Source organism: Mesocricetus auratus, unplaced genomic scaffold (assembly GCF_017639785.1).
Source record: "Mesocricetus auratus isolate SY011 unplaced genomic scaffold, BCM_Maur_2.0 Super-Scaffold_100010, whole genome shotgun sequence".
Classification (NCBI taxonomy): Eukaryota; Metazoa; Chordata; class Mammalia; order Rodentia; family Cricetidae; genus Mesocricetus; species Mesocricetus auratus.
The window spans coordinates 59,004,811-59,126,706 of NW_024429194.1; the positions used below are offsets into that span (position 1 = coordinate 59,004,811).

At 43.6% G+C, this 121,896-nt stretch overlaps 2 protein-coding genes and 1 long non-coding RNA gene across 14 annotated transcripts; 2 read left to right on the forward strand and 1 right to left on the reverse strand.

Annotated features, from left to right (window-relative positions):
• Nucleotides 1-21,253: 21,253 nt before the first annotated feature.
• LOC121142644 lies at nucleotides 21,254-24,455 on the forward strand. The gene is made up of 3 exons (XR_005879673.1): nucleotides 21,254-21,313; nucleotides 22,260-22,610; nucleotides 24,261-24,455. It is a non-coding gene; the product is annotated as an uncharacterized LOC121142644 (long non-coding RNA).
• A 3,570-nt stretch (nucleotides 24,456-28,025) lies between these two features.
• Nemp2 (nuclear envelope integral membrane protein 2) lies at nucleotides 28,026-47,933 on the forward strand. 8 transcript variants are annotated; one of them, XR_005879947.1, is made up of 11 exons: nucleotides 28,026-28,177; nucleotides 32,271-32,395; nucleotides 34,268-34,276; nucleotides 37,030-37,261; nucleotides 37,363-37,435; nucleotides 38,465-38,558; nucleotides 39,645-39,759; nucleotides 41,558-41,783; nucleotides 44,871-45,083; nucleotides 45,584-45,802; nucleotides 46,702-47,933. XR_005879947.1 is itself a non-coding variant. In XM_040753666.1 (11 exons), exons 3-11 carry the CDS (start codon nucleotides 32,329-32,331, stop codon nucleotides 45,720-45,722), a joined length of 1,275 nt encoding a protein of 424 aa, XP_040609600.1. In that variant the 5' UTR covers nucleotides 28,086-28,177; nucleotides 30,727-31,274; nucleotides 32,271-32,328; the 3' UTR covers nucleotides 45,723-47,933. The 8 variants fall into 8 exon arrangements, 7 of the variants coding, with proteins under 7 accessions (XP_040609598.1, XP_040609599.1, XP_021091228.1 ...); XM_040753666.1 differs by adding an exon at nucleotides 30,727-31,274 and having other exon boundaries at nucleotides 28,086-28,177; nucleotides 34,268-34,383; nucleotides 45,584-47,933; XM_040753668.1 differs by adding an exon at nucleotides 30,727-31,274 and having other exon boundaries at nucleotides 28,086-28,177; nucleotides 45,584-47,933.
• A 2,426-nt stretch (nucleotides 47,934-50,359) lies between these two features.
• Nucleotides 50,360-115,354, reverse strand: Mfsd6 (major facilitator superfamily domain containing 6). 5 transcript variants are annotated; one of them, XM_013123976.3, is made up of 8 exons: nucleotides 115,031-115,352; nucleotides 114,484-114,608; nucleotides 99,435-101,024; nucleotides 69,414-69,511; nucleotides 57,036-57,197; nucleotides 56,327-56,425; nucleotides 54,663-54,943; nucleotides 50,360-52,503 (listed from the first exon to the last, which is right to left on the reverse strand). In XM_013123976.3, exons 3-8 carry the CDS (start codon nucleotides 100,973-100,975, stop codon nucleotides 52,300-52,302), a joined length of 2,385 nt encoding a protein of 794 aa, XP_012979430.1. In that variant the 5' UTR covers nucleotides 100,976-101,024; nucleotides 114,484-114,608; nucleotides 115,031-115,352; the 3' UTR covers nucleotides 50,360-52,299. The 5 variants fall into 5 exon arrangements, with proteins under 5 accessions (XP_012979430.1, XP_012979431.1, XP_005084549.1 ...); XM_013123977.3 differs by lacking the exon at nucleotides 115,031-115,352 and adding an exon at nucleotides 114,716-114,858; XM_013123980.3 differs by lacking the exon at nucleotides 114,484-114,608 and adding an exon at nucleotides 52,667-52,691 and having other exon boundaries at nucleotides 52,360-52,503; nucleotides 115,031-115,354.
• Between the last annotated feature and the right edge of the window lie 6,542 nt (nucleotides 115,355-121,896).

Here is a 121,896-nt window from a genome sequence, read left to right on the forward strand (position 1 = left end):
TGTCTCCACCCCTCTGTGGCTTGCGGTGGCGGCCTTCCCACTGTGCTGTGTCCCCTCACGACTTTTCTAGCAAATGCTTCAGAGCAGTGGTGTGTTTCTCTCACAAGGTCACTCTCTCCGGGGATTCGGATCCCACCCTAGGACTTTATCACCTACTTGAAGACTTGTAGTTTGTTCAGAGGCACTGGGGCTTCAGCATAGGGATTTTCGGGGAATGATAAAGACCTTCCCTGGCTTCCAGTGGGACAAAGTCCAAAGAGCCAATACACCCCAGAGCATAGTCACACCCTGCCTCAGAGTTCTGCATCTCCATTAGCCCAATTCTTTCTCTTTCCACAGATGTCCACCCCCTTAACAAACATTCCGCTCTCTACACCATCTCAAGGTCTGCTTCCTGGGGAACTCAAGCCATAAAAATGCTGACTATGATCCACTAAACTGATTTCATAATCCATTCATCATAACTGATTTCATAATCCACATTTAGAAGCCCCTGGCCTAAGGGTCTGCTGTCTGAGGAACAGAGCTTTGATTGTGTATCAGGGAGAAAGCAAAGATCACGGGACCATCCCCAGCACAGCTTCCTGTTTGGCTCAGCTACCTCCCACCCCCCAACCCCCCCCCCACACACACATACCTTATCCCACACACAGACACCTTACTCTTCCGTAGGCAGAAGCTATATCCCGGAGCAGTGTGGCCCCTGGTCTTATGTGTTTGGGGCATAAACTTAGTTGTTTGATCCATCCATAGACTTTCAGCTTCTCTCAAACTTTAAGTCTGTACCTTGCTCCCCTCTGTGTCAAAGGGATAAGCTAACTCACCTTGGTTTCTTTACATCAAAATGCCTCATTCACACCCAGGCTTCAGCTCCCATTCCCAGAAGAACTATTAACCCTCATCCTATTCTCTTCTAGTCCATTTTCTGTTGCCATAATCAAATACCTGAGTAATGCATGAACAAAAGAGGTCATTTACCTCACACTTCTGCAAGTTTTAGGTCAATGGCTCTCAACCTTCTCAACTCTGTGACCCTTTAATATAGTTCCTCATGCTGTGGTGATCCTCAACCATAAAATTATTTTCATTGCTACTTCATAACTGTAATTTTGTCACTGTTATGAATCATAATATAGGGTATCTGATATGAGACCCCTGCAAAAGGGTTGTTTGACTCCCCCAAAGGGCCATGACCTACCGGTTGAGAATCACTGTTCTAGGACACTGTGCTGGTTCTGGTATGGCCCTCTTGCCAGGCTGCAGTTGGAGAGGTCACATGGTTAGGAAGCTAGACAGCTGGAAAGGGTAGAGCTAGAGCTACTCTCTCTCTCTCTCTCTCTCTCTCTCTCTCTCTCTCTCTCTCTGTGTGTGTGTGTGTGTCTCTGTCTCTCTCTCTCTCCCTCTCCAGAATCTCATTAAGTAGAGTAGGCTGTCCTTGAACTCACAGTGACCTGCCTGCCTCTGCCTCCTCTCAGGTACTGATAGTAAGGTAGGTGCCATGATGCAGGACTTCAACCAGGTTTTCCCTCAGCCTCTCCCACGAGAACTGTGCTGATTCTTTCCAAGACCTCAGCAAGGACTGGATCACCTTCCACTAGTCTCCACCAAGCATCTCTGCTGCTTCCTGTCATCACTACCCTGACAACTGAGCTCGAGCATTTGAACTCTCAGGAGACACACACAGACCACAGAGCATTAACGGAATGATTTCATCTGCTCACATTCCTCTGCTGGCCCAGTGAGAGGACAAGTGTGCGCATATTCGTTCTGCCATGTTTTGCTGGAAGCTGGCATCTTGGAACTCGGTGGCAGCCATGTCATCACAGTGGCTATGAAGTGTGACAGGAGACACTTGCTTTTTGCTTTTGCATCTTTTTATGTGGAGATGTTTTTGTGGGGAGCTTTGCTTTTTATAAAGATATGAAGTTAAACATGCAGAGATGTGCTTGAAAAGTCCCAAGGAGCCAAGATGTTTAAGTTTGAAGATGATACAAAAGAGAAAAGTTCTAAAATGCATGGGAGCAGATCGAATTCGTGGAAATATAAAGCAAAGAGTATAAGACAGGCCAACAGAAGGGAATTAAAACTGGCCCTGGAGCTAAGGGCTGAGACAAAGCCAAGTTGGAGAACCTCTTCCCAGTTCCCCAACCAGGACATTTTATGTCAAACATGCTCGATTCGATTCCTAGAGATAAAAGAGGGAGAGAAATGGCCTCTGCTCCTGCCTGAAAAACTCAGTCACTTATGAATGATGGAGAAAACAGTACACCAAACACAAATCCGCTCTGCATTCCTTAAAATCCCCTATTTCACTTGTATCTCCCCTTAAGGAGGAGGTGGGATATCCTGTAGTATTGTTTCTGCACACACCGTGTGGTGTATAATAATATCAACCCCAAAAGAGAAAGAGTTGTCAGGGGGACTGGGAAGATGGCTCAGTGGATAACGCTCTGGCCACACAACTGAAGTTCAGCTCTCCCCACCCACACAAGGCTGACGGCGACAGCAACTCACACCTTCACTCTTTTTTTTTTCTTTTTTCTTTTTTTGGTTTTACGAGACAGGGTTTCTCTGTATTGTTTTGGAGGCTGTCGGTCCAGCCCGGTCTCGAACTCACAGAGATCCGCCTGCCTCTGCCTCCCGAGTGCTGGGATTAAAGGCGTGTGCCACCACCGCCCGGCACACCTTCACACCTTCACTCTTTGAGACCCTTTTGAGAAGTGGGAGGCAGTCATGGGGGAACCACCCAAGCAGCTGTGAACAGGAGACCCTTCCTAAAACAAGGGGGAAGGGGAGGACACATGCCGGAGGTTGTCCTCTGACCTTGGCACATGCTCTGTGGCATGGATGTACCCACCACCAGACACAGTTATCGTACATAGGCACAAAACAGAAGAAAACCATTGCCACAAATGGAGGAGGCCCTTCCACTAGCCATAAACCCACAATGGCGCCGAGAGCACCTTCCCTGCCTTCCCTCAGCCCACACTGCACAGATCCGGAGGCTTTGGCAGGGCTTGGCGAGTGGGCCGGTCCTCCTTTCGGGTGTTGGCTCTGGATTGCACTGGTCTAATTCGCTGCCAATTAATCTCGTCAGGCAGCCTGCGGATGCCAGCTATAACTCAAACACCCTCATGGCAAATACCCACCCCACCCACCCCACCGAGCCTGTATCTCGTAGGTGCAGCCATTAGCTGCAAAATGTGAGTAAAATATTTTAATTTGGACAAACCTTAGGGCATCTGTTCTTCCTGAAAAAGGTCCAACACTCAGCGTATACATTTTGGTCTTTTCAAAAATAGAAAACTCCAATTTTGAACATGAGGGAGTTTTGAAAAACCAATTTAAGAATAAATAGCTTCATCATTGTCCCGCGTAAAGCTTGTCCATTAAAAGAAACGTAATGGTCATTAGGTAAAGAAAAACAAAACAAAACAAGCCCAAAACAGCCTGCTTTGTCTGTTGAGCAGTGGGAGTGTGAATATATCTGTACCTGTGTGAAGGAAGGAGCGTGTGGGTTTGTGGGAAGTGGGTGCGGGTCACTAAGTCAGCTGGCGTGGGCGGAGGCTGGGCGCTGAGTCAGCGGGAGGCGGAGGGCAGGTATGTGTGGGTGGGTGGAGAAAGCTGCGCTGCAACTTTGCATGCGAATGTCTTAGGGAAATGGTCCAAGCATTTTTAAAAAGCCCTAGAACACTGGGTGTCAAAACTGAAGCAGAGCCTGGCTGTTGAGGCCCTCTTACTGGTGGCTGGTCTAATGGTTTAAAATTATTCTTTCTTTTGTGTGTGGGGGGTTGTTTTGTTTTGAACCTGATAATTGGTGGTGAACTCTGGGATGCCTTTGGCAGAGCACTTTTCCTGCCTGTCCCCTCTTGTAAAAGTGACCTCAGAGTTACCTCTGTGGACAAGTAGAACCCAGGCAGAGCTGGGAATGAGTAAAAGATGAGCTTAGAGTTTCCATCCAAACTAAGCTTTAACACCCTAGGAAGAGTGTCGGGGTCCTAACTGTACACGGGACTTAAAAACCTACCACATTCAAGTCTGAAAGAGCTTGGGAACAGGAAGCAGACGGGAGCCATAGTTCCTGCCGATGAACTCCCACACGCTATGGATTTAGGCATGGGGAATTTAGAAGGCCTTGGCTCTGAAGTAGGAATCCATTCAGCTTGATGTATCAAGCAAATAATCAAAAGCAAACATGGGCGGGACACGGCAGTACACGGTTGTAATCCCAGAACTGGGGAAGTGGAGGCAGGAGGATCAGGAGGTGAAGGCAAGCGGGTCTCAGTTCAAGGGAGCTTGACACTGGACCGAGCTACAGTAGACGCCATCTCACCGACAACACAAGTCGAAACACGGATAAACGCAAGGGTGTTGGTTTTTAGCCACAGCACCCAGCTGAGGTGGGCGGGACCTCGGGGGCAGAAGCTAAGTGAATGGAGAAGCCAGCTGCTTATGTGTCTGGTTACACAACAGAAAGTGCCGCTCTGGCACTACTGTTTTGATCTGTGGACAGGTGGGAAGGTATGGGAGACACTGAGTCCCCCGTGAAACAGCTCTGAGTTTCCTGGTTGGCAGGAAGCCGTCTCATCAGGGCAGAACCTGACTAAGGAAGCCCCCCCCCCCCCATTTCTGCTGGCCTGTCCTCTGTCCTTTTGAGCTATTTCGGACGGGCTTGCTGGCAGTCAAGTGTCCAAACAAAGAAAAGAAACTTTGGATTGTCTTTTTTTATCGGTCAATCCTGTCACGGATTTCTTGTCTTTCCCATCTCTTTTACCTTTAAAATGAATCTTCTAAAGCTGGGCGGTGGTGGCGCGCGCCTTTAATCACAGCACTCGGGAGGCAGAGGCTGGAGGATCTCTGAGAGTTTGAGACCAGCCTGGTCTACAAGAGCTAGTTCCAGGACGGCCACCAAAGCCACAGAGAAACCCTATCTAGAAAAAACAAAAACAAAAAAAAATCTATCTTCTAGTGACTGTCTTCTATGTATTGAGGACATCAACTTAATGACAAAAGTGGAACAATGATGAAATGCACAGTGAAATCAAACGGTGGTCCTCTTATTCAAAACAAAACAAAACCAAGGGGGCTGGGGAGATGACCCAATTGGTAAAGGATCCTGAGTTCAGATTTCCATAATCCCTGTGAAATACAGGGGCTGTACTGAATGTCTGTAGCCCCAGCATTGGAGAAGTAGAGACTGGCAGACTCTGGACGCTCTGTGACCAGCCAGCCTGGCTGAACAAGCTCCAGGTTCAGCAAGAAACGTTTCTCACAGAGGGGGAGCACAGATGCATACATATGTGCACACTCCAACACTGACAAATGCATACACCACACACATAGCACAGTACACATACCAAGACATAAAAAATGAAAATAAAATAAAAACATTGTGAGACTCTAAGATGTTTCAGGAACCACTAAAATACAAAATTTGCCTGCCCATGGGACAACAAAGGAGCTGGATCTAATATGTTGTAAAGATAGTGTGCTGTTAATAGCAGTACTTGTTTTGGTGGCTTGATAGGGATGGCCCCCATCAGCTCATAGATTTATATATGTGGTCATTAGGGAGTAGTGCTACTCAATAGGGATTAGGAGGTGTGGCCTTCTTGAAGTAGGTGTGGTTTTAGATCAAGTGTATCACTGAGGATTGGCTTTAGTGTTTCAAAAGCTCAAGCCAGGCCCAGTGTCTCTCTCTTTCTGCTGTCTGCCAATCCAGATGTAGAACTCTCACCTACCTCTCCAAGCACCATGTTTGCCAGCATGCCACCATGATCCCTACTCTGATGACAATGAACTAAACCTCTAAGCTGTAAGCCAGCCCTAATTAAATATTTTCCTCTATAAGAGTTGCTGTGGTCATGGTGTCTCTTCACTGCAATAGAACATTAGCTAACACACTTGTATTTTGTCACTTACTTTGTATACTGTGTCACTGCGTTTGATTTTAAAATGTAGAGCTACTTGGTGTCAGTGGCTGACTGTAATCTCTTCATTCATATGTTGAAATCCTGATCTCCCACACCCGCCCCCCATATGGCTATAAACAGATGCAGCCTTCCCAGAGGTGAGCTTAGTGGGGCTGGTAGGGGCCTCATCCACCATGGCAGCTCCTTGTAAGAAGAGGCTAGTGCACAGACTTGCAGGGAAGATGATGATGGTCCTGGCTGCTGTAAGAAACCAGGCTGAGCAAGCCTGGGAGAACGAGCCAGTGAGCGGCACTCCTCCATGGCCTCTGCTTCAGCTCCTGTACTGCTCCAGGTTCCTGCACCGAGTTCCTGCCCAGGCTTCTCTTAGTGATGGACTTTTTAACCTGTAAAATGAGATAATCCCTTTCCTCCTTTCCCTTTTGTCTATGGTGTGTTATCCCAGCACTAAAAACCCTAAGACAACTTTTAATCCAGATGTTCACTTTTTAAGAAGGAGGCATCAATGGTTAGAGAAAATGCCATATGTTCTTTGATATTGAATTACTATCAGTATACTATTAGCGTGTATTTTCAAAGAAATGAGAATGTTGTCCATAGGTTTGTATGTTTGAATACTTTAAAAGGCATGGCCTTGGAGTGAGTCTCTGGGGATGGACTTTGAAGTTTCAAAAGGCTCATGTCATTCCCCCTGTGTTCTCTGCCTCCTGCCTGTGAGATGTGAGGTCTTAGCTGCTCCTCCAACTGTCTGCTGCCATGCCTGGCTCTACCATAATAGACTATAACCCTCTGAAATTGTTAAACTCAACTAAACTCATCCTTTCATCTGCTGTCTTGGTCACGGTGCATTATTGTCGCAGAAACCCTGCAGTAACTAATGAAAGAAGGAGTTAAGTTTTCACTCAGCACAATGAAAGCAGGGTGGTGGTAAGATGTTCAGAGCACTTCAGGGAACCTTTGAGAAGCCGGGAAAACAAACAGCTTCATAAGGAACTGAGAAGAGTGAGCTGGTGGTGGCTGCAGACACCTGGCCTCTGCCCTCAGCCCCCCACCGTACTTTCTGCTAGTGCTGCCAGCAGAAACTACTCTGAAGTAAAGACTGACAGCCACCCATTGAATGAGCTGTCTCCTCATCTTGCCCTGTCCGTGTGTGTCTGTAAGAACAGGTGGTTTTCTGCTTGGTGTCCTGAGTCATCACCCATCTTTGCAGAACCACAGACTAGTGATGAACCGCAGAGCGAAGTTCTCAGATTTAGAAGTTCTCAGTCCTATGAACACTGCAGGCTTCCTGTGTGCCAGCTCCCTCTGTGGAAAAGGCAGACCTTGTCTTCTGGAACCTGCCACCCTCTTCTTCACCCACCTCTAGGGACATACCTGAAGGCCTATGTCCCCTTCCCCCACAATTGCTCTCTAAACCAGACTTCTTCCTTTTGTAACTAACTCCCAGTGTCTCCTAACTAACCCTCACTGAATTTTCTTTTCTTCTTTTCTCTTTTTTTCAATTTAAATTGGAGACAAACTTGTTTTACATGTCACAATCCCAGTTCCCTCTCTCTCCCTTCCTCCCCTGGCCCCCATGACCCTCGTCCCATTTGCTTTCTGCTCCCCAGGGAGGGTGAGGCCTTCCAAGGAGGCCCTAGACCCTCCCCCATGTGTCTAGGCTGAGACAGTATCCCTCTATGTGAAATGGACTCCCAAAGCCCATTTGTGTACTAGGGATAAATACTGACCTACTACCAGAGGTCCCATATATTGCCCAGACCTCCAAACTAACATCCATGTTCACGGGGTCTGGATCAGTACTATGCTGGTTTCCCAGCTATCAGTCTGGGATCCATGAGCTCCCTCTTGTTCAGGTCAGCTGTTTCTGTGGGTTTCTCCAGCCTGGTCTTGACTCCTTTGCTCATCATTCCTCCTCCTTTGCAACTGGATTCCAGGAGTTCAGCTCAGTGTTTAGCTGTGAAACTCTGCTTCTGCTTCCATCAGCTACTGGATGAAGGTTCTAGGATAGCATATAAGGTAGTCGTTAATCTCAATAGCGGAGAAGAGCATTTAAGGTAGCCTCTCCACTATTCCTTAGATTGCCAGTTGGTGTCATCCTTGAAGATCTCTGGAAATCTCCTCAGTGCCAGATTTCTCTTTAAACCTATAATGGCTCCCTCTATTATGGTATCTCTCATCCTACTCTTCTCTATTCTTCCCCTGACTCAATTTTCTTGCTCCCCCCTCTCCTGTCCTATTCTCCTCTTCTCTTTCTCCCCTTCCCGCATGCTGCCAATGAGCTCAGGAGATCTTGTCCCTTTCCCCTTCTCCAGGGGACCATGTATGTCTCACTTAGGGTCCTCCTTGTTTCCCAGCTTCTCTGGCAATGTGGATAGTAGGCTGGTAATTCTTTGCTCTATGTCTAAAATCCACATATGAGTGAGTATATACCATGTTTGTCTTTTTGTGACTGGGTTACCTCACTCAGGATAGTTTCTTCTAGTTCCATCCATTCGCCTGAGAATTTCAAGATTCCATTGTTTTTTTCCACTGAGTGGTACTCCATTGTGTAAATGTACCATATTTTCTTTATCCATTCTTCATCTTAGGTTGCTACCAGGTGCTGGCTATTACAAACAAAACAATGCTACTATGAACATAGATGAACAGATGTCCTTGATGTATGAATGTGCATCTTTTGGGTATATGTCTAATTGATGGATCTTGTGGTAGACTGATTCCCATTTTCCTGAGGTAATGATTTCCAAAGTGGTTGTATGGGTTTGCCCTCCCATCAGCATTGGAGGAGTGTTCTTCTTTCTCCACATTCTCTCCAGCATAAACTGTCATTGGTGGTTTTGATTTTAGCCATTCTGACAGGAACAAGATGGTATCTCAGAGTTGTTTTGATTTGCATTTCCCTGGTGGCTAAGGATGTTGAGCACTTTCTCATGTGTCTTTTAGGCATTTTACATTCCTCTATTGAGAATACTCTATTTAGTTCTGTGCCCCATTTTTTTAAAATTGTTTTTTACTTAAATTATAAACAAGTTTGATTCACTCACATGTCAATCCCAGGCCCCACCAGACTGCCCAGCCCTCCACCCAATCCTTTCCCTACGGAGGGTGAGGCCCTGTATGGGGGATTTCCAGAGTCTGTCATTTCGTTCAGGGCAGGGCCTAGGCCCTCCCTCAAGAGTCCAGGCAGAAAGAGCAACTCACATTGTAGGATAGGCACACAAAGTCTATTTGTATGCCAGGGATGAATACTACCCAAGGCCCCATAGATTGCCTAGGTCTCCTCACTGATACCCGCATTCAGGGAGTCTGGATCAGTCCTATGCTGGCCTCCCAGCTATCAGTCTGGGGTCCAAGAGCTCCCCCTTGTTCAGGTCAGCTCTTTCTGTGGGTTAAATCAGCCCGTCTTGACCCCTTTGCTCATCAGTCCTCCCTCTCTGTCACTGGATTCCAGTTCAGTTCAATGCTTAGCTGTGGGTGTCTGCCTCTGTTTCCTTCAGTCATTGGGTAAAGGTTCTGTTTCCCAGACTCTCTGGCAGTGGAATTGGAGGCTGGCACTTCCCTGATCCATGTCTAAAATCCATATAGGAGTGAGTACATACCATGTTTGTCCTTTGTGACTGGGTTGCCTCACTCAGGATGATTTCTTCTAGTGCCATCCATTTGCCTGCATATTTCAAGATTGCATTGTTTTTTCCCTGCTGAATAGTACTCCATTGTGTAAATGTACCACATTTTTTGTATCCACTCTTCAGTTGAGGGGCATCTAGGTTGCTTCTAGGTTCTGGCTATTACAAATAATGCTGCTTTGAATATAGTGGAACAGACATCCTTGTTGTATGAATGTGCATCTTTTGGGTATATGCCTAAGAGTGGAATTTCTGATAGACTCTGTACCCCTCCTTTTAATTGGATTATTTGGTGTTTTGGTGACTAGTTTCTTGAGTTCTTTGTATATTTTGGAAATCATCCCTCTCTTTGATGTGGGGTTAGTGAATATCTTTTCGCATTCTGTGGGCTGCCATTTTGTTTTGTTCACTGTTCATTTGCCTTACAGAAGCTTCTCAGTTTCAGAAGGTCCCATTTATTAATTGTTAATCTCAATGTCTGTGCTACTGGTGTTATGTTTAGGAAGCATTCCCCTGTACCAATTCATTCAAGGGTACCTCCTACTTTCTCTTCTAAGAGGTTCAGTGTGGCTGGATTTATGTTGGGGTCTTTGATTCATTTGGACTTAAGTTTTGTGCATGGTGATAGATATGGATCTATCTGCAGTCTTCTACATGCCAGCATCCAGCTGTTCCAGCACCATTTGTTGAAGATACTTTCTTTTGTCCATTGTATAATTTCAGTTTCTGTGTCAAAAATCAGGTTTTTGTAGGTGTGTGGGTTAATATCAGGGTTTTCGATTGGATTCTATTGGTCTACCTGTCTATTTTTGTACCAATACCAAGCTGTTTTCAGGACTATAGCTCTATAATAGAGCTTGAAGTCCGGGATGGTATTGCTTCCAGACGTTCCTTTATTGTACAGGGTTGTTTCAGCTATCCTGGATCTTCTGTTTTTCCACATCAAGTTAAATATTGTTCTTTCAAGGTCTGTGAATTGTGCTGGGATTTTGGTGGGGAGTGCATTGAATCTGTAGATTGCTTTTGGCAAAACTGTCATTTTTACTATGTTGATCCTACCTATCCAAGAACATGGAAGGTCTTTCTATTTTCTGGTACTTTCTTTAATTTCTTTCTTTAAAGACTCAAAGTTCTTTCTGTATAGGTCTTTCACTTGTAAGGTACTTATGTTGTTTGTGGCAATTGTAAAGGGTGATGTTTCTCTGATTTCTTTCTCAGCCCATTTATCGTCTGCATATAGTAGAGCTATTGATTTTTTGAGTTAATATTGTATTCTGCTACTTTGCTGAAGGTGTTATCAGCTGTAGACTGAATTCTCTCTTAGGTAAGAGAGAATCTTTCTTAAACATTCCCTCCTCGGGAAGTTCCCCTTGTGTCTTCTGTGTCACTTACTGTCCTGCTCTGCTTCTTGGTTTCTGTTGTGGGCTTTTCCTTCTCTGCCTTCTCTCAGATGCAGACCTCTTTGAGTGTCCTTTCCCAGGTTTATGATTGCCCGCTTTGCACTCTGTCCCTACGCTCTGGGCTTCAGTTAGCACCCACACACTCAACAGTCCCACATCCTGTCTCTTGGACATCTCGGTGAGCCCTGCTCCTCCTGTCCAGTTAACTATTAGTTTCTAACAGTCTGCAAAGTTACTTCCAATTTGAATCTGTTTCCACATTTACCTTTTGTCTCCTCCTTCTATCAATGATAGAACAATCACTAACTCATCAGAAACCCAAATCCCCCTCATGAGATATTTGTAGACAATTTCCAGTGGATTTTAGTCTTCTCCTACTGCCACTTCCTGCTTGGAATGCTAGCTGGTCCAGCCTATCTGCACTTCAAATGGTTTTACATCCTTTCTATCTTCCCTGAACTCTGAGTTACAGGTGTGCATCACCACACCTGGCTTTGCATGGGTGCTGGTGACCCGAGCTCAGGTTTCCATGCTTGTATGTCAAATCCTAAAGACAATCATCTTTGTAGCCCAGTTTATATGAATTTTGAGGCAAAATATTAAAGTGTATTAGAAGTCTCTGTGGAGATAACATCAAGATCCCCGTGTCTGTTTCTCAGAGCCTTCTGAGGGGCACAGAATCCCCTCACTGGAAAAGTTCTGGCCCTGTGTTCTCCATCCCACCAAACAAAAAGATGCATGTCCTACACTGCACTGGAGCAGTGATGTGGCCCAGAGCTTCTCAATATTCATGATACTTGGTTTCCAGGCATCCACACAAGCTGTAAACTAGGTTATCATGAGCCCCTGTGCAATCATAAAACTGGAATCCTGTCAGCCCCTAAGCAGAAAAGGGTGGAGACACAAGGACGCTTGATAGAGTGACAGGCGGGTACAAAATAAGCCACAAATAGCAATCTTTTAAAAATCAAAGCAAGTGGGTTGTGCCCAACCTGTAGTTTGTGGGTGCAAGGGATCTGTTGTGAAGGCTGAAGGAATTTAAACAGTCTAGACACGATGAGACCATCTTAGCAACTGGCTCTCCAGAGTTCCCTTCTACAAGAACGCCATGGGAAGAGAAATGGTCAACCATACGGTAAGTGAACCGCACAATGATAGGAAAACACCACTAGATGAATTCCAGGTTTAAATAAGAGAAGTAGCTGGAGATACACCACAGGCGTAGATCACAGAACCAGGACGTCTCATAAAGGAAGCAGTGAATGGAAGAGACAAGGTGGTTAAGAGAGCCCTGACCCTCAGCACCTTTCCAAGTAGAAGTTCGAAGAACCATTGTCACATAACAATGAGGAAAGTTAGAGCTGAGAGCAGATGTCTTACAAATGTTTCTGCTGGGGCTCCATTCTGACCTGGAGTCCACCAGCACCGTGCAGGAGGACTGGGGGGGAGGAGGGCTGCCTTAGGCAGTCCAGAGTGCTCCCTCCCCCTCTAGCCAACGCCAAGGTCTTCCCAGCTCTTACTGTCAGGACTGTCTTCAACTCCTGCCCACTGCTTATGTGAAGAAGCTAGCCCTTCCCAGTAGCCCAGCGCCCCCTCAGCTGGGCCTGGTGCTCCCCAGTCCCTGTGCTTAGTGTGAGGGCTCAACAGGAAGGATGTGGCATTCCCAAAGAACCAAGTAGAGGCTTCCAGGTTGACCAGTACTGACCTGGCAGGTTCCCTAGAAGGGATTCCTCATGGGGCATCTGGTGATTTTCACCAGCTTTCCTTTCAGCCCAATGTGTGGGCTTGTTCTTACTCTAGGATATAGGCAGCAGTCAAGTCAGCCCTTGACCCCTCCCAGGTCTCTTTCTTGGGGGTCTTTGGAAATGTGCCAGCTTGGCAAAACTGTGATTCCCTTCCTCCATCTCTATCCTAAGTGGGGTTTCTGGAGTTACCTCCAAAGGAGAGCTGCTAGGATGCTGTGGTAGTTGAGGTGGGGTTGTGGGAAGTTTGTGTAGTGCACCTAGGAGAGCGCTGTAGATGGAGCCGAGGCTCGAGTCGGGTCCTGGGAGGATCCCCAGAGGGGTTCCTCGTGGGGTTTCCTTTCCAAAGAAAAGGGTTGTTTTCCCTGGAAACTAAGGTGCTAAGGACTGAGTAACAGCCTCCCTTCTGCAGGTGCCGTGTGAAGCCTTGTGCCAAAGATCTTGCCCAGGAGAGGTAGCCGGTGCTAGCGCCAGGGTCACGGAACCAAGGCCTCCTGCGGAGGTACACATGCCAGCAGGGTCCCAAGCTGGTGCTAATTCCTCCCCGTAGGACCCAGTAAGCCTGGGAACCTGCAGGAGGCTATTTCTCTGCTGTGAGATGCCCTGTTAGAAGAGCCTCCTGGACCTCTTTGGCAGCAGGACTGAGTGTGGCGGCAGGTAGAGAGATGGCAAGCAGAGATCCCTGTGGCTTTTAGCAAGTGACGAGTGTGAGTTCGGTAGCAAGGCAGGCGTACCAGCGTGTCTGCTCCGGGGATGCTCTGTTCTGGTCGCCGCGTGCTGTGTCCAGGGTAAAGCATCTGGTTGAGGAGTTGGGAGTCAAGCTGAACCACTTTGAAAGAATGCAAACAGGAAAACTGCAGATTGTTTCTGTGTTTCTTAGTACGCAGTGTGTCCAGAGAGTAGAAGTGAATCCCCAGCCCTGTTCAGATGGCTGCAGAGTTTTTTATGGCACTACAGGGTCTTCAGGAACTGTCACTGGGCGAGGGCCACATGACCAGCCCAGCTGAGTTTCCCAGCAGGCCCGCTTTTAGGTCTGAGTCTGGCACTACTCGAAATGCTTGTGGCACCGAGTTGTCCCCCTTGGCAAGGAACAGCGGAAGCCTCTCGCCCGCCCCACTATGATTGCAAAGGTATTGCTGCTGAGTGATGAGGTTGAGTTAGGATGGCTCTTTCGACCCTTTCCCATCCAGTCAGTGTCCACACAGAGGAACGGCCGTGCCCGGTTGGGGGCCCCCAAGGAAAGGGCTGCTGAGGGTCATTGTGAGCTCGTGCATGTTTGTGGTAAGAAAGCTGAGATCTTTGGGGAGTAAGTGTCTTGTATGAAGGCTTCCAAGACCCAGCTAAGGTGGGGGGGGGCCCTTCGCTTGGAGACAAGTCTGTAGCCCCAGGCACTGGAGACTAAGAAGCGGGCCCAGAGGGAGAAAATGGAAGACCCTTAGCTGCTGGCGACTTGGCAGCTTCTCTTGGGGGCCCCAGAAACTCCAGCTCCCCCATTGGAATGAGCTCTGTTTGTGGTCCCATAGCATGGCCCTCCTAAACCCCGCCTGGCACCTGAGGACAGGAGCAGCGACTAAAGTCTCACCTAGTCCCATTTTACAGACTAATTTGATTGCCCAGCCCTAGAATTCTCTAGAAACAACAACAACAAAAGCTGAAATTCCTTAGAATATGCAGAGGGGAGGAGGTGACTCAACAAGGTGCTAAACACATTTTATTAAAATATATATTGTTAAATTAAGTCTGCTGTCTGGACAATGATGTTGTTTTGTTTTCTTGTAGTGGAGTTTAAAAGAGACTATTATTTTACTCTGATATATTATTATTAAAAAGGCATTTTAACTTTGTACTTGGAAACTAAGTGAGCGATTTCACGTGTTTTAGCTGAGGCATCGAAATAGCGGGTGCTTTCTCGCGGGAAGTCATGTATTCATACTGCAAAGTAAACTCCGTAGCTGATTTGGTAATAACGTTTACTGTTACAGGCAATCTCGCTTTGACCCCGGTGGCTTTTACTCCACATTCCACGCAGCTAAATGCAGGACCTTCCAGAATCTTCCTCCCTTGACCCTCTTTTTGGTTCCTCTTCCTCTCTCTTTTCCTATTTTTTTAATTGTCGTTTGTTTGTTTTTTTCCTGGTCCCAGCATCCCAAAAAACCACTGTATTTTTGTTAGGGTTGCTTCTCTATTTATTGACAATAATAATGTACATTTCACAGTCTGGTTCTGGGGCAGCCAGGAAGGGCGTGGGGGCTGCACGCAGCCTTCCGCACCGCCGGGCGTCCCGTTGTATCTCTGTGTACGTGATGCTTGTGACATAGCTGTTGATGAAGTAATTAAAGAGGTCAATACGTACAGCAGATGTAGAGAGTCTGCCAGTTCCGCTTTCATCACTTTTTTTTTTTTTTGTGCCCAGAAGAATATAATAAAGCTCCTTTCTGATGTACTTGTGCTGGAGAACACTTGAATAAATGGACTGTTTTTGTGCAAAAAGAAAAATGGAAAAAACAAAAACAAAAAAATGTTTCTGCTGTGGGGGGGGTGGCGTGGTCTGTTGTTTTCTGAGATGGAGATGGAGTCTCTGGCTTCGGTGTGTTTCTGTTAGGCAATCGCTCTCTCTAATCTGCATTCCCCCAGTTCTGTTTTTGGGGGGGAATTTTTTGGTTGCTTGTTGTTTTGAGACAGGGTTGCTCTGTGTAGCCTAAGCAGGCTCTGAACCTGCATGCAGTGTTTCTGCTTCTTGAATACTGACTTTTTAGGCATGGACAAGCACATTCAACCAAGTTATTGCTAAAGAAAAGTGCCCGATAATGCATCGTATACCAGGAAGCCATGTCCACAGAACAAATCAAAAATAGTTTTCTAATTCGAAATAAACTCAAGTGCATTACGAAAAGGATTGACACTGTGGTAACATTAATATAAATTTAAAAAGTAGATAATAAAGTGACAGAACTAGGAGATAATTAGAAGTAAACAAGAAATCATTTCATAAATGAACCTAAACTTGAAGAATGGGGACAACAAACTAAATGAGACAGATTCTGGCTTCAGAGACACATAGGGTCTAAAGAGGTCAGTTTTAATTTTTAAAAAATTTAATGAGAGAAAAATGAAATAAGTAAGAGTGAACCATAGTTAACAAATGTGACCAATGAAGACAGGCAGAAGGAACAACACAGACAGCAAAAAACATAACTACACACACGTACACACACACACACATAATTTCCTTAAGGAAAAATAAATATGAATCCGTGTGTTGAAAAGGCACAACATATAGCTGAAACTATTGACCCAGAACAGCAAACACCAACATTTCATTCCAGAGCAGAGGTGGTGACACACCTATAAATCCTAGCACTCAGAGGATTGTATGGTTAAAGCAGAAGAAGGGACTGAAAGTAAACGAGCAAGCTTTACAGAAATAGAAAAGATTCTGTTGGGAATCAATACAAATTCAGCAAGTGATTTATAAGGTTAGAAAACTAGGTTATCATCAGATTCGACAAGATTTTAGGAGAAAATGGAAGAGTACAGCTAAGAGACACAAGGACTAAAAAATGTGAGCCAACATCACTGAACAATAGTTACCAAGATTCAAAAAAGCAGAGAGTATTGTTCTTATTAGTTCTTCATGAAGAATGGTTACAGGATGAATTTCAGGTATATTTAAGATGCTCAGAAAGACCTCAATATAATGGCTGGTCTGTACAGTAAAGATGAAGTTTACCCAAAGAATCAATACTTATCATAATCAAAAGTGAACATGATGGGTGACATTGTTAAGGAGCATCCCCGACAAGATAGCAATGTCCATGGGTCCATAAAAGGCATTTGTGTGTTGTTATTCTGGTCCTTTCATATGAATAATGTACCATAAAGTAAAGGAATCATTATGAGATAGTCCATCAACTGATTTGAGTGTTTGTATTTTCACCAAATTTGTACATTAACATGGATGAGATATTCCATCAACTATGATTTGAGTGTTGTGTTTTCACCAAATTTGTACGTTAACATGGTAACCCATCACAAAATGTCAGCAAGCAGCTTCTTTGTGTGGGTGATTACAGCGTAAGGACTGGCACCCTCATCAGAGAAGCTCAAGGGGGCTTGCTCATCCTTCGACCTCATGAGGAGGACACAGAAGAATCCTCCGTTAACAAACAGAGGAACCCTTGCCATATGTCAAATCTATTGGCACACCCTTCCTGGACTTGTCTCCAAAACTGTGAACAATACATTTTAATTTAATTTAATCATTAGAGTATTTTGTTATCATAATCCAAACTGATTAAAATACTAATCTATGGTGTCCTGTTTAAGGAGGAATTTTCATATGGAGGCAAAGAGATTCAGGCTTTAAAAGAAGAGTAAAAAAATAAAAACAAACAAACCCACACACAGTCCTGAATTTGATTAGAAATATGAGTCCATCACCTATAAAATTTTATCTGTATCCACTAGGCAACAGCTAGAGTCTTAGGTACAGTAACCAATCTAGCAGGACTAAGAATTAACATAAGGACTGTGGGCTTGGAACTGCATGAATATTTCTTACTACAGAAAGCAGTAAACTTGAAACACCTGATATCAAAGAATCTAGCAACAATTACTAGGTCATGCCAAGAGGGACTAGAAACCAACTCAAAAATACCTCTGTGGTCCAAAGATAGGGCATTTGAGCTTTAAGAAACAGCTGTTATTGACTGAGACCTTATAAAATTAGCCACAGTTGTGATTTTAAGAAAGAAAGAATTATTCAGCTTCTGTGGAGAAATGTTATTACCTGAAAATTAGCATATATAGGAAAAGCAACATTCAGCCTTTGCATTGTATCTCTAGGTAGTCAAGTGGCAGAAGAAGAGCTATGTCTCTTTATAGAATATTTTCAGCCCACAAGTGGAAAAGAGACTGGGTTCTTTTTTTTCTTAAGATTTATTTATTTATTCTGTATACAGTGTTCTGCCAGCATGACAGAAGAGGGCACCAGATCTCATTACAGATGGTTGTGAACCATCATGTGGTTGCTGGGAATTGAACTCAGCACCCCTGGAAGAGCAGCCAGTGCTCTTACCCTCTGAGTCATCTCTCCAGCCCCAGGACTAGGATTTTAATATCACATTTTGCAAGCCCCAGTAAATTAATGGATCGGATTACAGAAAGAAGGTTGGCCTGATGCAGCTGTCTCCTGATGAAATAACAAACTTTGATTGTTCATCATGATTGTCAACTTGATGGGACTTAGAATTGTTATGGCTCACAAGTTGTCCCGCAAAAGATCACCAGTCACGTATGCAATCGTCAAGGGTGTTTATTTGCTATACCAGCATATGTTGGGACTGTTCACCTGTACAGAATGTTCATGTCCCTGAGTAGAGCCTGCAGGCTCCTTTTAAATACAGCCAAGGGGCATTTTAGGGACAGTTAGGTTACCCTATCTATGACTGGCTAAGCAAGCAGTTACATTAGTGCATTTCTGATTGGCAAGGGCTAACATGGGCTGGTTAGGACTACAATTCTTCCATCTTTGGACAATTCCCAGAATCTGTTCCTAATGCCTGGAGATACTGCAGTGGGTTGGCTCAAGCTTAGTACATGCAGTCCCCCTTGTCTCTGCTGTCAGGGACATTGTTGATTGATTGGTATTTGTTTGTGGCTTCCTTAGAAACTGCTTCTATAGTTTCAGGAAGCTGAAACTGACACCTAGCTTTTTTTTAAACCAGGTTATTAGGAGCTGTCATGGCATTTGCTTGGCTATCTCAGGAATCACCAAGAGAACGAAGATCAGTTTAACTGAAGTGGGAAGACATATCCACCCCAAATCTAGGTAGTACCATTCCCTGATCTGGGATTCCAGACCGAATAAAGTGGAGAAAGTGAGATGAGCACCAGCATTCACCTCGCTCTGCTTCCTGATTGTGGATGTCATGTGATCAGCAGCCTCCTGCCACCACATCTCCCCCGCCATGTTGGACTGTATCCTACAAACTGTGAGCCAAAATAAGCTTTTCTTTCTTTAAGTTGTTTTGTTAAGCAATGACTTAATAACTTAAGTAATACTTCACTTGTAGTTTCAAAAGAGGTAAAGCCTAGTCTGACGATGAGTTCAACCTCCAGTTAGCAGAAGGACAACTGAATGTGTAGCCTGCCCCAGGAAGATCAAATTCAATTACCAGGAAACTGCACTTCTGGTGTCTGCAGATCTTCAAACTATAAAAGAAAAAGGAATAGTGGGAGGGTGAATATAGAGTGCAGGATGATTATAAGCCATACAAGTGTTTATTGCACAAAATGTAGTGTTTATGGATGTGCTGGGGTCAACCAATTCTAAAGAAATACATAGAGGTGATGCCTAATTTCATCAAGAGGCCATCGTGCATGATTGTGGAGCAAGGAAAGGCTTACCATATACCATTCAGCTCAAGGCATTTGTGGGGCTTCCGGAGGAGCTGGAAAACCCTGTTTCCTGATTCCATTACTCAAGGCAAGAGCGACTGCCATATTGTGCTCACTGGAGTATACATTTGTTTGGTATGGCTTTCGAAACCTATTTATTTCACAGTAGATATAAAGATTGAAAGCAATGAAAATATGTTTAGCTTAAATGATAGTTGACACAACTGGGGAAAGTTCAGCAGGGTTCTCTCACGTGGAGGAAGTAGTGGGAAGGGGTGTGTAGCTCACTTGTCTCCCCTCTACAGAGACCCTGAGCCACTCACAAACACACAAGAACCAACCAACCAGCAATCAGGCAGACGGACGGACGGACGGACAGACAGACAGACAGACAGACACCAGTACTGGGAAGGCCCGTGAAGGAGGGTCTTAAGTTTCTCATTAGCCTGGGTAATAGCCAAGCCACCCTGCCTCAAAACAAAACAGACAAATCCTTGACCTCTTATAACCTTCTGTAATTGTTGCTGAGAAAAAAATTAGAGTCTTAAATATTTGTATAGCTTGTAAGTCAAATTATCTTTGAGTGTGGGGGAAAACAAGAAAAAGAAAAGGGAGTGCCACCAGACTCTACCATCAAGCTGCGTGAGCATGTGTTTCCAGGACACACCTGCCCTGTGGTTAGGAGGGACAGATTCTAACATGCAGAACCCACGCTTCCTTGATCCTTCCTCTGTCTCTCTGGTGTCTCAAGGGCTTATTGTCAATATCATGTCAAGTGGCAAGTGACCTAGTTAGCTGAATTCGCTCATGTTAAACAATCCAAATTAGTCGCTGTCCCTTCCTCCTTTTTTTCCTGCCTTTTCTTTCCTTTATTATCTCCACAAATTTCATTTACTTTCCTCTTTATAACTTACATCCTTGGCCTATTTTTTCTCTTCATTGTGAGAATGTAAAATACCCACTACCTACCAAGTTGGATGATCAAAAATAAAGGTGTTATGTCGATGTAGGAAAATAACTGATGCAGAGGCAACTCTAATTTTTATTCAATTTATAAATTTGAAAATAGAAAATGTATTTGTTAAAGAAGGGTACAGCTTACCTGTGAGCACCAGAAAATTTCAGATGACTGTTTTTCTCACATTTATGCAAGGTTTGGGAACTATCAAAAAAAAATCAGCATAGTGCCCTCCCCCTGTCTCCTCCTAGTTCAGCTTTTGTCTTCTATAAAATCACTTGCCATGGTGTACCTAGCGACTGCCTCCATTACTGCGTGCAAGGATAAGGGCTGGTAACTTGCCAATAGGAGTAGCAACAGGAGCCTGCTTAGATCAAGATGAAAGTTTCTTATTCAAGAGATAGACCAGGAGATATTCCAGTTCTTCTACATCTGGCCACAGCTGTTTGATAACCAGCATCATTTTCCATGGAAACCTTTTACAATTATGAAGAGAAAAATCGTAAGTAAAAAGTCCAACAAACTCAGATTGGTAGGGACAAAACTGGAAACAGCCTGTCCTAAATACGGAACCTAAAGTAAAAAAAAATCTGCTTGCCTTGGACTGAGCGCGTGAGGCAGGGTAATTTTCATTGTTTAAGATACTTTGGTGAAAATTCTGTTATTGGTAGCTAGCAATATCCCTAATAATATGTACCCTCAGGATGGGGTAGACTTGGCTGATAGGTCAGAGACTGTAAGTCACACCAGAGGACTGAAAACAATCAAAATGTATCAAATGATAATTACTATTATTCCTTATGTAATTTCACAGACTTTGCTGAATGGTACAACCGTTTAATATAAAGGAGGTAAGCATCACAGGGCAATGTGATTAGAAGTATATTAGGGAGCTGAAGAGATGGCTCAGAGGTTAAGAGCACTGGGTGCTCTTCTAGAGGTCCTGAGTTCAATTCCCAGCAGCTCACCACCTTCTGTAACGAGACCAGATGCCCTCTTCTGGTGTGCAGGCATGCATGCAGGTAAAGCACTGTATACATAATAAATGCCACAAGGACACTTGCTCAACTGTGTTCATAGCAACTTTAATTGTAAGAGCCAGAACCTGGAAACAACCTACATGTCCCTCTACCAAGGACTGGATATAGAAAATGTGGTACTTTTACTCAGCTGTTAAAAAACAACGATGTCATGAAATTTGAAGGCAATGGATGGAACTAGAAAAAAATCATCCAGACCCATAAAGACAAACATGGTATGTACTCATTCATAAGTGGGTATTAGCTGTAAAGTAAAGGATAACTATACTACAATTCACAGACCCAGAGAGATTAGGTAACAAGGAGGGTTCAAAGGCAGATGCACAGAACTCCCTGGGAAGGGAAAATAGAAGAGATTTCATGAGTGCACTGTGGGGGAAGAGGGATGGGAACATGAGAGATCAGGATGGGAGTGTTTGGAGGGAGAGAGTACTGAAAGAGACTACTGGAAAGAGAGGGTATTTCAGGGCTGGTGAGGGAATCTTCCAGGAATATATAAGGATAACCCCAGCTGAGATTCCTAGCAATAGTGGATACTCGTAGCTTAATTGGCCATCTCCTGTGACCAGGCAAGACTTCAAGTGGAGGGAGTGGAAACCAACCCACCCACATAACCTTCAACCTACAGTCTGTAAATGGAGATCTTAATTGGTCTAAATAATAAAAACCTGGAGTTAGATATTGAGGAAAATGTTGAGAGATCAGAGAGAAGGAGAAAGCCATAGCCACACCTTACCTCCTTATCATCTCATCAGACAAGAGAGTGAGTTCCTGTTTCTGTCTGCTCATATCCTCTCTCCTCCCAGCCATCTCCTTCCTGTCTGTCTGTATAGACCTACAGACCTCTATGGTTAGCTTGTGGCAAGCTCCATTCTTTGACCTTCATACAGGTTTTATTTGTACAAGCAAGATATCACCCCAACAGTCTGTCCTGCCCATGGGTATGCTGGGGTAAGGGTGACCTAGATATTGAGGAAGTGGCCAACTAATGACTGGTCTAGCCTAAAACCCATAGCAAGAGAGTAATCCCACTCTTGACAGTACCTAGAGCACCAGGAACTACAGGTTGGATGACCCAGAGACCTAGGCTAGAACCAAACATGACTGGAGGAAAAAATGGTCAATGAAATGATGCCTAACTACTTTCTGCTATACTCGTAGATTGGTGCCTAGCCCAATTGTCATCAGAGAGGCTTCATCCAGAAACTGATGGAAACAACCAAACTTCAGGTGGAGCTTTAGGAATCCTAAAGAAGAAGGGGGAAAAAAAGATTGTAGGAGCCAAAGAGGTCAAGGACACCACAAGAAATCCCACAGAATCAACTAGCCTGGGCTCATAAGAACTCACAGAGACTGAGCCAACAATCAGTGACCTAGGCACTTTGCAAGATGTGTAGCTTGGTTCTCTTGTGGAACTTCCAACAATGGGAGCAGAGGCTGTCTCTGACTCTTTTACTAGCTTTTGGGACCCTACTCACCATACTGGGTTGCCCTGCCCAGTCTTAATACAAGGTGAAAAGCTTAGTCACACTACAACTTGATATGCCATGTTTTGTTGATATCCATGGGAGGTCTACCCTTTTCTGAGCAGAAACAGAGAAAAAGTGGATTGGGGGGTTAGGAACAGAGGGTTGGGAGGGACTTGGAGGAAAGAAGTGAGGGGAAACTTAGGCCAGGATGTAAAATAACTTAATTAATTAAAAAAAGAATTATTTACACTCTCTACTTTCCATGAGTCCTTTTGAAACATGATTAATCTAGAAATTATTACTTTGTTACCAGAACAGCTAGAATAGATGGACCAATTCCAGTATTCCTTATCGAAGAGTAGGAACACTCTTAATTATAATTTTTCCCAGTAGCTACTACTGCTTTCTTTGACATTCCATGCCTACGATCAACAATACTATGACTGGAGAACTACAAGAGTAAGAATATCTTTGTAACAACTCCAGGGAGTAGTTTCATGCAGCATAAAAAGTGACAGCAATATTGGAAGTAGAGGCTGCTGATGTCAGAGCGTAGGCAAGGGGGTAGGGGAGGAAAGAAATCGCACGGCATCAAAGGGATACCATCTGAACCTGTGCATCGATCCCTCCCAGCCTCCACCCACCCCTCTTTAAAAAGTCATTTCCAAATACACATGAAAGGAAACAAAAAATTCTGATTGTGAGCACTAGGGGTTTTCTAAAGTGAAGATTCAGTAACTGAAAGCCAGGACAGAAAACGCCAGGGTTTCAATTAATTTGAAAGGTTCTTGGATCATACACAATGATTTTCATTTCAATGAAATGTCTAAGAAAGGCAGTTAAGAGGGGAAATTAAAGAATATTCTAGCTGCCTTTAAAGGAAAACACTTTAGAAATATAATTCACATTCTCTAAACAAATCATTTGAATGGAAGTTACCCAGTGGGAATACACTAAGTTGTAGAGAATGACTAGTTGGAAAAAAAAGTTTCCTAAGGGGATGTTGGCTGCAAAAAAATCTAGCCAAGTCTCCGTTGGGATTAAGCAAAGTGGAAGTGGATTGAGTAGTGCCCAGGTAAAATACAATCCCAAGGAAAAAAAGTCATTACGTGTAATACAATCCTAAACTTACTGTCATTTACCGATCTCTTAGTCTAAAAATGACTGGTGAATGGTTTTCCGTTTCCTAATTCCTTAACATAAATACATTGTTTATGACTTATTAAAGCCACTGGAGATCACAATAGCAAAGCAGCCACACTAGTTAGCCATAGAAGCCAGGCAGTGGTGGCACACACCTTTAATCCCAGGACTCAGGATTAAGAGGTTGATGGATCTCTGTTAGTTCAAGACCACACTGACTCTACGAAATTGATCAAGTCCTAAAAGAAGCAGCTCACACAAAGGTGATCTCAGCACCTGGGATCACACACCTTTAATCCCAGCACTAGGAGCAGTGAAGACAGGAGGATACGCTTGGGTGGAGAAAGGAGTAAAAGAAAGAGGAGACAGCAACTGAGAGCTTTTGCCTCTGAGGATTCATGGAGACAGGATTGCCATGACAGCGGGGTAGAGGTAGGATCTACTGGCTTGGCTGTTTTGCTTCTCTGATCTTCAGCTTGGCTTTAACAATATATCACCACATAACTGTACTTACAAAATAGTAACCACTCAATCTTTCTATTTGTTGCAGATTACCAAGTTATATTTTCCCATAGACACCAGTTTCTGGTGATCAATCACTAGTTGTCAATCACTTTTGAGGACTAGCTGCCTCAGAACCTTAAATGCAGACTGCTGATCTGAACAAGGGGGCGTTCATGGACCCCAGACTGATGACTGAGAGGCCAGCATGGGACTGATCCAGAAACCCTGAACATGGGTGTCAGTGAGGAGGCCTCAGCAATCTATGAGGCCTCAGGTAGTAGATCAGTATTTATCACTGGCGTATGAATGGACTTGGGGAGCCCATTCCACATGGAGAAATGCTCTCTCAACCTGGACACATAGGGGAGGGTCTAGCCCTGCCCAGGATGATATGACAAACTTTGAAGACCTCCATGGAGGGCCTCACCCTCCCTGGGGAGGGAAGGGGGAATGTGGTGTGCGGTTTGAGGAGGTTGGGAGTGGGGGAGGAGGGGAGGGAGAGGGAGCTGGGATTGACATGTGAATCAAGCTTGTTTCTAATTTGAATAAAAAAAGAAAGAAATGAGACAAAAGAGATTAAGATGCACATTTTTGAAAGTTGTAATAAAAAATCAGCTTACCTTAAAAAAACTATCAAACATCAATTTCAAAATATTTCTTAAGTGAAATATATTAACAAAAGCATGAGACAATGCCTTTTGTTCTTTCTTTTTCTTTAGGAGCCTTGGATAGTCTTTTCCCCCCACTTGATGTGTAAGTTTCTAAACAATGGAGTTTTAGCAATAAATGATGGCATGTGACCGCAGCAACCTCACATAGGTAACCAGTGCCACCGCAGCAAAGGCCCGAGCTTTCTTTGTGGAAAAACACAGTCTTCCTCTAGTTCACTCAGCTAGACATTCAGCAGAGGCCGCCTGAAGGCTCTTAAACAATTTCTGACATAAAATTTTCTTCTGATTCATGGTGACTGGTTATAACCCTAAGACAGTTCTGGAAAATCAAGTAGTTATAAAGAGCAAGAACTCTAGAAATACAAATTCAGTGACTGGAAATTGAATTATCATCTTTTTTTTTTATACCCATGAGAAAAGTCTAATAGAATTAAAGAACTTGGGTCTTTATTGTACGTTGCTCTTATCAATACTCATGCCATGCCACGTTAAAGCAGCAAACATCACACAACATGTCTATCTAACGGTTTAGTCGTGACTGCTAACTTGTCCAGATGCTCCCAAAGTGGTTTCGAGATGAAAAGTTCCCTGCTCGGTTGTGTGTTGAAGACTCGACTCCTGATGCACCAGTGCCCAGAGGCGGGACTTTGGGGAAGGGGTTAGGTCAATGGGCCTTCAACTTCATTCACTGGATGAATTCATATTGGGAGGTGCTATTGGCTAGTGGACACTGTGGAAGGCAGAGCCTGGTTGGAAGAAGTGGATCACTAGACAAGTGTCAGCCTTGTCCACCTTGTCTGCAGTCCTTTCCTGCCAGTCTCTTTGGGCTTCAGGGATGCCATGAAATGGTCACCCTCCTCTGCCACACGCTCCCACCTCTATGGCGTTCTGCCTCGTTTCTGGTTCAAAGCAGTGGAGCTAGCCGACCGCAGACCTTTGAACTGTGATCTTTTCTATCGTTCCTCTCAGGTACTTGCCACAGTGACAAAATGTCTAACATGAATACTTATTGTCATGCATGATACTTGCATGGCTTAAAGGTAGTTTACGATTTTGAATTACTTGGAGACTCAGTCGTAATTGCTGGTCATGAGAATCTGCTGGAGCTTGTTATCACACCGGCATTGTTATTACCAGTAGCATTCTGAGAAAGACACCAACTTCATCTATGGGAGTCAGGTCCTCTAAGATGCCCTCTTTCATTGTGGCTTCCAGAGGGCAGAAAGTCACAGGTAGAATCCATACACATAAGCAGCTGCTTCTAAGAGGACACACACCATCCCTTCATTCCCGGGCTGGTGATAACATCTGGTGACAATGGTCTTTTATGTTCTGGATGAGTTTAATGATGCCTGAAACTTCAGATTTCTCACCTTCTCCAACGGGCAGACCTTTACTGTTTTCTAATGTAAGCCTAAAAGCAAGCCTGTTTCACACCCACAAGACTTCGAGCCGAAGATGCTGCAGTGCCTGGGTTTTGATTTTATTTTATTTTATTTTTGTTTAAACAATATAGCTCAACTCCTAGAAAGAAATTTTAAACAATAGACAGGAACAATCAGTTTGTTGATCCCATTTAATTCTTTTGAGAAGAAAGCAATTACACATGATGGTGCCAAGGACCTCATGACTCCTGAGTGTAACAGCACTGGAGAGTCTGTCTCCCCCTCCCCCCCACCTCTCCTTGGTACAGTGCCATTATCAGCTACAGGAAAGATTATTTTGGGAACAATGTAGCATTAATAGAAAACTAGCCAATCCTTGGGTACCAAAACAGGGAGAGCTAATTCAGTCAGTTGTTGGATTTTTTGTTGTTGTTGTTTTGGTTTTGGTTTTCCCAGACAGGGTTTCTTGGTGTAACAACTCTGGCTGTAGACCAGGCTGTCCTCAAACTCACAGATATCCAACTGCCTCTGCCTCCCAAGTGCTGGGATTAAAAGCGAGTGCCACCCACCCTAAGTTAGTTTTGTATTAACTATTTACTATTATCTAACAACTCTAAATCTTGGCATGTAGAAATAACTTTTTATTCTAATTTTGCATGTGTGGTGAGGCAGGAAAGGGTATTGGGGTGGGGTGGGGGTTGAAACAAAGACTCATGTAGCCGTGCTAACCTTGGAATCCCTAAATTACTGAGGCTTGCCATCTCTGTGACCTTCTGATTAACTGTCTCTCAGGTAATGGAATTACAGTTCCCCATCACCACGCCCCTCTGGTATATGGAATACCATATATGGAATTCCATGCATGGAATACACTGAAAGGTTTCAAGAGACCAAAGAATGCTTGCTCTTTACACAGAACTATGTTAACTGTCAATATTCTGCGAATCTCTCTCTAGGAGGTCGCATTCCCCTGCAACTGGCACTGGCTTTAGACTTTCCCTTCTCCCAGTGTGATATTCTTGGGGGATTCAAGTTTCTTGGGGTTTTAGTAGGCTGACTCTCTGCCAGGCCAGTTATGTTTAGAATACTCACATTATCTTTGAACTTTTTTTCTCACAATCTCAGATTTTCAAGGTCTACTTACTTTAAGCCAATGGGTGTTTTACTTGTGTGCATGTTGGTGCACCATATGCCTGCAGAAGCCAGAAGAGGGCACTGGATCCCCTGAAACTCGAATTGCAGACCCAGTGGGTTGCTGCCACGTGGGTGCTAGGAACTGAGCAGGGATTCTCTGGAAAAGCATTAAGTGCTCTTAACCATCTCTCCAGCCTCCAAATCTCTTAAAGAGACACTATATAATAGTGAGCTTTGGTGGTTTTTCGTTGATCTTTTGTTTTGTTTTGTTTGAAAGGTGTCGTATTTCAGAAAAGGAAGAGAGAGGAGAAAGGGAGGAACTGAAAGGAAAGAAACTGGCTTTTATTTAAGCGGGTCTTGATGGTTTTATTTCCGGGAGGCGGCTTGTGAAGGGCTTGCCCTTCTTCAGTGGCCGTCCTGGTCCGTGCAGAGCCAGGAAGCCTGGAGGCTGGTGAGCGCCCCCTGGAGGCCACGGGGCGGCCGCGCAACCGACCACGGAAGGGCGGGACCACGGCCGGCCCCGCCCCGCCATTACTGGGGTGAGCGCCCCCTGAAGGCCTCTGAGTGGTCTTGCAATGGACCGCGGAAGGGCGGGACCACGGCCGGACACGCCCCCTCCATCCTGGCCTCCGCTTTCCCGCTCGAGGGAGGCTGCGCCATTTCCGCTGCTCTGGCCGCGATGCCGCCCGGGCGCTGGTGGCTGGTTCTCTGGCTGCCGCCCCTGGCTACGCTGCCCGCGGTCGCGGTGCGCGAGGAGGAGGCGGCGATGTCAGGTAACCCCGGCTCCGGGCGGGGGGCCTTTCTTCTGGGCGTCAGGGTCACGCGTGGGTGCGGCCAGGCCCCGCCCCTGTCTGAGAGCATCCGGCTGCTTCACATTTTGATTTGTTCAGGATCAAACCGCTGGGCACCGACACAGCTGGCCCCTTGTCACCAGTTTATGTCTGAAACCTTATTTTATCCGTCTCCACAAATCTCACGAAACTCAAAACCAGAGAAGGGTAAAAGCTTCAGAATGAAACCGGAATTCTGTCCCAGATTGGCTGCTGTGACCCGGGTGGCTGATCATATGCAAAGCACTGCGGATGCCCCAGTCTTGAACTCGGCCCCTAGGACGCAGCTGGGTTGTAGCTGCAAAACCCAGCAGTTCTCTGTAAGCTTAATTAAGCATTTATTTTTACCATCCCATGACATCCTTCAGAAGATCGCTTGTTTGCATTCTTCTTTGCACTGGTCAGCCGTGGTCTCCAGGGAGACTGTCAAGTATGGACTTTTAATTGGATAATCTCCCCACACCTGCAAAGTCGGTAGGGCGTCTAAGGCTGAAAGAGAGTTAGTAGCTTCTGACATACCTTGTGCCTCCGTTGTCTTTGTGCTTTTTATATAGAGAGGGCTGGCCTTGAATGCCCTGCTGCCACCTCCCAAGTTTACAGGGCTGTCACACCTGGCTTACAGATTTGGTATAACCTAGTGGTAATGGTCCCCAGGGATGTTAAAGAAACACCAGGACTTTCCTGTGTAAGATACCCACGAGGTGTTAAAACTCAAGTCCACAGCAGAGAAAAATAGCGACTTCTACCTTGTCATTCCAGATATTCTTTGAATGCATGTAGGAGGTGACCACTGTCCTGGAGTGTTCAATGACACTGTGAGAACCCCTTGCCTAGCTAGGCCTAAGAACTGCTGCTACTCTAAAAGCTGTGGTTTTACAAAGAACCCTGGGATGAGACCGCTAGACAATAAATGCCCTCACCCACAGGAAGTGTGTTTTTTAAAAATACACCTTAAATGGCTGCCTGAAACCTCAGATAGTACTGAGCCTTACACATACTTTTTCTCCTGTATATGCATACTTGTCATCAAGTTTAATTATAAGTCAGGTAGAGCAAGAGAAAGATAATTAAAAATGTGATTATAATGAATGCTGTGGAAAAAGTTATTTGAACTTACATATTGTTACTTTGAGAAGTTTCCCATTTAATATTTTCAGACCTTGGCTGAACACAGAAAATTGAAGCTTCAGCAAGTGAAACTGAGTGTAACGGAAGACTGTTGGTCCTTCCTACCATAAAGTAGGAGCTGTCCAAAACATAGGAGGCCTGCCTTGGATTATGCCAAAGGCCTTTTCCAGCTGTGATATCCTGCCTTAAGCACATACCAGCTGACATGGCATGAAGAACATCCACTCTAAGACCAGCCCTCTGTCACCCTGTTTGTAGAAAAGGCAGACACTTGTCACAGGAGTTGTCCAAGGAAGAGAAACGTCAAGCCAATGACTTTTAATTTGAAACCAATAGGTCAGGTCCATAGAAACTGCTTCCCTTCAGCTGGGGTTCCAGAAGTGCCTTCCCAGGTTTCCACTCAGATTCACAGCCTGATATTCTTCTGTGGCAAGGGAAAAAATGTCTCCTGGAGTTAAAATCAGACTGTGTGTTGGGATGTGCCAATTTCAGTTCCTTTCTCCTGTCATTGGAGGAATAAAAAGCAAGATTTATATTCGGGTTAAAAGCAATAAACTGGAGTTAGTACAAGAGAGATGATACTTATGTGGCTTACACCTTTGAAAAATGTGAATTTGCCAAAAATATCAAGATCATCACTCCATCTGGAACCATTTGATTGCATTTGAGCTCCGACAAGGACAGTTTGTTGGCTTTTTGCATTTTCATTTTTCCTACTTCTTCCCGTCCCAGAGGAAGCAAGTCTAGGTTTAATGAAGGGAATGGCAGTGAGTGTGTTTACATGTCTGCTGTGTTTCTGTTCTGGTTTCATTGGAGGGTCATTTTTTCCATGTGCAAACCATGGAAGGTTAGGTTCCCAGGAAGAATGCTGATGAATTTTTTCTTTTTTTCTTTTGGTATGGGAAGTGGTTTAACATCTGCTAAGGCTTGAGAAGTCTTCGTTCTTCATTTTTAGAAGAATCTATAAGTAGGTGTAAGTACTACCTGCTCCTAACATTTCAACAGAATATTTTTGCCATATGTCTGACTAAACTCTTTAAGTTAAATATACTTAGACGTTTGGAAGCTAATAAACAAGGAAAGCACTAGAGGAGTCATTTGCTTTTGACTTAGTAACAAAGCAGGTGATGGATGTCTTTTATGTGTGTGCAGTAACGCTCCCTTTCCCCAAGGGACTTATTCTGAGCCCCGAGTAGATAAATGAAACTCCAGAGCTCTGAGCATCATGAGTGCCACTCCTCCCCACTGAAGGAGTCACAATGACTAGTAATACAACAACACTAGCAATATACTCAGCAGTTAGTTGAAATGTATGAATTGCTTACCTCCGGAAATTTCCATTTAATTCTTCCATTTCATTTCAGGGTAACTGACACAGTAGAAAGTGAAGCCACAGAAGCAGGGGGCCAGTGCAGTCCCACACTACATCAGCTGAATATTACAAGCTTCATGATATTTAAACCAAATGGAGACACCTGTCCCATTGGTTCACATAAACCCGACTCGAAGCCTTTGATAATATGGTTAATTCCATCTGCATGTTCCTTAATCTGTTGAAGACTGAGGGGAAATTCAGAACAAGTTCTAACCAGGAAGTCCCTTATATAGCATACACTGATGTCAAAACCAAGATTCTTGCCTCTTCTTGGCCTCCTCTATCTGAGGAGGAGTAAGAAAGACAGTCCTTAGCTGTTAGGTGTGGCCAGCCTTGCCCTCTAGTTCAGGGTATACTGGTGACTTCACACTTGGCTTCCTTGCCGCATGGGCCCAGGAGTGGGTGGCCTGGAGCCTGAACACAGGAGTGATACTGCAAGGGAAGTTTGAAGAGGAGGGCTGAGTGAACCTCCTCTCGTGCTGGCGACTCTTCACGGAAACTGGCTGTGTTTTCACTGGCTGGGTTACGTTTGCTCAGGTAATCCTCTAATCCTCTCAGATTGCAACACATGTGCAAATGACAAGTTCCTGAATGTTGCAGGACTCAGTAACTCCATAGAAATAGTAAGACAAGAAGTGCCATGGGTAAGTCGTAGTGAGCATAGTTGTCTGGGCCGTGTTCGGACAAGGCCCAGAGAAGGTGGTATCAGGGCAAACATACCAGCTATTGACAGCTAAGCCCTGCCAAGATCTGAGGGAAGAAAGTTGCAGTCCAAGGAGACCTGAGGGTCAGTGAAGTGATATAGGTGGAGCCCTCAAGCAAGAGAGGTAGAGGAGGAGGAGGCCATGGAGGTACTTGGGCCTTTGTAAAGGAGGGTAGGTGTTAGCAGGAGTGATTAGAGGATGTAATGGGCCTTGAGTGACGGTGATGCTCTTTTGATAAAAGATCTGGATGCTTTATTGGAAGAAAGGTTGTGGAGGAATCATAGAGTTAGTTCTGGGAGTAGGGAAACCAACTAGAAGGCTGTTGGAATAATCTTAATGTTGCTTGTATAATGGAAGTATCTGCTCCCACATCCATGCTATGGCACTATACTTGTACACATCATCTTGTTCTTAAGAGCTACAGGTATCCAGTGATTTAGAAGACAGTCTTGGGTCCCAATGGATAGTCTTTGTTTACAAGTTCAGTCCCTGGAGATACTTCTGCAGACCATGGACATAAAGTTTTCTCTGGGAGTTAATTCAGCCCTTAAATAATGGAGCTCACTAATAGAGGAGTTGCAGGGAGAACTGTTGGAGGCACCTCTAACTACCCCCCCCCACACACACCCTGCCCGCATAGCATGAAGCACACCTGGTGACAAAATGACAGACTGTGAATGAGCATTTGTGTGAAGTTCTGGAACACTAGGGCTGTGAACCTGCGACCCCATGCCCTTCACCTTCCCTGCTGCTGGGTCATGCTCTTTCCCAGTGATAAATGAATTCCTTACACAATGAAGGCTTCAGTGTATAAATTTTTCATTTCTAGCTGCCCAGTTTAGCTCTGGTTCCTATTCAGAGACCCTGCAGGAGGTAGAGAGCATGCGATGTGGGACTGCCAGCCTGAGGCCTTCCATTCCGTCCTCTGGCTCGATAGGAAGTGGGGCCTCCAAGGTATGCCATTGTATTCTCACAGCTGCTCATGCACATGCTAGCTTTACATCACCTTCTTGACCTCCTTTTCTATAGCCGATTGCCAGCATTAGACGTCCTAAGACTGCGCCTTCAGACATGCTGCCTTTGAGCTGTGTGTATCTCAGCTGTACCCAAGAAGGCCTCCATCTTGGCTGTCTTATGCATTCAGAGAAATGGTTCTGCTCTCTTCATTGGGGTCTTATGTACAGGCATACAGTATGTTTTTAATTTTCGGTGTCCTGTGCTTGGCGGTCTCTCAAGTGTCCTCTTACTGCTTTGGAACCTGGCTCTTGACCTAGATTCTTATATTTTCAGCCGAGGCACATGTATTTCATCACTATGCTAAGAGGAAAAATGAAAGGATTCATCTGTCACAATAGAATATCCTGGGTCATTATATAACCAGATGTCACTTTAGTGCAACTGTTTTAGGAGGTGGGACTGTCCTCGCTTCAGCCTGTCACAAAGGACATTTCAGGCCAAGAAACGTACCTATTGAGCTTATTTTACATTATTCTCCATGTCAGTTTAATGACCAACTAGTAGCTACTGGTTACCTAGTCCTTACCCAACTTTGATACAACAGTTTGTTATAACTTCATTTCAGGTTTGTCTACAGATTTCCTTAGCTGTACTTGAATAGGGCAAAGGGCTCATTTCTCCGGGTACCCACAAATACTCCCTGTTCCTGTTTCCTATTCCTGAAAGGCATTTCCTGTTGGACACTCTGTCTTGGACTCCAAACACCTTACTTGGTTCAAATTCAAACACAGCAGTGGTCTCAGAAGAAAAGGAGTTTCTAACTCTTCTGTAGCATTTATCACATGAAATCTACACTAGAGGACCTGCCCCCTCCCTCAGGTGGCTTTGCTAAATGCTACATTAATGTTCTGTGTGTGTGCTCACACTCATACTTACCTTCTATATCCAGCTCCAGGGCTATAGAACTGTCTGTCTTCTTTAGAACCAGTGAAAACTGATCGTATGTCTGTCTGTCCAGAATTGAACTCATCTCCTGTTCTTCTCACAGATCTACCTCTCTGCTTCAGTGCTTCTGATCTGGGTAAATGCTCACTATCTCTCCATCCACTAGAAACCTTCTCATCTTCATCTCCTTTATCTACTGACTCTCCAAAGTGTAGAGCTCTGAAATCTATTCTTGCTCTCTCCTCATACCCTAAGTAATTGGGTCCTCTCCTCCCTACGGGTCCTGGAGGTGGTAGGTGCCTCATCCTGTTGTGTGTGCCTCTGTCTGATAATTGGTGACTCTCCTGCCCAGACCTGACTAGACAGTTGAATTGAGCCCTTTTTAATGTCATCTGTTTTCTGCCATGTCTTTGATACTTACCTGAAGTCCTTTTGTGCTTTGCTTTTGGGGTGAAATGCAGAGTGCTTATGTAGAACTGGCCATTGTTTACCTCCAGCTGAGGTGTCCAAATGACTCCTTGCATCCATTCACTCCATCCTTGCTTGCTTGTCGCTCATCTGATAATGCTCACATTTGTCATCTCTCTATCCTGATACTGTCTTATTGCTTGCCACTTATTCTTGAATCTTCTGCTTGCATTTCTTTTCTAAGAAGCTTCCCCAAAACTCTCGCCATCTGCTCTAAGACCCAAGACATGATGTTCTGTCTGTGTGTACAATGCTCACATGTGACCTAAGAGTGTTGACTCTAGATGTGACACTTTCAGACAGACACTTGCTAGACTGGGATAAATGAAGGACTCTAATCACCATGTAGAAGAATTTTTGATCATAGAATACTACAAACTGTGACAGTCTCCCTTTGAACACATTAAATTAACTAAATACTTAGGAAACCCATTTATTTTATTTTTTATCTTTCAGTTCCAAGATGTAAGTCTCTGAAGGAAACAGACATAATTAAAACAACTGTGTCAGACTGTTACTGCTACAATCAAAATTCGCAAGTAGAGTGGACATATGTGTGGTCAACTGTACAGGTTAGGGCCTACTTTTATATCATGTCTTAAGAGTGTGGAATTAAAATGCACCCCCTTGGAGTTTAAATATATATTTTGTATGACATATTGGTGATGTAAAAGGATAAAAGATAGCTTGAGGGGCACATGGGAGCTCAAGGAGGTGTTATGTGGGAGAGGAATTAATTCCTCATATCTTTGCTGGCCTTCCCCTGACCATTCCTAATGAATATACTAACTCAGTGGTTCTCAACCTGTGGGTCACAATCTTACTGAGGGTGTCAAACAACCCTTTCACAAGGGTTACCTAAGACCATTAGAAAGCGCAGATATTTATATTATGATTAATAACAATAGCAAAATTACAGTTATAAAGTGGCAACAAAATAATTTTATGGTTGGGGTCACCACAATCCGAGGAACTGTGTTAAACGGTCACAGTATTAGGACGGTGAGAACCGCTGCTCTAAGTGAACACGTGTTGAGAGCACACATTGAGACTTCAGTAAGAGAATTACCATGGGCTGGCTGGGGAAGGAGCGCTGTAGGCTGAGGAGAGTCTGCTCTTGTCCCAGGACATGGTGGCGACTTGTACCATTTCTAGAGAAGAAGATGTTTGAGGGTCATGTGCTTTCTTGTGCCACTATGCCCGGCATCTTTACATTTTTTCCAGGGAGCTTTTGGGACGGGAAAGCTGAGGTAATCCATACCTCACACCCTATTCCTTCATTCTGCTCTGACTTCAGCACTCCAGAACCTCCTCCCATCTTCACTCTTGGCTGATGATTCTTCTACTTCATTAAGAATGGGGAAGAAATCTTCTGAGGAACAGGGGGTGGAAAGATAGTAAGATCCAGATGTCCCGACCCGCAGGACACTCAACGTGGGTCTGGTGGACACCTAAGAAAAAGATGGGGGGCAGGGGATACAAGGACAGACGCCAAGACAAGAGTCTGATCAAAGCGACAACTTTATTCATCCCAAAAGGATATATAGGAGAAGGGAGGAGGGGAAGGAATAGAGGATGTGCTGTAGCTGCGATGAACCTGGCGGATAAAAGGTCAGTGGGATGGGTAGGGCATCCTGTGTCCTCTGGTAACCTGACTGCAGACTCTAACTTTATCTTTCATAATCCACCTTCTATTAAGCCTACGCCCTAGATAAGCCGCAGGTCTGTTTCTGGAATTTGGCAGGTAGCAGGGTGGTCCCGAGTCACATACTTTCTATGAGGGTCTTTTCTTATGAGTACGTGAGGCAGCCATACCTGGTTGATGGCAGGAGGTCCCTGACAGCCAGAGAGGGTGAAAAATGCCAAGGAAACAAGGCCTTCTAGACACGACAGGACTGATGCTCACATGCACTCCCAGAGACTGGCAGCATGCACAGGGCCCGTACAGGTCTAAGCCAGATGGGTTCCAGCATCGAGAGGGGAGTAGACACACGCCCCCTCTCCACCTGAGAAACCAGCTCCGATTGACAACTGTGTAAAAAAAAGTTAATTTTCTCCAGTGGGGTTTCCCTGGGTATACAAACCACACATAAGGGCGGGCCCCATGTCCTGCAGTAGATGGGCAACACAAAAGGAATTCAATGATATTTTTATAGGTTTTTAAATAATTATTATTCTTACAGATCTTTTGCTTATATATCCTGTTTTCCAATTATGTGATTTGTGTCTGTGAATATGTGTCTCTAGGTGTGTTTCTTGTGCTTTTTATTATTTATCTATTTTAGATGACTTCATTTTCTAATCAGAGGGGAAAAAGGGTGTGGATTTGGGTGGGTAGGTGAGGAGGATCTGGGAGAAGTTGGAGGAAAGGAAGCCATGATCATAATATATTGGATGAGAAAAAATTATTTTCAATTTAAAAATTGTAAAGAGTAAAGATTGAGGTCATATATGGGAAGGAAAAAGACAAAATGGAAACAATCAGAAACGATTGTGTGCTCGTATTTTTCTCACTGTTCGCCCACCTATGAGCACCTGCAGGCACGTGCTCTCCTCTCTGCCTGTGGGGATGAAATGTCAGCCAAGGAAGAGATGCCTATGCTTGAGCCCTTGACTGGTATCCTGGGTCGTACCCATCCTTGCCTGCTCAAGTCATCCCCAAAGCACTTCCCTCTCCACTGGATGATTCCTACAAAGAAGTGACAGTAGTACTTTTCCATTTGTAAAATGTCACAATTCCGTGGACTCCGTTTTTTGCTCTAACTTTTTTATTTCTCTACTTCTCACTATAATACAATTCCTTTTTTTTCCATTTTTATTTTAATTTTAAATAGCTTGTTAATACAATTCCTTTTTAAAGTTCATGTCTGCAGCCTACGGTTCTCCCATTCTGTAAACACTTCAGTCAGTCCTGCCTTCACACCAAGGTCTCTAGCACCTCCATGCTTTAGTGTGACCTCAAACTTGTGACCCATTATCTCTGAGTCCCAAGTGGTGGGACTCCAGCCACATATGCACCATCACATCTGGTAAAACATCCACTCCCCAAGGCATCCGTAAGCTAAATGCAAGTGTGTGATGTTGCAGCCACTCAGGGCCAGAGCCCTAGCCTGTATGTCAGAGCCGTCCTCCCTCAGCCATTCCTGGGTTCTTACCCGTCTGTCTGAGCTAGGGGAAGGTTGTGATTCTGCCCGGATTAATCCGTTCTTGTTTTGTAGGTGACAGTTACCAGTCCAGGCCTGCTCAGATTTGTATATATCACAGGAAGTCATAATTGCCAGCATCCAGAAGGCATTCTGTCATTTATCAGATGTGTGATTCATAACTTTTGGGCACCAGAGGAGTCTAACGAAATGACCATGCTTATCACTCCATACGGAGAAACCGTATGCTTCTCTGTGAAAGCCATCGGGAGGGTGTTTACCTACACAGTAAGCGTGGACCGAAACAGTAAGTCTGTTGTCATCATAGTTGACTGGACTTTCAGTAAGTTGACAACTTTATATACTGACACAAAACATCTGTGGTGTTTGTATCTTTTTATTTTCCAGTTGTGGATTTCAAACTCCTCCTTGTGTTTGTGGCAGGCATTTTCCTCTTCTTTTATGCAAAGACTTTGAGCCAGTAAGTGTCTATTTTTGTAATTGTAGTGTTCTGATTCAAAGGCACATACATTGTTTCTGAATCTGTGTTGAATGTTTGCACACCACTGCACACTTGTGTTTGTGGTTCTTCTGGGTTTACAAATGATGAGCTGAAGGCAGCATAGAATCATCTTTAAAGACAGCAGTACATGCTTCTATGGCAGACTCGTACATGGTGCAGAGTATGCTTGCTTACATTAGTACTGCTCTTCTTATTTTGTTGCTTATAGAACTCATATCCATCATCACTGGACTTGTTCTTATGGGTGCCAACTTTGTACTCAGGTTTTCTGATGCCAGAGGCTTGCTGTCTTATTGCATTAGATTTGCCTCCTGGATTGGTAGGTCTGACTTTGGATATTGGATGTGACAAATACTTGTTTCTTGGACACGCATGGTACCCTGATGTTTTGTTTCTTGTAACTTAGCCTATAAAAACTACTCTCTTGCCAATGTTTACTTCTTAACCTGCCCAGCCTGCTTTGTACCAGTATTTTTTCCATCATTCTCACCATTGTTCACTTTTGAGCTCTTCTTTAGGATGTGGTCAGGTTGTCAGGTAGTGTTGTCTTTTCTGACTGGATGATGGATCTGTAGCAGGAAAAGGAAAACCTAGATACTGATGAGCTAGGCTAATGTCCTGAATCCTCCAGCAGCTGACTCACTTGGAAAAGTCTTTTAACTTCTTGATATCTCAGTTTCCTCCTCTGTAAGATTTATCCGTGGGTATCTGGAAATTCACGGGAAGCTCTCAGGCAAGTGCTTGCTATGTGACAAGTGCATATACTGTTGGATCCCATTCTGAATTTGGAAGATACACACATTCATCAGCAGTCTATTTACTGAAACTCTCAATTCCAATATAAACTATATGAAATGTGGTTAGTTTTTCTTTCTTAGTATTCCTTACTGATCCCTATTGCCACATTGAGCATTATGATATTTTTTCAGTTTTTATTATTGAAAATGCTGTTTGTTGTTGACGTGGCCTTGTTCTCTGTCTTGACAGAAGCCCTGCTTTCTATTACTCTTCGGGTACCATGTTAGGTGTTCTAATGACACCAGTCTTTGTCCTTCTGATGATGAAGAGGCACATTCCAAAGGTAGGTATTTTAAATGCAAGTGAGTAAAAAATGGGAACCAAGCTTTTAGGGATATTAAAAAGTTAATCAAATTTCATTCATATTGTCACACTTCCTAATTCAACTGTGCTCCTCTGCTGTACACATTGACCTTAAAATGTGTCCATTTCTGGAGTCAGTTTGTGTTTATTAGTAACATGTAGGATTATACTGTCTGGTGATGTTTTTGGTACCCTTTTTGAAATGTATCTTGGGAGAGTGATCCTGAGTCTTTGGGGCTTTACCTAATGGTGGTACTTCATCTGGGTTCTTAGTTCTTGTTGTTTCTTCTCTATGTCTTCAATAAAATAATGTCCCAAATAATAAATAAGTATTGATTCATGACTGTAACTTTGTGGTAACTGTGATTAAAGCTCTAAATACCAGCATTGTCTTGAGATAATTTTATACTTTTTAGCTCTCCAACTTTAATATACATGTTACCCAACTGGGAGGCTTGCTAAAAATGTAGATTCTGGTCTAGAGGTGGGACCCAAGTCTACATGCCATTAAGCTTCTATGTAAAATAACTCTCCTCTGATGACCATATGATTGGGTAAGTCCTTCTGTGTATATGTTTGTCTGATTGATTGATAAATAAGGCACTGTTGGCCAATTGGGAAGCAAAATAGGTGGGACTAGGAGTCCAAGAAGATTCTGGGAATTGTAGTCAAGAGTGGAGAATTGCCATGTGATCCCAGGAAGAGAGGATGCATGAGGCTGCGTCCTCGGAAAGATAAGACCTTATAAAAAAATATATTAGTAGTTATGGGTTAATAATTAAGTCAGAACTAGCCAATGAGAAATCATAGTAAATGACCAACAGCTTCATAATTAATGTAGTGTCTCGTGTGTTATTTGGGAACTAAAGTGGCTACGGGACCCAGGCGGGAATCCCACAACAACCATGCCTTGAACAGTGAGACTCAGAGAGTAGTAAATAAGTACTTAACTTTGACTTGACCTAGACATTTCTAGAAAAAAGAATCTGTTTGTTTGCTTCTATTTTTATGAGAGTGAATGAACCAATATATCTATATTGTGTCATTTATTTTCTTCTGCACACAGTATAGCACGTTTGGGGCGCTAATGATTGGTTGTTGGTTTGCTTCAGTTTATGTTGTGTGCCAGTTGATGGAAGATCTGAAGTGGCTGTGGTATGGAAACAGAATACATGTATTAGGTAGGTAAATACACAAAAGAACCATCCATCATTGGTCAGGTTGAAAAGTGCAAGCAGAGGACTTCTGACATGTTTTTCTCTCCATATACATCTTCATTTGATGTAAGGAGAGGTGCAATTAAAAATAATATTTTATTTCATTCCCATGGTTAGTGTTTTAGTTCATTCAGATCCCATTCTAAACTATTTTCCTTTCTAACCTTCCTTAGTTTTCTGTACAAATCATCAAAAGAGTAAAAATGCTTCAGACTTGTGGCTAAACTCTAGCCACATCTAAGCTGAGGTGTAAATGCCTCTAAAGATGACTTTCCCTTCGTCTCTCAGTTCTCTTTAGGTAGCCTGTACAAAAGGTAGGAAGTGTTACTAAAGGACACTTGACTTTTCAGAAACCAAGAGGAAAATTGCCACTTAATCCCTTGTTCTGTGTTACAAAATTTTTTGATTTTTGTTAGGAAATAATGAGAATTGGAGCCCCATTGGCATCAGATTTCACATATAAGGACAATGTTGCTAAAACAAAAACAATTCATCTTAAACACTCTTTTAGCCTACTTTCCTATTATATTAAAGTAGTTATAATTTACTGCTAATGTGGAATTTTCCTCTAAGTTCTTTATTCTTTGTCTCCAAAAAACAAGAGCATTTTCTATATAACCAAATAACTCTTAATTACTGTTGTTAGTGCTAGGGATTGTGCCCAGGATGGCATGTAAATTTGGCATCTGTTGTGCCACTGAGTTATATCCTTAACCCCACTAGTAAATATTAAAGATTAATAATTGCATAGAGTCACCTATTGCCCCAGTTGTGATATGATTTCCAGTTACCCTTGCTGCCTGGCTGTATAACCTGACATCGTGCTGAGCCTCTGTAGCACTGGCTAGGCCCGTAGCTCCTGGTCCATCATGGTTCCTTTGGTCACAGGATGTGCAGGAGAAGTCGAGTGAGGCATCCTGTGAAAGGTTCACTCTGGATTTTTTTGATGCCTGTTTTGTGGCATCATTTAACGTTTCTCCTCTGCATGTACTGCAAATAGGAAATCGAATCTCAAGGGCTGCTTAGAAACAGATTAAGCATGTGGTGGGAATCATTAGAAGTGATACGCACTTCCCATCTGACGGCACTGGAACCTACAGTGTCACACCATTGGTAGCGATGCAGTGGGTGTGGCTGGCCAAGGGTGACTACCTGCTCCTCTGTAATATAGCATTTGCCTTTAGCGACTAGACGATAAACATTAAAAATAGGGTTTATAGCATTGTGCGGAATCTACTGGCTTACTTTTGACCAAAGCAACCATGACCCATTTGTTCACCCAGGACACTGGACTTCAAAGACTTGACTATGTAATATTGTAATTATTAGTATACATCTTAAATTACTACAAGTCAGCCTGTTGGTCTGGAAACACCATGCAGTGGTTTAGTGTGCTCACTGCTCTTTCAGGCCTCGAGTTTGTTTCCAGCATGTAGATTGGTTAGCTTACAACTGCCCGTAGTCCAGTTCCAGGGCATTGACATCTTCTTCTGGCCTTTGTGGGTACCAAGCACATGTAAACATACAGAAGATAATTATAACACACCTTTAGAGGCAGCCTGTGTGCTTAAGTACAAGGACTAATGAGCTGTAGGTGTGGTTTTCCAACCTTCATTAGGACAAGGAAATGTTTCTTGTTTTCTTCATTTTTTTAAATTGGGGTTTTCTAATAGATGTTATTTTTCAATCAAGGCTCTGCCAGACTTTCCACATCAGTTCTCAAGTTCAGGTTTAAATTATTGCCCTTCTTCTGCATCTCCAGGCTACATCTTGGTTGTTGGGCTTTGTAGCTTTGCCGCCTGTTACAGGCATGGACCTCTCGCTGACAAGTGGAGCAGAGACTTTCTAATGTGGACACTGCAGTTCCTCTCCCTGGTCCTGGTCTACAGTGGTGTGGCTGTGCCTCCGTTTGCCTATGCCATCATGGTCCTCCTCCTGTTTTCCTGGAGCCTGCGCTATCCACTGAGAGCATTCAGCTATCTGAGGTGGTGGGTATCTTTTCAGTGCTACCAACTCTGACATTTTAAACTCTGGTTTCATTTATTGGTTTAAGAAATACTTTGGTTACATCTACAAGTGATTGTGTTTTGTCTGGAGGTTTCACTCTGAAAGAACAGAAGGAAAAAGAGCTCTAAGCTTTATACCCATCTCCATTGAATCAAACACCAATTACTGGGTAGTTAGAGCTCATTAAAACCAGTGGCAAAATTGCTTGGGTTCTGAGTTGCCTAAATTTCTACCTTTATCATACATTTCTTTTCATTAGAGTAAAGATTGCTATGGTGATATTAATTATGCTCATGAGATAAGAATTAGGAGAAAATGTATCATAAATGACTGGAAGGAGTTATTCAAATCATTTTACTAAAGACTGGCTTTGTTTTAGGTTTTAAATTAAGACTTAGGCTTTGTGAAAATACAGAAAGAAAGATGAGGTAACTTCTGCTGACACAATATGTTATTCGTTTCCTTAGTATGTAGATCTGTGTCAGGAGCACAGACGGAGATGGCCCTGCCCTTGAGGTGTACTTGTTGAGATGTGGGCATACATTTATATATCTTCTGCCTTTCAAAACAAATGTGTGTGTGGTGTGTGTGTCTGTGGTGTGTCTTTGTGTGTGGTGTGTGTTTGGTATGCGGTATGTATGTCTGTGTGTGTTGTGGTATGTGTGCTATGTGTGTGTGGTGTGTGGTTGTGATATGTGTGGTGTATTTGGTGTGTGTGTCTGTGTATAGTGTGTTTCAGTGTGTGGCGTATGAGGTGTGGTGTGTGTGTGGTGTGATGTGTGTGTTTGTGTGTGGGGTATGTGTGTGTGTGTCTGCTACATGTTTGTGGGTACCCAGAATGGCCATCAGAGGGCATCAGACCCTGTGTAACAGGCTGTTGCAAGTCACCTGATGTGAGTCCTCTGGAAGAGCAGTTGGCATTCTTAGCCACTGAGCTACCTTTCGGCCCCCACACTTAAGTACCCTGTAAGTATGAAAACAATGCTTGCTCAGGGACTAAAGTGGTGTGAATCTGTGAATGACTTCCTGGAGAGATATCATTGAGTTGACTCTTTAGTAATGGCCTAGAATGACCCTTGGACAAATGTGGAGTGCTTGGACAGAGAGAGAGGCCCACATAGTGCCATCATCAGATACCAGTGCTGTCGCTACAGTGGATGAGGTGTGCTCTGGCCAGACGGGGGAGTCCCACAGGCTGCACTGTGGAATCTGGCCTGCATATGGGGGGTGGTACAGGGCTAACTAGTATGCGTTTCCATTAGTTCTCTCTGATGCCTGCCTACACAGAATACATAAGTCCAAATGCTTGGGCTGGGACAGGAGCGAGACAGTGGGAAATTCTGACAATACCCCCATCACAAAGGCAGTAGTTAAAACCAGCAGGAGCTGATTGTCACTATGTGCCAATGTGGTTTCTGCTTTCAATCTGATATTCCAGGAAAACTGCAAATGTAGCCCGGAATTCAAATGGTAGTTAATCTAATGAAAAATAAAAATACACCTGACAGATGAAAATTAAACTTGAGGCAACGAGCAATTGTTGGCTGCTTTCTGGCATAGAGTTGCTAAACAGGGAGGCTCCTACAGTAGAAGACATTCTTAGACATTGCTGTAGTCCACGCAGACACTGATAGAGACTTGGAGAATCAGATTAAGGCTGGTAAAGCGAGTTAATAGATGTTTAGTAAACGATTGTGAGGCAGGAGAATCCATGGTGACAGGTCGTTTATGAACCTGGTGGGTACATGTGTGGCAGTGTCACTGGAGTGAAAGCATCAGTGACAGTACAGGGTGCCCATGTAGAGGTAAGCGACAGGCTAAAAGGTAGCAGCACAAGTTGGAGACATTGAGACCAGAGAAAGAATGTCATGACGTTTGCACCAGACTTTCTCATTTGAAAAAAGCTGTTTACATATTACATACACGTTTCTGATTCTTTGGATTAGCTGCTGAGCAATTTGCATAAACGCCCCACTTCATCTGTACAGTGACTGAGAGACAGTGATACTGCATTCCTTCCTTTCATGTGACGGGCATGAGTGACGCGGGCTGGGAAGGGACTAGAGGGTGATCTGGGCCTGAGCCTGGTTCTTCCTGTAGGAAATCTGTCCAGGTATTCAGAAGAGGAGAAAGAAACAATGTCACTGGTTCTTTAGTCCAGTTCATTGAACCTTAGACAAACCTGAAAAGGGAAGCGATCTTTATGGTCTCAGCTCTCAATAAAAAATGTGTGTTTTTAAACCCTGGGAAATCTCTACTAAGTTAGATCTGAAGTTACCTGCAAACTTTTTTAAGACTCGTCGATGAGCCGGGTGGTGGTGGCGCATGCCTTTAATCCCAGCACTCAGGAGGCAGAGGCAGGCGGATCTCTGTGAGTTCGAGGCTGGGCTGGACTGACAGCCTCCAAAACAATACAGAGAAACCCTGTCTCGAAAAACCAAAAAAAAAAAAAAAAGACTCGCTGATGTGGCACAACTGTTACTTAAAAACTTATCACGAATATGTCCTTATTAGCCTCTTGGATTCCTAAAGTACATATTGTTATATCATTATTATATTTATTACTTTTCTGATTAGAAAAGAAAATCTGGTCCCTGGCTTCTTAGTTTGTATGTAGCCAAAGGAAAACTAATGTAAGTTCTTTTCCACACAGGATCTGTGTGGCACTCCTCTCCTGGTCTGGTTAGTCAGAGATTCCACCACTAGGTGGAAGTGAGAGCCCACAGATGAGCTTCTTGTAGTAAGAGATGTCCCTGTTGGTCTCCATAAAAGGACATACTGAAAGCTTGTTTCTGTTTGTGCCAAAGACAATCAGCAGAGTAAGGAAGCCAGAATTTTTGTCTAGTTGTGTGATTAGAACTCACTAAAATGTTTATAATCAACATCTCAATCAGAAATTGATTCTCAAAGGACATTGCTATGATGGTCAGGTAAGCCGGGAAACACAGTAGGCCAGCGCTGCCTGTTCTTTCTCCTCAGTCATGGACAGAGGAAAGCACGGGTGCTGTGCAGGAGTTCAGGGGTATTACTGTTGATGTTTAAGACACGGATTTTTGTTATGTCCTAAGGGTTGGAGTCTGGCAACCCGATATCCTGTGTTTTAGGAAAATGAGGTCTTGGTTCACAACAGAACCACTGGTGGTGAGGTTTCTCACTGACGATGAGTACAGGGAGCAAGCTGAGGCTTCAACAGCCAGCGCTCTCGAGGAACTGCGCCGTGCCTGCTGCAGGCCTGACTTCCCTTCCTGGCTGGCCGTCTCCAGACTCCAGGCTCCTAAAAAGTAAGTCCCCCTCTGGCCCCAGCTCATGTTGTGAGTGATTTGAAAATCACACAGTATTTTTGAGCACACATTGCTGCTTAGGAGCAACATTTCTCTTGATTACATCTATACGAGAGCTGTGGGAGGGCTGCTAAGGTGTGACAAAACATGGACCTTGTGTGTCATGTAGATGAAACCAGGCATTGACACTGAGACATGAGCAACACACTTCACTCACAAGGCACAGGGAGGAGATGAGCCAGTGACTGGATGTCCCTGGCATGCTGGGGCACAGGGAGGAGATGAGCCAGTGACTGGATGTCCCTGGCATGCTGGGGCTTCATAACCCTGCACACATTTGCTCCCCTGCACGGCTGTCTGCAGAAGACTGCATAAGCCAGTCTCTACTGCGTGTAAATGCCTCCCTCAGCTGACACAGTCAGGCTTAATCAGAGGGGATAAGCATAGAGGCACACATTCAGATAAACCCCTGTGACAACAGTAACTTTAAAATTTCTTAGGTTTGCAGACTTTGTTCTCGGAGCGAGCCACTTGTCACCTGAAGAAGTCAGCACACATGAAACGCAGTATGGGCTTGGGGGTGCCTTCTTGGAAGAGCAGCTCTTTAGCCTTCATACTGACAGTCTACCTGCAAGTTGACTTCGCTCCGAACAAGAGAGCCGGGAAAACGCAAAGGTCCTATTCCAGAGGGCAGAACCATCTGATGGACACTGGGAAAAGTACGCACTGCAGAGCAAAATAAGCCATACGATAAGGAAAAGCACACATGTTGAGAACTTACTCTTGGCAGCTCACTCACTGTGCGGTCAGTGGCATGGAGACTCATTGCCACTTGCCCTGAATTAAGACCTCCATTAGAACAGTGACATCTGTTCATTAGGGCCAGTAAACAAGGTCAGATACTGTCCCTGCACCAGCTGTTAACATCTTGATGCCTCGAAGCTGGGCCAAAAGACTGTGTTGTTCTCCCTCCATTTCTTATTATCGGTGTTTTCTAAAGTGCAGTCCACATGATACTAGTCATGGCTGGTAAAGGATTCTCATGCCAGTCATGATGGACTCAGATTCACACACACTGCAGGTTTCTGAGCCTTCAGTGGTGTGAAGGCTTTGTGGGGCAGGCATATGTCCAAGGGCTATGGACTTATTGGCCATAAACCATTTTTCATGAGACTGATAACTTTAGAACACTGGAAAATGCTACTGAGGTGTAATTTAGGCTTGAGAGACTTGTCCTCGGCGGCCTTGGCAATATTCCAGCCCTGTGCATCCTTCAGATGCAGGTTCAAGGCTGGCGCCCTACAGCCTTGGTCTCACCATGTTGGTGCCTCTGTTTTGTTTTGTTGTAGTTGTTTGTTTTTTAAATACTTGCCAATTAGCTATAATAACCAATGAAAAAGAAACATTTTTTAGGATTGTATTTAATGTTTTGATAAGATTTTATATGCAGATTAAAACTTATAATTACTATTTTTACTTTTATATATTGAAATTGACATTTATGACATTTTGAGATTTATTTTTTTAACCTGCTTTTATGTGTTTGCAATAATTTCTCACAAAATATATGTTTGCATAATTTCTCCCAAAATAGACTTCTGATACTTTTTTTTTGTAGAGAGCAAATGTTTCCTGATTCATCATAAACTCCAGCATGAAATGAGCCACTAACTGTGCTTTGACCACAAAGGAGCAGAAACACGGGTCTAAGGGTTGCATATGGCTAATGTATGTGAACATGTCACTGGTTTGATTCTCTGAAAATAAAATGCAGGGTTGTTTTGGTTTTGTTTGTAATAAAATGATTTTAAAAAATGAGAAATCATCCTATTAAAGAAAGGCACAGTAAGGGAGGAATATACAAAAGTTGTCACTGTCATTTCTTGAGAGCAATAATAACTGTGTGGAACTTTCTAGATTGAGTCTCAAATGATCTCTCTTTGAAACAGTCTTTCAGTGTTTCTAGGTCTGATTTTGACAGACATATTTAATATTAGGAGTCTCGTTCCTTTCCTTAGAAATTTCACTCATTTCAGTGTGTGCCTTTATATAGATCTTGATTTTAAAAGTCAAAGAATGCGGTCTGGGGAGATAGCTCAGTGGTTAAGGAGCACTCACTGCCTTGCAGAGGACCAGCATTCAGTCCCCAACACCCACCTGGCATGACAGCCTGAAGCCATCTGTAACTCCAGTTCAGGGGATCTGATACCTTCTGACTCTTCAGGCATCAGGCATGCATGTGTTGTACATACATGCAGCCAAAACACTCATGCATAAAATAAAAACTTTAAACCTAAATAAATTTATTTAAATTTAAATCTAAATAAAATTCATATACAAAACTGTCAAATGAGGTGCTTCCACTCATCTTGGCAACTATTTTGCAGGCATAGACAAGAGTTCTACCATGATTTGGTCACAGCTTAACCTGGTTTTCATTTTCTGTAGCTTTATTTCTTGGTGGTATACTGTAACATGTTAGGTGTGTCCATGCTTGTGCGTAGCCATGTTCACCCCTCCCTAAGCAGCTTGTCTAGTATAGACTTGTTTGTGTGCACCCGCTGGTCCACCTGACAGCCCAGCCTTCCTGAGCCCCTGGAGGCTGCACTGTGAGACTGACCCAGGAGCACCCGCTGGTCCACCAGAACAGCCCAGCCTTCCTGAGCCCCTGGAGGCTGCACTGTGAGAAAGCAGCTCCAACAGCAGCAAGCCAGAGAAACCATAATGAAGACAGAGGCATTCTTTTGGGATGCTGTTTTTCGTGCTTGTTTTTGGAAGGAATCCTGGGATCTGTCAGATTGTTACGTGACAACTGTGAGATACTAAACAATTAAAGCACTTCTGGTGAAATGTTTGGTGGGCTTGTGTCACTGCCCTCTGACTCAGCATTTACTACAATACTCATCACAACTCTAATCCCATCAAGCAGTGTACATTCTTCCCTGCTGAGCATCCTCCGTCCCTGTTCCCCTTCCCTTCCTCCTCTTTCTGAAGGTCTTAAACAGTGTGATGAGCACTCAGCCCAGGGCTGTGTCCTTCAGAGGAAGGTGGCAGCTGGTTTTGTGTTGTGTCCACACCTTCACAGGTGTGCGCTTACACACCACAGACCCTTGCAGTGTACCCTCGCTAACAGTGCATGCCTCACAAAGGCTTCCTGTCACAAGCCAGTTGGACTGTTTGCCACCGAATGTGTGGAGGAGAAGCAGAGGTGGCCATGCCTCAAATCAGATCTTCCACGGTTAATTTTAAAACACATTTTATAAGCACACACACAAAATTGCTTTGTGACTTAGTTGTGTAGTTTGCCAGTAATACTTAGGGCTGAATTATTCCTGTCCACGTAACAGGAAAATATTTGAATTTATGACTTTTTAATCTGGAAATTTAAGAGATTAAAACTTCTGGAATAGCTGATGGATTACATCAGTATATATATATGAATGTGTACATAGCTTAAGATCCAGAGATGATTTTGAGAAATAACAACTCAAACAGGATCTTACACTATTGTCTATTTGATGATTTCCCCAGGTTAGATATGTAACTTTTGGATTAGCTTTTCTGTCTGACTATAATTGGGATCCTGTGCATAGACAACACAGGATGTAGGGTTTGATAAAGTCAGGTATCTCTGGGTGACCCAGTCAGCAAGGTGTCTTCCCATACTCCCCACTGGGTGGCCCTGCATGGACAGGTGAGGTACCAGTTTAGTCTCTCACACCTGATGTTCATCATATTAGCCCATCTGTAATCCATTCAGTGTTTCACATCTGGCACAAGATAAAGTCATGGAGACTGACATGATGGCACATTCTGCCTCTGAAGGCATATTTACCTGGGTCTGTACCGTCAAGTCTCTCGTTTAAACCTCAGCTTTTACGGAGGCGGCCCTGAGACCCATAAATTGTTGCTGGCAGACTGGCAGTTCACATTCTTAACCTGAGTCACCATGTTAAAACTGGGACTTGTGTCAATCTGTGAAGGGACAAGCATGATTGCCACCCAGACCAGATGGAAATTCGGAAGATGCTCACCAGAGCTGGCTCACCTTTTCCCAGACAGCATAGAGTTACTCCCTTTTGTAAGACCCAGCTGCTCCTGCGTAAACCATGTAGCTTCTGATTTGAGAAGAGTTTCGTCCACCCCCTCATCTTGTCCTCATAGATACACTACTTTCCAGCCTCCCAACTGTTTAGGAGCCTCACATCAGGGAGTTTTTAGAACTTTGGGGAAACAGTGCATGAGTGATCTAGAGTTTCAGTGTAGCCTGTGTCTTGTTTCAGTCCACCAAAGGATTTCTGGATGGTAGTCACCATTTTCCTTTCTTGTAATCGTCTCTCATAATCATACCCTCATCTTCACAGAGTAACTTGGATCTTGCAGAAGTTGGGGAAGTGGAGGCCCTGGAACTTCCCACAGTAATGTCTATCCGTATGCTGTGTGCCATCTAGTATGGCAGTTTGTACACAGGAAGAGGCTTAAAATTAGACATCCAATTCTTCAAAAACTAGCCACATGTCAAGTGTAAGAATCACAGGCAGCTCCCAACACTTGTCCTGGAATGGCAAAAGTAGGGTTTACAGTCTTTTCTGGAAGCTCTATTAGGCAAGGCCATTGCTTGGGATGTGGAGATGAAGGTTTTAGGGAATGTCTAAAAATCCAGAATAGAAACAAAGAGGCATGGGTTTTAGAGAAGGTGGCCCCTCCCACTAGGATGGCAAGGTGGCTGGCAGAGCAGGGTTTCTGTTAGCAAGATTCATGTTTGAATCCTGGCTCTGTGACCGTGGTCCCATAACAGGCTATTAGCTTCAGAATCTCATCTTTTGATGAGGATGGGGATGTGTCCGTGTAGGGCTTTTTAAAGACACATGGTCACCCTAGCACACAGCAAGCATGAACCATAGATGAGCTTCCATTTCTGCAGGTTCTCCACTTAACTAATCGCTGGCGGGCATATTGCTTCAGCAGTGGTCTCAGGAACAGCTGCAAGTGCCCAGTTCCTGCCGCCACAGCAGGGTTACCAGGATAACAAATTGACACTGTCCTCTGAGGCCAGCTTTTCGGGTGTGCTGCCCTTTGGAATGTACTATTATTCTGTTTAAGGCTTTAAAGAATAGTCTAGTAAATTTGGGCCCACACGGAACTCTAGGGTAATATTGTTCCCGCAGGCTAGGGGAGTAGGACATGTCATTATAGCAGTGATTACCAGCCTGGGCTTTGACACCCCTGAATATTTCCAGGGATCTCCAGAAGGGTTATAAAATTCTCAAATCAAGTTTAATTCGAAGTCACTTTAATATTTTTTAAGTGGTATATGGCACTTTAAGGACAGGAAGGAAAAGTCACAAAGTCTACAAACTCATGAAGGTGTCAGTCAGCTCAAAAGGCTGGAAATGACTGCATTGCTGGATCAACGCTCACAGTAAACATTTTGTAACAAAGGCATGTTGGATTTGGTGTCATTCATCACAGAGCAGAGGATTTTCACATGTTTGGTCACATTTTTCATTTAGGAAATATTTAAAAGTAGTATTTACTTTTTATTCCAACGCATCCACCGTGCATTTCCAAAAGAGCAGGGCTTTTCAAAGGAATCCATCAGGACTGTAAACACAAGATCCAGGGTTCTGGCTCCCTACAGTCAGTTACAAATCCACATGCTGCACATTCATAGGTGGGGCTCAGCCTGGCTCCCACTTCACTCCTGTAATTACTCGAGCATAATAAATACATCTGAGTTGAAAGGTCACTTAAAATGTGTCATAGTGATTGACAATACAGCGCTGCTCAAGTGCAAAAAATAACCTCGGCTTAATTGTTCCCAGCATTTTAAGCTGTGTTTTGTGATAAAGCTAGACATCTAGGTGTAGTCTCCTCCCAGACTCAGGGGCAGGTAGAGCTGTCACGGGGAAGCTGTCACCAGTCACCACATTCCAGGTGATCTGTCCACTCAGGGTCAGTGAGCTCCCATTTCTAACCACTCTCTCGTGCATTCTCGATGTCTATCCACAATATGACTGCCCTAGGTTCAGCCACAGCAGCATTCCCCTTCACAGGCCTCCCAGACAGCCTCTGCTTTCCTTCCAGGAGCAAGTTCTATGTGGGACCACCCAGACTCCTGGGTCTGTGGTGGTAAAAGGCATAGCTATAGCCCAATGCTAAAGGTTCCAATGTGTGACTATGGTTTGGGGGAGAGCAACATATTAAGACTTGTTTCTTAAGTCATTAGACAATCATTCTTGTTCCCCAAATTCACATTTCTCCTATTTACTACCTCACAAAACAGACCTAATATGTAAATTTTAAACACTGTGTCCCTCCCCAGGCACTTAAATTTTATCCTGCTCTTTGCAAATACCTTAAGGAATGCTTAGGAACACAGTGAGTTGTTTTATTCCATTGGCTAATGGGAACCCAAGTCACCGTCTGACAGTGGTGGGCTGTTGCAGTAGGATCTGCATTGTAAAGCCTAGCCCATCACGTCTTAGGATAATGACTTGGCCGGATTCTTTGAAATATGCCCTCACTTCTGCTCATTCTCACAGCGTTTTAAAGCTCAACTCAGTGTTCAGTCGTCGGTAACAGTTTTGCTGCTCCAAGAACTAATTTCACGATATACCATATGCATATAAAAATATATTTGCTAGAGATGTGCAAAGTTCAGTGAAACTTGGAACTTTTAAACAATAAAGAAGCATATGTTCTACTAACTTCCATCTGGTCCCCTTTTAAATATATCTTATAATTTTTAAAATGCTTTCTTCAAGACAAATAAATCTATAGATACTCTTTTTTTTGTTTAACCTGGCTTTGCACTGAGAACCCAATATTTAGAATAAATAATCAGAAGAGGGAGATGATGTCATGGCTCACCTTGAGACCGTTCATTCGCCTGACTTGGTGTGAGTTCTGCTTCCCACCCTTAGACCCTGGCAGTGGAGTTAGCTCAGACCTAACCAACCAAGAGCAGAAGTCCTCACCCAACACTGTTCTGCATCTCTACATGACCGTGGAGGTTTCCCTTTTTCCTGCCAACAAGTACTGTAGCTCGTTGTATGTATGTGTGTGTGTCTCCACAGTAATGAGTCTAGATATTTAGAAGCATATGCAGTGCGGTTCTCCCCTTGGGGAGGCATGTCCAGGGTGAAGGCCTGGCCCTCTGTGTCCTGGCTGAGGTGCCTGGTGCCATGCAGGGTGTGAGATGACCAGGAGCTCTTCAGTGTTCTCCAGCAGAGGGCTGAGCCTGCTGCTCCCCACTCTCCTCTACGCGTGGGGTAGCGCTGGAGTGAGCCGGGCTGGCCTGTGTTTGAGATGCTGCTGTGTTAGGGAATGGCTGGTTTCTAGGTGGTTCAGAGTGACTCTCACAGGGGGCATGCTGGGCTCCACCAGCTGCAGAGTTTTCCCGATTCTCACTGGTCCCCTGGAAGGAAAACAAACAAACAAACAGATGTTCCATGGTGTGTGAGAAAGAATAAAGCCAACCCATTATACATATTTTCAAGTAAGAAATAGCCAATGTGTGGCAATCTCTTGAAAAGCCCACTTCAGAAACCAATGTATGAGGAATAGGATAGATGTCTTACCTTTCATTTCCTTTCCTATGTGCAACTGCCAGAGCCGCATGAAAAACACAAACACTATAAGCAGACATATTTTATGGCTAAAGGGACATTTTTATCACTGCCAGGCAAACAACTTACTTTCATAAATATTTACTGAGTACCCAGCTTTGTGGCAAGTCATGGGTCATAGGATACCTGAATGCTTGCCATTGGGAAGAACCAGGAGACACTCTCTAGTAGTTAATAGACAGGGTCCTCACCCAAAGACAGCCAGGCGAAGAATTCCCGTTCTAATGTACATGTGGGATTTCAAAGTGCACGGTGGAAGTTAAGTAAGACAGATCAGGAAATGTGAAGATGCTGCGTGAGGCCAATGGGGAGTGAATTAAGAACACAGAAAGTACAGGTTTGTAAAATGCCACAGTGATTGCACAGGCAGGGAACATGAGCTTTAGAAATTGATGCTATAGTTGAATTAAACTTGTTCTTTCATTCCTGTGATTCTGAAATGCAATTACTTCATAACAATATTATTCCATAACCTGCTAGTTATTATTAGCTTTAACTCATGCCAGAGGAGAGAAAAAAAAACAGCTTTAATGCCACATAGTTTCATAGAACTCATCTGTGAAAATGAAGATGAGTTCACAGAGTCTTGGGCATTGCCTCTTAGTAGCAGGGCATCCTTTCCCTGTATCAGCCTCCTGCCCTATGGTATAGAGCCTCCATGGGTCCCTCTATCCCTCATGTCTAGTCCTGGCTCAGTACCTAGGTTAGGAGGATTATGCATGCATATGGCTATCAGTGAGGTATCAGTTTTGGTAAAACTATGCAGACTTTACAGTTAGTTTTAAAAGCAAGATTAATTAAGGTAGTTGACGAATTTGCTTTTTCTCATACGAAGACTTGTTTTTATTTTGAATTATATATACGGATATATAATGGTGTGTGGGTTCCTGCACATGAGTGCACATGTCCATAGAAGCCATTAGATTGCTTGAAGATTGAATTATACGCAGCTGTGAGCCACCTGTCATGGATGCTGGGAACCAAACTTGCATCCTTTACAAGCGCAGCAGACAGTCTTAACTGCTGAGCCATCTCTTTGGTCACCAGTTGCTTGTCAGATTTTTTGAAAAGAAATTGCTATTTATTTTCCTTTATTTTTTCTTTCTGGGTCAGTTTTTAAATATCACATTTATTTGTTTGTTTGCTTGCTTGCTTATTTGTTTTATAGTGTGTGTAAGTGTGCCATGGAATGGGTATGCAAGCCTGAGGACAACTTATAGGAATTGGATTTCTCCTTCCTCTATGTGGATTCCAGGGATCATAAGGCATAGTGACAGGTGAATTTACCCACTGAGCCGTCTCGCTTGCCCTCCTGTAAATATAGAGCTGGCATTACTTATCAAGACAAGGGAAAGATTAACCTAACAAGGGGGTAGTAGAGCTGCTGCTTTGACCAAACTGTTTGCAGAGGCCACATTCCTTCTGCAAAGTCAGTATGCAGCTTTGCTTATGTCGTTGCTGATTTCATCAACACCATTTGACTTTTCTCAGGAGAGGCCACCCCTTTAGGGACAAAGAGACCATGCCATTACCTCTAGTAAGGCCTCTCAGAACCACACACTACTGAGTTGGGAGCCATGCCAGGCAGATGTTTGTGGCTTAATTTAGCAGCTAGTATTTGTAATGATCCCCCCTGGAATTTTGAAATTATGGTGATATAAGCTCTTCCAAAAACAAGAGCTGTATATTCTGGTTGCAAATTGTATTTTCTATCATTGAAACACAAGAGAAGTAAGCAAAGCTGGAATATATATATTAGAATCATCAACTCCTCTGTGAAGCCTTTCTGGGCCCCACAAAGCAAATTCCCTCTCTGCGGAAGGCACTGGTGAGCATGTCGGTGGTAACCACCCCTGCCAACTAAAATTCTCTGTGTGCACGTGTGCTTCCCGCCAGGCTTTGACGGGCCTGGATGGAGTGACCGTGCACAAGGCCAGCAGAGGCTTACCTGTAAAGGCTGTATCTCAGACGCACGGCTGGCCCTTGTCAGTTGCATCATCTCCTTAACCTGGTAGAGTGCGTACACAAGGGTCACCCAGGGAGAAGAGCTGACCCCCCAGGCTGGTTTGTTCACATCTTCCTGTTCTTCCTGGTGCTTTGTTTTCTTAGGCGGAAGTCTGGGCTCCATGCGTGGCATGACATCTTCTGTCTGTTGCTGTACCAGGTCGATGGTTGCTATGGGAACAGGACTAGAGGGAACAGGGATCCTTTCTGCCAGCATTGTCTTGTCTAGAGAAAAAAAAAACAATGATAAAATTATTTAAAGAGTTTTCTACACATTTAAAACAAAGGGGAAGAGAAAATAATCCTGACACTGTGGTGCCCACTAGAATGCTGTGCTCACGGCCAGAGATGAGAAGAACCCCAAAGGCCTTTCTCCTGAGAAGCTCAGTGAGACTGAAACTCTCCTCTGAGGTTCTATAATAAGCAACATTTTCTCTAACTAGAAGTAGCACAAGCTCCAAGGTCAGTGCTGTGGGAAGGATGGAGGCTCCTAGATGACCAGCTCTGTGCTGGACCAGTGCTGTGGGAAGGATGGAGGATCTAGGTGACCAGCTCTGTGCTGGACCAGTGCTGTGGGAAGGATGGAGGATCTAGATGACCACCTCTGTGCTGGACCAGTGCTGTGGGAAGGATGGAGGATCCTAGATGACCACCTCTGTGCTGGACCAGTACTGTGGGAAGGATGGAGGATCCTAGATGACCAGCTCTGTGCTGGACCAATGCTGTAGGAAGGATGGAGGATCCTAGATGACCAGCTCTGTGCTGGGCCACAGAGTAATCAAGAACATGTGCATTTTATTGTTGACCTTTTCAATGAAAGCTCCACACTGCTTGGTTACATCATCTGCATTTGATGTAGTCTTCCTCACAACTACGATGTCAAAAAATATGATTTCTTTAGAAATTTATTTATTGTGTGTGTGTGTGGTATTTGTAGGCACAAGAGTGCCATAGAACACATTTGAAGGTCAGAGAGGACACTTGACGGAGTGGATTCTTTCCTTCTTCTCTGTGGGTCCCTGGGTTTGAACTCAGGTTTTCAGGCTTGGCAGCAGGTTCCTTTACTTGCTGAGCCATCTCACCAACCCCTCCTTCCTTTTTGTATGCCAATTTTAATAAAAGTCATGCCTTCCAAGAGAAGCATCAATAGACATAATTTTAACAAAGGTAAAGGCATAGAGATTAATAAGAGCACTCCTATCCCTAGTAGGAAATTACCAAATGGCTTTATATGCATTTGCTTTCTGGGGAGAACTGAAACTCATGCTTCCACAGCACCTTGAACGGTTACATAAAATAAAACCAAAAAAGCTCCAATCAGCACAGCAGCCAATCTCCCTCTCACAGGAGGTGTCTGCTCTACCATGAGTTCACCAGAACACCACTGAGACTATGTCTCCTGCAGGCCAATGTTCACAGCACAGCCAGGGTTCTCAGAAAACTACCAAGAAAGAATAGAGCCAAGGCTTAGCCACACCTGTAATCCTAACACTTAGAGACTGGGACAGGATTGCAGACTCAAGGCCAGTCTGGGTTGCACACAGAAGGCTAGTTTCAAACCCTTAACCCTCCACCCTCACCCCCTCAAAAGAAAGAGGACATGTTTACCTTCTTCCTCGTCTGGCACTGCCAGCCACTGGATCAGGGCAAACAGCAGGAGGATCACCAGGCAGGCCATGCCAATCCCTCGGAAGGTTGCAGCAGCCCCTTGAAAACAAGCAGAGCAGACCTTCTACCTTTAACAGTCTGGCATTTGGAGCAAAGGAAGCACAGCTTCACTGAGCAGAATCAGTGCCCTTCTGTTACTGGGAGAACAGAGGGTGGCATCCAGAGTCCCTGGTGCGGATTCTGCTCAGAGATGAACTATCTCTGAGTAACTTCCATCCCGACCTGATACACAGTGGTGCTGTCCCCATGAGGGCTGCTCACCAACCTATTAACGAACAATGCTATTCATGTGCGGTTGGAACAGTAGAATTTAAATACTGCTGTAAAGTCCCACAGCCCTGGGCATGTGCATACAAGACCGGGCAGTCAAACAGAGGGACTTCTGCCCAGGCCCTCGGATTTCCAGCAAGAGGTCTGGTGACTGTGATGGACAGATTGTGTGTATCAGCAAATAGTTAAGGTTTTTCGAGTAACTACGGATTCTGTTTCATTTTTTATCATTGGCAGCAGGTGCAGGGTACCTGACCTAACCAAAAGCATATGCGCTTATTCATTTGTGCAAGGTACCTGCCTCAATTTAAAAGTTGAATTCTGGGATAGCTGAAAAGTCCTTTTTTCCTCAAAGGAACAAAAGAAATGTTATTCTTACCAAAGTAATTGACTAACACGCCTCCGATCATGGCACCACATCCTCTCCCCAGACCCAGATGAAGGCCTTGCAGGATGCCCTGGGCAGAGGTCCTCAGCTCAGGGGGAACGGCTGCACTGAGGTAAGAGATGCATGCTGCCCAGATGGCTGCATGCGTGACTCCTACAGAAGAAGAGTGAGGGGCAGTGAGTGTCTGCTCAGCATCCCTTCAATCACACTTTTTTGCAATGTGAATGATTTATTAAAGCAGGGACCTATTACTATATAGATATACTATGCATATGTATAAATACATGTACAATTTTATAATAAAACATACAAAACAAATGCATCATTTAAGCTATTTCAATATAATATTTTTATGCTTTGTGGTTTGAAAATTTCATACAAACATACAATGTATTTTTGATGATCATTTTAACTGTTTTTAAACATACAGCTTAGGAGTATTAGGTACACTTATGGTGTCATATACACATCACTGTTCTATCTCTAACTTTTTATTATCTTAAACAAAAACACTGCACCCTTTACCCCTCAGGCCATTCCCTAGCAAGCTTGGTTCTTCCCACCCCATGGATGTGAATATTCTGTGTCTCATGAGTAGAGTCGTAACAGTATTTGTCCTTTTTATGTTTGGCTTGTTTCACTTAGCATAAGTCTCTAAGGTTTGTTCACATTGTAGCAGCATCTCCCATCCTTCACCACACATCTTGGATGCGTGTACAGAGAAATCAAGCTGGGATGGAGCTGAAAACCTCCTCCGTGCCTCTTCAAGTCCTAGGAGGGGTAACACAAGCTGCTAGGGGAGAAAATATCAACAGTTGTACTCAGCTGTGAACTCTATGATCTAATCTTTCAAGTAAGATGTGCCCACTTGTACAATAGTGGTACGACTATTATGAGGGTAACCAACACTCTTGGTTTGGATTTAAGGCCTAATTCACAAGGGGAACCTGGTGCTATAAACATGACAAGAAAAAAAACAACAACAACAACAACAACAAAATAAAACCCCAACCAACCAACCAACCAACCAACCAACCAATCAACCAACCAACAAAAAACATGGTTGGGAAGATCCTAGATCCTAGGAGGCAACTGGACACTATTGCTTAGCTAAACTGACACAGTGTCAAACTGCCTCAATAAATATTTATGTTTATACCCAAAGAGAAATGCTACTATCATCCTTAATCAGAGAAACCTCCTTCCAGTGAATGGTAGTGAATGCAGACTGTGACTGTACAAAGTGCTGAGAAGTGATAGGTAATAATCCATAAATAGGACATTTATACCACCCCTGCTGAGGCTTGGGAACACTGCAGAAGGGGGAGGGGAGAATGTATAGCCAGAGGACAGGGAACAGAGTGCCATCTTCTGGACAAGGCACAGCTATGGTGAACTGTTGGGGCATAATTTGGAAATCCATCCCACTCTGCCACAAGTTCACGAGAACCTCAATTTCTATTGTCTTTAAGATGTCAGCTAATAGTTGCAGAATGTCCTGGCCTCAGTGGAGAATGACTCCTATCTAAGTAACAATAGCCTTGGGCTAGGGCAAATCTACACCCACCCTGAAGGCTAGGAAGTGCCTGAAGACCTGAGTACTTGTAGCAAAGGAGTGTCTTCAGGATTAAGGGAAATAATTGCTGTCAGCCCTTTATACATGACAATAGATGTCTTCTGCCATTGCCCCCTACCTTTGGATGATTACTTAAGATGATGCATCAATAAACTGGGGCTTTCAGGATTAACTGTCTGCCCTCCTGTTACGATCAGATGTCTCTGTCTTTTCTTTGATGCCGTTGGATAGCTAGCCTTCCCTTGTCCATACTCCCGGACTCAGGGTCGGACCCTGGGTGGTTCGGCTGGTTCCAATCGCAGCCCGGAAGACATCAGTCTGCGGCCCTGAGCATGAACTCACAGCTGCTATGACTACAATGGTTCTGCATGGAATGAGCCCCCAACAGTCTAGAATATAAGGGGAGGAACTCAGGGGGCCCTACCCCTTACTCCTGAATGCCTGCTACTGGTACACGTCAGGCAGACGGAATCCTTGCCTGCAGCTTTGTACCCACAGATAATCCCTTCCAGCTCCAACAGCACACAAATGGCCCTGAGTAAATTCAGTGTGTCATAACCAAACCAAGTCATGAACCTGGGAAAGGGAACTGGTAAGAGATAAGGTTTAAGGGGGTTGCCAGTGACAGGAGGGGCGAAAGGGCACAGGGTAAAGGGTATAATTGGAACATACTGCATATACGTATGAAATTGTCCAAACAAAAATTAATATAACAAGATGTCTGTCCCATTGATGGCATCTGAGTTTTCCACCTTTTGACTATTATGAATAATATTGTTTAAATATTGATATTTAAGTGTCTTCGAGTAGATATGTGTACACCGGTGTTTATATAGTTAGAAGTGGACTATCCGGTTCAGGTGGAGCTTGTCGTGTTTAACATTTGGAAGAACAGCAGTTTCCCGAAGCAGCTGTACCATCGACATCCTTCTAGAAACCCACAGGTTCCAGCTTCACTGCCTCCTAGCCAGAACTTTCAAACAATGTCTTCTAACAGTAGCAGTCCTAATCAGTGCCCCACTGTGCTTTGGATTGCCTCCCTGGCCAGGAGGACAGAGCAACTTCAGGCGCTTATTGGCCATTCATGTATCTATAGAGAAATTTTGAGCCCTCTGCTTGGCCCTGGGATTAGAAGAAAGAGCAGTAGAGGGGTTTGCAGGGTCATGATCTGGCCTCTCCTCAGCAACATTAAAACCCGGCAGGACTGTACAATTTCCAAGTAACTTAGCCATATCTCAGAAACAAATCTGTATTTACAGGAATACAAATACGTCCAGCACCGAAACGGTGAATGCTAATTCACAATGTGTGGCATGCAATAAAAAGTCATGTGAACTGATCGTGCTTAAGGAGAGCCAGAAAGAGATAAAGAAATAGATAAACTTGATTTTTACTTTGCACGTTGGATTATAACTTAGAAGCATTAAAATCCTTTTCCTGTTTCTCATATATCCTTCAGTCATCATTTCAAGGAATCAGGTTTGTGAGGGTTTTGCGTTTTGCTCTGGTTTTAGTGGTGCATAGGTTAAATCCAGCCTTCTTACACACCAGGCAAGCATTATCACTGAGCTATATCCTTGAACCCATCTAGGTAATTTTTTAACTAGGAATGTAGACTGACTAGTTATTGATAGTATGTACACTTAATTTCCACAGATGTTTAAAAAAGCATTAGCTTTGTCTGGCTAAACAACCGCAACACTGTAGATACTGTTAGTCTTTTCAGAATTAAATAATGCCTAGGCAGGGTCTCAGTTATGAATGCTGACAGTAGCAGCTTACTGTGGGGATATTTTATTTATGTTAATAAAGATGGTGTTGACTTCTTTTTCAGATATCTATATATATTCTTATGAGTAACGATACAATAAAATTCAGAAGTATACTGAGAAACAAAACTAATTAGATTCAATAGTAGAATGCAAGTTGATTCATCTTTAAGAAATGTTTTTCAATGATCCAAAACCATATCAAATGACTGTAGGTTAACTTTATTGATGACTATTTCTAAGTCATCAGTTACAGGGCTTATAAGTAGAAGTAAATAATAGGCCTGGCTATGTATGTGACTACAACATTAAATTATATTTTTGGTTGTGATTTTAGATGAAATATAAGTTTTGTATTACCTATGTATAAGGGCTTGGTTACACACAAAGACATTTGAGTAATAATGTACACACTTCTCTCTCAGTGTCTCCTTTTCCTATCTTTCTTTCTTCTCTTCCCTCTTTTTCTCCATTTGCCCCATCCCATCACCCCTTCCTCCTTCAAAATTGTGTTTTCTAATATTTTGTTTTATTTAAGACTAGTAAAGCATTTTCCACCAGCATAACTTCAGCCAGATACTTAAATTACTTTTAGAATTTGTTGGCTGGTATTAACTAACAAATGCTCCTAACCACTGAGCCTTCTGTCTACAAGGGTTACAAAATTTTAAATCCCTAAAGATCATATAACTATGTTGTTAGACTAACCAAAGTAAAAAGATGTTTTTCTCCAAGCAGTGGTGGTGACAAGGGCAGCCAGACAGACTCTGCTAGAACATAATGTTCACCCTTCTTTGGCTGTTTGTCATAAATATACTGATGTCACTCCATAGTAACTAGGTATAAATCACACAGTAGATGTTTGATAAATATGTTGAGTGACAATGAATGACTCCCAAAGACCAAGCAGTGTCTGGTGTCCTGGTCTAGTGTCTCTGTGCTCCCTAGCTTTAATGGGGTTGGTCAGGATGAGCTTTGAGGCCTCATGAGATGAAAGGCATTTTCATACTATTTAGATTGGACTGGCCTGGAGGTAAGGATTCCATTAGCAATACTGTTACAGAAGCCTTCTCTACAAGGAAGTATGCTGTTTTACATAGGCTTCCATTTAGTCCTCCAAACCACAGGAACTATTTTTCCACATTTTCCAAGAGGGAAGTCAGGCATGGAGATCAGCCTTGTTCAAGGTCTGAGGGACAAGAGAGCAGTGGGAGAGATCTGAATCTAAGATATCTTAGTGTATAAATGCTACATAGTATAGCATTTATAACTACTAGAGGACTGATATACGCTAAACTGATTTGTGAAGTTTGCTGATGATATGAAACATGACCAAAGAGTTATCTTGTTAAGAAACTAATATCACCTTGTTCCCTTCCAAAGGAGCTGACATCACATGGATGTTCTAAAGTTTCCATATGCCCAAGGAATTTTTATACTATCCTAAAACATCTATTTCAATTCTCTCTTGGCTCACAATAGCGTTCTACTACAATGAATGAAGTGTACAAGTAAGGGGGAAATATCCCTTCTTAAGCAGACATTTGTACAATGTTGCTTGACTTGGGGGAATCAAATCATAATGCCTGGGAGGGCTAAGAGCTAACAGAAAACTGGGAAGCAGCACCGTTTCGTTTTTCTTGCCTCTGCCTTCTGTGCACACTCACAGAACAAGACAGAAGAAACTCCTAGGCTCCTTCAGGACATCATTGTGGCTGACCTTTCCCACGGAGGAGCCAAGGCATGGGCTTCATGTAGTTCAGCACACCTGCAATGTGGGAGCAGAAGAGCTTCTGAAAGCTCACCCTGCTGAGCCTCGGTAGGAGAATGCTCTCCCTGAGAGAGACCGTCCCTGGGCAGGCAGTAGAAGGTACCTGCAATGGTTAAGTTACTGACTGGTATAACAAGCCTCAGCTTCCTGGCTTCGCTGAGTAAGAGTCCTGCTCACAGGGAGTCCAATGGGCAGGAGACCAGAGGTTCAGCCGCTCTCCTCTCAGGCATTCCCAGACCCAGCTGCAGACTGCCCTCTTCAGGGCCCTGTCTCCCCAGCTTTCAGTATCCAAGGAAAGAGGGGTGATCGCATGTGGGAAGTCTTATGGACTGGGTGGAGGGGTAATATTTCATCTTGTTATGGCCAGACATAACTAACTGTAAGGCATACTGAAAAAGCTATAGGTCCATGAGGAAAAGAAAACAGAGGTGAATAGTAAGCCTGCCAGAGTTAGAGCCACCACCAACAGACTTTATGAAGTAATAATGAGGAGGGGGAGGAAATTATAAACATAGCAATTATTGTTAGGGACCCATGTCTCCACATATGCCAGTGTATATCACTCCAGAATCTCTTGGTGCATCCACTCAGCATTATCTTAGTTTGTGTCTCAGAACCTGTCTCATCTGACAAATGACAAGAAATGGCTCCACCCACCACAGAACTTGTGGTACATCTTGCAGCAACAGGTGAAAGGGGATGGATTTATCTGCAAGAAGAGCCCACTAATGCCCTTAAGAACCCAGCACCTGGCACCCAGCACAGGGCTTCATATCTAGCAAGAGGGCAATGACCTGAAACTAGGCAGCCATGCTGGAGGGGGAGGATGGAAGCGTTTGTGGTTAGAGCTGGAGAAAATGCCCAATTTCAGATATGAACAAAAGTGTCCAGAAAAAAATGAAGCACTAGATGTATCACATTTATATACTTTGGATCACAAATGAAAACAGAGTTTCACAAAACCTCATGCAACATTTGAGAGCATCGTGAGTCTTACATTTTGCCTTCTGCCTATCTTAAAGCAGGTCTTAGGAGTGTCAACGAAAACTGAATGTATTTAATGTCAAGACTTGGCAACCCTATATTCTATACATACTGTGTTTTTCCATGCAGCCATAAAAATGAACTTCATATCAACGTACGTAAAAATGCCCCATCCTCAAAGGCAGTTTGAAGATCAGTGTGCACACCAGTCATGATTCCCACATGCTTTGGTAATGAGGCCTCAGAACCAGTTTATGGCTAGGTTGTCATGCATTATGGAAGACGGTCATTTTTAAAGTATATTATTTTATTATTTTGAATAATGTATATGCATGTGGGTCTCTGTGCTAGGCCATCAAAGCCAGAGGCATCAGATGCCCCAAAGCTGGAGTTACAGGTAGTTGTGAGCCACTAGACATGGGCACTGAGAATCGAACTTTGGTCCTCTGGAAAAACAGTACTTACTCTTAACCACTAAGCCATTTTTATAGCTCCTAGCAGGGAAACCTTTTATAGTATATTCTCCTTGACATTGATCTTTATTGATTATTTTTCCTTTGTATGACCATATTACCTAACACCTACTGGGTGATAACCACGGCATACACTGTGTTAATACTTGGCACTGGTTGGCTGCTGATTTATACTCATACTCTCAGCTCAGGGTTGTGAGGCTCTTGCCGGAGGACACAGGGTTTACTGACAGGGAACTGGAAAGCAGAGCAAACAGCACTTTATGACTTCCTCAATTAACATAGTTTCATGAGCAAAGCTCACTGGTGTCTCCCAGATGTGCCAGGGGCAGTAAGGCATTGTCCAAGGAAGAGAAGTGACAGTGTCTGTCTCAGGCTTCAGAATTTCTTTTATGCTTACACATTATAAAGGTAGAGCTATTTTAGCTATTGATCTGGGTCTTTGAAAGTTAGTAAATATCAGCTGCAGGATACAGAGGACAATAAAACCGGCATCTTCCTATGTACGTCCATCTTCGAGAATCTGGTAGAGGCATGGATTTTATTCAAGGGGTTACACTAAGGAAACTTAATAGAAAGCAGCTAAGCCCTGAAATATGTAGCTGTCCATGTGGTTGAAAATATTTTAGAAAAAGGTAAATGTGGGGGGAAACTGCCAGAGGAGGCATTTCAGGTGACAACAACACAAGGCATTTTAGGTGACTACAAACATACAAGAGAGTGTCTACTTTGAAGGAAACATTTTAAAAGAACTTTTAGTAGCTGTGAAATATGTACTTGACCTTCATATGCTAGTTTACTGACTCAATTTGTCTACTGTGGACATTCTTTTTTTTTAACTTGCTTTTGATTTATTCTTTGTGTCTTCCACATTGTGCCTCTCGACCCCACCCGTCTCCCTCCCTCCAAAACAAAACAAAATAAAATTTAAGAGACAAAAAAAAAGGAAGAATAGGAAAACATTGTCATGGAACCTGCAGTGTGCCACAGTCAGTCACACAGTAATGTCCTTTATCCATAGGTTTTCTCCTGCAGGCGTTTAACTACATGTGCTTCAAGGATTAAGCCAGGAAGAAATGTTCCAATATGGATGATAACAGATGGAGTCATGTCTAGAATTCATGCTGTCAGATAAGGCCTGGATGCTAATCATTTCATAGTGTTCCTCTGTGCTCTTCCAGAACATAATGAGAGGAAACAGGGCTCAAACTCACTTGACTAGCATGCTGCATGAAACAGGGTGAGGCCAGAAAGGTCAGCTCAAGCGGCTGATGACAAAAAAGCCACTCTTTATCAGTCTCAACTCTGCTCTACTTATAGAGTGGGGGGTGGGGGGAGTGGGGTGGGGTTGGGATAGCAGGGGATGGGCGAAGTGGGGGAGTAGCCAATCTGGTTTTCCATGCTGGAACCAGTAACCCATGTAACTCAAAAGGAACTGGGGAGGTGGATCGGGGCTAGAGATAGCTCGGCAGTGGGCGGTGAAGAACTCTGGCTGCTTTTCCACAGGGTCAGCATTGGCTCCCAGTGCCCACTGGGGGGCTGACAACCACCTGCCAATCTAGTTCTGGGGCATCTGATGCCCTCTTTTAGACCCTATGGGCACCTGCATACCCATGGTGTACACATACGTGTGCATAAATAAAAACCGTCAAAAGAAGCTCTTCAGACTTAGCAGCCTGTCTGGCTTCATTTTCCTTAAATACATTTTTCTTTGTTTATGTGTGGGGGTGTTTCTCCTGGATGTTTATCTGTGCACCATTTGCATGCCTGGTGCCTGTGGAAGACAGAAGAAAGCAATGGTCCCTTAGGATTGGAGTTACAGATGGTTATGTGCCCCCACGGGTTCTGGAAATCATCCGGGTGCTCTGGAAGAGCAGACAATGCTCCTAACTGTTGAACCTCTGCTAGAGCCCACAAACACATTTATTTGTTTAGTTCGTGTGGCAGACAGGGCGCATGCTTGTGACAGCGTGGAAGTCAAAGGACAACTCACAAGAATTAGCTCTCTCCTCCCTTGCAGGCCCTGGGATTGAACTCACATCATCAATATTCATTAATACCGAGAATAATTTTGATCACATTCCCTGCTGAGTTTTTCTGTGATTTACTAAAACTAACACCCACACAGGAAAAGGATACGAACAAATTTGATATTGACTCTTATCAAATGTTTATATTCGGGTGCACAATCCCGAGTGTCTAAATGCTTCTTGTGTAAACATAATGGTGAAAACTGAAAACACGATCTCAGCAGCATTCCCGTCATCCAGCAGAGCCGCTGCCACTCAGATCCACTATCAAAACAAACTGCAGACTCACCGGGAGTGGAAAGCCCGGTCTGTTTGGATGGTGCTGCAAGTTGCCTGCTGAAATGGTAGCTGGCCTTCTGGACGGATGGGCTGCAAGGGAACACTGGCCACCACATGGGGGAAGAACTTAGTTCTTACAGTTCGGATCAGCTCCACTGGCCATGTCTTAACCCCAGGAGATGCCTGAATAGCCCCGTGCTAGCTCCTAGCCAGGAGGAAATCTACTGATGGCTGTTGCCATACGAGCCTGAGAAGGGAGCTGAGAGGGTGATTGGCAGCTCCAAGAAAGAGGAGAAACCGAGTTTTTCGTGGTCGCGATGGTGAGCTGGCATTGGGAACACAGCACAGCACCTTTGTCCCCTCCTCCTGCTGCATTAGCTTTTGTGGTCTGTAGGGGATGAGCTGAGCGACAAAGCGATGAAGAGACAGACTTCACTTATATCTTTCTAAGAAGCTGGTCTTGGGCCAGTGGGTGACTCAGCAAGTAAAAGTGCTTGCCACAAAAGCCTAGGCACAAGTGTTTGATTCCTGCACCCCACAGAGGAAGGAGAGAATCAACTCCTGGAGTTATACTCTGACTTTTCAACATTTGCACCCAGTGTACATGGATGTGTTCTCTGTCTCTCTCCTCTCTCTCTCTCTCTCTCTCTCTCTCTCTTTTACTAATCTTTTTTTTTCTTTTTATTAATATTTTTTTATTTTCCATTTTAAATTTAGATAAGAAACAAGGTTGCTTCACAAGTCAGTACGAGGTCCCTCTCCCTTTCCCTCCCCTCCTCCCGTGCCCTCCCCCCATCCCCCCCCCGGTATCCCCTCATTCCCCCAGGGAGGGTGAGGCCCTCCATGGGGGTGTCCATAGTATGTCATTTCATATAGGGCAGGGCCTAGACCCTTCCCCAAGAGTTCAGGGTGAGAGTGCACCTCACATTGTTCTATGGGAGTCCAGAGACCGTGTGTATACTTGGGATGGGTACTGATCTGCTGTCCAAGGCTCAATAGATTACCTAGGCCTCCTCACTGACACCCAGATTCGGGGGGGGGTCTTGATCAGTCCCATGCTGGATTCCCAGGCTGATGTCTGGGATTCAAGAGTTAACCTTTGTCTGGTCAGCTGTTTCTGGGGGTTCAACCAGCCCAGTCTTAATCCCTTTGATCATCAGTCCTCCCTCTCTGATACTGGCTTTCTTGAGTTCAGCTCAGTACTTAACCAGCCAGTAAATGAAGTTACTGTTTCCCAGACTCTCTGGGGATGGCACATATCAAAGACAGGGCTCTGTGCAGTTGGAACCCCGACACTCACCACGTCCTGTACCCTGTAGAACCCTTTGCGGGGCCAGGAGGCATGCATTTACAGACCTTCCTTACACTTGTCAGATCAGCTCTGAGCTTCCGTGGGCTCAGAGGAGATTACGATGAAACACAGAAGTGTAAGCCATAGCTGGCCCCTGGAAGAATTCTGTTAGAGTCAGAACATGCCTAGCTCCCATATGGCACACCTGGAGGCTAATATCATATGAAAGTGTGCCCCAGGTCAGAAGTTTATGATGGCGGTGCCATCCAGCCCTGGGTACAGCACAGCATTTGTGACCCTGAAGGTGCCGTGTGGCTTTTGCTATCTACTCATTCAGTATATGTCCCTTTCTGTAGGCCACATGGTGGCCTTTCATTTCAATAAAATGTTCAGGCCTCTAGCCCCTCCTTCCACAAAGCTAATCAGTCCCTCCATTGAGCTTCTCACTACAAATGCACAACTCTCTATGTCACATGCTGCAGCAGTGACAAGCTACACATCTGGCTTCCAGAACAGTGGTGAGACCTCACAGCTGAGTTCACTTTTAAAAGTTGTCTCTGGCTCTCAGATCACCTTCTACATCTCTGAAAAATGGCAGGGAAGGATTTCTAAATTCACAACACAGAACATTTGTTTTCCTCCCTGATGAAGCAATTGTGTTGTCCCTTATGGAAGAATGTCTTTGTTGTTGTTTGGTTGTTTTGGTTTTTAGAGACAGGATCTCACACTGTATTCTGAGCTGGCTTCAAACTCACAGCAACCCAAACTCTCAAGTACCAGACTACAGGTATGAGCCAGCATGCCCCAATTCACAAATACTCTTTTTTTTCTTGAGTCTCTTATGCAAACTGTCCTTTTCTATTGCAAAATAAAGGAAAAATAGCATATTAGTGTATATATGATATACACTTTGTATTTTTATAGCAACATACATTTTCAGTAGGGACACAGATCTTTTTACGGAGTCTTAATACCCTTATATATCAACAGACAATGCTATTAAACAAGGAGACAACAGGCCCTTGAAGTAGGAAATCCTTATCACTGTGAGGGTCCCTCAGTACTCATGTGTAGTGCTTTTTCATTCTCAAGAGACACAGACAATAGCTTATTTTGTGAGAAAAAATAACTTGCTATTACATACCCAGTTTTATATATATAGTTGTAAACACATTTTCTCTTACACTATATCTGATATAATAGAGTACCTTTAAATTGTGTATATTTTTAATTATATAATTACATGACTATAAATGATCCATGTCCTTTAGTTTAGGATGTAGTTTTTTCATTGTGATGAGGCAATATGGTAAATGAGCATGAGTTTTACACAATCTACTTAGATGGGTACCTATGAATGTGAGTCCAGACAGGACATTATCCTGGCTTAAGTGCACTCACATCCTTTGGGTTAGGAAATGATTACAGTAACATCTAATAAAGCTAATGAAATTATACAATGTTTGGTACAGAGATTTAGGAGCTGAGGCTGTCACAGTCCACTCAACTCCAGTGATCTTGTCCTGATGATCATAATCCCAGTGCCAATCACTAAATAGGCTAACAGAGCTTTCAGAACCTAAAGGGGGGTCATGTATACTAACACAGAAAGAAAGAAGCTTTAAACATAGATCCATCTTTCAATATTCTTAACTCACATGCTAAGAGCCTCCCAGGAAATCTTTCAAATTTATGTCTTGGCAGAAGACAGTGTACGGAAGCAACAGGAGGAACTCAGGCCAGCACGTCTGAGCAAAGGTTTAGAGGGTTCATGGAAAAACAGTAACAGGATTCTTGAGCTTTAGCTAGGAGCCACCAGATGCAATAAAAATAACTTCAGAGATAAAATGTTAGAGCCATATTTTCCCATATGTGTAGTTAATCTGAAAAGCCAGAAGAACCCAAGCCTTTGAATGATTCATCCTTTTATATTTTAAAACCACCTTTGGAGGCCTGTGCTGAACAGTGTAGCAGAACAGTTCATTCTAGAGTTCTTGTTTCTTTCTTTAAACACAAGGGTGGGGACAAAAACAGCTCTGTTTGGCTCAACACATACAGCACACAGTATGAACCAGCACCTGCCATCCGAGCTGTGGACCCTCCCTTCCGGGGGTAGAGCCTGATGGGGAGGGTCAGGGCCAGGGCAGTCACTACTGAGCAGCAAAGAGATAGCTCTCATGCCAGCCAACAGCTCACCTTGCAGTACTTCCATAGGGAGGACAGTCCAGGCATTTTCCAGGTAGGAAATGTAAATATAGCGAGCTGTATTGCAGGCCAGGCCAATGTACAAAACCCTAGGAAAAGAAAAAAAATGCAGGAAAATAAGTTGAGGCGCCAGTATGAAACACAGATCATAAATATTATTTATACTTCCACCCTCCAAATCATTCCTGATTAAACAGATATGTTCCAAACTTAGAAACAGGAAAGCTTGAGGACAAACCTAACCACCAGTGTAGGAAGGAGACCATCCCCTACCGTATCAGCCCACTGCCTTCCCCAAATGCTTAATGTAAAAGCCAGCATCGCCCTTCCTGAAACTTCATTAGGGGCAGAACTGATGCTTTTACAGATAGTCTGGGCACACGGCCAGCTATAATGATGTCGCTGACTTCCTTCCAGGTGGCTGCAGCCTAAATATGCCTGGGACTGTAGCCACTTCACAAAGATGGGTGGAGAGGCTAAGGTGGATGGGGGGGGTATAAAAATGGGAACCTTAGCCTCAATTATATATGCAGGTCACCAGTTTCATGAGATTCACATCATTGAAATCCAACCACAAATGATGAACAATAAATCAAATGTTTTCTCAGTAGCCCAACTGATTCATGCTCATTATTTCTAAAATTACATATGATATCACATTCTTACAAAACAGATAAATATACAGCAACCTCTAATATCACTGCCACCAAACATGTAAGGACAAACCAAAGTAAAAATAGACCAAAGCAGTGCAGCAGCAAGCTTGGACCCGATGGTGGCTGCTTCTCAGCGCACACTGGTGACAAGAAGCTCCTCCCCTCCCCTTCTCCTCTCATTTTCTGCTAACTTTCTTAACTTCAAAGCTTTTATTGCCTTTCCTTTACTTTCATGTGATAGATGGGGAAGGGAGATGGAGAGAGAAGGAGGGCATGGGGGAGTGTGTCCAGGTTCCCTCAGAATCCAGAAGAGGGGCCTGGACCTGGAGCTACAGGCTGTTGGAAGCCGTTTGATTTGATTGCTGGAAACCAAACATGGTCCTCTACAAGCACAGGAAGTGCTCTTAACCACTGAGCATCTCTCCAGCCCCACTTTTCATGTTTTCTAAATCTAAGAGGATGAAAACCAGAAAGTGAAAGAATACCCACACGACAACGAGAGTGGCTGTCCTCATCTTGCTCAACCGTGTTTTTACATTTTTCTAAACACTGTTCTTTTCCTTCCAACTCTGCTCGAGTCCCTGACTGGAAGTGATCGTAAATATGGAACAAAAGGATGGATAAAAGACAAAAGGTGTAGGGTGGGAGGAACGGGGACACTCGACTGGAAGGAACTTAGAAGGTCCTCAAGGAAGTTCCTTTGATGGAGAGGCCTGAGTCATCTAGCTCCAAGAGTATTATATTCTTCATACTTATGTGATTAAAGGCATCTATTTCAAACCTGTTTGATGAAAATTATTTTTACTAAACTTGCTACTAGTCTATCAGTTTCTCTCTGTTACAAAAATTACACAAAAAATTAAGATGCAAACCCCACTCTAGAAACACAAAACACATTTACACAAGGCCTTTTGACTTCATTTTTAAGTATGGAAACAGCCTCATGCATGGCCTCCACTTGCCCTAATTTAGGGATTAGGATTAGGGGCCATGAAGCAGACAGTTTCGGCTTCTGAGCCACAGTCTACTGTCATTCATTTGTAGTGGAGTGGTGGCAGCCACAAGTGATATACAACATTCCAGTGAGAACCACCAGAATAACATTATTCTTCTTGGGCATTGTTTTCAACCATTTTCAAAATGTAGCAATTATTCTTAGCTCATAGGATATATAAAAAATGGGACGTAGGACAGTTTGGCCCTTGAGCTACAACCTTGACTGCTGGCCTAGCCTAGTAATTTGCTAACCTTAGCTATATCAAATTTCTTCTGATAACTTCAAAACAGAGATGTCAAGACCCATCTCAATAAAGAGCGCTCTGGCTAAAACCCAGGCGTGGTGCTTTAGAAACTTCCAAGACTGAGTCAGGGTGGAGAACTGCGGGCATGCTCATCACAAGCTGTCTCCAGGAATATCTCCCATAAGCTTATAATTGATAATCCATCTTTCTAACATTCACATTGCCCACCTTCAACCATGTTTTGAAACATGAAACTTTCATTTGACTCAGGACACAGTCTAAAGCTCTTGGCCTATGTCAAGCAGCCCAGATTAAAGGGTATGCTATACTGTGGCCTCCAGGTTCTCCACGGGTGGAACTCAGTCTCTAGAGTTACTGCTGTGTAGCTTCAGGGACGCTTAGGTTTTCACTGCAACCAACAAGCTGAACCACTATGAATTTAATTTGGCCTTTACTTCATCCCTGTGGTTCTAAAGCCATAACAGATATTCTGTTGGATCAAAAAAGGAGCCCATAAAATGAAGAAAAACAATAATAGCCAGAACAAGCTACTCTATTCTGTCTCTCCAAAACAGGGTCTTCACATGTCAAATAGCTGAATAACATTATATCCACAAGTTTGTGAAAAAGTCACAACACAATTAATCGCCCAAATAAATACTTGATGAATGGTGACATTGCCATCATTTTTAAAAGTGTCCAAGGAATTTTTTTGGTCTCTGACAAAAACACTATCCCAGGATTCCCAAGGGGGCCTGTTAGGTTTTGGATTTCAAATGCCACCCAAAATCTACCTGTGGCAGTTTTGGTCCCCATTTGGTGGCACTGTTGGGAAGCAGAGGAAACTTTAAGAGATGAGTGTAGGTCATGGCTGGTGGCATTGTCTTGGGAGAGTGTGGGGCTTGGCTGGTGGAGGTGGGCTACTGGTGGCAGGTCCTTGAAGGTTGTCCCTGGCCCTGCTTCCAGTCCCATTCTCTGATTCTCAGTTCACTGAGATATGAACAAGCCACAGCATAAACCTCCTGCCGCACTGACAAGTCACTCCATCCACACTTCCCCTGCCATGATGAACTGTACCTCTCAAACTCTAAGAGTCAAAATAAACCCCTCCTTCCCTTAAGATGCTATTGTGAGGTGTTTTGTCATATCAATGAGAAAACTAATACAGAAGACTTGAAGGCAGTTCTGCCACTTTCCTTGTTCCCTGTTTCTTGGCCACCATGAGGTTACAAGCTTTTCTTCACCATACATTTCCCACCACAAGCCCAAAGCAACAAGGTCAAGTGAACACGGAGTGAAATCATAGCCCAAACATACCTTACCTCCTTTCAAATTTTGTCTCTAGTATTTTGTTACAGCAATGAAAAGCTGACTAACACTGAACCTTGTTGTGGGGTATTTGATCACGCTGTGAACCCTGAGGTTGCATTATTTAAATAAAATCAACCATAGTTCAAGAGGCAGAGCAAGTAACTAGTTGACTGGAAGTAACCATAGAGAGAGCAGAAGTCAGGAGGTTGGAAAGAGAGACACAGGAAGTATAAGGGAAGGACATCCGGTTGGAGGAATTTTTGTTTCAGATAGCTTTCTAAGATGATGGTGGAGGAAGGTCAGCCAGCTGCTTTCTCTGCCTCTCTGAACTAGCAGGCTTTCACCCCAGTATCTGGCTCCTGAGTCTTTATTGATAAAATAAAAAGGTAGAAAGTTAGTTAAAACATCTGCCTCCCTATGTGGAGGTGGCTAAGGTGGTGGTGGGACCACAACAAGGTGGTGGGCTTTCCTAGGCTGCAGCTTCAACAGCAAGGCTGTGGCAGCTGCCAAGGTACAGTCAGCAGTGAAGGCAGCAATAGGAGCAATAGGATCAGGTACAGCCACTGTGCCACAGATACAAAACAGTAAAACCTGAGCATTTTTTTCCCTGACCAACCATTTTGGGGAACAATAGTTTAGGTAATACATAAAGGTTGAATTAGAAACAGAAAGAAAAGTGTTATTTGGGTCTATGAAAAGGCCTGGGCATAGACATACTTACTGACCTGGCACTAAGAGGTGTTTCAGCAAATCTGCAAATCTGCATCTCAAAGTCCTGTGTTTAGAGAAGTAAGTAGCCAAAGATACTGGACTTCTCCAACCTCAGAGGATGTGATCTGGGTTTCTGTTTCAACTTAAAATAATGGAGAGATGGCTCAATGGTTAAGAGCACAGGCTACTCTCCCAGAGGGGTTAAGAGCACAGGCTACTCTCACAGAGGACTCAAGTTCAACTCCTAGTATCCATGACAAGCAACACAAAATACCTGACACTCTAGCTCTGGCCAAACTGACACACTCTTCTGGCCACCACAAAAACCCACAGATCCATGACAGATACACACACACACATACACACACACACACACACACACACACACACACACATAAACCTAAACAAAAATAATAAAAATAAAATTAAAAAATAACATAATTCTAGCTGAGGTAATATATATGTATACACACACACAAATATATATATATATATATATATATTGGTTTTTTTAAGACATGGCTTCTCTGTAACTTTGGAAGCTGTCCTGGAACTCACTCTGTAGACCAGGCTGTCTTTGAACTCACAGAGATCCACCTGCCTCTGCCTCCCGAGTACTGGGATTAAAGGCATGCACCACCACTGCCCGGCTGATACTATAGGATATTACTCCTATATTTCTAATCTATTGGTAGTCTGTATGTTGAGTGTAAATAAACCACATAGTTGCCTAAACAGTTGAAAAGTTCATAATCATTTTCTTTCTGGTAAAATGATAGTTTGTGGAGACAGACTTAAGGAAACTGCTTGTATGCTTCAAGAGTCACATCATCAGAAAGCATATGGAATGTAATGGGGACATTCACATCAAAATAATATTCTATTAGAAAACATTTTCCACTCAGCCTGCCTAGCACAACACTATGTCCTCCAGTCCAAATACATGCCAAAGGGACAACTGGTCTACCATCTCACCCATCTCCATGTCCTGATATTTCTCCTTTAGATCACACTCAGTTCTATCTCATGTTAGAGTCATTCCTTTTGTACATAATCACACAGCACCATGTGACTCTCTGCACAACACTTAGCTTAGTCGTAACCATACACTATAGGCTGAGCATATTCTCCATGGAAGGTGAGGTCTCTGACATTATGATCACTCATTTTTATCCTCATTGCCTGATCTAATGGTATTCAATAAATATTTATAAACTGGTGGGAATTGTGAATAGCTTAAATCAAATACCAATTGATAAATATTTAATAAACACATTTTGTGCAACATACTAGGGATACAATGGCAAATGTGACAGAAATACTCATTATGCATATATTGTGTTTATAAGTGTATGCATGTTTTCAGATAACTGGTTAAGGTATAGGAATAAGTGAAGAGTTTGTGGAGAAATAAACTAACTTCTTAGAAATAAGAAGGTTAAAAAAGATGTCCATATTTGGCAGCATTTTTGACAATGTTCATGACTAAGTTTGAAGATAAACATTGTCATTTGCGAACACATAAACAGTTCAACACATAGAGGCAAGAAGTGGCTGGGGCCACCCTGAAGCACTGTGCAATGAGAGCCAGCACGTGTACTGAAGCAGATAGCAAGGTTTTTCTCAACACAGGCCTGTCCCACTAGAAGACAGGATTGTTAACATGTAAGCCACAGAGCTCAAAAAGCCTGTGGCATTCCCATAGCACAGCTGAAGGAATAACCCAGAATTCCTGGAGGTCACCAGGAAGGGGCTACTGACCCATCCTTGGAGGATGGAGCATTAGAACCATACTGCATCTGAAGGGAAGATAAGGGAGAAACACTGTGTGTAGGTGTGCATGTGTGTGCATGTGTGTGTGTGTGTATGTACTGTGCAGCTGCCACTAAAGGTGACAGTAAGTCTGAGGTCTCTGCTGGACTAAAGCTCTTCTGTGATATTGTAAGATCCTCCTCTTAGATGACTAAGAAACCGATAGGACAAAAACAACCACCACAAGCAAGATCACTGTAGTGCCAGTCCCTGACCATTACATCTCTTTATTTTTCTTTTATCCATCTCTATATATATCCAGGAAGAAAATGTTCAAAACTGAATAGGACTGTTACTAATGGGATCCATCACTTCTGCTTTGTTGTTATATTTTCCAACTAGGTAAAAGTCCAGGGAACACACACACACACAATTTTATTTGTTTTTTTTTTTCCGGATAAGACTGAGGTAATCACATGGTATATGCTATAGTTACCAGAGCATAATCACTAGTATTTGATACATTTGTTAATTAGGAAAAGGCATCAAAAGTTTAGTTGACTCTAGGCAACATTTGATGAAGCTGAAAAAGTTAACTAAAATTCAAGCGAAAGCAGAATGGTGAACAACTCCCAAGTGGTCTCAATGCTGCTCTTCTACTTGTGGGTTTTGGCTGGATATGGCAAGAATGGGAGCTATTAAAGGCACATCTGAAGAGACCACTTACAGAACAAATAGTCAGCAATTAAAGACCCAGAAAATAAAGTGGAAAGCCCAAAGTAAGGTGATTTGCAAAAAGTAGCTGAGGGAACTGGAGAAGCAAAGCAGCGAGGACACTCAGGCAGGTGGGTCCCCTTCTTTGGGAAGAGGGAGTGCACAGCAGATGAGGGTGCAATCAGTGCAGTATTGACTTCTTGACCCTGGGGGTGCCTGGGACCTCCAGCATCTGTCTGGGTCAGCCTGTCCCCTGAGAACTGGTAGAATGGAGAACGTGGGTTCTGATGACATCACTTGAGACCTGCTTAAAACCACACCTAAGGCCATTGGCTGGGCTTTTCAGTTATACAGTACATCCCCCACTTTGCTTAAATCTCTCTGAGTAAGGCTTTCTGTCATTTCAAATGAGAGTCCCATGTGACACAAAATCATAGCAAGCTAACAAGCTCTGCATCACTACAGATGGCCAAACCGATGCTAGGAAATGATATACTAGGGACTCAAAACTATGGTAGGATGCAGCCAGGCCTGCAGGACTACCCCAGGACTACTCCCAGAACGTATCACAGAGCACTTAAATAGATTAAGCAATAGACAGCTATTGTTTTAGAATTCTTGAGGCTTGGAGTTTAAGAAGAGGGTGTTGATTTCTTCAAATGCCTTCCATTTTGACCTGTTGGTGGCTGTCTTGTCCTATGTCATTGTGAAGTATGTCTTCCCTCTGTGCTTGTCTGTGTCCTGATCACTTCTCATAAGAACATCAGTCATGATGGATTAGAGCCCATATGAATGACTTCATGTTAACTTAACCATTCCTTTCAAAATGCTCATTCTACATACAGTCACTGAAGTCCTGCAGGTTAGCACTTCAGCATAGGAATTTTCAGTGGACACAAAACAGACTAGCAAAATGCCTCCTCCCATGTCAGACATTTACAACTAAAATATGAAGAGACTCTGGCCAGATTGATTGTGGTGAGAATATGGTTCTGGCAAGCCTTGACCTTCTCCCCCATTCCCCCTGCTTTGCTAAAAACCATTAGATTACATTCCTAAAGCTAGGCACCAAGGTCTGTTCCCCTTTTGTCCACTTCCTCCTCCTAAGGTTAACTACCAAGGTCCAGCTACCAAAATACAGAAGTCTAACAATCAAAAGTCCCACTTGGCTCACCTAATTAGCATGCTCAATTAAAATTAAACTCCTCATCCTAACACGGGGTTACCCTTTTACCTTCATAAACTGCCGTTTTCCTATGTGCCTTGTCTCTCTCCTCTCTATCCAGAGGAAGTCCTTTGTCCCTCCAGAACAAACCTCACCCCCCCCCTTTCTTGTTCCCTTCCCTTTCTCCCTTGTCCTCTATCCCCTGCCTCTGTCTCTTATTTCCTAACCTCTGTCCCTCTGGGGCAAGTACATCGGTTTTGTGCTAAGAACTTGGCATTGGGTGTCCTGAGGGTACACATTTCCTTACAAAACATGCAGAAAAACTTCACAGAAAAGTCTCTGCAGACCAGCCATAGTTGATGACACAGTGCTGGTGTCCCGGACTAGACAGCTAGGCTGAAACTCTGTCTGTGAGAAGGACTGTTAGCCTAAACCAGATATGTTTACTCATTTACTTTATCCGGGGGGGCTGGGGTTTACTTTTCCACTGATTGATATGAAATGAAAGGCTTCTAAGAACAGTACTAATTAACACACTTTGCCAGCACAGTGGGGCACATGAATATATTCATGGTTCGGGCATACTTGAAGAGGCCGTTTCTACGAGGCCACCTTTAACAAGTCAAATAGCCTGTAAAGAATTAGTGTAGGAGAGGGGGTGAAGAGGAAGAGAGTTGGTCATGGGGGAACAGGAAGTTGAGTGGGTGGGGGTAGAATAGGGGGAAGAGGGAATCATAGGATAGAAGACAGATCAGGCACCAGAGTGACCTCGAGTGATCTAAAGGGATAACACCAACTGGCAAGCTAAGCAATAGTGGAGAAACGACCTCGAATGCCCATTCCTGATAATGAACTTGATGTCTATAACCATCCAGGAGCCTTCATCCTGTGACTGATGGAAGCAGAGGCAAACACACAATTAATCACTGAACTGAACCCAAGGAACCCAGTGATAGAGAGAGAGGAGTGATGAGCAAATTGGCAAAGATTGGGCTGGCAAAACCAGCAGAGACAGCTGATCTGAACAGGGGAGAGCTCTTGGACCCCAGACCGACAGTGGGGAGGCCAGCATGGGACTGATCTGGACCCCCCAAATGTGAGTGTCAGCGAGAAGGCCTGGGCAACCTATGGGGCCCTGAGCTGTGGATCAGTGTCTATCCCTGGAATACAAACAGTCATCGTGTGCCTATAGCACAAAGAGGGATGCTCTCTCAGCCTGGACTCTTAGGGGAGTACCTGGACCCTACCCAGAGTGAAATGACAGACTCTAGAAATCCCCTATGTGGAAGGATTTGGCAATAGGGTGGGAGGGTGGAGGGAAGGGGAGTGTGGGAGGAGGGGAGGGAGAGGGAACTGGGATTGACATGTAAAACAAGCTATTTAAAATTAAAATAAAAAAATATGCAAAAAAAAAAAAAGAATTAGTGTAGGGCTAGAGGAATCTCCCAGTTGCTACAGGTGCCTGCTTCCATAACAACAGATGTTCAACCCCAGACCCCACAAGGTGGGAGTAGAGAACTGACTCTGACCTCCAAGTGTGTGCTTAGGCACCCTTCCCCCTCACCACACACACACACACACACACACACACACACACACACACAACAACAGATGTTCAACCTCAGACCCCACATAGTGGGAGGAGAGAACTGACTCTGTTAAATTGTCCTCTGACCTCCACGTGTGTGCTTAGGCGCCCCTTCCCCCTCACCACACACACACACACACACACACACACACACACACACACACACACACACACGTGGAACAGAGAAAAGAAAGAGTGTAAGCTAGCAGTAAGTAGAATGCAAGAATATCTACACCATGACAATTCTGCCTGACTCCTTACATGGAGAGGTACATAGGACTTTGGGTCTCAAATTCCACTGAAGTCAGCTAGCTTTGGAGAAAGTTAACAGGTCCCCAGCACTGCTACAATAAGTCACACACCCACATCCCCACCACTGGCTAGACGAACAGATAAGTTTGCCTGAATGGCTCTCTGCATAGTTATTATTTACCAGCAAAAACTACTTACATCCGAGCAGCATGGAAAATGAAGAATAAGCGCAGCCAGGGAGAGGTCTGGTGTGATCTTCCAAAATCAAAGTATAAAGTTAGACCCAGTGTGAACTAAGAGAAACGCAGTGTCTACTCCAGCAACCCATTTCACAGATGGACAAAGAGAGGGTTCAGGGGAGTCCTGTCACAAAGTCAAGACTGGACTTAATATTTACGTGCAGTTTGCTACTGCCAAGTGGGCCCCTGAACAAAAGACTGGCATGTTAATGTGTTTTCTCAGGACACAGCTGTGCATTTAGATTAAGGAAGCTGGGTGAGTATTTGTGTTGGCTTTGGAAAATGGTTGACATTTTAAACTTTCACAAATGATTGAGAAGACCAGGTAGGAGGAAAGCAGAAAAGCAAATGCCACCCAGCAGTGGTCCAGTGTTCTGGATCATCAGTGCAAGCTTACCCAGAAGCAAACAGTGTTTGAGAGGAAATGAGCCCAGAGGCCATCTCTACTGAGGAAACTGCAGACATCACAGGCATCCAAGAGGCACCATGGGGGGGGGAGGGGTAGATGGGTAAGGGTCCCCTGCTACCTAAGGGCCAAGAGGAGGCTGCCTGCAGCTGACTGACTTTGAGAGACAGTGCTCAGAAGTCTACTGCTGAGCTGTGTAAGGAACAGGAACCAGGGAAAGGCTCCATGCACTTCAGTCAACATGGGGGGAGAAGACGGAAGGTAGGGACAGGCCACAGAGAGCCTAGCAGAGCACCCAGACTGCTGTTAGGTCTAATCCTGTGTCATCAACCTTTAGGGAAGCCTCTCCCCCCTCTCTCTCACATACACACACACACACCTCTCCACCTTAAAAATCTCATTTCATAAATATGTTATAATGTCCTACCTACATTTGAAACAGATTACTAACAAAATCTCATATAGTCCAAGAATAATGGAATTAATAATAGCAATAACTTAGTAAGAAAATAGTCATAGTATCTATCAGTAATTTCAATAAACATAATGAAAACATGATGCCACCTATTATGGTTACACTGTATAAATGACCAGAGGACTCAGGCTGAGGTTTCATTCTCCTCCCCCGCCCCCCAAAAAGGAGATTTGAGATAAATCTGGTTTTTGCTTGTATTTTAGGCTTGCAAGGTAAGTCTGCCAAACCAATGAACTTGTCACCAAGAATGCAAACAAATGCAGAAGAATAAAAGTTTGTCACTGCTAGACTCATTCCACGGCCACCTCACCATGCTGAGCCATGCGTTCCTTTACAGTGTCCCCTAACTGTGAGAGTGTTTGGAAATCCAGCTCTCTGTCCCAGTCCAGGCTCTCCGTCCTGACTGTTTAGAAGCATAGATAAGTTTGCTCAGGCTGCCATAAGAAGGTAGCTGAGTGGCTTAAAGGGCAGGCATTCACTTCTCAGTTCCGGGGCCTGGAGACCCATGGTTGTGTTTGGTGACAACTCTCTTACTAGCTGGGAGGTGGCTGCCATGCCTATTTATAGTCTCCTTACATTCCAGGGAGTGTGGCAGAGAAAGAATGGGGCAGGAGGAAGAGATAGGGAGGGGAAGAGAAGGGGGGAAAATGGGCAGAAATGTAAGAGGATGAGGAGGGGAGGAAGGTGGACAGAGAGGGAGGGAGCCAACAAATGTGGGAAACGAGCTCAAGATCCCTCGTACCATATCTGATAAGCATTAATCCCACACTCTCATGACCTCACCTAAGCCTAATAACCTGGCAGAGGTCGTCTCCAGACACCATCCCATTGATAGATCGAGTGTCAGCAGGTAAGCTCAGGAGAGGACACACTCTAGCCCACAGCAGCACAGCTCTGCATCAGGAAGGTGCTTGAGAACTGAAGTTGTTCCTGACATTGCCCAGTCCAGGAAGAAAAGAAGGTGACTTAGAGGTAAGCATGGGTTACGTAAAAGAACAAATTTCCGCCATGCTAACTTGTAAGTTGAGAGCTGCCGATGGGGCTTTGACATCTGGTGGTTTTCGGGCATGTGCCACCAGCAGTCCACCAGTCACACATACCCAGGGTCACTAGAATGCCTCAACGCCAAGTCATAAAGCCACAGACTTACTGAGAGTGTTATGAGGTTTCTTCACAACTTTTTTTTTATAATTTAACTGTGAAGTTCCTCGACATAGGTAAGAAGGTAATATCACAATGTCAAAGACTGGAGACACACACATATAGTACATCTATTGGCTACAAGTTGCGCCACCATGGGCATTTAACCCTTACAATTCTTGTCTTAAAATGAACATCTAACTCAAGGGACTTTTGGGATTAAGTAAGAGCAAGCTGGTGATGCATTTAGCACATGTTTCTGCAAAGCACTTTACATGTAATAAGCACACAGATGGTTAGTATAAGCACCATTATTGTTATGGTCTATGCTATAAGTTGTATTTTATTGCAATGAGAGATTCCTACTATATTTTTATATTTTACTTATGTTTTGGATTATAAGACAATTCAAAAATCTTGACGCTGTTAAAAGCAAAACAAAAAACTTTCAAATAAATTAAGAGAACATGAAGTATCAACTTGTAGTTCACTAAAAAAAGAAAAATTCATAATTTTTTTGAAATCCAAAGAATGCAGTAAAATGAACCTTGATAAAAGTGTGACAACATAAGTACTTAAAACTATCAACCAAGTAATTGTTTTCTAAAAAATCAAGAAAAGGAGCTGGAGAGATGGCCACATGAGCATGAGTTCAGATCCCCAGCACCCACGTAAAAGCCGAGAATCATCTTTGTGCATGTGTAATCCTGGAGCACAGGCCTAGGTAGAGATGAGAGAAAACTTGACACTCACTGGCCAGTCATTCAACCAATCAGTGAGCACTGGGATCAGTGAGAGACCCTGACTCAAAACATAAGGTGGAGAGTCAACTCCTGGTCCCCAAATGTGCACACACACACACATACACACACACACACACGCATGCCAAGACACATAGACATCTATACTAACATGTACATATATACTGTCCCCCCATAAACATTTTTTAAAAGAAAGAAAAGTCAGTTTGTCACCACCTGCTCAAATTCAACTCCCTTTGGAAGAGCATTTATCTCTGTTATTGAGACACTCAGACCTTGCAGGACTCCAGGCCGCTTTGCTAACTTCCTGCTCTTTACCACTCTCAAAACCATTCATACTCCTGGATTTTCTTCTGTCCCTCAAATCTTCATGTGCAGAACTCTGTTCAATTGTTATTTCTTTGGAGAAAGCTCCCCACCTACCATAATAAAACTACTCCCCTGCCTTTGCTTCACACTGCTTTATTTTGCTTTATGTCATACATCATCAGATTAAAATAATGTTTACTCTTTATTGCCCACCTTAAGAGAACATTAGTCCCAGGAAGCCTGTTTGTCTGTCTCATTACACACTGCACACATGCCTACAGCTAAGAAAGTGCCTTACAGAGACTGTGTGTTTAATAAATATTTGCTCAAGTGAACTTATAACAATAACGATACTGTTTCACTTTGCTAGCTGAGCCTTAGCAAATGTTATGCATTATCTTACTGGCTCTTAAAATGCAATAAAGATAGGTACATGCCCCAGTTTCATCAACAAAGAACTTGAAACTTCACAAAACTAAGAAAAGTAGAAGCAAATGTGAAGTCTGCCATAGTACCTGATGACCTAGGACTTAGGGGTGGCAGCTGGAGTCAAGCTAAAGCTGATTTGTTTCACTCTTTCTCGGTCTCCTAAATGGAATGAAATGCCTGGTCATGGTGGCAACCCAGGATTGTGGCCCAGCATGCTACCATTGAGTACTCCCAACCTCCACAGGCAACCACAACACACAGTAGCATGATCCAAAGACCTGAAACCCAGGGGAATGTAATTGTATGCTCATCTTCCATTGATAATGCCAGAGCTTCATTCTCTATGTTCCTTCCAAAGAAAAGCAAAGATCTACTTACTGTTACCTTTTATAAACTCTTGAAAGCATGTTTTCTATAGAAAGACACCAAAGAATAGCTCTTAACATCTCAGAAATTAGAGTGGATTTTTTTTCCTCTTTAAGTTAGAAAGGCTTTAGAGAGAAGAGCTACAAAATAATCTTCTAGGGAATTTCTTCTCTTCCAAGTTACATAATTTCAACTCACTAAATATTTCCATAGATGTGTGAAAATATAATTAGCTAAATGACAGACTTTGGTTTGTCTAATAAAGAAGGCAGTAAATTGACACTGAATGGATCAAGATAATCCGACAGACAATTGTATATAGTGATTAGTGAAGTAATAATGTATGGACATCAGTTAGCTTCTTCATATCCTCATTGTGAGCTTGACCCCCTCCTTCCTGCTCTTCCTCAACCCTGTGCTAGAGACCAAACCCAGGTCTTCACACATTCTAAATGGCTCCATTATATCTCCAGCCCTCCTTTATAAATAAGTACTATGATTACTACCAAAATCAGAGTTGTTGGACACAATAGAATATGAATTGTTAATTAGATGTTACAAATATGACTAGATCTCATTGGTAAACAAAAGGAAATAAAACCATAGGTTATGATAATTATATAAAGCACATTTTTAAACATTTATGCTTGTGGTATTTAGGGAAAATGATACCAATTAACATAGCAAGCATAAAAACTTCTTAATGGTTACATGATATATTTGGATGACTGCGTCTCTTTAAAAGACAGCTATCATCACTTAGACACATACATATATTTGGATCTTCAATGGTAGGACAGTTATATCAATCCACTATAAGAAGACAAGGGACTCAATATAAATACAAAAAACAAACAAAAGAAAATGCAGAGAACACTGAGCCCAAGGAATGGAAACTTAGGACGTGTTTCCCTCTTTCCTTAGAGAGGACACTGTCATACAGCATGGGTTTTCTCTGCTCCTTTTTCATGTCTTGTCAAAAAAATCCAAATCTCATAGAATGCATTCTCTCCTAATTCATTATTTTCTAAATATATTGGTATACCCATAAAGATGTTTCACTTTTAATATTTATTGTTAAACCCTTCATATGTATCAAATCACATATCATTCAGACATTTACCCATTTAATTTTGTATTTTGAGAGCCTTCTATGCTGACATATTTAGTCTATTTAACTCATACATGCAAGTCCTTCTTATGGCTTACTGTTTGGAATGTCACTTTTCTGTTTTTCACTGTAGGAAAAGTACAGTAAACATATACACATGACTATATGTTTCTTTTGCATATGTGTAAATATTCCTTTATCTTAAAATGTAATTTTTAAGTCACTAGGAATGTCACTTAAGATAGTCTGATCGATGAGTCTCCACTGTGATTGTCTTATCAGCGAGCTTGTACGGACAGTCTTCACTCTTGTCTAATGCATACCCTGTTGCCACCCTGGTGTACAGAGAACAGGGTCTAGAGCTATAGTCACAACCCTGCAGAAGTGTGACAAGCCAGTTCTGCTCTCTTTAAGCCACCGAGTGCCTCAGTCAACCCAGCTGCTGAAGATGGAAGAGAAAGCAAAGCTAACTGAAAACCCCGGGCTCATTTTCATTCTTGAAACAGTGGCCTTTTGTTCTGAGCTATGAATAGTTCAGTTCCAAGTGCACTCTTGTTAATAGGTCAGCCTGGTGGCTGGGATACATTATAAAGATTTATTTCTTTGCAGAGATGCTCTTTCAAAGGATATAAAACCAGATTACTCCCTTTCAGTTCCTAATCACAAAGTCTTCTATTTTTGAGACCCCTTACAGTTTAGTAATAATATTCCAAACTTGAAATAACTCTTAAGATGCTTTTCCTGTATGTGTGGGTATTGATTTCTTTTGAAAGCAGAATTGGAAAGGAATTGAAAAATAGAAATCGACCCCCCACAGAAATAATAATAGTTATAGTTACAATTATTCTGTATGAAAGCCGCTGTGGAGATGAATACTTACATTCACAAGGCCTTAAGAAGTAGCACTAAGGGAGCTGGGTAGATAGCTTGATTGGTAAAAGGCCTGCCTTGAGAGCATGACCTGAGTTAATTCCTCAGTTCAAAACACAACATTAGGAGTGATAACATCCCCTTCCATTTGTAATCCCAGCACTAGGGAGACAGAGGCAGGCAGATTATGTATGTCACTGGTCAGCAAGCCTAGCCTACTCGGTAGGTTCCAGGCCCATGAGAGTCTGTTTCAAAAAAACTGGACAGCAACCAAGGACCAGCAGCAGGGAATGTCCTCTGACCTACATGTGCATGTGTGCACACACACACACACATGCACGCACACATGTACACATGCGCACGCACACACAGAAATGGCACTAAAGAGAATGTAAACAATTTGCTTTGTGTTTTCTTTCCTTTTTGAGGCCTATCATGTGGACTGTACTTTCAAAAGGGGGTTTATGTTCTTCATGTACTAATTGAGCTCAGAGAGACACAAGGTAGCCAAGAGTTCTTATTTTCATCTTAAAACTCTCCCATTTGCACAGCTAACAAACAAGACCCGCTGGTGATGGACCTGTCCTTACCTGCTTCCCATTCTCACCCAACTGCTCAGATACAACAAGACAAAAGACCTGAAGTCACTAACCTTGAATTTTCTAATCAGAAAGGCTCTATTGGCTCCATTCCATGGTCCTTTTATTAACCTACTAATAACTCCCAGACCCACCCAATTGCACTAATATGTTAATACTTTATAAGTAAAAATATCCTGTTAATTTTATGTGTCTATAAGTCACACACACACACACACACACACACACACACGAGCAGAAAAGGGCAGGTAGGGCTAAATCTTAGTTTGGTCTCAGGGAACCCAACCTTATTACAGGGTGGGAGAATCCTGAATATGCTTGGGGATGGTATCTCTTTTGGAGAGAGAGAGAGAGGGTTACAGATGTGTGCTATCATTCCTAGCTTTGTATGGGTTGGGAATCTGAACTCAAGTCCTCATAATGGTATAGCAAGCACTGTAACCACTGTTCTAAGGAACACTAGCTAACAAAGGTCAGCAGAGCCTCCCACCCAAGGGCCCTTTAAATTCAACACAATGTATTATTGTTTTTTTGAAAAGAGAAATATCTCAACAAGATGGCTCTATGGGCAAGGGCTCATGCTGCCAAGTCTGGTGGATAAGAGTTCATGCTGCCAAGCCTGATGTGCCTGAGTTTGACTCTTAATGCCCACATGGTGGAAGGAAAGGACTGACTCCTTTAAGCAATTACGCTCCGCCCTCTACACATGTGCTGTGATTGTCATGTACAGTCCCTCACTATGTAAACACACATGTGCTGTGGTTGTCATGACCCCTCACTATGTAAACACACGTGTGTTGTGGTTGTCATGCACAGCCCCTCACTGTGTAAGCACACATGTACTCTGGTTGTCATGTACGGCCCTCACTGTGCAAGCACACATGTGCTATGGTTGTCATGTACAGTCCCTCACTGTGCAAGCACACATGTGCTGTGGTAGTCATGTACAGCCCCTCACTGTGTAAGCACACATGTGCTGTAGTTATCATGCACAACCCTCACTGTGTAAGCACACATGTACTCTGGTTGTCATGCATAGCCCCTCACTGTGTAAGCACACATGTACTCTGGTTGTCATGTACAACCCTCACTGTGTAAGCACACATGTACTCTGGTTGTCATGTACAGCCCTCACTGTGTAAGCACACATGTACTCTGGTTGTCATGTACAACCCTCACTGTGCAAGCACACATGTACTCTGGTTGTCATGTACGACCCTCACTGTGCAAGCACACATGTGCTGTGGTTATCATGTACAGCCCCTCACTGTGTAAGCACACATGTGCTGTGGTTGTCATGTACAACCCTCACTGTGTAAGCACACATGTACTCTGGTTGTCATGTACAACCCTCACTGTGCAAGCACACATGTGCTGTGGTTATCATGTACGACCCTCACTGTGCAAGCACACATGTGCTGTGGTTGTCATGTACAGTCCCTCACTGTGTAAGCACACATGTGCTGTGGTTGTCATGTACAACCCTCACTGTGTAAGCACACATGTGCTGTGGTTGTCATGTACGGCCCTCACTGTAGCACACATGTACTCTGGTTGTCATGTACAGCCCCTCACTGTGCAAGCACACATGTACTCTGGTTGTCATGTACAACCCTCACTGTGCAAGCACACATGTGCTATGGTTGTCATGTACAACCCTCACTGTGTAAGCACACATGTACTCTGGTTGTCATGCACAGCCCCTCACTGTAGCACACATGTGCTGTGGTTGTCATGACCCCTCACTATGTAAGCACACATGTGCTGTGGTAGTCATGTACAGCCCCTCACTGTGTAAGCACACATGTACTCTGGTTGTCATGTACAGCCCCTCACTGTGTAAGCACACATGTACTCTGGTTGTCATGTACAACCCTCACTGTGCAAGCACACATGTGCTGTGGTTGTCATGTACGACCCTCACTGTGTAAGCACACATGTACTCTGGTTGTCATGTACAGTCCCTCACTGTGTAAGCACACATGTGCTGTGGTTGTCATGACCCCTCACTATGTAAACACACGTGTGTTGTGGTTGTCATGCATAGCCCCTCACTGTGCAAGCACACATGTGCTGTAGTTATCATGTACAGCACCTCACTGTGCAAGCACACATGTACTCTGGTTGTCATGTACAGCCCCTCACTGTGTAAGCACACATGTGCTGTGGTTGTCATTCACAGCCCCTCACTGTGCAAGTAGGGAGCCTAGAACTAACAGCATTTGAGTCTACTTTTAGGGTGCAAATTGTGCAATTCATGTATTTTCCTTAGTACCGTGATGAATTGGAAATAACTTATTTGGGGGAGCAGATGGGCCAGTGGGCACTTGCTGCACACAGCTCAGTGACCTGAGTTTGATTCCTGGGACCCAAGTAAAACAGGAAGGAGACAGCTGACTCCTGAAAGTTTTCTCTACCCCAACACAAACATCATGTGAAGACACACACAGCTGCCCCCTACCTCCCCCTTCTCTGTTATCTACCTGACTCCATGCTAAATGTACATAAATGCTCCTGAAATTCCCTTGAATTCCTCTGTAATTACTGCCATCCAGCAGCTGGAGTAAACTCCAGCTCAGTCTACACAGCACACCCACACCCACAGTTACATTGTGGAATATCACTTTAACTATGTGAAGATGTGTTACATTCACTTATGCTGCCTTTGATTATTGATGTAAGGATGTGTGTTTAATTGTGAAAAGATGCATTGCATTTGTTTCACCTTACCTGCCTAAGGCACCTGATTGGTCTAATAAATTGCTTAGAAAATAAGCAGGGCTGGGGAACAGAAAGAACAAGTAGGAGGTGAAATCTAGGAGAAGAAGAATGAAGAGAATGAGGGAGAAAGAGAGGGACATGCCTTGGGCAAGAAGCCAGACAGACAGACTCGAGAAACAGTGAAAGACAGACAGAAGGAAAGAAAAGTTAAAAGCCCAGAGGCAAAAGGTGGATGAAGAGAAACAGGTTAAGCTGAAATAGCTAGCCAGAAACGAGCCTTAGCTAGGCCAAGCTTTCCTGACTAATAATAAGTCTCTGCGCCATGATGTGGGAGCTGGTCGTTTACCCAAAAAGAAAAGGCCTGGTACACAGTTAGGTAAGGAGTTGACAAAGGATGGAAGCCAAGGCAGGCTCCAAGGTCAAATCTGCAGGGCCGAAGTCTTTAAATGAGGGACCTGAACTATTTTATCTCTAAGTCTATTTCATCCTAGCATGTGAGAGTTAACTTATCTAAGTCTACTGTAAAATGGAGAAACAATAATGTTACTTACATCCACTGTTTGATTTTAAACATTGAATAGAAATTTTTGACTGATGAACCCATCTTAAGAGTTAATGACTTCACATTCCCCTTCCGGTGCTGGCACTTCACCACACTTTTCCATGGTCTTAATGACAAAGGTGACAGACAAGCAATAACAAAAGCGAGTTGTGGGGAATGGAGACTTCTAGGGTGGCAGTGTCCTTTACACAGAGGGCAAAGAACATGGTCATTTTGACTACAGTTCACCTTCCTCGGATCTTGGGAGGAAACCCCTAATCCCTGCAAAAGAACACTCATCCACTTCAGTCTCAGCACTCATGCTGACCTCACAGTGAGACTGAGGCTAGACTACAGGTTTGCCTTCTGTGTGATGATGTGAACAGTCAACTACACAGACTGCTCTGGCGAAGGAAGCAGGGCATCGCTGCACCATTGCTAAGTCACTATACTTCATTTCACTAACTAGAACACTAACGCACTTTATCGTTCGAGAGCAACTAACTTTAACTAGACTAGACTGATCTCTAAGATCATCTCATGATTTATAAAAATTACAATTTCTGGGCTGGGAGACAGTTCAGTTGAGTGCCGAGCTTGATTAGCTAGTCTAGCCTCCTGGCAAGGTCTAGGTTAATGAGAGAACCTGTCTTCCCCACAAGGTGAATGGCATCTGAGGAAGGGGATTCAAGTTGTTCTCTACATACCTGTGTATACATACCAGCAAACAAACACAGGCAATCACATGTGCATGCAACACACACACACACACACACGATATAAAGGCTATGTCAGTCACTGCTATACCAGTTCAATATAATTCCATTTTGTCTGGCAATCTACAGTCACCATAAATAGGTAGGAAAAGAAAATCTTGGTTCACCCTAGATGTCTGAGGAGGATGTAAACTGTTTTGGAAACCCTGCACACCTTGACTTGGCTGACTTCTTATTCTGCACACTATTGATGTTATATTTTTATTAGAACCAATGGGTCATACAATTATGAGAAACTTAACAAAGCATGGGCAAATAAGTGATTCAAATTTAGCTGAACTACTTGAATGTACCAGTCACTGCAATGAGAAACTGCCATGTTCCATCTAGCCTTCACAAAACATTCTCAATAGACAGGCATGAGCTCCAAGCCCATTGGCAGAGGACACAACAGATACAAAAGCTCCCTAACTTGCCAAATACTGTCAGGGTCAAGTGGCAGCTCCAGGCTGAGCTGGGCCACCTGACTCAGCTTGTGCTAGCATCTGCTTTCAAGTGACCTTTCATAAATCAGGCCACTGTGTCTCAAAGTGGCATTGGAGGATGCCGAAAGGTCAACTCTTTCTGAAGCCAGATGAGGAAACAAGCTACATAATGTCTACAGCACATTTTCAAACATATTCTCAGCATACAGGTACTTACTGGAAGCCTGAAGTCACAGACCAACATTTCACCCCATCAGAAACTTGCATTGCTGTCTTGGAAAGAACTGTGATTGATTTCCCACAGTCCACTGCTTTTTTTAGCCCAGAAGACTTCCTTAGTGATCTTATCTATGCATATGGTCTAAAGTGTCCCAAATGTGCAAGCCCAAGATTACAGTAGTCAATTTTGTGCTAGACAACCCCCTCTAGAAGATTCCAACTTCAAATTAAGCCCAACATGAAATTCATGTCATTAGGTATCACCTTTTCCTCAACTCTCTCTCTTTTTTGAATTTCCTGTTGCAGAGCTACCACACCCTAGCTGGGCACATCAGGGTCTGTAACCTCCCATTTACTAACCCAGTCCATCAATTCCACCTTCACAAAGTGGGCCTCTCAATTTCTGCAATTCACACAGTTACTGCCTCTCACGTTGACTCTTTAAGAATGGTCTCAGCAGGCTCTTGGCTTCCGAGTTAACTTCAGGCCACACAAGTCAGTGGCCAGCCCATGTGAGAGTTAGTTACATGCCACACAAGTCAGTGGTCAGCCCACGTGAAAACTGAGACCTTGCTTGCCTTGAACCCTGCTGTGATTCCTGTCTGCCTCAAAGAAAAGTTCACATTGCTCATGGCAGCATCAGTTTGACCTTTAATAACGTCTGTCATTCCCACCCCTTTTAGCACACATTCCTGGCATCCAATTAACCTGAGATTCTCAAGGCCTGGGTAATTATTCAACTAAACTGCACAATTACACTGATTATTTTAAATACTACATAGTAATATTTGATCCTCGAGAGCAAATCAACACAATTTCAAACTTAATTATGTCTTTTAAAACATTTTACTGGGATCAGATAGTTTAACAAATGCATTCTATTTATTAATTTTAGGGAGGTGACAAGCACATGCAGCTGAGTGTGTGGAGGGCAGAGGACAATTTCCAGGAATCAGTTGTCTCCTAAAACGTGAGCTCTGGTGCTTGAACTTGGGTTGTCAGGCTTGGTGGCAGGCACTTACCTGCTGAGCCATCTTGTGAGCCCACAAGTGTGGTTTTTTTGTTTGTTTGTTTTTTTAAAGAACTTCTCCTCCTTTAAGTTAGAAGTCCACCACTGTTTTGCTTTTTAATCAAAAGTGAGTTAGTTAGCCATGGTGGTACACACCTTTAAAGCCAGCACTCAGGAGGCAGAGGCAGCAGATCTCTGCGAGTCTGAGTCCAGCATGGTGTACATACAGACTTTTAGGCCACACAGGGCTACACAGTGAAGCCTTGTTGGGTGAAGAAAAAGAAGGAAGTTGGCTGGCTTTCATTCTATTTTGTCACCAGAGTTCCACCTGGACGGTGAAGTTGTTTTTTGAGTTAGCATCTAATCCTGGAAACGGGCAATAATCTGTCTTAATCCCAGTACTTCGTCAGAGAACTGAAGGAAAAAAGTGGACAAGTCTGAAAACAATGTGGTGGCTTTGAGCAGCCTCGATGTGGCCAGGAGAAGTAGGGGAGGAAATGGCCCTTGTATCAGATGGCCAGGTCAGACACCAAAGCACATGTGTTGAAAAGACCCCTAGGGCTCAAGGACAACAGTGGGATGACTCAATACAGGACAAATTTCTATCTTATTACAAGCATGTGTGACAAGTACTACAGGCTAGGAGAGGACCACTTGGAAGGATTAAGAAACAGTCTTCAAAGGTTGTACCACCACACTGCATTGGGTGGGAAGGCAGGAAAATGCCCTGGATCTTTCCCGGTCTCCCTGTCATCCTGCATCCATTAAACCAGCATTTCTTAACCTTGGCTACACAGGGAAATCCTCTAGGGACTTTGGAAAGAACACACACCAGAGCCTGATGCCACTGATCTGGGTGTAGTCAGTCTGCCGGTGGAGAACCAATACATAACTGAACTACACAGAAGGCAGGGTTCTAGATCCCAGGAAGCATTGCCTGGGGAATGAGTGGCCTTCAGAGGCAGCAGGTCCAGGAGCAGGAAATGGCACAAAGAGATGGGTAGAAACAAGGAAAATATGAGAAGCAAGCAAACAAATTTAGATTCACCCACAGAGAGGTCATCTCTCTCTCTTGGAGACCATTGTTCCTACAACGAGCACGATACACTGGATGTCCTTTCCAGTGTCCCCAGCCAGGTGCAGTCTTGCACTTTCCTAACTCTCCTGGGTCTTTGTGTGGTGTTCCCTTCAGGAAGCCTGGAGCTCCTCTTGCTCTATATCATCTTTCCCAACTGACTGGTTAGCCTATGGGATACGTAGCTAGTGTTAGGTAGCAACAATGAGCAATATTTTCTTCCTTCTAGATAATATTGCATGGCAGAACTGACCTTAAATATAAGAATTTGGGAAAAGGTGAGCGAGTAGATTTTCATATATCCCTTAAAATGGAAATAAGTGTTTTAAAAAACAGCATAAGTAATGGCCAAACATTGAGTAACAATGGTTTATAAATTTACAATGGTTTACTGTGATTTATTTTGGTCATCACTGTTCAAATATTCATCAAGGTAACATTCTCTTAAGATGTATTATAGCTTCAGCAAACCTCTCTTACATAAATGTTCACAGTAAATTCCAAAGTCTTAAGATTTTGAATAAAAAAATAGACTTTTTTGTGTAAATATTAAGAGTCATCCTATTTGCCTGACAGTTACCTTTCAAGAAGGATGAAATCCAAGGTCACAGAAATTATTTATTCTGTGCTTGTGTGTGTTATACTGTTGAGTTTTCCCTTGAAGCACTGTGCACAATTGTAGAACTGTTTAATTATTAAGTGGTTCGAAAGTAGGTAGTTTTTAAAAAATATTTTCTTGTGTGACTTCTCCTTTATTATGAAACTATAGAAATGATTTGTGAAAATAGGGAAGTAGAGAGACAGATGAGCCAGTGATGAAATACTTGCCTTGCAAGCATAAGGACCTGTGTCCCATCCCCAGAACTTACGTGAAAAACCATGCCCAGCAGCATGTGCTTGTAATTCTAGAAATGGGGAGGCAGACACAGGTAGATCCCTGGGGCTCTCTGGTCAGTCACCCTAATTAGTGAACTCCAGGCCAGAGACAGACCCTGTTTTAAGAAAAACGAGGTGATTCAGGCATGGTAGCATACTCTTATAATCCTGGCACTCAGGAGGGAGAGGCCAATAGATTTATGTGTGTTTGAGACCAGTCTGGTCTACATAAAGTGTTCCAGGCCAGTCAGGTCTACATAAAGTGTTCCAGGCCAGTCAGAGCTACACAGAGAGATTTTTCTCCCTCACTCTATCCCCCAAAAAAGGGTAAAGAGAAAAACAAAGAAAAAAACAATTTAGATTGCAGCTAATATAGTCTTCACCTATATGCATACACACTTACATATAGATCACACACACACACATGCACGCATTCATGCACGAAAGCAAGCAAGCAAAAAAAATTATGAAAGCACAGTTAAACACAGTTGTAATTATGTTAGGGTATGTTTTAATTTTTATAGTAGTGTTAACTCCAAAATCTCCCAATAGGAATCAAGCAAGAGCAGAATGCACAGAAATATATCAGGAACATAGATTTATGATTCCATATTAAGTCTAAAATTCATTGAAAGATCATTTCCTAGGCTTTTCCATGGATGATATATTCCATGGGAAGTTGAAGTGGTCATCCCCACACCTTTCAGCTCCCGCATCTGGGCTCTCAACATCGTTACCAACAGAAACAGCCCTGTCTCTGAGAACTAGTGTGAGTTTTTCATCAGTAATGTGTTTTGGGTACCTGAGTTTGATGTGTGTGAGTATGTGATGTTCATGTTTGTGGATGTAGATGTACACATACTATGCATGTGTGGGGAGGTCAGAGGACAACCTTGGGTGCCCAATCTCATCATCCACCTTTTGTGTGTATACTCCAGACCAGCTGCCCTGTCATTCCAAGGATTCTTCTCTCTTCCCCTCCTCCCGTCTTCCTGTAAGAGTGCTGGGATTACAGACGCACGACAACATCCAGATTACATGTGGGCTCTAGGAATTCAAACTGGTGCTTGCATGGAAAGCATTTTTACTGTTCTGTGATATTTTGATTGCATTCTGACATAAAGTTGGCTTTTAATCAGAGGGTGGAGCTAGCTATGAGCTGACCAAAATTATCCGTAGAGGTTTTGGAGGGCTGAGGACAAATAGAGAGACAGGAAGCAGTAAGGCAGGGCTTAGAGAAGGTCTTGGCCTTTGGGGTGGAGGAATGACAAGAGGTCACTGGCTTTTCTGTAATGCTTCTCTGATAATTCAGGCTCTTTTGTTTTGGTTTGCTTTTCTGTTTGTTTGTTTGTTTTTTAAGACAGAGTTTCTCAGTGTAGATTTGCAGACCAGACTGCCTTTAACTCGAAGAGATCCACCTGCCTCTGCCTCCTGAGTGCTGGGTTTAAAGGCATGTGCCACCACCACCCTACTCATTCAGTTTCTTATCCCATATCCGACTCCCAAGCTTTTATTGATAAAGAATAATTAGATAAATGTATCATTACACATTGAGCTATCCATCAAGATTCTGATTAATATTTTAATGGACAAAATTTAAAAACAAAATGGGGGAATGACCTCCTATGAATGGAATCCTCAAAGCTCTTCAGGCAGACTATGACCCCACAGGAGCCACCTTCTTCATTACATCATTAAGCAAGAAAAGGAAGATGTTCTCTGTACATAAAACCACATAATTGCACCAGGCAGTGGTGGTGCACGCCTCTAATACCAGCACTCAGGAGGCAGAGGCAGGTAGATCTCTGTGAGTTGAGACCAGCCTGGTCTATAAGAACTAGTTCCAGAACAGCCTCCAAAGCCACAGAGAAACCCTGTCTCAACTGCCCCCACACACACACAAAAAAAAAAAACAAAAATAAGAGACATAAAATTAAGGTTATATGAACTGTAAGCTTCTAAGTAGTTGCCAACACTCCTTATAAAGGGAGAATACAAGTATAAGCTCATTAATTACCAGGAACAGTAGTGAACTGACTAGGATTTTTGTTATAGAATTATGTTTCTAAGGCCTGGGATGATAGCTCATTGGAAAAGTGCTTACCCTGCATGCTTGGGGCCCTGGGTTCAATCCCTAGTACTAGAAAGTAAACAAATTGATCTAAAAAGAAAATATATATTTCATATAGGCAGAAGGAAAATATCTTTTTCAAGATGTAAGAAGGGTTTAGTATAACTATTTGGAAATGTATGCATGCTTTACATACATTTACATACACTGCTTTTAACTACATACTAGCTGATTAATTATTCTGTCTGGGAATTTCACTCATTGTTGACACCTAACTGGACATGCCTTAGGAATAAAATGCTGATTCAAGAGATACTTTGAGAGTGAGACCCACTCCCACATCCAGGCTGCAGAGAACAGATTCATCAAGGGCAATACGTTACACACAGTAGAGGCCATGCAGTCTTATCCCTAACATATAAGTTCCTTGATGAATGGTTCTGCTACTTAAGCCATAGGAACTCTAGGACTGGGAGCCATGTGCACAGTGCCTGGCTTTGAGTGATAATAGAAGGTCAAAGACATGAGAAGGAAAGGGAGCAGGATGACTAGCCAAAACAACCCTGTACAGTAAAGAAACTTCTGACTCTCACTCTCTCGCTCTCTTTCTGTCTCTTCCTCACTCCCTCTCTTTCTCTCCTCCCTCTGCCTTCCCAGTGCATAAAGTCTCTGTCACTCCTAGAAAAAAATTTTAAAAACTTCTGGAGGCATCATTATCCCTGACTTCAAGATCTACTATAGAGCTACAATAATGAAAACAGCTTGGTGTTGGCCCCAAAAACAGACAGGTAGACCAATGGAATTGAATTGAAGACCCTGATATCAATCCACACATCTATGAATACCTGATTTTTGGTAAAGAAGCTAATGTTATACAATGGAGAAAAGAAAGCATCTTCAACAAATGGTGCTGGCATAATTGGATGCTGAAATGTAGAAGATTGCAGATAGATCCATATCTATCACCATGCACAAAAAGTCCAAATGAATCAAAGACCTCAACATAAATTCAGCCACATTAAACTTCTTGGAAGAGAAAGTGGGAAGTACCCTTGAATGCATTGGTACAGGAAACCACTTCCTGAACATAACACCAGTAGCACAGACACTGAGATTGACAATTAATAAATGGGACCTCCTGAAACTGAGGAGGCAAAGGACACAGTCAGCAAGACAAAATGGCAGCCTACAGAATGAGAAAAGATCTGACAGAGGGCTGATCTCCAAAATATACAAAGAACCCAACACACAAAGTAATCCAATTTAAAGATGGGGTACAGGTCTAAATAGAGAATTCTCAGTAGAGGAATCTCAAATGACTGAAAGACACTTAAGAAATTGCTCAACATCCTTATAGCCATTACGGAAATGCAAATCAAAAAAACTCTGAGATACCATCTTATACCTGTCAGAATGGCTAAAATCAAAAACACCAATGACAGTTTATGCTGAAGAAGATATAGAGAAAAGGGAACACTCCTTCACTGCTGGTAGGAATGCAAATTTGTACAGTCACTTTGGAAATCAGTATGGCAGCTTCTCTGGAAAATGGGAATCAATAACCTCTAGATCTAGCAATTCCACTGTTAACATTCCAAAGGATGCACATTCATACTACAAGGACATCGGTCCAACTATGTTCATAGCAGCATCAATTGTAATAGCCAGAACCTAGAAGCTACCTAGATGCCCTTCAATCAAAGAATTGTTACATTTACACAATGAAGTACTACTCAGAGGAAAAAAACAATGAAATCTTGAAATTTGCAGGCAACTGGATGGGATTAGAAGAAACCATCCTGAGTGGTATGTACTCACTCATAAGTGGATATTAGACATACGGCAAAGGATTACCAGCCTATAATCCACAATCCCAGAGAAGCTAGGAAACAAGGAGGACCCTAAGAGAGACATACATGGACCACCCCCCACCTCCCCCAGAAGGTGAAAGGGACAAGATCTCCTAAGTAAATTGGGAGCACGGGAGGAAGGGGGAGGGAGTTAGGAGAAAGAGGAGGGGAGAAGAGGGAGGAGAACAGGAGGGATCAGGAAGGTTGAGTTGGGGGAAAAACAGAGGAGAGCAAGGAAAGAGATACCTTAATAGAGGGAGTCATTGTGTGAAGGCATGGGTGTAATGATTTCACTGACCCAAGATAAACGATAAATGGGTGTTTTCGGGGGTACACTTACACAGAAAATATTAAAGAGCCTAGGGAGCACTTCTCTGCCCTTTCTATCGGATCTGCTGGCCCAGGAGAAGAGAAAGCACAAAAGGAAGCCATGCCTCAAGCTTCCCTCTTCTGTCCACCTGAAGACACGCCCAAAGGGGTATAGCCACTGTTACGGGTTCATTGGCAAGATGGCTACAGTTATAGACTTAAGGGGAAACCTGGCACTAGGGAAATTCCCAGGAATCCACAAGGATGACCCCAACTAAGAATCTAAACAATAGTGGAGAGACCATCTTAGATGCCCTTCCCCTATGTGATTGATGACTAACTTAAATGCCATCCTAGAGCCTTCATCTGTTAGCTGATGGAAGCAAAAGCAGAAATTCAGAGCTAAACACTGAGCTGAACTCCTGGAATCCAGTTGTAGAGAGGGAGGAGGACCATTCTGGGGAAACCAACAGAAACAGCTGACCTGAGCAAGTGAGAGCTCACAGACCCCAGACTGACAAACCTGCATAAGACCAAACCAGGTCCCCTGAACATGGGTGTCAGCTGGGGGGCTTGAGCAGTCTATGGGACCTCTGTCAGTGGAACCAATATTTATCCCTAGTGCTTGGACTTTCTGGAGCCCAATCCCTATGGAGGGATACTCTCTCAGCCTAGATACAAGAGGGAGGACCGGGTCCTGCCCCAAATGATGTGACAGACTTTGATAATCCCCCATGGGAGACTTTCACTCTCCCTGAGGAGTAGATGGGGGTAAGATGGGGTGATGGTGGGGGGAATGGGAGGACAGGAGGGAGAGAGAACTGGGATTGGTATGTAAAATAAGATTGTTTTTAATTCAAATAATGCTTTTTTTTAAAAAAAGGAGCAGGACACAACCTCACAAAGAAAACCAAACAAGGAAAAATATTCACAATGACTTGAGGAAAATTAGGATTCTCACTGAAATCTAAATTAGAAAATACTTTCTTCAGTTCGAAATGAATAAACATCAGTGTTTTCCAAGCCTTCCCACTGTCTACTCATTTGTAATTTCATATTTTAACAGCATATTAGATACTGAATTTTGCAATATTCTCATATTTTATAGTTTCATATTGCAATGGCATATTTGAAGACTATCACAGGCACACAACACACAGGTGTTTTTACTTTATGGACAGACCCATCACACCTTTCTACAGGCTAAGTGTTACGTACAGCTCATACCATATTTTTGAGTAGGGAAGACTATAGAGTGAGGCATTATTCAATCTGCTTTATACAAATGTTAGTGGTAAGAAGTACTGCACTACAGAAAAAGTAGCAGTTGTCTATTTCATTTGAACTAAAATAGTAACACAAGAAATTTTAGGTAGAAGGTAGATCTTTAATAACCAATGTCTTTAAGGCACATAAAGCTTAATGTGATTAGGAGAAAATGTTATGTAAAAATCTCTTCCATGTAGTATCATGGATTAGTGGACTATGGCAGGTTTTATCGCAATTTTTAAAAAAAATATTACAGTTGTTTTTCTCTCCTTTTTTCCCCCTTTATTTTCCTGGCAGTTCTCAGGATCAAAACCCATGTTCACAAGGGCTCTATCACTGAGCTACATATCTAGACCCTGATCTTTTTTATATGGCGTATTCTCTCACTGTATACCAGTAAGTACCTGAGAATATATAAAGGATGAATAAAGTCAATCTCTTTTTTAAAAATCCTATGTAAGTGCCACAGACAGCAGAACCTCAAAGGTAGACAGAGTTTACCAAGTTGCTGCTCCCATGGAGCCCGTAGTATGTAGCTACATAGCCTTTATGTCTTTTAGGGGCAGGGACTGCAGCCTCCTTTTTATTTCTCTTAGATAATCCAGCTGAATCTGTGCCTTGCTTCCTTTTACTTCTGTTAGGAGGAGGAGGAGCAGCAGCAGAAGGCTCCACCCCTACTGTAGCCCCACCCAGCATATAAAACCCAGAAGTATGAAGGAACTAAACAATGAGAAAGTCCATCACGGAGGAGCAGCCAATAGGAAGCACCCTCTTACCTGATGTGGCCAATCAGCTCAATAAGCTTGTGGCTGAAGAAGTAAGCCGTCAACTCAGACACGTGACTCAGGACCGAACAGACCCCAAAGAGGGTTGTCGTTCCATTCAGATCTTCCAGATGCCAGTAGAGAAAGGTGAACACGAAGCCGTATCCGAAACCCATGAACCAGGCCACAAACAGCACGGAGCCGTACTGCACACTGCACAGCAGCTTGATCAAGTCCCAGAAGCTGAAGGCCTGTGAGTGACTGGCCGCAGTCGGAGTCTCCTCAGAGGACTCCGTGGAGTTGTCCCTTTCCACCTGTGGGATCTCTACCTCTTTCCCTTTGCTGTCACTGTTTTTGAAGTGATTGTAGCGGAACCGGAACTGAGTGGCAACGATCAGGGCCATGGTCATGAGAACTCCGAAGACGATGAAGACGATCTGGTAGTTCCGGTACTCGGGGGGCTTGCACCCCTTCCCATCAATGAGCACGTCTATGTGGGTGTAGTCAATGCCGATGCCCACAGACAGCATGGCCAGACCCCAGCCGAGCGAGCCCCACATGCGCTGCAGCCCATAGCGGTCTCGGTGTTTCCCCAGGTACTGGAGGGTTACTGTGTCTACAATCGTGACAGAAGAGGCGCTGAAAAACTCTCCTATGATGACAACCACCAAGATAACCAAGAATATCGCCTCCACTTCTTGTTGGTCATACACGAGGGTGACTCGGTCAGAAGGTAAAGATTTGGTGGTGGTGACGACAGCAGTGGTGGCCTCCGTGACATTTCCTGCGGGGGCAGGAGTCACTGTGCTTGTGTTCAAAATCAAGTCTATAATACGGTGGGTAGTTTCCTCTGTCTGGGGCTGTAGCGTGGGTTCACTGGTCAAGATCAAGGCTGTTGAGAAGAGGGCTGTGTCTGACGCGTTGGGCTCTGTTTCAGACAGCACCAGCACGCTCCTTTTCTCGCGTGATTTTGGTGGTGCGGTAAAGAAAGTGGCAGAGGAGGAATTCATCGGCAGGATAGTTGCTGGGTGACTTACGTTGGTGGGGTGAGCTGTGGGGGGAATCTTTGGTATACATCTCAAGGTAGCAGGCTTGACAAATCCAATGCCCAGGTTGAATAAAACCCAACACAAAAGCGAAAAGAGGAGGACAATTTTGCCCTTTTTGAAACGATCTGCAACTACACCCCAAAAGGGGGCACTGCAAAATTCAATGAAGTATCGAATGCCTACCAGCAGTCCACTCTGGCTGGGTGACATTCCCAGCTGTTTATAATACACAGGCAGGAGCGGGTAAAGAGAGCCGTAGGCAGAATAGAAGAAAAAATAAAAGACCTTGGAAATGAGGAGGTCATTGTTTATTTTCACACAATGTTTCTCGATCCAGTCTATTTCCTCCTCGGGAATGGCGGAAGTCTCCGTGGAGGAGGGGGTTTCGTTGGAAGGTGGCTCTGGTTCCCTGCAGATGCCGTTGAAGGGATCAGCAAGCACATATTTCCTCTTCTGCTCCTCTTCATCATCCGTTAGGATAGCAACTTTATCATCTGCAGCCATGGCTTACCATGCCCATCAGGGGCCCGGATTCGGAGTCCTGACTGGTGATCTGTAAAGTGCCATGTAAGACAGTCAGGAAATCATTAGGACATCCCCTAGTACAGATGAGGAATTTCAAGCTGCAGCTAAAATCACTACTGGGGAGCAAGTTCTTATCACTTAAATCCCTGGCCAAGAAAATCCGTTTTAAAAAATTTTAAATACGGGGATGGAGAAATGGCTCAGTGGTTACACACACTTTCTGTTCTTAGAGGGGACCCAAGTTCAGTTCTCAGCACCAAGTCATATGATTCACAACCCTTCCAATTGTAACTCCAGCTCCAGGACTCTGACGCCCTCTTTTGTACTCCACAGACACAGATAACACATACATACATCTACATCTACACCCAGACATATGCACACTGGAGAGACACATATATACACATAAATAAAGATAAAAAGTATTTTTTTTGAAAATTAAGTACCCGTATTGCCACTGATTAGAGCTGGTTTCTGGCAAGGCTTCAGGTATGGAAGTAGCCTTGCCATCACCTACACTACACATGATGCTCTCAGGAGTCATTTAGGGATTAATTTAAGAGATTAGAACCAAAACCAGGTAACATCTCTTGAGGGCTACCATATAGCTCTGTGGTAGAGTATTTGACTACTGTGTGTGAGGCCTTGGGTTTGGTTTCCAGCAAGATATACCTATAGAAACAGATGTGGATTCAATTTCCTAGTAGTTTACTACACCAGGTAAAGACCTTTACATGTATTAACTCACATTCATCACAACATGCTGTCAATGAGGAGTAAACAAGCCTTGGTTAACACTGGAGAGAATTGTTCCTTGCGCCACTGCTACTATAACTCAATGTCGCCCAGAAACTGAGCTGAAGCTGTGGAACAGGGACATCTATTTCCTGGAACCTGGGAGCCTGCTCTACCCTAGTGGACTGTCACTGGCCATTCAAAATACCCTTAAGCAATATCAGTCCTAGAGCATAACTCAGCCACTGACTTCTGCAATTTATTGCAGCAGACAAGGCAAGGGGAAAGTACTGCAAACCAGCCTGAGTCCCGATGTTTATACATGACACTCCTGGGCAGTCACTTCAACCATTTGCCAGGAGAGCTGGGTTCACAAGCACACCTGCAATGTCAATCCAACAGATCTTTTTAAGATCAGGACTGCTTTAGTCTCCACTATCCATCGTGAAAAATACACTGAAGCAACACCGCAGAGAACAGCTGTTTGGGGATCTTCCTTTTCTTTCTAAAGCCCTGTGATATGGAGGGCTGAGACGAGCTTAGAGGCAATGCCCATCCTCACCCTGTGAATCCAGTTTCCAGCTGGGCCCTCCAGGTTCTCAGCACCATGTCCTGGCTCCCAGAGCTGCCCCCACAGCATTGCAAGGGGACTGAACCTCTCCTAGAACCTGCTACCCCATCATTCTCAGGAAGTCCTTCCCAGACCCCTGGCAACATCTGTCTGTGAGAGGACAAACAATCTGTAACCTGGGGTTTCTCCATCACTAATTAGCAGCACAGTGCTTCGCTGCCATCATTCTCAGCGACTACAACACCTGACACAGCATGACATACCTGTCATGGCTTTGTAAGGATTAACTCACTCAGCCTCTACAACCCCAGAGTACGCATGACCGCTTTCCCACTGTGGATGAGGAACTGTAGCACAGCAGACACCCAGCGCCAGTTCTCACCCAGAATACACTGACGAGAGGGATTCAGTTTCAGACCGTCTGTGTGCCTAGCAGGTACTGCTTCTGCATGCACTGTGCAGCTATTAAATAGGATGCCAAGTGCACGGCGCTGCCTCAAAACTCGCGTGTTAAACATTAAATAACATAAAAGAGTTAAGTGGCAATAGAGAACAGTAGGGAAATAGAAGCCACATCACACTACATAATAAAGGAGCAACAGCAAAGTACAGGCCACAGGAGTTCTTGGTAAAGAGTTCATGTTTCAGACGGGAGTTTACAAGAAAATGAAGGACTTGCAAGGTACTCGTGATTGCAGATTCTATGATTCTATATATCAGCGAGCCTAAAGACACCACCAGAAAACTCTTAGGTTTGACAAACAGTGACAGGAGACAAAAATAAGCATTCAAATACCAGCAGATTTCTTGCATACCAAATGACAAACTTGCAGAGAAAGATATCAGGGAGTAGTGAAAAGGCCGTGGGTAAGGGTGCTTTTTCTACAAGCTTGATGACTTGCTTGATCCCTGGAACCCATATGAAGAAGAAAAGAGCCTACTCCAAAGAGTTGTCCTCTGACCTCCATCTGTACTCAGTGGCATGCATGACCCCACCCCACCCCCCAACATCACACATCAAGCACACACACAATTTTTAAGATTTCATTTATTTTTATTTTATGAGCACAAGTATCTGCCTGGGTGTATGTGCATGTATGCAGTGTCCATCAAAGCCAGAAAAGGGCATCAGATAGCCTGGGGTTGGAGTTAAAGTGGTTGTGGGTAGATATATTAGTGCTGGGAATTGAACTCTGGTCCTCTGGAAGAGCACCCAGTGCTCTTAACTTCTGAGCCAGCTCTCCAGACCCACAAATAAAAGTTTTAAGAATTAAAAGAAAGAAATCATTTACAACTGCTTTTTAAAAATCTTAGAATAAACCTAAGCAGAGAAATGAAAGACGTCTACAATGACAACTTTAAAACACTGGAGAAAGAAACTAAATATAAAGACCTCTCGTGATTATGGATTGGATGAATTAATATTGCTAATTGTTAATTATGTAACTAATGCTACATAAAGCAATGTAGATATTCAATGCAATCCCCATGAAAATCCCCAAAGCCATTCTTCACAGAAATAGGAAAAAAAATCTTAAAAACTAATACGTAATCACAAAAGAGCTCAGAAACCAAAGCAATCATGGACAACCAAACTTCTGCACACAAAAAAGTAATGATGGGGTAAAAAAAGACTGCCTAAGGAATGGGACAGTCTTATCCACTCACTCTACATATGTATGACAGACTGAAACCGGATATGGATACAACTCAAAATCCTAAACAAGAAATCCAAAAACCCAATCAATAAACAGGAGAATGAAAAGAGCAGACAGTTAAAATATGAAGCACAAATGACCAATAAACAATGAAAAATATTTAGTGACCAGACAATATGTAAATTAAAACAACATTCTGAGTCCATCTTACCCTAGTCAGCATGGCAGTCATTAAGAAAACAAATGAGAGAGGTGAGGGGTGATGGCATACACCTTGAATCCCACCACACAGAAGGCAGATGCAGGTGAACTTCTGTGAGTTCAAGGCCAGCCTGCTCTGCATAGAGAGTTTCAGGACAGCCATGGCTGGCTACACAACAATCAATCAGCAAATGCTGGGAAAGATATGGGCAAAGGGGACCTGTATATACTGCTGGTGGGAATACACACTGGTCCAGCTACAGTGGAAATCAGTATTGAGGTTCATCTTAACACTTAAGATAGAACTACCACATGACCTAACTGTACCACTCCCGGAGGACTCCAAGTCAACCATCACAGACACACCAGCACGTCAATGTTTACTGCAGCACCATTTGCAATAGCTAAGCTGGAACCAACTGAGGCATCCATCACGGAGGAAGGAATGAAGAAGGTGTGGGATAAATACACAAGGAAAAGGTTTTCAGTCAGAAAGAAGGATGGAGTTACATCATTCGCAGGAAAATGGGCTCAGCACAGATAATCATATTAAGTAAATTAAATCAGTCTCTGAGTGACCAACACCATGTTTTCTCTTTGTGACTCCTACATTTTATGTAGAAACATAAAATAATATATATACATATGACATAAAAGCATTAACAACACTGTCAAGGGGACAGAGTAGCATGTGGGAGAGGAAGAGGTGATAAGGGAAGATACTGGGGTGTAGGAGGGGCATGATCAAAATACATTATGTATAATATTTACATAAAATAGCCCATGTGATAAAATACTGTGCTCAATGGCTACACACACATGCACATACATGTGCACACAAACATACACATGTACACATAAAAACAAGCATACATACTCACACACACACACACACACACACACACACACACACACACACACACACACACATGAAACAGAGGAGCCAGCCAGATGGAGAAAAAGAAAATGAAGGACTTAATTTGAACCTTGAAAGACAGGGATTATCTCAGGCAAAGATGAGACTTAAGTTGAACCTTGAATGATAGTTAAGATCTATCTCAGGTAAAGGTGAGAGAGAGAAGTCTTCTAAGATAGGAAATGGAAGGAGAGCCATGGCTCCTTGCAGGGTTTACAGCAGGGATATGTGAGGCTGCCAAACAGAACAGATTACAGAAGACTCCAACGCCACACAGAAGGACAATTCGACACAAGACACAATGCTAAAGACTAACAGCACATTCTTTTTTTTTTTTAATCTATCAGGAAAAACTTAGCGCCAACCAACAGATAGACAGGTAGACGGGCACTTTGTGACTTGTGGGTTTCCACAGTGGAAATCATATGGTCCCTGCTTTCTAGTTCAGGAGTGAGAGACCCGAGTTCCCTGCCCCAGCCAGCTGCTTCAAATGCTAAAATGGTTGCAAGCCTGGAGACAAGGCTGTAAGGGAGCTCAAAGAGTGTGGAGCCCTTCAGGAGAGGGGCAGGGATTCTGATCCTGGGGGCTGAGACTGGCAGGGACTGGAACCACAGCTGCCAAAGCTCTGAGAAAGTTTTTGGTTTGTTTTGTTTTGTTTTTTCATGAACAGCCTCCATTCAGTAGCTGATGGAAGCAGAAGCAGGCACCCACAGCTAAGCACTGAGCCACACTCCTGGAATCTGGTTGTAGAGAGGGAGGAGGGATGAGCAAAGCAGTCAAGACCATGCTGGAGAAAGCTACAGAATCAGCTGTCTTGACCTAGTGAGAGTACTCGGACCCCAGTCGTAAAGCTGGGGAACCAGCATTGGACCCAACCAAGCCCTCTGAATGTGGGTGCCAGCTAGGAGGCCTGGGCAGGCTACAGGACCTCTAACAGTGGAACCAGTATTTGGGAGCCTATGGAGGGATAGTATTTCAGCTTAGGCCCTCCCCAAATGATGTGACAGACTTTGATGATCCCCCATGGGAGGCCTCACCATCCTTGGGGAGCTGGTGGGGGGTGGGTTGGGGGGATTGGCAGGGGGCATGAGAGGATGGGAGGGAGAGGGAACGGGGCGGGGGGGTGATATATAAAATGATTGTTTCTAAATAAAAAAGGGGAGAGAAAGTTTTCACTTCTTAAAGTCTTTGTCTCCTCAGTTACAAAGGAGCAAGGGGCTTGGCACCAGGGGAGCTGTGAGAGTGAAATAGTGCATGCTGGACCTTAGCACAACACTGGGTATATGCAAGACCATGTGGGCATTGTTTATGCTGAGAGAGTGACGAGCCTCTGCTGGAATGAGGCAGGGAGCAGGATGCCCATGTCGGGATTTTGCAAATAGCCTACCATCGGAACTTTTATTTCAGTGTAGGTCTTATCACTGAGTGTGATATAAAGGATATGCTAGTAGGTTTTAGGACAAAGGGCACTTTGTGACCTGTATCTGATGCAGCCGTTCTTAGCACCTGGAATCCAGTTCATCTTATGACCCTGTCTCACACCTTCCTCCATTCCACTGTTCTCACGCCTGTACTATGATGTGATTCATAAGTAATCCTACTTGCTACATTTTCACAGATCCGGTGAGAACTGGAATCTCATACGTCACACATTGTCCTTTACTTCTGTCACTTGCCTATTCCCAATGGTGCGATGGGGATAAAAATACCAACCCAAGCCAACTACTCCCAGAGGGTTTTAGGACCTAACTGAAACAACGCATGAAAAGCAGCAGTTCTTCATTCAAAAGCAACATGTGAACATTTAGTGGTGGTAGAGTGGCAGCTGTAGTTTTATTCCAAGATATTCTTAGTTTTGCAATTATTTTCAAAGTATTGCTCTCAAGTGTGTTTTGGCACGCCCCTGAACTAGGCTGGTATTTTACCCATGATGCTCAGACTGCTGTCAGCTTCCTAGTCCACTGCCCAGAGGAGGGTGGGATTGTGTCCTGGCTCTCAGAGAACACCCTTGAGTTTCAGATTGGAACAATAAGACGTGTCTCCAGGCCAAAAATAGCTACTCATTTTAAAGGAAGCAGCTGGCATGGGTGTAACGTCACAAATCTGAAAGACAGGGTTTGAAATCTTTAACAGTTCTCGCCAATCCACTAAGAGGGCAAGAGGAGCAGATTACTTTCATTTCTTTAAAATGGAGAAATAGCTCTAGCTTGAACAAAAAGCCAGGAAGTTCAGCGTTACTGCTTTATGGGAAGAGATAAATACCAATTAAAAAGAATTACAGCTCTGATCCTTTAGACTGTGCCAATCATCATCAAACTGTACCTGAGGGTGCATTTTAAGCATCTGAGTCTACGTGTAGGTATCTTATAATAATTTGGAATGTAAATTTGAAGCTGGAATCTCATCACCTTCTTTCAGATAAATTTCCCAAATTTAAACAAACCTGGCAGGAAGGACAAGTGATGATCACACTAGAGCAAGAGAAGACTTTTAAAGGAAACATATTTATATTTTTTCCATTTCTCCAATGAAAAAAGTTGATAGATGCTCAAGGGAAACCATGTGTCGCTGGGCCTGTGTGTTTATTTGTTAAGAAGAAATACAACGTGGGACTTCAGGGACTTCCAGAGCTTTTGGGAAGTAGAAGCAAATTTTATTGATCTCTTCCTCAACCACAATCACTAGCCAGGTAGCAATGACATTGTTTGTGTAGGACAACCTAAATGAATAGGCAGGGGTAGCAATATCCACTGTGCTTCAATTGCTGAAGTTTAGAAATCATTTCCTCGAGGAAATAACATTACAAATAGGATTGCCCAGATTACTCAGCTAACAGCAAGCACTAAGGGCCAACATTATAGAGCATGCAGTGTTTAAGGGAAAATCCTTTCTACTTTATAACCCAGGATGCAAGCAACACATTTCAACAAGGCACCCTCACATACTCAGGATTCCACTTATCTCCTCAGCAGGGACCTGGGAACTCCTCCACTGGTCTCCTCCAAGCACCAGAGTTCTGACCAGAAGTCTCTGAAAGCCTTCGATGTGTTATACACTGGTGGTCATGGAGCGTGGTGGGGGCTGGGAATCTGGTGGTTTGGTCCCCCTCCCATTTCCTCATAGACAACAGGACAGGTAGAGGGGAGGGAAGGACATCGAGGATGGAGTTTGACCACAACCTCCAGTCACAGGCAAACTGACCATTTGACAGCTGTCTCCACTATCACATCACTGTTCCAGTGACTGACTTTAAATTTGGCTTCCAGTAAACTGGCAATAAAAATGACAGCCTCCAAAATAATACAGAGAAACCCTGTCTTGAAAAACAAACAAAAATATTTTAAAAATCTATAGGAATAAAACAGAGGATTTTTAAGAGTTGGAATTGAAAACAATCATTTCTTTAAAGTTTTATAGAGGCTGTCCTGTAGTAAATAATTGCTTGTTATACCACTGATATAATTCATATAAAATGAAAATTAGTTTTTAAAACAACGAAGTGCATAGAGTGGCTGAGATATTGCTCTTAAAAGCCAGCTAAATGAATTCTTTCAGCCAAAGTTACACAAGGAATTCCCACCCCAACATCTTTAGGAAAGGAATAAGTTTGGTCAATATTATTATGGAAAAAATATGGGTCCAAGAACACGCATAAGAAACCCAGGAACACTGGAAAGTAAAACCATAACTTCAGTACAGTGATATAACCATTCATAGCACTATCTTAGGTACAGATGAATAGTATATTAAAATGGATCCTCAATAAATGATTATTAAATAAAAATCTGGTATTATCATGTGGCTATGCTGGTACCAGACACAAGGAAGTAAGGGGTTAAAGAAAGCAAGTCTCTCCACAGGAAGAGGAATTATACTCAAAGCACTTCCTTTGGATATACCTTTCGGTAAATTTATAATCTAACCATATTATAGATATCAAGATTTAAAATACATTTCTCTATAGTCATGAACTTATTGCCAATCCTTTTTAGTTGATTTTACTAAATACATTATAGTCTTTAAAAAAGTTTGTTTTCCCTTCGCACATTCCACATGTCATTTAAAATTGTTTAGCTGTTTCTTGTGTTGTTAAGGTTCTGATAATTGAGAATTATCATGTGCTATCAATTATAATGATATAATTACCTTCAGTAAAAGTTTATTACTTAGCATGCTAAAGAAAAGAAATTTGTGTTTATAATCCTGGCAGTACCTTATAAAGTTCTGGTGAAAATGAGGATGGACACCAAAAGCAGAACTTTCTGGAAAGCAAAGATTTAAGTATAGATAATACAATGGTTCTCACAGTTAGCAATGGAAAGCAGGAATAATATGGGCAGTTAAATAAATTGTGATACATCTTTATAAAGAAAAAGTTGACTCATATACCCATATCATGGGAAAACATAACTTAAAGTATAACATATACAAACAAACAAGCAAAAAACAAGACAAATCATACCGGGTTTTGGTGCAGCATGCCTTTAATCCCATTACTCGGGAGGCAGAAGCAGGCAGATCTCTGTGAGTTCAAGACCAGCCTGGTCTACAAGAGCTGTTCCAGGACAGCCTCCAAAGCAATGGAAAAACCCTGTCTCGAAAACCAAAACCAAACCAAACCCAAATAAAATACAACAAAAACAAAACAAAAAGCAAACAGGGCAAACCTACATATTGCATCAGTTTTTTCTGTAAATTTCTGATCTTCACATGAAAAGTATTTTAGAACAAGACTTGAAAAAGAAACACTAAATTGTTATCAGGGGTTATCTGTGGGCAATGAAATTAGGACTCAAAAGGATGTTTTCCCCCTTATACGTGACTAGATTTTTTTCTTTGATGAACATTTATCACTCTTCAAATATATTTGCTTTGCTTTAAACACAGGCATGTAAGTGACACCCGGAGCATCCCTGATCCTGGAGATGGTGGACAATTGTAGGGACTTGATAGCGATGATCATAGGGACTTACCAAACCGATGTCTATTACTCAGAGATGCCTATGCCACCTGAAGAAATCATTCAAAAGACTCATTCCAAGGGCTTTGCACTTGGAGAAGATTTTGCACCTTTAATTGGGAGCATGATTGCATGGAAAAGAGTAAAATTTATATATTTTTTTATTTTTTAAGCATGAAAATAAAGTCTTGTGGTTAAACTCCCTTAACAAAGGCGACTTTCAAGCACATCTGTCCATTAGTGCAGTACAGAAGTCATTGCGAAAGAACTGAGAAGGTGCTTTACAGCAGCTGGAGGAGCTGGAGTCTTCAGGACCCAAGACATGTGTGCCAAGAACAGTGAACCTTCTAAGAGTCTTAGACGTAGGGTTGTCACTCTATTCGCTCTGGATTTCTGTGTTTAGTGTAGGGAATTGGTGTTTTGCTGTATGTGAGCAACCTTGTCTGTCATGGGCCCAACCAAGGGTTCTGAGTTGAACACAGGGAGAGCAGAAGTAACTCGACTCAGAGTGGAGGTTTCCACACAGGAGGGAACTACCAGTCCAGACTCGTCACTCACTTTCCCTTGGCATGGTTAACCCACAAATCAGGCTCGGCCAGGCAGCAACAGTTCCTCTTTCTAGTTCTCATTTGTCTCCTCTTCAAAGCCACAACAGGCCTCTCTCTGGCCACAGCTGACTCATGGGATTCCCATCCTCCCTTTCATTCTCCTGTCTCACTCTGCATCTCAGATCAAAATACTTTTATGCATTTCTCCAGTCATTCAAAGTTGGAGTCTTCTGTTTTCTAACTACAGATATTCCCTGAATTATTCTCCCTTCTCAAACATACTGAAAACAAATGGCAAGAAAGACATCCCTGCCACCCAATTTATTCCTTTTCATATCTTTTCAATATGGTTTTTCTAGTAGACTGAATCTTCTATCTCTGCTCCATTATTTCATTCTACCCTTCCCCGTCCTAAAATGCAGTAGAGCCACCAGCTGTAAGCAATATCACACTCTCATTCATAATTGCCAAACTCGGACATGCCATCAGCTCCACCATCAGCATGCCTACAGCTCCATCACTCCTACATTTTACGGAACCAAAGCATAAAGCTATGTGGACAACACACAACAGGTTTTGCAGGGTTAGTTCCTTTTGGGCTAAGACACACACACACACACACACACACACACACTCAGAGAGAGAGAGAGAGAGAGAGAGAGAGAGAGAGAGAGAGAGAGAGAGAGAGAGAGAGAGAGAGAGAGAGAGAGAGAGAGAGAGAGAGTCACCTACCACGAGTGTGTTTAGAGATACAAAGTAGCAGCTAGGAGTGTAACAGCTATAGCAGACACAAACTCAAGGCTTGGGTTCTATATTTTAAATATTTATTTTGGTTTTCTTTTTAGGCCCCTGTACCAACAAATCACACACCATTTGTCATAGCAAAGGACTCTGTTAGTTTCCAAAAGTTGTCCAATGACTTGAGACTATGCTATTTTATAAAAGAATAAACATCTTTCAAATATAAAGCCCACATCAGCTACAAAGAAAGGGTAGTGTATCAGTGAGTCTAAATACTGGATATCATGCTGTTCAGGAGTCAAGAAAACAAGCACAATGTATAAAAGCTGTATTCACACACTGAAGGACAGAATAGTGAATACCCAGACAGACAACTCTGGGTACTAAACATGGAGGAATTACAAGCCCAAAGGGAAAGTCCTAGGTGGACCACTAGAGTGTGTTTACTGCCCCAAATTCACATAGTAACCCAAAACTACTGTGTCCTGGGGAGTGCCATAGGCTTTCTCCCTAAAGAAGAAAGTTTTTACCAAAACTGGCCTTAACCATGGCGGTTCTTTGTACTTGGTCATCCCCACATCAGGTAGATTTCCTTCTGCCTGAAACATAATAAGAACCTTAAATGAAAACTGTCAGAATAGCTCCTCTACAGAATAACGTTACAATGACCTCTTCTGCCAGATTGCCTTATAGTGACATTGCATTCTAATGAACCAAGATTATTCAGATTTTCTTCACTAGAAACACAACAAGAGTGGTGTGTTTTCTTGTATCTGAAGTCTAAATATATTTTGCCTTTGGATTTCTAATTCTGAGCAAGAAAATGTATTTACTTTTAAGAATTCTACACATTAATTTTGATTAAATTAACACAAGAGTAGGCAGGATTGTGGGACTGTATTTAGTGTTACCAAATACATCAAATATGCATCAGACTAGACTTGACCATGACTTTCTGCTCCTGAAATGACATTATGTAAACCTGAAGGCATCTATAATGCCATATTTCCCTGAGATGACACAGCAGGTAAGCTGACTCCTCCTATCAACTTACTCACTCTACGAAGAGAAAAATAGTCTCCCGGCTTATGGTCACAAGAAAGACACAAGGAATTCTGACAATCCATTCTGTGATACACCAAACATTCTCCTTGCAGAAAAACCAGAGCTGTAGACTATGCCACAGCTGTGTGGAAAGGGACAGGTGACCACCTGAGACTCTTGACTCTGCCCCTACAACCCTGGGAATATCTCTACCCCTGATGTTATCTTACTTTCCTGAAAACACTGTGTATGATATTTAGGTACCTTCAGTCTTCTCTTAAATGAATGGTGTCCTTACTTCTTTTCCCCTTTTGTTTATATAAGAAAAGAATATATGCTTTCCCAACTTTACCCCATATCTAACTTTCTAAGGTCAAAAGAAAACTTAACACTGTATCTCTACAGCCCCCCAAACACACTCACACTTTATGAGAACTACATTTAACAGCTTGAGGACATAGTGATGTGTAATGGATATAAATCTGGTCTGCAACCTGCCTTTTCACTTAACATACTTTGAGTTTTCTTAAGCCAACATACCAGTGCAGTTAGCAGACACAGGTGCTTCATCCTCAAATTTCCCTGCTGTGAGAACGCTAAAGATTTACTGAAGATCAGAGGTAAACTATAAGAACCTATTGGTCTAATATTCAATTCATCTTTGGCAATAAGGTTTACAGTCCTTGTAAGTTCAAAAGTGGTTAAGATGAAATGGGTAAAAATATTATACATTCAATAACCTATATACATTATCAATATGTAGATTATTCTGTTGAGTAAATGTCACCATGTATAATGTGCATGTATTGAAACAAAGTTTATTCTCAAAGGCAAGAAACAAAGGCAAGTATCCATGTAGACCATGAGACTTAACAGATTCTGATCAGGGAGGAATGCCATGTGGAAATTTCCTACACTTTAGGGTCAGAGGCACGGGTCAAATCTAACTCCACCTCTTACTGAGTATGTGGTTGGTCTAAGTTGGCATAACTTCTCTGAGCTTCCCTTTCATGGTGTATAAAATTAGAAGACAGATATTGGTACAGAGATTTGAAAATAATTCTTCAGGGTGGCGCCTTTAAAAAGAATTCCCAAAGTGCAGCATTACTATTGATAATGCAGAAATATATGTGTGTGTATGTGTATATATGCCCATATATGTATATTTGGTGGATAGAATTGGTGATCCAATACCCACACCACCAAACAAGTGCTGTTTGGATTTGTCTCTGTTTTAATATGTCTTCTTGTTTTATATTTACCTTGATAGAGAAACAGCCTTGGAAATAAGTTACTGTAAAACACTTAATAGCTTTAATTCAGTATAGAAATAAGACCCTCTTTACTCTCCAAGTGTGTCTTGCACTGAGCTCATTAACAATGTTTCAACCTTTTCCTAAGCAATGTAAAATTTTACTTATAACCTATGAAAGGGGCCATTCACCCTTATTTGTCACTAAGTAACTAAAAAAATCCTCCACATATACTAATGACAAGCTGCCTTGAGTGTCAGAGCCAAGCTTCCCAATACAGAGGATTCTTTCCTCCCTGTTTTCTTCACAAGACCATAAATAATGCATACACCTTCAGCTGGCTAGCACCGAGTCTCCAGCAAGCGCTGCTCTGCACAGTATACGGACCTACCAAATGTTCACCTCCTTTACTGTTCAGCTAGTAACACATACACTGTATGCTGCCTGTTTTCAACTACACCTAATATCACGCAATATCGTCAGCTTTCAGAAAGGTAAAAGGAAATCTGACTGCTATACTATCCATCCATCTTCTTCCTATATGCGAGCAAACCGAGATGATGTATCAACCCAAGAACACAAAACTATTTAGACAACTATTTAGTTGGGAGTTGAACTTCAACTCTGCAAGGTTATTTCTGTGATGGGTCAGCAGGTATATGTTCCAGTAGGTGTAGGAGTGCTTATTAAATGTTTTAGAAGGAAAGGAAATGTTTGTGGTTTCGAAGGAGTGCGGTAGCAGCAAAACGCACAGTGAGCCAGACTTAAGGATAATAACCCACGGGCAAGACCTTGTAGGGAGAGGCATGGGGAGGGGGAGGGGCTACACCTGAAATCTTCACCCTCGTACGGAAATGTACCTGGTAATCTTCGTTTAGGAAAGGACCTAAGCCCGAGTTGAAGCTAGACTGCACGCACGACGCGGGGCATTTCTCCTAGGAAGGTAGAAGACCGGAGGGAGAGGTGTGAGCCCCGGTGTTTGTTCCTGTGGGAGGCAGACAATTTCAGCTTCCTCCTGTCACACAGGGGGCCACGTCCCTGTCACCGGTGGTGCGGACACTGCCGCCTCCCCCCTCTCCCGGGGATGTTTACCTCCAGGGCGACAGTGGGGCCGGGCTGTGACGGAACCTGGACCCGAGAGGCCCACCCGCGCCCCCACCTTCGGCAGCAGCTGGGGCGGCGGGCGAGGGCTCCTGGGCAGCGCCTTTGTTTTCCCGACTCCAATTACGTTTGCGGAAGTGCTGCCAGCGCGGGGGACGCCGAGCCGCTGCCCTGCACCCCGAGGATGACAGGCGGCGCCCGGGCGAGCGGGTGGGGCGGGCGCGGAGGCTGGGGACCGGGGCGGCGCCCACCGGGCAGCAGGTGCACAGCGGAGGCTCGGGAGCCGGGAGGCGCCGACCCACTCACCTGGCGGCGCTCAGCTGCGCGGGACGCGGGGAGCCCTATCCCCGGGGTGCCGGGTGGCGGCTCCGGTCGCCGGGGCGGCGGTGGGCGGGCCAGAGTGCAGCATGTCGGTCGGGTGGCTCGCTCCTCTCCCGGGGCTGCGGCGGGCGCGGCGGCTGGATGCGAGCCGGGTGGGGCGAGCGACGGCGGTGGCCTGGCGCAGCCGCCGCGCGACCTTCTGTCCGCTCCTCCTCCCCGCTCTGGTCCTGGGCCTGGCCTCGCCGCCGCTGCCTTCGCTCACGACCGGCTGGACCCGTTTCAGGGCTGAGCCGGAGGACCAGCCGCCAGGTGCAGCGCTCCGCCTCCTGCGGCGGCGGATGCGTCGACCGCCTCCTCCCGGCCTCCCGCCCTCTGGGGCCGCCCCGGGGGACCCAGGATCCAGTCCCGCTAGGGTGGTATGTCCTGAAGGGGAAAGAGAAAAGTGGGCGATGTCCCATCCCTCCCCATCCCTATTCCACCACACCCGACACGATCTGATCTTGCGGAGCCGTGCTCTGCTCGCTAGTCATGGTAGTCACTGGATAGGCGAGGGGTGTTGGAAGGGACTTGAGGCCCAAAGTAGATGGGAACCTGTCCTAGGGGTGGTGACAGCCATCAGTCCGCAAGCACTTCAAAGCTGTCCCGCTCAAAGCTAACACTGATGAGATGAGTGGTCCCTGGGTCTAGGAACACAGTCTTGGTGGACTGTCCTCGGGTGACCCTGCAGAGAGGGACTAGAAAGGGAGGCAGATCATGCTCCTGGAATCAGGGCACTTAAGGAACCCATAGCCAGCATCTGAACAGGCTGCACCTTGTTGAAGAAGGTGACCTGACCGCAGGTGTCACGCCAAGAATTAAGTCGTTTATTGGTTAAACATGGAAAGAGAGTCGAGTGGGTTATATACAAAAATACAGGTATCATTTGGCAAGTGTATGTGCCTGCCTGTGGTGGGGTTTAGGAAATTCCAGAGCTGTTCTCACAAAATCAGCATTTAGGAACGTTTGTTAGATGCAAGCAATGTTAATCTGATGTTACAACAGCAAAGTCGGGCTAAAAGTTAACATAACTGGATTCAAAATTGTGAACAAGTAGAAGAAAATCCAGGCTCTACTGCCCACATCATGAGATAGTACTAAAGAGAAGTTTACAGAATCTGGAGCTTCAAAATGTGGATCCCTTTTTTAGGAAAAATGCATAAATACCCAGTTGCTAGATACCCACCCCTAGCTCCAATGTCCAGAGACAGACAGTTCCTATGGTCAGTACACCAGTCTCATGATAAATCCACTTGAAATGTTGAGACACAGAAGTTTAACAAAGATAGTGCCTGCTGGGGTTTCAGAGTCAAAATATAAGGTGATTACTGGACTCATTGCAACAGATCTGCTCTGATGTGGCCTGGAAACAGCTGGGTCCCTCTGCATTCTGTGGGCCGTCACCTGAGACTTATCAGTCTCCAGATCTGTCCAGCCATTAAAGAAGCAACTTGAAGAGAAAGCAAGCAAGCAACCTGGCCACAGATCTGACTGTGGCTGGTGCTTTGTTGTGTGAGAGGAGAGGGAGGTAGCAGGAAGGACGAGCAGAAGGGGCTAGTGCCTGATCTACAAAAGCGGCTCCATACTGGAAAGCCAAACCAAGGCATCCTGGGATGGGAGCTGGCAGTTCTGTTTCCAAGGGATGAGTCTTGAGAGCACCGCAGGAGAAAGTACTGTTTACCCGGCCTTGTAAGAACCGGGCTTTTGTTTTTGTTTTTCCTGGCAGCCACAATGTTTTTATCGGTTTTTACTGTGTCTCCTGGGTCATGTTTAAGATTTTGTAGTTTTTTAAAATAATATAAAAATCAATTAAAAAACACAAATGTGCATGAAGCAAAAGTGGCCTGCTACTCCAAACCCTGCCACACACACTTTCTTACCTCCAGTGGGGTAGCCACTCTGTGTGGTGTGAGAAATTAGCTCCCAAATACATAGCCAGCTGGCTGCTGCAGAGACCTTTCCCCAGAAAGACTCCCAAGGATAAGATGGCAAAGAGCGAGAGCAGGGGGCTAGGCTGACACAAAGTACAAACAGGTGGAGTGTTTCACTCATGGTCTCCCAGTCTCAGCTGCGCCACTCTTCCAGCTGGGTAAGTATATTGCTGCTGACCAGAAGTGAGGCTGCACCAGGGCCTGGTAGATGGGAACCAGATATGGCACCTGCTTGTTCTACTGGTTCACTGCAGAACCAGTCCCCAGATACTGCTGTAGCTCCCAGGATGGTGTGATGAGCGGCTGTGGATTTTATCTACATTCCTCAGACAGGAAAATGCAGCTTCTGCGCATGTCGCCAGTGGGCGATCCTTTCAGGACTTCCTGACTGTTGCTGCCTTCTGAATATTTAGTCATCAAAAATACTTTGTGCCCACTTGGTTCTTCAAACTTTTCCTTTGTGTCCAGCCCATGGGTACGCTGTTGACTTTTCCTCATGATCTATTTCTTCTATTTTAATTTCGTTTGTCTTTGTCCTAATAATTGTGTCTGTTATTTTCTTTGGCAGAATTGTTTGTTCTTAAGTAGTTAAGATAAATAAATTGTAATGAATAGCAACAATTAAAGAAAACTCCCTTACACTGGGGACTTACCATGTGTCATGCTCAATGTGCTTTCGATTTTATTTATTCACATAATCCCTGTAGCAGTCATGTGCAGTCAGGGTGGCAATTATCCCACTTTACAAATGAGGAGACTTGTGCATATAATAGCGAAGCAACTTGATCAAGGTCACACCACTAGTGAAGGACAGTCTGCACTGCATCTACAGACTGGTTTCTGGCCTTGGCTCTTAATTGCTCATTCTGTCTTGCTTGCTCATTTAATGTTTATATGGGGGGTGAGGGTTTTATCCCTGTAAAAGCAGTGTCACTTCTTTCTCTACATCAGCAACATTGGCTGCTCCTCCCCCACCCTTTGACTGCTCTCCTCCCCCTCCAAGGCCTATGACTAACAAGCCTTGGGTTTTCCTCTTCCTATTTGGCCACACCCCTTTGCATACCTCATTTGTGTTTTATTTCCTAGGGTTTTTGTAGGCCTGCTTACCCTTGGTTGTGTTCTCTTGTTAGTTATCGTTCTATTTTGCAACCAGAAAGTATTCAAAACCATTTGCTCTTCAGGGTTGCAGTCCTTAGAGGTTTTGTAACACCAAGGGGGCATTTTTGCGTTGCATAAGCTACCATGAGACTGGTCCTCTTAAAACCCATCAATGGCCTTCTCTGCCGTGGCAAATAGCTGTAAAAGTCTATTCGTTAAACGTGTTTGAATAGTTTTCTCATATAGGGTAGCTGCCCCTACTCCTACCCTGTAACCCCCATAACAAACACAAATTTCCTTTTCTTGCCTAGGCTGACCCCTTTGGGATCACATTCCCAACACTTGGGAAATGGAGACTGTAATTCCCATCCCTTAATGGAAGCCTCCAGTGTGCTCCATTATGTCCATTCATTTCCCATTGGCTGGGACTCAGACACATGGCCACATCTTGGCACTAAAGAGGGAAGCCAGCTTTATCGGAGTGTCTGGGTGCCTAGGAGCAGGCTACTGATACTCAAGAGAGGAAGATGGGATTTTGAGAATCAGCCAGAAGTCGCCAACAAAGGAAAAGCAAACTGGAGGTACACAGGAGGAAATAGAGGGATGTAATTTAGATTTGAGGGAAAAGAAAGCCTTCATGAGGAAGTGACATTAGGATGAGACCTGAAGCAAACTAGAAGATGATCAGAGGGAGTTGGAGTTCTGCAAAGATCTTTCTTCATGGAAGGAACAGCCCGGAAGTGAGAGAGCGGGAGGTCATTCGACAAACACAGAGGGTAGAGATGAGTTTGAGGGGTACAGGCAGAAGGTGGCCTGGGCAGACATCAGTGCCTCCCAGTAAACACTGGAGATTTTTAAATTCAAAGCGATCTAGAGAAGGATGCTGAGGAGAAGGGTTGTGTTTCTGAGGAGCTCACAAAGGTGATGATTGCCGTCAGGGCGCTCACTGGCTGGGATTCAGTTAGAAAATATCCAGTGGTAAGGAGAGGGGTACACAGACTCATGGTCTACAGAACTAGTGGAGGGATGGAGAGGAGCTCACAGACTCATGATCTACAGAACTAACCAAGGGATGGAGAGGAGCTCACAGACACATGGTCTACAGAGCTAACCAAGGGATGGAGAGCAGAGGTTGGATCTGAAACCTAGTGTCTCAGGAGCCCATAGACAGGCTTGGTGATAAATTGGATGTGGGAGGTGTTACGTATGACTCAGGTTTCTGGCTGAAACAGCTGAGTAGATTATCATAACCTTTACTGTGGGAGGAGCAGGTTACAGAGAAGAAAGGAAGAGTTTACAATTGACATAAGCAGTCTGAAATGCGGGTGGAGCAGGGAAATAGAAAATGAACAAAGAGTCCAAAGCTCAAAAGAGAGGGCTAGACTTGGCAGTCATTGGTGCTGAGGTGCCATCCGTGACTGTGAAGAGAAGTCTTTTGAGAGACCCTGTAAGAGAGCTTGAGGAAGGTCAGCATTCGCCGGATGGCACAGGAGGAGAAACCAAAAATAATCAGCCGTGAAGTGGGAGGACACTTGGGAGGATATTGTCACGGAGGCTGGGAGAAGCTAGTGCTTCATACTCCATGCCTGCTTCAGATCCCAGATGAAGCTCATCTGACACCCACTCACCTTGTGGCCCCTCGGTGGCTCAGTCTGCCTCATGCTCTCAGGCTCATGGCTCATGTCAAATACTGTTGTAATGGTTTCCCTTCCATGCTGAACTGTGAACATTTCAAAACTGTTCAACATTTTCAGAGTTAGCACAGTATAGTCCACAAACAGTTGTTTCGTTAGGATAAAAGAATACTTCTCCCTCTCGAGAAATTTTACGTTAAGCAGATGGTGCAATGGTATTAGGAACCAAGGGATTTATGCTGCTTTGGCAAATCTTTAGTGTAAAGCTTCCAGTCTCGAAATCTACCATGTCGTCACCAAAGCCTAGTAGCCAACGGCTACCGTTGTATGCCTGACACTGGGGGGTGGGGGTGGGAAAGGGATGTTCCTTTCTTTTAAAAATGTGAGCAAACATCGTGTGTTGCTGGCTTAAGTTCCAATGCGTTGCTGTATGGTCACATCTATCTGCAAGGAAGATTGTGAAATGAAGCTTTTAAGTGAGTGGCCATGAACAGGGATAAAACTTCTTACCATGGAAGGAAGGGGCTCAGGTGCGGTGGGAGCCCTGATGTGCACTGCGCTGAAGTGTGGCTGTGCTCTCTGGCTTCACAGGGTTTGGGCTTCAGAGCCTCAGTGTTGGAGAGTGCTCCTGTAGCTGCTGAGAAGGGTGTGGGCAGATAAACAGCAAACTCCAGAAACTGGTTACTTTAGGAGGGAAGGGCGGGGAGGGGCAGACACATAAACATCTGCAGAGCAATGGGTAAATAAGTCCATAAATCCAATGACGCTGGTAAGGTGAGGCTCCTGAGCATGCGCTTTATCTTCCTCATCGCTGGCTCCTAGGATACAGTGGATTCTAAAGACTGCTGTGGAATATTCCTGTACACTGTGCAAATTATGCTCTGATTTGTTTAATAAAGAAGCTGTCAGACCAACATCCAGGTAGGATAAGGCTAGGAGGAAAAACCAAACTGAGGAGGGGAGGAAGAAGGGCGGAGCCAGCAGAGATGCCAATGAAATGCCCAGGAAGCAAGATGCTAGAAGACAGGTAAAGTCACGAGCCACATGGCAATACATAGATTAAGAGAAACGGGTTAATTTAAATGTAAGAGCTGGTTAGTAGTAAGCCTGATGTATTGGCCGAGCATTTTGCAATTAACACAAGCTTTTGTGTGTTTATTTGGGATCTGATGTCGGGACAAGAAAACTCCGCCTCTGTTTACAAAAGACAACTTTAGATGTAAACAGAAGGGGAAAGCCTAATTTGTTTAAATCTTTTATTTTGATACATTTTGCTTTGCTGTCTTAAATCTCTAGAAAGATGGTTGTAACACAGTACAAACAATAACTCACTGGTCCTTCTCAATACTTGTCTCCTTTTTGGGAGGTCTTTATTGAATTAACAAAAACCATAGTAAACACTAGTGACAGTCAACATTTGCCACTTGTTCCTTATCATGACTGATGTATTCTTTACCACTAACTACAAGACTGGCTACTGCTTTGACATAGATATGTTTTATTAGACTAATAAAATATCTTGTGTATGGGTTTAATAAGTGATTTTAAAATGAATAGCAGGTTGTTAGTATAATTCTTTTCATATATTTTCTAGAATGTTTTTCCCGCTTACTTCCAATCAGTTCCATATCATAGAGCGCTTACTGTCTCCTATCCATGGCCTTCTTAAATGATAATTAGTCTGCTGTAATGGGGTAGAGGGTTAACCATGGAGACAGCAAGAAATATAAAATTGTGTTACTTCTGTTAACAGACTTGTCATTTGCTGCTAGGAACACGACTGTCAATAAGTAAGTTCTAACTAATATGACAGAAGGTAGCGTGTGTTGTGATTGGTACACACATTCCCTTCTCGAAACAGCATTTCCAGCATGCTTCTTTCCTCATTCTTCCCTAAGAAGAGCTATCGGATCCTCGTGGCTACAACAGGAAGTATAAAATCTTTAGCCATGTTCAAGCGCTTGCTCCTGCTCACCCACACACACACAAGCATGCACCCATCTGACTCCAGGCCCAATGCGACCACTTCCACAATGGTGCCCTGTTCCCAGTCTTACACCCATCCAATGCAAATCAGCACAGGTAACGCATATCTTTTTAAAAATAAAGAAAGAGAAAGGAGAAAAAAGAGGGTCTGGAGAGATGCCTCAGC

What these genes read in the sequence shown, in the direction of transcription:
- Nemp2 (XM_040753664.1), top strand. Translation starts at nt 28,084, where the DNA reads ATGCCGCCCGGGCGCTGGTGGCTGGTTCTCTGGCTGCCGCCCCTGGCT. An exon ending in TATGCAAAGACTTTGAGCCA is followed by an intron (nt 37,436 to 38,464) that starts GTAAGTGTCTAT and finishes CTGTCTTGACAG; the next exon opens with AAGCCCTGCTTTCTATTACT. An exon ending in TGAAGAGGCACATTCCAAAG is followed by an intron (nt 38,559 to 39,644) that starts GTAGGTATTTTA and finishes TTCTGCACACAG; the next exon opens with TATAGCACGTTTGGGGCGCT.
- Mfsd6 (XM_005084492.4), bottom strand. Translation starts at nt 100,975, where the DNA reads ATGGCTGCAGATGATAAAGTTGCTATCCTAACGGATGATGAAGAGGAG. An exon ending in CCCTATGGAAGTACTGCAAG is followed by an intron (nt 57,198 to 69,413) that starts GTGAGCTGTTGG and finishes CTTCTTCTGTAG; the next exon opens with GAGTCACGCATGCAGCCATC. An exon ending in CGTGTTAGTCAATTACTTTG is followed by an intron (nt 56,426 to 57,035) that starts GTAAGAATAACA and finishes CTTGTTTTCAAG; the next exon opens with GGGCTGCTGCAACCTTCCGA.